This window comes from Tasmannia lanceolata, unplaced genomic scaffold, assembly GCF_043159265.1.
Source record: "Tasmannia lanceolata isolate RefF3 unplaced genomic scaffold, GAP_Taslan_0.1 ptg000002l, whole genome shotgun sequence".
NCBI classification, from domain to species: Eukaryota; Viridiplantae; Streptophyta; class Magnoliopsida; order Canellales; family Winteraceae; genus Tasmannia; species Tasmannia lanceolata.
The window spans coordinates 43,802,839-43,921,065 of NW_027518679.1; the positions used below are offsets into that span (position 1 = coordinate 43,802,839).

At 39.1% G+C, this 118,227-nt stretch overlaps 5 protein-coding genes and 1 non-coding gene across 6 annotated transcripts; 3 read left to right on the forward strand and 3 right to left on the reverse strand.

The window, feature by feature from the left end:
• The first annotated feature begins 401 nt into the window (after positions 1 to 401).
• Positions 402 to 4,680, forward strand: LOC143874256 (tetraspanin-3-like). The gene is made up of 2 exons (XM_077376876.1): positions 402 to 1,046; positions 4,134 to 4,680. Exons 1-2 carry the CDS (start codon positions 531 to 533, stop codon positions 4,479 to 4,481), a joined length of 864 nt encoding a protein of 287 aa, XP_077232991.1. The 5' UTR covers positions 402 to 530; the 3' UTR covers positions 4,482 to 4,680.
• Positions 4,681 to 7,792: 3,112 nt separating this feature from the next.
• BLI (protein BLISTER) lies at positions 7,793 to 45,137 on the forward strand. The gene is made up of 13 exons (XM_077376878.1): positions 7,793 to 8,269; positions 14,705 to 15,416; positions 15,596 to 16,224; positions 17,017 to 17,136; positions 25,210 to 25,275; positions 30,540 to 30,650; positions 31,846 to 31,922; positions 39,096 to 39,163; positions 39,718 to 39,828; positions 40,660 to 40,883; positions 41,444 to 41,512; positions 43,824 to 43,979; positions 44,511 to 45,137. The coding sequence occupies exons 1-13, from the start codon at positions 8,201 to 8,203 to the stop codon at positions 44,589 to 44,591; spliced, it is 2,493 nt and encodes an 830-aa protein (XP_077232993.1). The 5' UTR covers positions 7,793 to 8,200; the 3' UTR covers positions 44,592 to 45,137.
• Positions 45,138 to 46,154: 1,017 nt separating this feature from the next.
• LOC143885269 (dynamin-2A-like) lies at positions 46,155 to 70,611 on the reverse strand. Its single transcript, XM_077389352.1, has 22 exons — positions 70,266 to 70,611; positions 69,713 to 69,763; positions 69,470 to 69,590; positions 69,163 to 69,258; positions 68,122 to 68,183; positions 67,811 to 67,928; positions 67,315 to 67,657; positions 65,262 to 65,409; positions 64,084 to 64,185; positions 63,862 to 63,981; positions 62,064 to 62,147; positions 61,853 to 61,980; positions 59,261 to 59,345; positions 58,928 to 59,066; positions 57,714 to 57,790; positions 57,565 to 57,621; positions 54,653 to 54,797; positions 54,367 to 54,530; positions 53,517 to 53,630; positions 53,026 to 53,093; positions 52,788 to 52,924; positions 46,155 to 46,567 (listed from the first exon to the last, which is right to left on the reverse strand). The coding sequence occupies exons 1-22, from the start codon at positions 70,392 to 70,394 to the stop codon at positions 46,305 to 46,307; spliced, it is 2,751 nt and encodes a 916-aa protein (XP_077245467.1). The 5' UTR covers positions 70,395 to 70,611; the 3' UTR covers positions 46,155 to 46,304.
• Positions 70,612 to 101,362: 30,751 nt separating this feature from the next.
• LOC143892217 (uncharacterized) lies at positions 101,363 to 102,643 on the reverse strand. Its single transcript, XM_077396679.1, has one exon. It carries the CDS (start codon positions 102,641 to 102,643, stop codon positions 101,363 to 101,365), a length of 1,281 nt encoding a protein of 426 aa, XP_077252794.1.
• Positions 102,644 to 107,728: 5,085 nt separating this feature from the next.
• Positions 107,729 to 107,802, reverse strand: TRNAR-UCG (transfer RNA arginine (anticodon UCG)). The gene has a single exon. It is a non-coding gene; the product is annotated as a tRNA-Arg (tRNA).
• A 7,074-nt stretch (positions 107,803 to 114,876) lies between these two features.
• LOC143885276 (LOB domain-containing protein 1-like) lies at positions 114,877 to 116,433 on the forward strand. Its single transcript, XM_077389365.1, has 2 exons — positions 114,877 to 115,260; positions 115,886 to 116,433. The coding sequence occupies exons 1-2, from the start codon at positions 114,979 to 114,981 to the stop codon at positions 116,246 to 116,248; spliced, it is 645 nt and encodes a 214-aa protein (XP_077245480.1). The 5' UTR covers positions 114,877 to 114,978; the 3' UTR covers positions 116,249 to 116,433.
• The last annotated feature ends 1,794 nt before the right edge of the window (positions 116,434 to 118,227 follow it).

The following is a 118,227-nucleotide window of genomic DNA, read 5'->3' on the forward strand; positions in this document are numbered from 1 at the left end:
TCGGTCCACTCCATAGGATGATCCAAACCGTTCATTTGATGGGCCACAATGTAAATGGATTTTGGCCCAAAAATCATTTCCATATTATCATCCCAACCCTACCATCTATACATAGAGATTTCCACAATAAGCAGTTCCTCAATAGATTGGAGGGCTAGGATGACCCATTTGGGCACACCCTATTTTCGCTCTGACCCATCACTACGGTTTTGGTGCTAGCCGTCCAGTATATTTTAAAAAATACTGGACTATAACTCTCTTAGGACTTACACCATATAAGATCTCGTCATAAATAAACTTTAAGGGGGTGGCCGGGGTAAGAAGAGGGGGGAAATATATCACTTTCCGTCTGATATTTGCACCATGTGGGCCCTGGATCCAAAACTTCTTCTCTATACCCGTCTCTCCTTGAAAACCAATACAAAAGCAAGCAAGAAGAACCAGTTATACATCTAAAACTCTGAAAACAAAATCCTCCTCTTCAAAAAACCAAGAAAAAATAATCCATCTATCTCAAAAGAAATACAGAGATGTTTAGGAAAAGCAACACTGTGATCGGTGTAATAAACCTCCTAACTTTCCTCCTCTCAATTCCAATATTAGGAGGTGGGATTTGGCTAGGCAGTAGAGCCAACCAAACAGATTGCATGAAATTCCTTCAATGGCCTCTAATAATCATCGGGGCCTCGATTTTGGTAATTTCAGTCGTGGGTTGTGCTGGGTCCTGTTACAAAGTCACGTGGCTCCTTCGGCTTTACCTCTTTGCCATGTTCTTCGTTATAGCTGCACTTTTAGCCTTCATAGTTTTCGCCTATGCTGTCACGGCCAAAGGGTCGGGCCGGACAGTCCCTAATCGGTCTTATCTGGATTATAGTCTATCTGATTATTCGGGTTGGCTTAAGGATCGGGTTTCGGATCCGGGTTATTGGGCTAAGATTCGATCTTGTCTTAGGGATGCTAAAGCGTGTCGGAACATGGCCCGGTATGTTGGGGGTGTGCCTGAATCGGCCGAAATGTTTTACATGAGGGATCTCAGTCCTACTCAGGTGAGTGAAGTAATTTAAACAGTGCTTTTTTTTTTGGATACTTATATTGGCACTACCACATTTTAGTAATTGCACCAACTCAGTGTGTCTTTTCATTTTAAATTGACGTCTAAGAGCTTTTGGGAACTGCAATAAGCCTTGACAGCTGTTTAAATGATAAAAGACAAGATGGGCTAGTGCAATTATTAAAACATGGTTGTGCTGATATTGTTTCCCTTTTTTCATGGGTTTTTAAGAACAATCGGATCCCTACGGGTTGATTTTTAACAAATGAATGATTTTGTAAGAAGTTGGTATCTAAAAAGACCACGGATATTGACACTCGCGTTATGATAATTGCACGAACTCTGCTTGTCTTTTATTATTTAAACAGCTGTTACAGGTTATTAAGGTTCCCCAAAAGCCCTTGCAGGCACATTAATAAAGAAAGGACAAGCAGAGTTTGTGCAATTATTAAAACGTGGTATTGCTAATCAGTGACCCTAAAAAATTGCTAGTTTCTTTTCTTTTCTTATTTTTTTGGGTACTGAGGATGTCGATAAACTTGTTTTATTTAATGATTTATTAAAAAAAAAAAAAAACAGGCTAGTTTTTATTGCATTATTTTTATGACTATCTCATGGGAAGGTTGATATTCTCACCTCCCTCTGTCTGTCTTTTCCTAAAAAGCAGTATTTTCACCTATTTAATTTACTTTTTCATGAAAATAAAGTTATTTTTGGAGAAGAGATATAAAAGTGTTGGAAATGCTAAAAAAAAGAGGTGGAAATATCATTTCCCATCTTACCTAACAAAAAATATCTTACTACTATTCAGAGTGGGCCAAGAGCAGAAATAATTAGAAAATGTAGACATTTTATTTTTCATTTCTTTTCTCTGTAAGCTCTTCCTAATACGACAAATGATTACACATCCCATGTATGTATCCATTACTAAAACTAAAACATTCCTCCATTTTCACGCCCTATTGTTTGTCTTTTCCTAAAAGTGAAGTCATTTTCACGTAAAGACAGAAAAAGGCGGTGGAAATATCATTTCCAATACCTTACGTATGCTTATCACGTAAAGGAGAAAATAAAAAAAATGATCAATTACTGTTACATGCTGGAGAGTTGAAAAAATGACTAGAAAATGTTGAGTTTTGAAAAAACACTAACAAATGCTACTTTATTAAAAAAGAACTTTGTAGGACGAAAATACCCCTAACCTTACTTTATCTTTCTCTTCTTTGTTTTTACACTTTATCTTCTCCGGCGATAAAAGCCTTCTTCTCCGGCGAAATATCTTCATTTCTCCGGCATATGCTCATTTGTCTTGAGAGGTTAGAAGGAGTTCTCTAGAGACGCCCCTTTCTCATTTTCTTTTTCTTCCTCCAAATATCCAAAATCTCATTAAGTATTTCCCTTTTCTAGTGGCTGTAGCCAAAATCAGTTGCCCAAAGAGCTTTCACTCAGCAAAAAGGTAGTGGAAGCCAAAATGGTACTCGAAGCAAAATGTAAGTTAGGTAAAAATGATAGTCGAAGCCCAAAAAATGCTAGTTGAAGCAAAAAAAAAGTTACTCCAAGCCAAAAATGATAGTCGAATTCAAAAAATAATAGTCGAAGCAAAAAAAAATGATAGTCGAAGCCAACAAATATTTCTCGAAGCTAAAATATATTAGTTAAAGACGAAAAAAGTTCCAAATATTACTGGAATTTAAAAATTTTAGTCGCAACCAAAAACATGTTAGTCGAAGCAAAAGAACCAGTTATTCAAAGCATAAAAAACTTTAGTCGAAGCGAAAAACACAACGGCGAATGTTACAGGAAACACATTTTTCACTTCGACCAAGTAATTTTTGGCTTCGACCAAGTAATTTTTGGCTTCGAATATCCTGTTTTGGCTTTGAGTACCTGTTTTTGCATTGAGAAGAAGAAGGGGAGATCTCTGAAAATAACTAATCATTTGATGTCCATTGGATAGCACGAAAATGATGAACATATGACTTTGCCATAGCATCTCTTTTACAAGTTTAGAAGTTAAGAGAGGTAGTGGAGTTTTCCATTAGCCACAGTAACACAACAAAAAATTATCAAATGGGGTTTCTCAACATGTCCATAATCCAATTTCTCCTTCTCATCTTCCCATTCTATTTTATTCCTCTGCTCACATGATGATATAAACACTGATAGATCGGTGCTCTTGGCTTTCAAGAAAGGCATAGTTGTTGATCTTTAGAATCCCTCAGGACAAAGGAGCATCTGCTGCCAGAGAAGAAGGCTTCTATCGCCGGAAAATCTCGTCGTTTCACATAAAATGCGTTGGAGTAAAACCTAGAAATGAAATAGTGTAAAACCTGCAAATAAAAGAGTAAAATGGTAAAACCAAGAAGAGAAAGATTAAAGTAAGTTGAGGGGTATTTTTGTCCCTAGCAACATTTCTTTTAATAAAGTAGCATTTGTTAGTGTTTTTTCAAAACTCAACATTTTCTCGTCATTTTTTCAACTTTCCAGCATGCAACAGTAATTGATCCTTAAAGAAACAAAGATACACGGATCTGACGTTCGCCACGTGTGAACGAATATTTACGTTGTGTCCCATCATATGGACGGTTTGGATCATCCTATGGTGTGGTCCGTACAGTAGTACATTATGAAAAATAAGGGACCATAAAGCTTACACCGTATAAAATCTCAGTGTGAGCAGAGCAGCCCATATTGTCCAGTACTTTTCAAAAAACACTGTACGGCCTATGATCATCATCCATTTGATAGGCCATAGGATTATCCTAGCCATCGGATTGATAGAGGAATTGCATATTATGGAAACCTCTATAGATTTGAGAGTTTTGATTTTCCTATGGAAATGATTTTTGGGGTACAACCAATTTACGTTGTGGCCCATCAAATGGACGGTTTGGATCATCTTATGGTGTGGGCCGTACAGTACTTTTTGAAAAATTGTGAACCATATGGGCTTACACAACATGCAAGACCCACAACATTCAGTATCCGACCCAACTAGTTTGGGACAAAGGCTTAGTTGAGTTGAGTCTCTCTTAACTTACTGAACTTCTAACTAAACTGGTTTATGGTCCTCTAATGGCAGTCTGGTTGTTGCAAGCCGCCCTCAGCATGCGGGTTCACGTACATAAACGAGACGGATTGGATCCCGCCCAGCGGAATGACGACAGCCGTCGTTCCAGATTGCAAACTATGGAGCAACGATCAGGATCAATTGTGCTACACGTGTGGCTCGTGCAAGGCGGGTGTCCTGGCAAGTGTCAAAAAGAGTTGGCGTAAGGTGTCAATTGTCAACATAGTGGTACTCATCTTCCTCGTGATAGTCTACATTATTGGATGTGCTGCTTTCCGCAACAATAAAAGGCTCGATAATGACGAACCCTATGGTGAGAACAGGATGACTAAGTCAGAACCTTCAAGGATGCATTTTTGAAGCCCCTCCCTAATTTGAATTAGGGTTTTTAAATCTATCTATGTTTTGTTAGTTTGTTTTTCAAGGGTGGATATTGGATGCGTGTGGTGTATGTAAATTTGCATTTCAATTTCTGTTCATTTTGTAGAAGGTAATGCTGTATCCGTCTGTAACATTATATGATACGGAAATGATATGCACACTCCGAATTATCTTAGACTTTACATTATATGATACGGAAATGATATGCACACTCCGAATTATCTTAGACAACTATGATCCTGCGAAATTTACCTCGGAAATTCAAAAGATGTTGTTCTGAAGTTAAAGTACCTATAAAAAAAATTAAAGCAAACCAATTAATAAACCAGATGTATGTAGCAAAATTATGTCATTCTTATACAAATTGCTTCTGTAAAATCTTATTACTCTTATTCGGCCTATGAGATAGCCTAAATTTTGTCTCTGCAATGAATCGGACCACCCATTTATTCTTAGAATCAAGCAAATAAAAAACCTAGTAAAGCTAAAAAGGAAACGAAGAGATATAAAAAAAAATAGTTATTCTTACTAGCAATAACAAATCACAATTCAAGAAACCAACAACCCTTTCAACTCCTTCTTCATCCTTCAAGATCACCATTTCATCGTGCAGTTGCTCATGAAACATGGAAATCAAAGGATTTCCCCTTCTTTGACATGTGTCAAAGACCCTTCCATCTTGAGTTGTAAATCCTTGAGAGATAATCTAGAACTGTATTAGTTCGAAAAACTCCCAAATTGTAATAAACAACTATAGAAAATTAGCTAACCCATTTGAAAAAAGAAAAAGAAAAAACCCAAACACACTACATATGGACCATTAATCAAAGAAACCCACTTACTCAATGATTATAAAAGCGTGAATAACAAAAAAACAATCTGTCGGAAGGGACTGATTATGCTAGGGTTCTATCGTGGGTCAAGCATGGGATGGGCTTTTTGGAGGAAGAAAGAAGGGATGTAATGTATGGATTTAATGGGGAACCATTTTGTAACTCCTGGAAATTGTGGAAAGTTGAAGAGACACGTTTTCAGAAGGAAGAAAAGACGTATGTAAATGTGAAAGTTGAAGACACACATCCAAGATAAAAGAAATGCCTTTTTTAATATAACAGAGGAGAGGGATTTTAGGAGGATTTTTAGGGGTTGAGAATTCCCTTTTGAATTCTCTTTTAAATACATTCACTTTTATTGACTCTTGAAATTCCGATTATGGCGATTATTTAGGGAAGAGAAAATTACGTGAGTCTTTTGGAACTGAGACTTTAAAATTGCGGGATGGAGGAGGGGTTGACACATGGTAGCACCACGGCGTAGAGGATTTCGCTTTACTTATATATATATATATAGGATGACGATCATGTTTATTGAAATAATAAAAAATAATTTTCAAAAAAATCCATATTAGCAGTAAAAGAAAAGGAAGAATATCTCTCAAGTCTAACAAATATTCATCTAAAATAGACAGAGTCATTACATGAAACAGCATTAGGCTCCTGAAAAAATAGTAAAAGATAAATGGAAATTTCAAAATCTAGATACCTTGACACAAAATAAATAGATGAGAACTTCGACAGTGGAAATACTCTTTCGAGATGAAAATAACCCAACTTGAAAAAGTAAATGGAATTTCAGGGTAAAAAATTACCCAACTTCTTGAGGTGAGAAGAATCTGCCATGTCTCCTTCTGATATCTTTCTTGTGAAGTGTAATGCTACAAAACATAAGAAGACGAATAACATAAAATCAGTATGAGCAATAATTCCTTTGGCAAAAACCCTATTCAATCGCACCATCAATTCCAAACAAAATAATTCTATCATGGAGCAAGAGTTGACAAGAGAAAAGTACATCGAGATAATAAAGAAAATGGCAAGCTTGAGGGTTGTTGGGTGGTCTTGGATGTGTTTAACTCTTTATATAAAGTAATTTTCAATATTATTTTCTATAAATAGAGTAATTTTCAATATGAAATTGCGGCTATTTAAAAATTTAGACTTTTTAAAATTGCAGGATATAGGAATGTTAAGAGAGAAAGGGTCGTTGATTTTTGGAGGATTTGTGGGGTCTTTATGAGACTAATTTAAGGAGGTAAATCGGGAAAGGTGAAGAGACAAATATTTTAGGAAATGGAAGAGATATACGTTGAGAGGATTGAGAAATATTTAATGGGAAATCTTAAATGCTTTAAAATTGCCTTAAAAAGTAGCGATGCAATTTTTAATAAATTGCGATTTTAGAAACCTTTGTTAATTGCGATTTTGGAGAAGGGCTGACACATGGCACCACCACGGCTTAGAGGATTCCGCTTTACTTAGGACACTTATTTAGAGCAGTGTTTAAAAACTCCTTGACTCGGCAAGGAACTCGCCCGAGTCGACTCCTTTTTACCTCGGCCGCATTCCGCGTTTCACCACATCCGCGTTCTGCGTTTTGCCTTACAGAGTCAATAAACTCCTTTGACTCTCCCGAGTTATGACCTTGTCAACCGTGTTAACAGCATTCTTGGCCGCATCCGCGCCGAGTCAACAAGGATTTTTCTTGGCCGCGTTCCGCGTCAAATCCGCTTTTTTAAACACTGATTTAGAGTTTATAAATACTCACTTTACCCCAAAATCTATAAAAAATCAATCCTAGAGAGAACGTGTGGGAGCTAAGGAGAAATTAAGAGCCAAGAGAGAATTCTAGAGAAGGGGATCATCTTCTAAAGATATGTGGTTATTTTGGATTTTGATTTACACAGTCTAATCTCTGATTTTTTTCAATAGGAGTTTCATCTTGAAAACTTGTAGGTAACAAGCCTAATACCTCTAGTTAGGCCACGAAAGCCAGATGAAAACTCCAATGGCAACTTCCAAGATCCTCGCCCCGGTTCGAACAAATTACTACAATGCTGGGAAGCAGTATTCCTTTGATATCACTAAGACGGAGCAGATTCCTTCTCCCGATGAACTAAAGAACAAAAAGTATTGCAAATGGCACCATGCGTGGAGCCATAATACTAACAATTGTGTTGTTTTTCACAATGCTCTACAAAAAACTATTACCAAAAGACAACTCACATTTCCTGATAAAATTGAGGACAGATGTCGCGTTCGGGTCGGGTTGTCAAGGCCTCAACCCCAACCTAACCCAAAATTAAATCGGGTTGGCTTTTCCCAACCCTAGGAAATGCCAACCAAACCCGTGCCAAAATCGGTTTGAGCTCGACCCTCACCCCTAATATTATTAAACCATTCAAACGGCCTGAGTTAACCAGCCAGAAAAAAACTAGTACGGACCGGGACACTGTTCCAAATACAAAAGGAATGTAAAGGGCAAAAAAAGGAAAAAAAAGAAGAAGCGAAAACGGAAAAAAATAAGACTCGGACAGAGAGAGATGTGCGAAATATGTCTGAAAATCGGGGGTTTCAGAACACGATTTTCGAGCGCTCTCGCAATTTCCAAAGATTTTGAAAATTACCACAACAGCATTGAGCTATTGATCGTCTAGGTTTTACAGGATTCACTATTTTACTTTTCTCAATTCACGATCTGTATTATTTTAGGGATTTTTCTAGGTTTAGATTCTTTTGCCATTCTTCTTCGGAGGCTAGAGAGCTTTTATCTCCAGATCGCTTGATATAAGAGTTCTTTTTTCCCCCTCTTTTGGTTAGATCCGTCATGCGTAAAGAAATCAACTCAAATTAGGGTTTTGAATGGCTTCTACACAGGTTCTACCCAATTCTTCGCGTAAGCAGGATCATCTAGAAGCTGGAAAGCGCAGGGTATGATCTTGATTCGTTCGATTTTTTTTTTTTTTTACTTTGCTTGCTTAGATTTGATATATCATGATTTAAATTAGATCTATCTTCTTGTAATTTGAAATTTTCGCCTTTATAAATCGTAGAGGAGTTATGCGAATTCTGCTTCATGAGAAAAATCCCTGGCATGGAATTTGTATGCATGGTTTTTTTATGAAGATTAGAATCACTCAAATCATCAATAGTTAGATTATTTTCATTTGTGTCCATTCTGATTATCCATGTAGCTCTGCTGAAGAGGAAAGCGAATTGTTATTATTAGTATTTATTAGGGCATGCTAGGGCAATTTTGCTAGGGCAATTTTGCAGCCCTTCTTTTGTAGGGGAAAAGTGCCACCTCATGGGTACAACAGGAAGGGGATAAGTGTGCGACAATGGTACACCGAAGCCCTTAAGTAGGGGGAAAGTAAAAAATTCTCCAAGCTATCTCTGTCAATTGGCAACCTAGCTAATTGAATTGGCATCATTGTTACCTGATCTCCTCACGTGCTGAAAAGTAATGGGAAAGCCTGCCGCTCAGTTCAGAATCTCGTCAAGCTAGTGATCCAATCTCCGCGGGTGAGGGCAGGCCCCATCAAGCCAGCGAACAACACTGAGGAATTCTCCCTCCACTATTCGCCTGCTCAAGTCCCTCCTATCTGCTATCCTTATGACCTGAAGAATCGGTCTTACCTCTGCTTCATTTGAGTGTGCGGTTCCAATTAGGTCCGAGAATGCCCACCTAGCTGAACCGTTCTTGTCTCTTACAATGCCACCAACTCCAGCTAGCCCTAAGTTGCCCATACTAGATGCAGCTGGGCGTACAGATAGAGAGTAAGGATAGAGGAGCGTAAGGTGGGCTTTCCCGAGTGTACGAGGTGACGGAGATCCAGAACAAGTAGGCTTTTCTGCCGTTCTCATGTATATGAATGCGAATCCATATTCGTTTTTCTCTGTAAACAATCCTCTCATTTACGATCAATATCCTCGGGAACCTTTCTTGAGCGAACACATTTCTATGGAAAAATAGAACATCTTTTAGTAGTGCTTTGTAATGATTTGCAGAAGACCCTATGGTCTATATGTAATTTCGTCCTGTTCCTTGGAAGGGTGGAACATACATTCTATTCTGTTCGATCTATTTCTTTTTCGCCGCATGAATCGTATGCTTGTAACAATAAGGACATAATTTTCTCAATTCCAATCGACTAGGTGTTGAGCTTCAATAGGCCAAGGAGAGGGAGAGCCTTCCCTAGGGGATGGAGTGTCATCATGCTTTAGGGCGGCCCAGTGCACAAGGCTCCCGCCATTGCGGGGTCTTGGGAGAGCTAGATGTACGCAGCCTTACCCTTGCTTTGCAGAGAGACTGTTTCCGTGACTCGAATCCGTGACCACCAGGTCACGATAGAGCAATCTTACCGTTGCGCCAAGGTTCTCCCTTTATGGAGTGTCAGCATGCTCTCTACTAAAATAAATCTCTCCCCATCCATGCTACATATCGAATTCCGAGACACACTTGAAGCTAGGAAAGATCCTTACCCATGAAATGATTAAGTCAACCACTTCTGAAAAGATGAAGTGCATGCTCTTAACTGAGTCTATACTGACCCGAGCATTCCTTTCCTTCCATAAAACCCATAAATTGGCTTGCAAGATCACATCCCAAAGTATCTTTCCTTTCTTTCACCAAGGGGCAAACAACCATCACTCCAAAAGATAGACGAATTGAGTGAGAAAAACTCACGCCAAGCTGAATCTCTTGAGGATACGGTTCCACACTTCTCTGGCCAACCTGCAGTGAAGGAACAAATGATCCAGAGACTCACCGGCCTCCACACATGGATCCCAATGGTCAATACTGAGCATGTGGCCATTCTGCAAGTGATCCACCGTTAGGATTTTGTTTAGATAGGCAGTCCAGTCGAGGATGCAGACCCTGTGGGGAGCAGGAATGTTCCACAACCTGACTGGAAGTGAAGTTGCAGGACAAAGAACTATCTGATGGTAAAATAATTTGATGGAAAAAACCCCGGAGGAACTCTAGATTCAAACCCTTTTGTTCTTGCCTGTCTTTTTGATGTCGCATGATTCCAGTATCTTTAGCAGCTGTGCCATCTGATCCACTTCTCTGTCAAATAAATTGTGTTTAAAATTTATCTTCCACGAGATCCTATTCTCTTCCCACTCGAACCAATCTTTGATGAATATTTCCTTATCCATAGCCACTACAAAATGGTCAGGAAACCGCTCTGGGAGCGGAGCATCTTCACACCACTTATCATACTAGAACTTAATCCTATCTCTCAAATAGACTCTGAAGTGGATCCCCCCGTAGAACTTATATTTTTTCCCTCGGGATTTCTCTCCAGATTGTCAATCCATTGAATCTGTACTTGTCGTCGGATATCCAATGGCCCGAGGAAGATCCATATTTTTTTTCAATATCGCCTTGGCGCAACGGTAAGGTTGCTCCATTGTGACCTTATGGTCATGGGTTCGAGTCACGGAAACAGCCTCTCTGCAAAGCAGGGGTAAGGTTGCGTACATCCATGGTTTTAAATTTCGACCGAAATCCGAAATTTCGGATTTCGGTGGAGACCGACACCGAAATCGACCAAAACCGAAACGGTCATTTATTCCGGCCGAAATTTTGGTTTTTTCGAAATTTGACAAATATTAATTTAATATTTTACCGAAATTTCGACTAATTTCGGCCGAAACTTAATATTAAATAAAATATTGGTTTCGGGTTATGTACCAGATTTCGACCGAAATTTTGAAATTCCATGGTCCGAAACCGGTACCGAAACTGAAATTTTAAACCTTGCGTACATCTAGCCCTCGCAATGGCGGGAGCCTCGTGCACTGGGCTGCCCTTTTTTTATCTCTTGTCCAAAGTTGATTTCTTTCTTCCCCACACTTCCACAACTATTTCCCAAGTAGTGCACTGTTTACACTTTTCAATCTTATAATGCCAAGGCCACTAGCTCTTATTGCCTTGGACGTCTCCTCCCAGCAAACTAGATTAAATTTATTCTTTTGGTCCGAACCACCCCACTCGAATACAAATACATGGCAGATCATGATGTTTTCTAGTACACCTTTAAAACTCACTAGGATAAGTGGTGTTATTGAACCAGACCAAACAACAACCGATGAAACCAAAGACATATAAAGCAGCTAAACTATAAGACAAGTAAGGGTTATTCTTCCTCCCAGGGAAACAAGGTTCTGGTTCCAAATGTCTAATCTTCTCTTCACCCTTTCAACTATCGGGTCTCACGCCTTTTTGCGAGGTCTACCCCACACAGAATTAGGCCAAGATATGTGGAAGAAAATTGGTTTACTGAGCACGCGAACAACCTTGCTAATCCGTTAATCTCCTCATTAGAGGCGTGGCTTCCAAGAAATGTAGATTTTCGAAAGTTGGATCTCTAACCTGTGATCGCTTCATGACATTGGAGGACACCTTCAGCCTCAACACCTTATCTACCTGTGCACAGAATTCCAAGGTATCATTTGCAAACTGTAAGTGCACAACCTCCAACCCTTGTTCACATATTCTGAAGCCCTCAATCAGTTCGTACCTTGTCAATAATTCTATTGCACGTCTCTGCCACAATAAAAAATAAGATGGGGGAAAGAGATTCACCCTACCTCAGCCCTCTAGAGGATTTAAAAAAGCCGTTGGGCAATCCATTGACTAGGACAGGAAACCACGTAGAAGATATACATCTATTTATCCAGGTGCGCCCCCCCCCCCCCCCTCTATACGTCTTATGAACCCAATCGAGGGGGAGCAATTTTTGAATCCAACGGAGAGGGGTAAAAAGGGATGTAAGAAGGGAGAGGAATTGGGAAGGAACAAGCAAGCAAATAGAGATATGTAATAGAAACGGAGAGAAAGAGATGAATGGAGGACGAGAAAAGAGAAAGATGGATAAGAAGAAAAGGAGAGGAGGAGAAAAGAGAGAGAAGAGGAAGTAAGAAAAAGAAACAGGAGTTTAGGGATAGAAAACTGACCTAATATAAAGCATCACACTTTAAAAAAAGGCATCACACCACAACAGCATAAGAATGCATTAATTTTTATTTATATTCAACTGTTTTTAGGGCCAATAGGCCTTTCATATTTATAGGCTATGCAAGCCATATGAAAATTTAAAAAAATTCCTAATCCTTGTTGCAAAATAACTCCTATTGCATGGACTCTCCCTACAAGTAAACTAGGACTCTTCAAACCCATCAGAACTCCTAACTCATCATAGAAACTAACATATTTCAAGTCCCATAAATACAAGGAATCCCTTATGTTGCAATGTGGGCCCACGTGGTCACTTAACAACTTAAGTGTTTAATTACAAGTGACTCACATATCCATATCACTTAAGGTTTTCGTAATAAACATGTGGGCCATGTGGGCCACATTTTAAATGCTTACAATTTACAGAAACCAAGTGATTTTTTTTTTTTGAATGGTAGAAACCAAGTGATATTGGTGGGGAAAGGCTATATTACCCCACCTATAACTCAAGGGGATTCTCCGTCTCTAAAAATAACTCAAGGGGATTCAAAAATACCTAAAAGACACTATAAAATTAGAATATGAGCCCTAGGATGGTCCCCGTCATTAGTTCACATTGTTATATGTATAGCTCCCACTATGGATTGTCCACTGCGTTAGCTTGATGTTAAAAATGTGTTTCTAAATGGTGACCTACCTCTTGGAGGAAGCGTATATAGAGAAACCACGAGTTTGTTGCTTAGTGGGAATAATTAAAAATAGAAATTTATGGTTTAAAGTAGTGTCCTCATGCATTGTTTGAGAAGTTCTCTGATAATTCAGGCAAATACAGGTGATTTGTTGGGAATCTTTTCTATCTAAATATTACTTGTCCTGACATTGCTTTTGTAGTATGTGACTTAGTGTGGGAGGTCGATTTATGCACTTGCCAAGATTTATCCATTGAAAAAGCAGTTAGGTGTATCTTATAGTATTTGAAAAGATGCTCCTTTTGAACGTATTCCTTTTGAAAACACACGCTCGCTCATATATATAGATGAATAGATTTACTGGGAGCTGTGGGGCGAGGCTTCCTGATCTTTGAACGCCCTTCTCCTTCCATCATTTTTCTTCTTCTTTCCTTCTTCTTCTTGACTTTAATTCCCACAATTGGGTGGCCTCCTCCAAGTGATTTCTTCTATTTTTTTTTGCATTGACAAAGCATGCTGAGATGGACTGTTCAAAGGAGAGGCTGTTCAAAGTTAAACTATTCTTCCACATGTCTCCAAATTGCACTTTTAGCTGATCTATCCACAATGGCAATGACTTATCTATGAGCTAGTTTTTAGTTTTTACTGGAAAACTGATGCTTGTATTCTTACTAGAAATTAGAAAACTGATGCTTGTAACCTCCAGCCAAAGTTTGAGAATGAGTAATAGACAAAGGGTTCAGAGGTGGTTCTGTCATCTGTATAATTGAAGTTTTCCTTTTTTTGTTTCTCCTTCACTCCTCACTGTTGTGGCCATCACTCTACTGTTTCTAAGCTCAATGGTATTATTCTGACTCTTTCTTTTTATTTGTAATATGAGATTATATGTATGTTGCAACCCAATTCCAGATTGTGCACTCATGAAACCATTGCCACCTGTCTCGTTTAGTCTTTTGGCTGTTACCAATTGTATGATATTCACTGATATTGAAGGATAGTATTCACTGATATTGAATGACAGTGAGTGATCTAGGCTCAGCACCTTGTTCTGCTCTGCTTTATCCATCAATACTACACTAACCAAAAAAAATGGAGTAGTTCCAAACCTTGACCTAACGAATTTACCACATGGACACTTATCTAAGTGCCAATTCACTTTAAACTCCATGTCTTAGATGGATCTTTTACATTCTAAAAATCATCTTTATGTGGTGAATTCTTGAATCAATTTTTGCTGTTCCTGTCAAGTTTGAACCATAGTTACTCACCAGAGCTATATCTTGGTATAGAAAACTTCAGAATCAGGTTAGAAGCATGTTTCTATTTGGATGCGTGCTTATATTATTGTTGCTTCCATTTTATGTTTATAATTTATCAATGCATGTAGATGGACATGTAGTCACTCTTGCGCTCAATTTATCCTTTCATACAAACCTACTATATACCTTTGCTTGAGATTATGGTTATGCTATGTTGTGATTTCAAGGGTACGCCTTTTTGCTTCCTTAAATTGAAGCGTCAAGCATGGGCATGGCACCTATTTCGAAGTATCTGGGCAGTATGTTTGTGGAATCACTGCCTCCTGTAAATAAAATTTAGAAGTTGGCGTAATTCAGATATATACTCGCTACTTCCTCTTGATTGATACTTTGGTTTCCATATTAGGTGTTCTTTGTTTTCTAAAGTTCGTTTGGTTTCTTTTTCCAGCTAGAGGAGTTCCGCAAGAAAAAGGCTGAAGGGCGAGCTAAAAAGGCTGCATCAACTGGCCAATTGCAGTCAGCTGATGTTAGCCAATATCAGAAATTGCCGCAAGAAAATGAAAAGCTGAAACTTCTCGGTTCAGATGGACCCTCATATGATGGCGGTGGTATTTCTGGGACTGAACCTTCTGGGTCTGTAAAAGAAGGTCCTGTCATGACTTATGATAATAAACCAATTAGTCCATCCCAGAGCATTGACCTAGGTTCCTCCAATGGGGCAAATGCATCTTCTACTATTTTGGCGAACAACTACAACGCATTTTATGAGGATCTAGTGGAGAAACCCACAGGGTACCAGGAGCCAAAATGGTATGATGGTTATGATCGCTGGAGGGGCGAGAAGAATGCTGAGCTTAGTAGTTACTCAGAAATTGATAAAAAACTCACACATGGCTTTACAACCGACCAGCCTATCACTTTTGATCCTATTAATGAATACCCTAACATTGACGGGAGTAATCATCATTCTAGTTTTTATTCCTTAGGTGAATCACGGCCAGAAGAAAAGGAGTTTTCTTTAAAGGAATATTCAGTTAAGGATCTAGGAATGCCAAATGTATCTTCCACAGGCAGCTTGGCTGAGAAGTCAGCTACTGATTTTATGCAAAGTAAAGGGGGGTTCATCGGCACCTCAGCCAGTACATCCGCATTATATGAAGGTAAAAATATAATTTTATTTTTTGTTGAGCATTTCCTGGTGCTCTCTCTCTCTCTCTCTCTCTCTCTCTCTCTCTCTCTCTCTCTCTCCGATCGAAGTAATTTATTGTTAAAAATTCCTTTTTTCCTTATTTTTGTTCTTGAGAATTGGCATGACCTTTTCTTTTGGTGCATATGACAGATGATTCTATTCATCCTACTGCCTACTTAAAAGAGTCTGCTTCAAAAGTTGACCGATATATGGATGGTAGCGTGGATTTTAACAGTGCTAGTTTATCCAATATGGGAGGGTGGAGGATCAGTGGCGCCATGGATCATCATCCAAATTTAGAGAGTGCACCTGGCCCGACATCAGAACCTGTCTTCTCAAACTCCAGTTTGAACTTAAAAGGTTCCTTGAATCAAATTCCTCGACCTACAATAATGCCTCAGAGTGGGACTTCAAGATCTCGTCCATCTTTCTTGGACTCTCTTAATGTGTCTAAGGTCTCTTCTGTCTCTCATCTGCCATTTCCCGAGTCAGGAAAAGTTGAACCATTTGTGTCTTCCAACAGTTCTAAAGTCCACAGTGCAGAGATTCTCACATCATCTTATTCTCAGCCGTCACTGAGAGATCCTGATGCGTTGGAGCCTCTTGTCAATTTGAGAACTCCAGATTTTCAAAGTAAAGACAAATCGTCCTTGCATTCTTCAGCCTCTGTAAATAACAATGGAGAACTGCTAAGGAATGGTTTCAAGGATGATTTCATACAAATGAACCATGCCTTTCCGTCGCCGGAGAAGGATGACGATTTTGCAGCTTTAGAACAGGTGCCTCTCTTTCCTGTTTACTCACTTTCGCTTTATTATGCTATTATTTGTGTTTTTTTGTTCTTCGTATGTGCTTGGTGTTTAGTTGTTTAATTGTTCAGCCTTTAGAAGTCACTCTGAATTCTTTAATTGTCTAAATTGCTGCTTGATATGATAAAAACTGCTCTATGTTGTTCAAAACTAATCACTGAAACTTCTCTTTTGAAGGTATTCTTTTCATTTTAGACAGTCATCTAGCCAATTTAGGAATTTGGTGTGCTTTTTAACTCCTTTTCAGACAAAATAGAGGGATTTTCTCTCTTGTTGTGATCATCAGTTTTATTGTGTTTGAGGTGTTTATCATGCATTAAAGATCCCGATTTTTTAATTGCTCACTCTTGCTTCTTTGAAAGATTTTTTAATTGCTCACTCTTGTTTCTTTGAAATCATGGATGAAGTCGATACCTCTCAGGGAAACCCCTTGTCACAAGAGCAGGCACACCTTTTTGGAACTGTGTCATCTTGTAGATGTTGGACGTGCACTTACGTTTGGTTATTATGGCAAAGAAATTATCTCAGGTTATTGTCTTTTAAAGAAATGAAGATATACTTGCATATATAGCTTATTGTATATCTTAGTTGGTATTTACAAAGATATTCTTGGTCTGTTACTTAGTTGGTATTTGGTAAACAATTTATTTATTTCTCTGTGTCACCACTTTATGGTATATCATCACGTCACTTTTTTATCATGAATTTAAGGGATTCCTTTTTCACATACTTATTTGTTATTTCGGTGTTCACTTTTTGCAGCATATTGAGGATTTGACACAAGAAAAGTTCTCCTTGCAACGAGCTCTTGAGGCATCACGAGCTTTAGCAGAGTCATTGGCTAATGAGAATTCATCTCTCACAGATAGCTTCAACCAACAGGTGTGCCCTTTACTTAAAAGTGTTAGACGGGAAACTAGTCACTGCTTAGTGAATGCTAAACTTAATTGTCATTGTCTTTTCACCATTATTTGACTACAGAGCTTGTTCTATTCTTACATCCATCGCACGTTGCCAATGAGGCACAAATTCTTTTCTCTGCTCATCTGTTTTCATTTGTTTTATTCACTGGGTGGATAAGGCAGTGTAATAACTAGACTCTGCTTTTAAATACAACTAGAGAGCATGATTTTAAATTTCGACCGAAATCCGAAATTAATTTCGGATTTCGATGGGGACCGAAACCGGTATTTGGCGAAATTAAATATTTTGCCATTTACTTCGAGAAAATGCAATTTTTATTTTTTTTAAAAAGTAAATTTCGGTCCGGAATTTCGAACGGGTACCAAATTTCGACTGAAATTTCGGAATTTCGGTTTTTCGAATGTCCGAAACGGTTACCGAAACCGAAATTTTAAACCATGCTAGAGAGACAAAAATGTACTTTTTTTTTCCTTTTTTTTAAAACATGTTTACAACTGAAGAACACAATTATTAATTGGCTCTCACTTGTTTTTGCATTATTTTGGTTAATTTGGAGCTAGTGATTGTGGGTTTTCACCTTTTCACCTTTTTCCCACACTTGGGGTTTTAATGACGGTAGTGACACTTTGGAGCTAGCGGTTGGATTTTCAAGGTATACATCATAAAACCACTTTGTAGGGCTTTAACTCGGGCCGGGTGGGTCAGGTTTTCTATAACCCTACCCTACTCGGGAAATTATCTTGGGTCGAGTCGGGTTGGGTTTTCTTTGAGAAAACCCTAGATCCATAAACCCGACCCTACGCAAGATAGTTTCTCAGGTTGGGTCGGGTTTTTATTATTTAGCGTACGATAATGACTAATTTCAATGATTGTAGAAAACAACAAATTTTCACACAAAAAATCTCTAGATTTATATCATCAAGTGTATAAATTTAAGAAAAAAACTATTTTTTCACATCACAAACATGATCAGCTCAATGAAAACAATTATACCAATATATTTGAAAATAATTCGCCATGTTATTCAAGAGATATTTAAGAAAATCATAGTACATCTATAGGAGTCGGGTTTCGGGTTTTATTTCTTTAAACCCTACCTGATCCAAGATTGAGTCGGGTTTTTCAACCTAAAATCCTACTCTACCCAAGATCCATGTTTTCTAAACCCGATCTGGGTTATTTTTGGGTCGGGTTGATGCGGGTCGGGTAAAACCCAACCTAAGTTGCTGCCCTACGACTTTGCTCCCCCCCGCGCGCGCTCTCTTCACTGTCCTAGCTTTATATTTGGTTGCTTGTTGGATTCTTTCTTTTATCATTTTCTGGTATTAAATAGTTTACAATAGCTTTTGGTGCTAGGAGTTTTTTAATTTTCAAAAAAAAAAAATAGTTTACAATGCCAAGGATACTATCGGGCAGTTGTTATGGGTATAGGATGGGGTGTTTGTTGTATAGTCGTGTCAGAGAAGGGAACATCACATAATTATTGATACCGTTTTCCTTTTGTTATGGAAGAAATGTTTTGTACCAATGGAATAACCGGTACAGAAACTAGGAACAAAATGCCCTGGTCATAATTTCGTTATGTACTGGTCCGTTTCGTACATACTTGATGCAAGAGGACGAAACAAGGTGAAATGTCCTGTTTCATTCAAAATCTTTAAAAAAAATAAAAATAAATTCTCAACAGCCACCTTAATGGCTATATTTTCATTTTAGTGTTTTGAATTTATTTTTGACCGTTCTAAAGTTGTTTGAATGGTGTTTTGTTTCTTTTTAAGTCCTCCCCCAACCAAAAAAACAAAAACAAATGAAGGCTATAAAAATCCATCAAAGCCCCTATTTTCTTCACTTTATAAAGAGATTTTTCCTGGAGTTTGTTTTTGTGATTTCTCCCTAACTGTTCGACGCAATCAAAATCCATTGCTTCTAGTGGGTTTCTTTCACCAAAACAAAGATAATGGTGATGGATTGGTTTGTAATTGTGTTCTCTTTCACTCTCCCTCCTCCGTGCATCTGCCACGAGTGTAGCTACAAGTGTACAATCTAAACCTAATTATTAATCACCAACATAATACAAGGCACTAGCACAAAATGTATTTGCATTTTATAATTTACACTCTTTCTGGCTTGAGACATGGGATGTGATCTGTGAGAAATTTGAGCATTTCAATCTTCATTTTTATTTGTAGTATTCTTAGTCAAGGTTTTAAATTTTAGTTTCGGTTCCCACGGAAACATTTCGGTTTTGGTTAGAAATTTCAATAGAAATCCCATAAAATCACGGAATCATATAGAAACATATGCAAATGATATAATTTAAAGATTAAAATTCAGGAAATGCTAGAATAAGCAGAAATAAACACTTAGAAACCATCACATAAGCAAGACAATCATCCATAATGCTTTAAAAACATTGAACACCTAGTTACATGCATTGTCCTGCATGTCCGATAATTTAGTACGTTCCAAATTTCACATGTAATTCATATAAATATTTATTCAAAATAAATGCACCACATTTCACATGCAATTCATATTGCATGTCAGTCTGTATAGTATATTACTACTACACTTATGATTTTGGTTTATGTATTTTGGTCATTTCGGTTTCAGTTTCGGCAGGGATGGGCATTTCAGTTGTTTCATGTTGGTTTTGGTGGAAATTTAAAACCATAATAGTAGCGTAAGGAATTTACTTTTCTATTATTCAATTGGGACAGACTTTACCATTTTTTCTGACATGACGTGCAGTTTCTATGCCATTTCTCCAATGACTTTTTTTGTATTTCATCTAGAGGTTATTTTTTGAAATAATTTATTATGCTGCTTCTTTATATTAAAACTAGAGGAGTTTTGTGCGACCGTAAAATCCCTACAAAGTTGAAGGGAAAGTTTTATAAGACATCTGTGAGGCCATCTATGATGTACGGCTTAGAATGTTGGGCCACCAAGAAGCAACATGTCTATAAGATGAGCATGTCTATAAGATGAGTGTAGCGGAGATGTGAATGCTTAGATGGATGTGCGGCCACACAAGGCTAGATAGAATTAAAAATGAAGACATTCGTAAAAGGTGGGGGTGGCTCCAATTGAGGAGAAGATGAAGGAGCACCGCTTAAGATGGTCTGGACATATCCAACGTAGACCTTTGGATGCTCCGGTGAGAAGAGGCGACTCGTGCCAAATTGATGTAGTAAAAAGGGGTAGGGGCAGACCGAAAACAACTTGGGTAGAAACAGTGAGGAAAGACTTGATAGCTAGGAACATAACAGAGAACATGACCTTGGATAGGATAGAATGAAAGAAAATGATCCACGTAGAAGAACCCAACGAGAACCAAGATTAGAGCCGGGTAGATTCATTTTACCTTCTTCATGAATTTTTTCTAAAGGATTCAGTTAGCCGACCCCAACTAGTTTGGGACAAAGGCTTAGTTGAGGTGAGTTGAGTTGAGTTCTTTATATTAAAACTGTTGAATAATGTATTAGGTTAGTTTAGTCATTAGTGGTAGGATAGAGGGTATTGTAGTCATTGTACATTAGATGCCCTATTTGGGCCTATATATACATCATTTACACGAGGAGCTCCCTAGTGGAGACTCTCCATCTCTTCACTCCTCTTCTTCTTCTTCTCTCTAACCCTAACTCCATTTATATCTTGGTATCAACGCCAAGATCCAAAGGGAAGAAAGAAAAGGAGATTTTCATCCCTCCACGCCATTCTCTCTCCCTCTCTCTTTTTTGTTTTTGTTTGGAAACTCTCTCGCATCTGTTTTTGCGCAACAGGGGATTGCACATTTGTGCAACAGCTCATCCTCTCCTATTTTTCTTATGTGTAACCCATATTCCCTATCCTAATTTTTCCTAAAATCTCTGAGATCTTTGTACAAACCCTATTTCCTCTCTCTTTTGCTATCTCATCAAATCTCTAAAATCCCTCCCTATATTTTCTCTCTCTATCCCTCAAATATCTCTCTCAGACCTCCACTCACAAATCTCCTTTCTTTTTTTTTGAATCCATTTAGGAAGAAATCTTCTTCTCAAATCTCTTTAGGCATCCTCCAAAATGCTAGATCTACTCTCCAAGAAACCCAATCTCTACTCCAAATTCCTTTATTCTTCTCTTTTCTATATTTTTTTTCCTGTATGGCCATTCTCTTCATCTTCAAGTGCATCCCAAGTGTTCGATGAAATTTCCGAGAGAGATTTTGTTTCTTGAATTTCTTTTTCGTTCGTCTTGTCTTGTTTTTGTGTTGTTCTCTTGTTGTTGTCTCTTTGTCATCTCTTTCTTCTCATTGTCTTGTATGTCCTTCGTGTTGTTCTCCAAGGTGCACACCAATTGTTTGATGAAATCTCTTTCTTCTCATTGTCTCTCTCTCTTTTTCCGTTGCAAGTTGGAGGTATTCAGCTTTCAACTTGAGAGGGGGAGTGTTGTCATGTTGTCATGTAGTTCTTCTTTTGTTGTCTTCTCTTGACGGAGTGTTGTCTTTTCTCTTGTCTTATTGTTGTATCCGGGCTCCTGTAGTCTCTTCCGAGGGGGAGTGTTGGTGTTGTTCTTCCTCGTATGTCTTGTCATCTTCATTGTCAGTTCTTTGTAGTTGCTCATTCGCATCCGCATTGTTTGTTCTTCGTATCATTCAGTGTTCTCTTCAGGCGACGTTGTCCCCGTCGACCTTATCTCCAGACTATGGTATCCCCATCGTTGGCTGACTCTCTTCAGGCGACGGTGTCCCCGTTGACCTTATTTCAAGACGATGGTATCCCCATTTTTTGGTTGGCTCTCTTCAGGCGACGGTTTCCCCGTCGACTTCTCTTTAGGCGACGATGGTCATGCCATCGCCCTTCTTTCCAGACGATGGTGTCCCCATCATTGGTTAGCTCTCTTCCGGCGACGATTTCCTCGTTCACCTCTCTTCAGGCGACGATGTTCATGGCGTCGACCTTCTATCCAGATGATGGTTTCTCCATTGTTGGTTGGTTATCTTCTTCTTCTTCTCATTGTTATTTTTAGGCGACGATGTTTATGCCGTTGATCTTCGCTCCGGATGTTGGTTTCCCCATCGTTGGTTGGTTTCATTCCTCTTCTTTTTATCTGTAGGCGGCAGTTTCCCCGTCGACCTTGTCTCCGATGGTTTTTCCATCGTTGTTTATGTTCTTTTATTGGCGTTTGTACTGTTTAGCTGGTGTTCCCACTCGTGGTGCTTCGCCGTTACTCATGTGCGCACCTTTGGTGTGCCCTTTTTAATCGATGGATCGATGCTATTTACCTACCAAGGTGCCTCCATCCGATACTTCATGGTTTGCAGATTTATTCGTCTGGCTCTCATTCAAAGCGAGGCCCTGTTCTGATCGCTCTCGCCTAGTACTGCTTTAGGGGGAGCTGTTCCTTTTTGGTGGCCGCTGATCTCGACGATTGTACTCTCATGGTGGCTGTTATCTTTTATTATGCTTTCATTATGTATTCACCACACCAGCTTGAGGAGTTTTATACCAAGCTGGATGTGTGTGGTTATTGTACTTTTTTGTTATTTTTAGTTGTTTGTTGTAGTTTCTTTGTAGCAAGTTGGAGTTCCATAGTATAGTATATACACTCCAGCTTGGGGGGGGGGGGGGGGGGGAGTGTTGAATAATGTATTAGGTTAGTTTAGTCATTATTGGTAGGGTATAGGGTATTGTGGTCATTGTACATTGGATGCCCTATTTGGGCCTATGCATACATCATTTACATGAGGAGCTCCCTAGTGGAGACTCCCCATCTCTTCACTCTACAAAGAGGTCTACTGAAAGCCGAGTGAGGAAGATCATATCGTTAAGGCTTGCCTATCAAAGGAGCTACTACCCGCACTAGCTACTAGCTATTAAATCCGTAGTCACTATCTCTCTTCAATTGAATTTCCTCTCTGATCCTCTCTTCAATTTCATCTCCTTAGTCTCCTACTTATTTATAGTGTGAAACAAAGACAGATATTCAAGGGGAGTTACAAGATTGAAACTGAAACTAGAACTGCAGAAAGAAGCAATGGATGGGATGAGCGCACTAGCTATAAGAAAGCCCCAATCCCTTATACAATACAGGGTTCTGGGAGGCAATTCTGATTGGTCAATAAAAATACATTCCAATGCAATTCCTTTTTTGTTTTTCTTTAGATTAGCCAATTTATCCTGAAAGGTAAAAAAAGGTACAGTACCCCTGTTTAGATTGTTTAGATTGTCCTCGAAATTTAAGGCTTAATTAAGGAAAGATTAAAAATTAATCTTCTAATTAAGCACTAATTAATCTAACCCTTGTTCAAATAAATTTATCAATAGAAGCTCAGGTTTAGACATTCTAATCATGCACATTTACTAACCCTTGTTCAATTAAAGCATAAACATAAGTAAGGTTAGAGATTACCAATCACCACACGTGCAAGACCTGTGGCAGCTTCGAATAGATCATATAGCAATTCTCTCTCTCGGAGGACAGAGGTTGTTCTTCTTCTTCTACGAGTCTTGTGCAAAATATGTCTTATGGTTATCGTGAGCGTTTCTTACACTGTTGTAGATCTTCTCCTTTGAGCCAGTCTATTATTGAGCAGCTACGAGCTCCATTTCTAGAGCTCCCTCGACTGAGATCAAACCTTTCGGCCTTGAGAAGGAGCCTTTCATGGCTTGAGATGCCTCATCAACATGTATGCAAAGTGTGGCCAAGCCCATGAGAGTCTCCTCATGCTCTCGAGTACCCATGCGAAGCAGGAGTTCATTTTGGTCATGGTACTAGGAAATGGAATCCTAGAATGGCACCTTACATCTCTGCAAAGTGTAAAGGTATTCATATTACAAATCTATGAAAGAATGTAAAAAAAAAAAGGGGGGGTGTGTGTTCCTCAATTATGGAATGGAAATAAGGAAAGGAATTGAATTCCTTATAAGATAGGATTTATCTTGCCCCTTTTAGGGGATGCCGCCACTCGGATTCGAACCGAGATGCTCTAGCACTGCTTCCTAAGAGCAGCGTGTTTTGGCGAGGAGACCGTAGGATAAGTTGCTAAAACAAACGGGAGGGGAGGATCGACCCGTTCAGTAGTTTTCCGAAGAAAGACTGTTGGCAGCAGGTCAGGTGGAGACATTTCTTTGGCCCCCTTCAAAAGAAATGCGGGCAGGGTAGAGCTCGGCAGAGGGTTCGAGAATAGGGTAGGGTCCTGTCCTTAAGATTCAGCTTCTTCCTCTCTCTAACGCTAACTCCATTTATAACAAAAACAAAAAGTAACTGAAATAGAAAAGACGGCAAACAGAAAATAAAAATAAAAAAAGTTCCTGAAAGGTTATATGCAGAAACATGTAAATTTTCTCCCCTACTTATATAGCTAAAGAAAAAACCCTATTCCCCCGTTACAAGTAAAAACCCTTCTCCTACTGTGTACCATCTTTCTTAAATAAGATAAAACCAGAAAATTCTATTCTAGAATCATCTATCAATATGTACTCAATTCATGAACCCAGGGATTCTGTAACTTAAAAAACTAAGAAAAGGCTTTGAATCTTCCACATTCATTTTTTTTTAAATTTCTTCTCCATTCCATTTCCTCGTATAGTTATCTTAATTTTCTCCTTTCCCCATTTAGAAACGGAATCTTTCTATACTTTCCAGACTAATTCCTCATTTTCTTCCTTTGAAACTTCAAATTGGAAACAAATGCCAAATTCTTCCATGACTTCCATATGCATGGACATAAGTCGGTTCAGACTTTTGAAACCCAAGTAAACATCACCAGCTGTGACCAATTCTCCAGATTCTTGTGTTTTATGGCTGTAATTCTAGGCACCGTGGTGCCTAAAACTGGGCTGATTTTAAATTGGATTGCGGGCCCAGCTTAGGTTTTTTTGTGACTGTTAGTTGACTCATCACTTTTTATCTATTACGAAATTTCTGCTGTGGCACATCCTTGAAGCACTAAATATTTACTGATTTATATCACATCATTCAAGTCTTAGTTTCTGTATCTCATAATTGAATAGTCTACATCCTGTTCTTATGAACTTTTTTTTTCAGGGAACTATTGTCTACCAACTAAAATCTGATATGGAAAGATTGGAGAAGGAAATCAGAGATCAGTTGGTTAGTTGTTTTTTCTTAATTGTGTTGCATATCGACATTTGCATGACATTTCACTTGTTCTTTGAAATTGTGCTTCTAAATTGCATTCATCTGCAGTTTAGAAGCTTTTCTAATGTGCTGGATTCATCTGCTGGATTCCAAATTCTTTTTTTAGCTTTTCTAATGTGGAACGCTGCTGACATTAACCTATAAGAAGTGTAGGGAACACTGAGAGTTTGACTCCCTATCTGTATATTGTACATTAACTTCAGGTTGGAAATAAATGTTTCTTGTGCATGAAGGAATGAAAGTACTGTCACTCTTCTTCTCAATTCTGAACCTTTTACATCTAACTGTTTTATCTTTGTGATTTTCTCTAAATTTATTCATCATACATCACTTAAAAACTAATGCCTGAATTCGTAACCTAAGTGTGCACTTTATTTATTTGATCTTTAAAATTATGTTGAACAATCAATTAACTTCATATGCCTTACCGCTGGCAAAGTTACCTTGCATCGGTGCAGACATGGATATGGGGTGCCCGATATAGACGTAAAATTGTTGATACATGATTTACAATCGTTTCCTCTTTAATAAAAACAAAAAATTTACTAGAAACAAACAGATTACAGGTGATAAAAAGACAAGGTAAGAAGAAATAGAATGGAAGGAAAAAGGACAATAGATCAATGTCAAAGAAACCAGCACTGCTACTACAATGGAATTTCAGTTCGACATCTGTGTGCCCTTTTCAGTTTACTTCTAAGGCTATATGATGCAAATCGAGTGCACCCACAATTTCCTACATGGCTCTAATAGAAGAGAAAATTAAATTCTTTTATGGGTCTTAGAGGAAAGCTTGGATTTCTTAATCAACATCTTAACTTATTGTAATTAGAGTCTAGTTGCTGGGATTTGAGTTTTAAAAGGTATCTATGTGGTTGGAAAGTAACCTAAAGTTGGTATGACTTTGCATTTAGGAGTCTTTTGATGTTTTTGACTTGGAAAAACAGGAGTTTGCTATTTTAATTATTGGTCATTTTTCTTAGGTTTTATTTTCTGCTCTTGTTTCTTCTTGTTGCACAAGAAATGTTAGTAATGCTAGTTGATTTGTCTTCTATTTCTGTGGGATTTATGCCGGAAATTTCCTTCTCATGAATGCAATATCTAAGGAATCTTCTAAATACATCTTGAGCTAAACCTGCTCGACCTTACAAAGTTTATGATCTACATTGTAGATATTGTTAATTGTGAAGGATAACATAACTTCTATGTTTCGAAGATCATAGAAATGTGTTTCACCCAAATAACGGGCTTATCACCGATATGGCTGGTAAATATTGTTATGGCATCCTGCTGAATTGCTGACTAAGACTCATACTGATATTTGGAATCATATTTGTGCTATACTTGATTTTGTAGTCTATCCCTTAGGGGCAGCATTGAGTTCATTTTTTGAAAGTGGAGGCAGGTCTTGCACCGAGTTATAGGTTTCCCATCTACTCCATATGAATGTTTTTGGAACCACAGAAAAAAGTCAATTGCATTAGAGGAATGATAGACTGAAGGGTGCCCTTGCAAAAAACCAGTTACAAGGGCGCTCTTATTGGTCCTTATAAGCAAAGTGCATTTATGGCATTTCCATGTTTTTTGTGCTCTTATAAAATGCACTTTCTTGCTATGGACCAATGAGGGCGCCCTTGTAACTGGTTTTTGCAAGGGTGCCCTTCTGTCTTTCATTCCTCATTGCATTATTGTGTAAATATCAAATTATATTGTTACGTAGCAAAAACAACATTCCTACATGAACTCTTGTTGAAGTAAACTTTATACTTAAGACAAACAATGTGAATAAGCTATTTACGAAAGTTCATCCACTCTATCCCTTTATCTTCATTTATTAGAGAGTTTGTGGGAGAGTAGATGTGGTTGTGCATGATCGTATTAATGTCTGTGAGAAAAAATTTGCATTGTCTGTCAATTGCTTGTGTCTTGACAATTTTTGCTGACTTTTGCTAACTTCTTCGACATCACAAGGATTCATTTTCTGAAATTTCGATGGTTAGTATTAAAAGCATTTATTTGCATTGGTAGTCTCAATATTTAACAAGTCCATCCCAATTGCCTTAATTGCTATCATTTCACTATTTAGTTTGATAGACCTCTCAAATTCATTTGTGCTGTCTTTTGCATTTTCAACCAAGATTTAAACCCCTTCAGGTCGACACAAATTTAGTCGACCTCAAGTGATAATGTGAAAAATCTTTATCTTGGGTTTTCTCAGCGAGGCAAAATCTTGGTATGTTTAGGATTTTTTTGTCTTTCCTAAGTTTTTATTGAAAAATATCAGGATAAATGAAAATAATATTTAAAAATAAATAATAATGCATGAAAATATCATGATTTCTAACAAGAGCAAGAGAGCACGACTATGAATAAATGGCAATCCTGAGTATGTTTTCGTGAAGGGGCTTACATGCATTCTCCTATTTGCTCCTTTCTCTTTCGTATTTAAATCCTGTCACCTACTCCTGGAGTAGATCGAGGCTGTATCCCCTGCATTTGTCCTTTCTCTTGAAGCTTTCTATCCTTTTGAAACCTTTTTCTTTCTGAATAATTGGGTATAAATGTCCTTTCCTTGGGAGATCCTATGGGAAGGTTTCGGGTTAGTAAATAATTCAAATCCTTTTGCTGCAATAAATCCTTTGTTTGTGAAGATAGTGAAGGATCTAAAGAGGCTTTATCTCCATAACCCCATGTGTAAATTCAGGCCAAGCAGAGAGGATTTCATTGTTTTTTCAATGGGGACAATTGGGTCTGGAACATGTATATGCCTCGGTGATGGGCCCAATGGATGATCCTCATCCAATTTCAGATGAAAATAAGTGTCACTCCATTTTGATAAGGGGACCCTTGGATTGTCGGAAATGCACCTTGATGTGGTGAAAATAGGCTGAAGAGATCAAGGAGGAAGAGTTGGCCGCCAAACCATTCGAGTGGGTTAAAAGTATTGAGTTCCATTGCATTGTGTTGCCTTCACTTTCAAAGCTATTGCTTCTTCTTTTGTTGAGGATACAATTTTTTGTTTTCTATCTCGTGTATTTGTTAGCTATGCTTGCAAAAATTGATCCCATGGTTGCAAGGTTCTGGAAAGTGCTACACACCAAACTCTCGTTGAAATGGGGAAATTTGAGGTACTGTCTCATAAGCTGAGGTGTTATGAGAAGCACCAACCAGAAGTTGTTTATGGAATAGAAATGCCGGTTGTAAATGGTCCAGACAAATTAAAGCTTGAGAATCACCAGACATGGGAAAATCAACAATTAGGATCGTTGGAGTCACGAAAGCCAAGGATTGAGATTTCAATGTACGTGGGCAGTATGGCTCCTTCTGGGGCAGGCAAACAATGTCTCCTAATATTTTTCAGAAGAAAGAATTGCTAACCCCCTTATGGCTCCTTAATGTTCCTTGGTCCTCTGACCTAAATTTTCTAGAAGAATAAGGTTTGGGAGATTTCTAGTCCTCTTCAGGAATGGAAACAGACAATGAAGAGTCAGTTCTAACATTAGATTCAGTGCCTCAGATCTCTTCAAGTTGATTTGGTACTTTGGGGCAGAATTGTCCATTCTCTAGGGTTGAAGAAGCTTCATCCAAGTTGACAATTGGTTGTGAGATTCAAGCAAGATCTTCTTCATCCAAGTTGATGGATGGAGGGATAATTCAAGTGATGCTTTACTTAGAGAGACTATCAACACTTTCATTGGAAGCACGGGGGCAAATGGATCATTGGGACTGATGAGTCACTCGTTCCAGACAGGTTTTGCTGCGAAGGGACAAGTGTTCAGGCGCTGGTGAAAGGGAAGGGTAAAGGTAGGTGCACATGTCAGGCCTCCCATTACTTCCCCTTTAATGATTATGGCTGGCCCATTTGTCTATTTGAGCTCAACAACTGGTCTATATATCTTTAAGAGCCCAGACCAAAAGAGGCGCGGGATAATAGTAGATGATGACTTGATTCCCGTCCTATTTATCCTGAATTTGAGCCCTTTAAAGAAGCCTTGGTCTATATATCTTTAAGAGCCCAGACCAAAAAAGGCGCAGGATAATAGTAGCTTACCACTTGATTCCCGTCCCATTTATCCTGAATTTGAGCCCTTTAAAGAAGCCAATAGCCCACAATATAGTTGGTCTTTCTGAAGAACTAAGAAGAGGACGAATTTTAGGCTTCTCCACTGTTCATCGGAGTAAATGTTTTGGGGCACTCATGATCTCTGTGGCATCTGCACCTCTTCCTGGGTTCTCAAGGAGGCATTTACCATGACCTGTCTTATGGCCGATGAAGGTGTTGGATCACAAGGTATGGGAGTTGTTCTTTTAATAGATAAGAGGTACCTTCCTGTAAGTTTCAGCAACAACCTATTTTCCTGTTACTTCAGTAGGTATATTGTTCTATTTTTCTGAAGAGAAGAATAGTAGGACTCAAGGATCTCCTAGGAGATTTTTTTATTTGGGTGTGTTGGTGGGTGTGTGGGGGAGGGGGAGCATAATTGCCCTAACTTTCCCCTTACAATATTGAGTCTTTTTTTTCTCTCTCTTGACCTTGAGAATGATGATTTATTGGATTCGGCACAGGTTTTCACACTCCGCTCAAGATGGTCTAAGAATGATGTTGGATGATCAGATATTCAAAAGTTGCAGTGCCTTGAGGTGAATGCTAACATGAAAGCTATTTTAAATGCCATTAAATCTAGCTAGTCAAAAGAAAGGCATGCACCCAAAGCTAGAAGAGAGTGAGTTAATCTTGATTCTAGAATCAACTATGAGATGCCATTTTGGGATCCAAGGACAATAAACGACAAGAAAATATTATTATATATTCGATCAGTTAATTGTGGACAGTACTCACTACTTGCTCAAGTTGCTATATTCTCCTTGCGAAGAGGTGGACATGTAAGACCTTTGTTAGAAAATTTAAAATTGACATGCTTTGATGTTCAAAACAAATGTTGAAGAAGGGCATGATTCCTTTTTAAAAATGTGTAGGTAACTTCTGTTGGGTTTACATTTTTATTTTAAAAATACCAGTGTGAGACTTGCAAGTATCTTATAAATGAAATTGTGCTGTTTTGTTATTTTCTTGTTTCATATTGAAATTCTGGTTCCATGATATACCATGTATTCCCATTTTTTTCTGATTGCATGTTGTCGTAATTTCAATTCATTCCAGATAGTTATATTTTGTTGAAATTAGCATGTTCTTTTGGTTTTGTTTTGGATAACAGACAGAACTTGAGGATGTGCATATGAAGTTCACAAATGAACACCTAGAACGTAATGCAGCTAATGAACGGGCAAACATTCTAGCTTCTGAGATCATGGAGTTAGAAACTAAGGTAGTTAAAAGCTTCTTGATTATAAACTGCTTGCATCTTTTTTATTTTCTTCTCTTTGAGGGGGATATATATTATCAAGATCTGCCACCATATATAAGATTAGGGCACACAAAAGCTGGAAAGTGTAAAACTGACTGTTTATTCTCCTTCATGAATGCATCTTGGTTTAATTTGCTTTTCAAATCGGCTATCTTTCCCAGACATGTTTGGCTTTAAATTTTAAGCATTGTCATTATCTAGCTTTGTCTAAATCTTAGACCCTAAAAAAGATAAAAGCACAAGAGTCTGGTAAGTTGCGGTAAAGGACATGTAAAAACTGAAGTGAATGGTATTATAGGAGACAATCTACTATTGTAAAAACTGGGACACAATTTATTTATAATTACTGTCATGTGCACATTTTCCTATTAATTCTTCATTGTCTTCCTATTGAAAGTTGTGATCTTTAGTTGTTACTAACAGTAACTTTGTGTATTAATTATGTGGCAATTATACACAATTTTAGCCAAATTTTCATTGACTAGAAACACTCAGTTTTGTGAACTTCAAAACGTTCTTCTGATCATGTCCTACTGTAGGTAAATAGATTTATTTTGCGATGATAATCATAGTAAAGCTGGATATGTTCTTACTAGGCACCCATAAAAACTCTTTAATTGTTTAGTGACCTTTATTCCTTTTGAACTCATTGCTGAATGGTTGAGCTGAAAGTCATGTGCCTCCCATTCCTAAGGAGTGTTAGATCTTTTATTGGGAATGCATTAGGAAATTATTGCTTGTGAGAAATCACTAATTGAACTTCAAACATCTATCTTATATTGTAGACTTTTCAACGAGATTGTTTGACATATTTATCACAGTTTCATTATTTGCTGCAACTGGTTCTATGGTTTTTTTGTTGAAAATTGACAATTTTATTGAATGAAGGGTGGGACAAGTTGTCCCTGCCAGCATACAAAAGAGGACCTAGTCCGAGTACATAATAGATAAAGGTTATATGAAACCCTCTCACAACTTCTAACGAACAATGCTAACTACATCGATGTGACCTGGAGGATTAAATTCCACCTTCTGTCGTTTGATGCATCTTATAACTGCCATTTTTACATTTTGCTATGTGTATCTGTGTTCTGTTCATGATGTTTGCTGCCTATATCAACTTATTTAAAATTTCTCATTTAAACTATTTACGTAGGCGACCAGGTTAAGGTCAAATGAGCTAAAGCTGGAGAGGGAATTGGAGAAGTCAATTGCTGAAATTACTTCATACAAGTATGGTCTACATTTTAATTTCTTCATAATCATATCATCTCTACAGTAACTTGCCTAGCAATAATCTCAGAATTAAAGTATTGCTTGAGGAAGCACATAGGTAGTAGTTTTGAAGAAAGTAAAACATCTGATACTGTTGGACGACCAATATGTCAGCTTTCTTGATACGTCTTGAACAAGTGGCAACTTGTCAGCAGTTCGTGAGGGTGGTTGATTTTTCATGAATTTCAGCTCCAAATGATGGTGCAAATCTGAATACTCGGCCAAAAATTTATGTGTTAGATGTTTGATCTTGGGAATTGGTTATATTTTTTTTCCTTTCGTCTCATTTTATGTCTGCATATAGATATCTCCCTCTCTGTCTATATATATATATATATATATATATATATATATATATGCATACATATCTCCCTTTCTCTCTATACACACATATATGTCTGTATATGTATGTATACATATACACACACTCACACACACACACACACACACACACACACACACACATATATTATATACATATTAAAACATATATACATATCACTGGCACACACACACACACACACACACACACACATATATATTATATACATATTAAAACATATATACATATTCAAGGAGTGTTTATGGCTATAATGAATAATAAACGTGAAAGACTACTATTCTAAAAAAGATGAAAACAGGGTTTTTTTGGTAAGAAAGCTGACTTGAACCTACAATCCTGCGAAAGACCTGAACTATAGTAAGATGAATTTGCTTTCCTTGTAATAGAATTATTATAATGCTATGTACACCTGACTACCAAACTATCACATATATTTTGTCTGTTATTTTTTACTTCTATTTTCTCATTGTTTTATGTGGGGATGAACTGCTCTTCCAGAGTTCCTGTTAGCCAAATAGATACTGCCTATATTACATGCATTCTTTGAAACAGCCAAATAATTGCTTATCCACAGTGATTTTGAGACAGATCCACGTACAACTTGTCCAGGATTCCTCATCTCACTGTGGAAGGATCCCATATATTTTTTGTTGTTTCAAGAGCAGTGCCAAATGGACACATATTTCTCCTCTTCAATAAACATCACATATGTGGACTTTTAGTTTCTATTCTCCTTCATTTTACCGTGAAGATAAGAATCCGTTCCATGCTCCACTTCTCTAGAAAATGTGAGAATCTCGATGGAAGACCCACGCTTGGGGGGGGGGGGGGTGCCGTGAAAGTTCGTTAAGGTTTTTTCTTTGGTGGACGAGGGAAGAGAAAATGGGATAGTAACAGAAATAAGGTACCTACCTCTTCTTTATTATGTTGCCCATGTTGTCGGGAGGGATTCAATGGTGGAAAGTGGAAACTTAAGGAGATCACTGTATTTTTTACTGAAATATGTGGTCAAATATGGAAATTTGAGGTTTCCTAGGAGAAAACTATAACTAAAATATCAACACTCTCCCATATATATGCAGTAAGTTACAACATGATTTTAAATTTTCACCAAAGCCAACATGAAACGACCAAAATGTTTCCATTTCCTTCCCCACCGAAACGAAATCTCAATGGTTTCGTTCCACTTCATTATTTCTGTCAAAATTTCAATTAAAATTCAACCAAAAAAAATCAAAAGATGTTATCATTTGCAGTGTATAAAGCTATTTTTCTCAAAACCAAAATAAAATAAAATCCTGCCCTATAAATTGAAAAGTTTTTTCCTGCTTTTCCATGGATTTTTTTTCTGGAAAATCCTATTTTGGAAAACTAATGTTTGAAATTTTTTCTGTAAAATCCTCTTTTGGAAAATCCTAAAAAGTTTGGAATCTTTTTTCCTTAAAACGTGTTTTTTATTTGTTTTTACTAAGGTAATGTTTTTTCATTTGGAACATTTCCAGTTTTTATGAAGGCCATGGTTTTCAACCTTTGATTTGTTGTATTTATAGATGAATTTCCATTCAGATGTAAGCGGTGCAAATAGTGGTGCTAGTACCAATTGCTAGGTAGAAAAGCATTTCAGACTTTTAATCTTTATTAACATGCTTTGTGAGCTCGTCATAGTTGAAACAAATGTGGGCCCACTTTTCATTTCAATGTGTAGTCATAGGAATTTCGAATTTCAAAACCTAACCATCATACAAATGATGAGTCTCTGACTAAGTATAGAAAGGAGAAATGTTTTTTTTTGGCAAGCTATTTTACTTTGCATAGCATTTTGGTTAACTAATGTAAATAATGATATTTGGTAGGCTGCATCTTTGAACTAGTCACTTAGAAGCACGAAGCGGGTGCGGGGAAGCGTGGGGTCCAGGAGAGTTTAAGTTTGGGAGCGTCATGGGAGTGTGTGTGCAATATTTTCTCTATATATCTTTCAAAATTCAATTACATAAAAAAATAATAGTTTCTAACAATTTTCATATGTATCTTTTCAAAATGAGGAAATGGTTTGTGTGCAGCTGCACAGATAAGTTTATATGTGCATGGCTCACAAACCATGGGGGGGCTACATTTTTGGGGGGATCCAAAGCATTCATTTGGAAGGCCCTTCCATGGATAGGGTGTGTACCAAAAATCAGCCCTATAGGATCATCCTAACCCTGCCATTTGTGGAGGGAAAAAATGGGCAGAAACAGTGTCTGTCCATTTTCCCCTCCACCTTTGATTGGGTCAGGATGATCCTATGGGGCTGATTTTTGGTACACACCCTATCCATGGAAGGACCTTCCAAATGAATGCTTTGGATCCCCCCAAAAATGTGCCCCCCCCTATGGTTTGTGAGCCATGTTATCTGTGCAGCTGCACACAAACCATTTCCTCTTTCAAAATTTAACTGCAACAAAAAGCAGTAACTTCTAACCATCTTCATTTATGTGCACTCATTCTTTATGCCTTCTGAAGATGCACAAGCCTTTGTGCTTGCTCCAATGAAGTACTTTAAAGAGTTTGATGCAGGAAGTCGGTGATGGTGGGACTTATGGAGAAATAGAAGCAAGCTGTGAGGGTCATGGGAGCCGTTGCCCTCTCTTTGGGGTCGCGCTCCTTGGAAACTCCTTCCTAAGGAGTGCCGAATCGTGGTTCTGAGGTGGGAGCGGCACCCCGAGGGAAGATTCCTGCTTCTAAGACTAGTCATTGAACTGCATCTTTGAACTGCACAACAAAGTAACCATATCTTATGCATGAGATGTCATATCGGCATGGGACCAATAATGCCTTGTAACTCTATGTGGTATTGACATAGAGTTAGGGTCCATGCATGGGAGAATTGTCATGGCACTTTTTTATACTTCATTACATTGTACTTCTTTATTGACTTAACTGTTCCACGGAGAAGTGTGTTCGCAGAACTATTTGTTTACTCAATAAATAGGTAGATGAGCATATGGAGAATGTGAGGAGGCAATGAGCATATTGTTCGTAGGGATCAAGTTTTGACTTAGTATGGTTCGTAGGGTTCTGGGAAGGCTTGCGAAGATGGGAAGGTTCTATGTTGGTCAGAGGGAGATTTGGTATGATTTACTATATAGGATATAGTTATGATTCTTAGAGGTCTCAATTTTGGTTTGATGTGGATTCTTAGAGGTCTCAATTTTGGGAAGGCTTCTGATCACAGTCTTATGATGTGGATTTCATGATTAGTTTTGGTGTGATGAGTGGACGGAAATGGCCTCAATTTGTTCATACTTTGATTTGATCATTTTTCCTTAGCAGTTGGTTATGTCATCGTACCTTACTGTAGGGCATTACACTATTAATTGTGTCAAGGATTTCTCTCTCTTATTGGTGCTAAGATCAAATAGGGCTTTGTGGTTATTTATGAGTGTGGTGTTTTTAAGTGTTCATTACTAGTTACCCTAATTCATGTCTTGTGCAAATATAAGGGCTATGAGAGGTGACCATCATGATTAGTAAGCAAAACAATAAAATAAAAATGAAATGAAATCATCTTCCACCTAGCCTCATCAAATTAAACTTTGACAGTTGTCCCTAGGGAATCCGAGTCTAGTGGGTATTAGAGGTGTTTTCTGGGATTCTCCTAGGAGATTGTCTTGTCGTACTCCAAGTTGATTGGAGCAAGGGACTTTATTGAGGTGGATGTTCGATCTCGTCTTACCAGACTTCTTTTCTTTCTCGAGAAGATGGGAGGTGGTTTAAGAACTGAGAGGGAAAATAAAAGTAGCTTGAGTGCCATTCAAAAAAAAAATGTAGCTTGAGTGTGGAGATCTACACACATGATCAACACAATTTGGAACTTATGTGTTGATAAGGACATTATTTTTTATGGTTATTTTTAGATTAAATAATGAACTAGTGGGTTCTCTTGCTAAGAGTGGAGTCAAAAGGAATATCCTATATGTGGGGCAACCTTTTGCATCCTTTGGAATTTGTATGTATTTTTCTTCTCTTCAATAGATCTTCTTAGCTTCTCAAAAAATATTCTTGCCTAAAACAATTTATGGGAAAAGAAAACTAGTATAATTGGAAGTGTTAGAGAGGATTCAGGTTTTGGATGCTTTCACTTAAACCATAGTGTTTAAAATCTCTATACAACCCATACCTTTTCTTCCCCAGGGCATCTATGTTCTATCCAAAGATCTAAGGGGTCTATTGCTGCAATCGTCTGATGTAGGCACACTAACCCTCTATGGTGCTGCAATTTTTTTAAAAAAAAAAAAAAGCAAAAGAAAGAAGTTTCATCCAAGAAGAAAGGAAAGGGAAGGGTTGAAATTGACCCTTGCGGTACACTATGTTGCATGGATTCTTTGCCCCCCTCTGCCGAATCCGTGTCGACACGTCTTCGCATCCGAATCGGATATGGATTCACGTGGGACACACCTGGATTCTTGTTGTAGCCGTGTCCCACATGAATCCTGTTTTTTCGAGCGAATCCGATTCATCATTATCTCTTTTGAAATGTGAATCCTGTTTGTTTTTCTTTTAAACGTATTTTATTCTTAACCTTTTTTATATGAAAGCACAACCCGTACTCTTTTAATAAAAACCTAGCGCCTCGACCCTCGAACATCGACCCCCTTCCTCCTAAAACTCTCTTAATACAAAACTCGCCTCAACCCTCTACCCTCAAATTTTTCATGAATATATATATATATATATATATAAGTTAAGTGAAGCTACACATACGTGTAGCTAACTTAGCTACACCGACGGCTTAAAATAACGTGGGCCCACATTTTTTGGGTGATCCAAACCATTCATTTGATAGGCCTTCACATTGATAGGGTGTGCCCAAAAAATCAGCTCCATTGGATGATCCCAACCCTTCAAACTGTGGAGGCAAAAATGGACAGATTTGTGAAGGTTTTTACACGTCCATTTTTGCCTCCACAAATCGTAGGGTTGGGATGATCCTATGGAGCTGATTTTTTGGGCACACCCTATCTATGTGAGGGCCCATCAAATGAATGGTTTGCATCACCCAAACAATGTGGGGCCCACTGTATTTTATGCCGTCGGTGTAGCTAAGTTAGCTACACGTATGTGTAGCGACACTTTTCTCATATATATATATATATATTAAAATTTGAAATTTTTTATTTTATTTAAAAATTACTGAATCCGAATCCTACTTTTTGGCGTTCGCCGAATCTGACACCTCGAATCTGTGTCGGATCCTGACACGCGAATCTGAATCCATGCAACACTGGTTACAACTGATCATGCTAGCATCCTTCCGTGGGTTTTCTCTCATCAAGAAGTCTGCTTAGTTGAATGATGGTTTGATGATGATATTTACTTGGCAATAAAGCACTTTTTTCTAGAATTTATGCTTTGTTTTTGGAAATTTGCTTTTCTCTTTTCATTTGAAAAAAAAATCATGGGGCTTACGCCTCGCCTCACAAGATGGTTGAACATCTCGTATCATGCCTCTGCCTTTGAAAAACATTCAGGGATTGGTTTTGGCTTGGAAGTTTTAATGTTAAGAATAGTTAGAAGCTGAGTTAAATTAGAAATCTCTTGCGTTTATTTTCAATTTTAGAAAGTGTCTAGGATTAGTAGCCCTTACTTTGGGAAAGTTCAGGAGTTGTAAAAAATAAAGACATTTATAGTCCTTATATAGGGTTCTTTGGCCGGCTTGATGCCTATTACTTGATTTGACGTCTATGCAAGTTATCTTTTTTTTTTCTCTGCTGTTTCCCAATATCATATCCGGTCATATATCTTTGTATTTAAGAGTATTGGCTTCAATGCGTGTTACGAGTGGCAGTCTGTTGCGTTTCGGGGAAAGGAAGGCTGGGATTTTTGGAGATCTCTGTTAATGTTCTCATTTTGGGCCATTGGAGAAGTACCCTATGGCAGGATAGGATTTAATGTAATGTGGCGGAACAACTTGTCCCCTTCATTTTGTACATTTTATCCAATATGAATATGGGAGATGATATTTTCACTCCCCCCTGCTGTACGCATGCGCCCCCCCTTATAATGTGATTTGACGTGAACAGTGGGCTAACTTTAATTCTTTTTATGTCAAATTACGTTAAGAGAGAGGGGAGGGGTGAAAATATCATCGCCCTATGAATATGCCACTTTTCAATATATATATATATATATATATATATATATATATATATATATATATATATCTTTGTATTTACTGTTGTCGTTACTGAGGTATATGTTTGTTTTTTTCCTGTCTGAATCTAATATTTGTGGCTGCGACTTTTTTTGTTGATTGCTGCATCACTCTGGAGGATTTGACTCTCACTTCCACTATTTTCACTTGGTTGCCTCAATAGCCTTAATAATCCTGATTCACTTAAACATTTTATTTACAAAATAATTTGATTACAACGGTCTGCTTTCAACTCCACTAATTTTCCTCTCATATAAATAATTATTACTTTTCAGGAAATCAATGAAATTTAAAATGATCACAGTTTCTATCTTTGGCTTCAATTTGAATTAGTTGTACAGACAAATTTCCAAATCGAAAAAGCTGCTTCAGATTTTGTTCAAAGCTTAGTTTTAGATACTTCATACTGCAGCTTATTGGCTTTATTTATTTCATTTTATATTGAAAGAGAATTTACACACATCACATGATGTCCACAGTGCAAGACTAGTTTATCTTTAATGAGATTTTTGTGTTATGAGCCTCTTATATTGCATTTAAGACTCAATGGTACTAAGACTACTAACCTGGATCCTTGTGTTTTCAATCCATGCAGACGAAAAGTGTCTAGCCTAAATAAAGAGTGTCGGGATTTACAGTCAACAGTTGATGCTCTGAAAGAAGGTGTGTTTTTCTTGCCATGCGATTCCACACTGTCTGATATCCACCAGATGATGATACCTGTTTTGATTTATTAACATGAAAATCAGAATTCCTTATTTGACTCTTGAAATATTTTTGGTGGCCTGAAGGGAGCTTATAAAATACAACTAGTTCTGCTGAACAACCCGCCCTTACTATAGAGCCTTGTGGTCTACTATGGTCTACTGCTTGTGCTTTCCCTTGTTCTTTGTCTTCTCAGTTTTTCTTTGCTCTTATTCCAAGGGTTTTCTGGTGGAATCTTATTTGTCATGCATGCCCATATTTCTCTTCGCGTGTCATCATATTTTTTTATTTTGGGAGGCAGGAGAAGGGGTAGAAGGGGAAGAAGAGGGTTGGTTGACTTGTGTTGTGTGGTCATGTTGTGTAATCATATTTCTCTTTATTGTGTAATCATATTGTTGTATCTGTTGGTTGACTTGTGCTGTGTTTAGTCAATTAATTTTCTACGTAATATCTTCATCTTACATACCCCGGGTTAACTGTTTTTTATTTCTGATGCTCCTTAACATACACAGAGAAAAAGCTATTGCAGTCTAAGCTACGAAAAGCATTGGCAAATGGAAAAGTTATTGATACTAGCAAGACTCCTGTTTCAAAAGATGCATCAACTTCCACAGAGGATTTAGGTATGCTGTTAATAATTTCCAATTTTCTAGTTTTCGTTTTCCACTTAGCGTGGTAACTTCTGAATCTGATCGTGGTCCACACACATTGAATCACAAGACATGATTGACAAGCGTTGTTCAGGTCACTTGGGCAGGCAGCTGTGATCCAATTGTTTGGTACTTTCTACCATCTATTTTGTATAATTTTTTTTTGTTGGGTTGTACAATTTATTGTAAGTTGTAGGAACTGCAAACCAATGAAAAAAAAATCTGAATATAAAAAGGATTGGAAGTATCAAAATAGTGGATCACAGTACCATTTCTAATTGATTAAATGTATGTAGGTCTACGACATAATCTATGATATAATATGTAATCTGTTGCAATTAAAATATCAGTGTATAGCATATATCTATTTTTCCCATTGGCAAATGTCATATGTTATTGGAAACATATGTTGATTATGTTCTGAAATTGTAAGATACATAATGCTATTGTGTATAGCATATATGATTTGTTTGATTATAGGCCTATCGCGTGCAATATGGTATATTCTTCCTTTTTCTTCGTTCTCTTTTTTAAGCGATAATAATGAAATATTTTTTTAAACTTTTAATGACTAGTTAGATTTTTAGAAATATGTATGGACGACTCCAATTCGACAGGTTCTTTGAGCAGCTCCTCCCTAGTGCAGTCTGGGTTTTCAGACCATGGTCCATTGTTTGTTGATCAGTATATTTTACCCTCCTCGTCCTATCTGTTCAGTCTTGTAGTGTCAATATGAAAACATAATGACAACTGTTTATCGTTTGTTTGGATTTTTATTTCTCATCATCCATGGCTGTCATTCAGGTGTTGAAGATCTACTTGATGCGGAGACTAGTGTGTCGGATGCAACACCCAGTACTTCCAGCAATGACGTGCAAGAAAATAGATCTTCCATTGTTCCGTCGGGTAATATTCCCGGTTTTCCTTTGCCAGCAGAAGGTAGACAAATCCATCTTCAATATGCATCTGGTGCAATCCCACCTGATCAGATGAGAATGATTGGCAACATTAATTATTTGATCTCTGAGGTAGCGACTCTTGTGCCATATTTCACAGATTTGATTTTCTTCAATCTCTTGGGGGCTGTTTGGATACGTGGATTTTAGAATCCGGGTTTTAGTTTGAAAATAGTGTAAAAGAGGGGTGAGAAATCAGAAAACGATGGACGGTCTCCTTCATTAAAATCTTGAATATCAATTGTTTTCTTGGATTTTAAGTAAGAAATCCAGGTTTTAGAAATCTCTCCCCATCCTGAGATTTCTAAAACTTGGAAACACTGGATGATCTCCTACTCTCTCACTCGACGAAAAGAGGGGCGAGAAATCAGAAAATGATGGACGATCTCCTTTTCTCGTCTTCCATCCAGGATTTTGAGGAAATCCACGATTTTAAAATCCTTGTATCCAAACAGCCCCTTGGGGATTAAACATGCTTTCTGTAAGACTGAATCATCTAAGTAGATTGAATCCAAATTTTATGTTAAACCGATGTCTTTTCCTTGATCTGCATTATGAATCCTGTGCTGTGATATAGATTTGACATATAAACATATTTAATGTACTAATTAGAAAATGTTGCTCACTTGCAGTTAGCATTGGAGAAAGAAGGGTTAACGCGCGCTTTGGAAGTTGAGTCATCTAATATTTCCAAGCTAAAGGTAATCACATGCTGAAAAAGATTGCTATTGTATGAAGACAAATTTTGCTGAAAGTTATCAATGCCATGTGATTAACACTTTTCAGCCAAAGTTATCACTGACATATTTACTCACATTCAGTTATAACTGGTTCTGTTCCACTTTTGATATCCCGCAACTGTAAACAAATGTCAGGCAACCATAAACAAATAATAATATCCGGTATCTGAAAAAATAACAAGTATTCGGTAATTCACCTTTTAATATTACAAATAGAATCATTCTGGAATAGTATAACTCCATGAAGTTTATTAAGGAAATCAAGCCCCACAAGGATCCACTTAAACCTAGAACAAAATGAAAAGGAGAATGTTGCTGCAAACACTATATTATTCGTTGAAAAATAACATGACTAGAATATCCCTAGCCCTTGAGTAGAAACTGTTTCGAAACTCAGATCTGAAGAAAATATCTAATAGAAAAAAGAAAAAAAATTCATGAACAGCATCCAAATTGATGAGGAAAATAAGGAAATATGCTTCCAAACTTCCCGCACGAAGATAATGGCGGGATCTCACCAATACACGGATGCCAACCAACAAATAAACCAATGAGTGTCTGGGATCTCACATGTACCATGATGTCAACCTAGAGAAAGATAATCCCCCTCCACAGACTGTCAAGTGGATGAAGGACTTGATGCTCACCGCACCAAGCTCCAAACAAAAAGTAAACACACTACTCCCCTAAGGAAGATCAGCAACACTAGCTGGTTCAAACTCCACGAAGTAGAAAGCATACTCCAAATCTTCTACCCTAACTCAGTTTGGGGTGTTTCATTCTCAAATGCACAAAACTCTTAGTTGCTAGGTATGGGCCCCGTCACAACCCTTTGAAAAGCTAACATGAGAGCTCCAACTTGTGAAAGAAAACCTCCAAATCCCTTAAACCCATGCACACTAAAGAAATAACAGTACAGCCACCATTTTTTTAATCGTATAAGGGATGACCCCCCCCCCCCCCCCCCCCCCCCCCCCCGGCGCTGTGACTGAACTTGGGAATGCACATCCAAAATTCTGACAGTTGAATATATATAGCATATGGCTGGGAATGTTAGTGTCCATTAACAATCCATGAATGATTTTTAAATTGTTCAGCTGCCATGGGATTGATGACTGACCGAAGAACACGTTGACCTGAATTGGTATTACTTGAGAGCTACATTATCTGGGAATGAGCGTGGGACTCTTATACTTGTGTCCATTTATTTTCAATATTACTTATATTTAATGTTAAGTTTTTATAAAAAAGATTCACATAAGTTGCATTTGCAACTTGAGATGATGTTAAGTTTTTGTAAAAAAGATTCACGTAAGTTTCATTTGCAACTTGAGATGAGTTTTTAAAGTTTTAAATGCTCTGTTCTTTTAAATATGCTCCCCGAGCATAATAAAAAGATAAAGCACTCTTTTAGGGAAAATATAATCACATAAATAGGAAGGAAGCATACTTATAATGAAGAGGAAAAGCATAGGAAGCCTATGGGAAGCGTGCTTCTACTAAATTTGGGAAGCAAAAAAACTTAGCTTATGAAGAGAGCTTCTCATCCAACTAGTAAGTTTCTGGTAACTATGGGAAAATCACATATAAACACCCTGCTCACTATTAAATGAAGAATAGATGCAAAATTATGTGTTAGCTTTTCTAATATTCAGTAAAACCTAATTCTGTCAATGTAGAAACTTCTGTACTCTATACTTTAGAACATTTTGGAAGTTGTAAAGTGGGATAGGTCAAATCAGCCATCAAATTCTCCTCCCTCCGTTTTATGGAGAAATTTCATCCCCTTCAAACTTGATTTGGCATTTGCTCTAAGCACGGACATTTAATCTTTTTGTGATTATCTAAAGCCCTGGTTCCCTTTGTCTTTTTCTTTCGTTATATATACATGGGTCTGTGTATTTATTTCAAGATTCTCTCCACTTCATCCTTTTGATTCAAAAGAAAAGTTGCAAAAATTGTGGGGTTAAATCAGTGTTGGATTTTCTTATGTTTTGTAACAATCATGTTGTCTTGTTATGCTGTCCCTACAAGAAAAACTGATTTTTTTTCTAGTGGAGTATATGAAGTGAAGTTTATAAGATCTACTTATGTGGTAACTAATTTGTTGGACCGTGCGATGAATATTAGCAGTATATATAGTTTAGAATTGACTTCTGAGTTAAAGCTTTCAAACAAGTACTTGCAATTCATAACTGTTTGATCTGAGTATGTGATTGCATTCCCCTTCTTTTGCTTACTTCATTATTATTTTTTTAATTTATTGCTGAAGGAATTGAATAAGGAGTTATCCCAAAAACTGGAAGCTCAGACTCAGAGATTAGAGCTTTTGACTGCTCAAAATATGGCCAATAAGAATATCCTGGCCAGACCATCAGATTCCAACAGCTTGCATGATAGCACAGAATACGCAGATGAAGGGGACGAGGTATAGCTATTCTTGGTTAGCTATTTTTGGATTGAAAGTGTCTTTTGGAATGTAGTTATCAAGCTTAACACACCTGAACATCCACATGTTTACCTTATGGATTCATGTAACAATATGCATCATATGTATATATGTATATGTGTTTTTATCACAAATCCCAAACAGTAGCTTCGATATATTAAATTTTGGCTTCTCATATCCGCACTACCATGTTTTGACAATTGCATAATTGCATTAAATCGTCTTGTCTTTTATCATTTAAACAGCTGTCAAAAGGTTATTACAGTTCCCAAAAAGCTCTCAGGGGCTAATTAAAACTGAAATGACAAGCTGTGTTTGTGCAATTATCAAAACACGATACTGCCAATATGAGCAGGCTAAATTTATGGCTTGGTAATAAATTCCACTTTTATTAGAAGGTGCTATTACAATCTCTTAAAACCCATTGGTAAGAAATCCTAATAAGCCGCCTCTTGTTTCAGAGAATTGATACCTCTTAAATATTTTTTGTTGCTGTTTCGTCAAAACCAGGTGGTGGAGAGAGTATTGGGTTGGATCATGAAGCTCTTCCCAGGAGGACCAACAAAGCGACGCACCAGCAAACTTCTCTGATGGAGGCAAGGACAGAGAACATTGACTAATCTTTGATATTTTTTGGTGGTGTAATGAGCTTCACCGCCTGTATATTATGAGCCATTCAATTTTAGCCAATTCTTTTTCAAGAAAAAATGAGGTATACATGAATCTTGTCATGGAACTAAGCAGAAGCCATCCTTCCTCCGGCAATAAAGATAGAAGACAATGATCTCTTCCAGATAGATTACTCGCAAATGTTGGTGTTTGAGTCTCTTCGATATTTAAGGAGGATAATGGCCGAGACAGTGGGTACAGTCGTTCAAAAGATTACCATATCCATGTTGTTATTTAGTTTTCTTCTTCTTCAATGTTGTATTTGGTATCAACTTAGTAATGGATCTCTTCCCTGGCAAGTTCGGGAATATATGTCTGATTTTTTTTTTATAAATTGCTTTTTGGGATTTTCTGTGTTGATAGTCCCATTTTCAATTAGATTTGTTGAAGAAGACATTGAGGAACATATTGAGAAACTGAAAATGAATGTATAATTCAAATGAGGTGGTGCAGGCATTTTGTTCTCAATTTTCTTCTAATTTCTGTGAACTGTCACAAATCTTTAAACATTTGATTGTCTGCACAGACTGTATCCGAAGCTCAGTTACAGAGAAATCAGTTTGAGATTAACAACAAAAAGCAATATGGTTGAAGGGGATTTATTAAAACAGTGAAATCAGATTGGCTCCTCTCTCAGCCACATTGTTTAGATGATACATGAAGGAGATTTATGAGGAAAAGAGAATTCTTTCAATACTCGAGAAAGAAAAATTCTTTGAAAACGAAAGTTTAATCTGTAGACAAGTCCATTTATTTAAATGTGTTCTTTTTAGTGCGTTTTAATTTTGATAATTACTTCTCATTTTGTAAAACTATATTGAAGATTTTACACCTGTACATCCCTTTGAAGATTATCCACTAATTCATTTAGGGAAATGATATCAGCACAACCATGTTTTGATATTTCCACTAATGAACCTTGTCTTTTAGTACTTAAAGAGCTGTCAAAAGGTTGTTACAGTTCCCAAAAAGCTCTCACAAGCCAATTACCAAAACATGGTTGTGCTGATATCGTTTCCCTTCATTTATTATAGTAATTTTGCTCACCAACCTAAATCCTTCCTTATCGACGGAGACAAACTATATGTCCATATAGTGAAAGGAGACTGATGATATTCAGCACAAACATCGAAAAGGAGGAAGAGGAAGAAATTGATATTTACACCCCCAGTCTTTTATTTTGAACTTCTCTCATTAGCTGTACAAATTCCAAACTAGTTGTCAACAGCCAACAAAAAAATGAAGGAGCTCTCTGTAACAATCAAAACAGACTGCAAATACAAAGCAAGCAACAGAAATCCAGCCACTATACAATCTACACTCCTAATAATGAAGATCCAACACAAAAAACCTACTATCTGTAGCAAAAGAAAATTCAAAAGGTGAAAGAATACTTGAAAATTCAAAAGGAAAAAGCATGGAATATACTAACTAGCGCTTGGCAAATCTCTCATCATGATTTGAAGTACACATTGAATCAAAGGGTTGAAAAAAAAAATGAATGAAAAAACGAAGAGATCTGTACACATCCTACCCTTTCTTCTAATGCTTTCAAATCAGCAGAATCTTCCCATCAAAATGCTCAAGCACAAAGAATGTAAGAAATATCAACTGCTAAATGAAACAGATAACAGTCTAGTATCTATACATCGACGAACTGGATTGTGGGGGTGGAGGTGGCAATCGGTTTGGCGTGGGTCGGCTACCTGAGTTCGAACTTGAGGAGGCTACATAGCCATTCTGTGCTGCAGGGTCACTGTATCTCTGGCTATGACCATTCGAGCCATATCTTGATGAGTCACCAAAAGAGTTTGAGTGATTCACTCGTCCATTCGCTGCAGCGTCAAATGCAGATCTCCAATCATCATTTGATGGTGCTCTGGTTCTAGGGCTGCCCTCTGAAAAACACCCAATGTTTGAATTTTACAGTTAGCTGAGGTTGAGGATTTACTACTGGAAAAGGGAATTCAATATAGAAGGTAACTGCATTTAAAAAGAGCAACACTACCACCATGGAGTTAGAAAGTAAAATTAAAACGCAGACAATTGAATGAATATGGTTTTGCTTCTTCTTCTTGTTTTTTTTCATTCTCATATCGTGGAAGGGATGAAGAAATGATCAAAATAACCAGGTTTCGATGTTTGAGATCCATTAAAAAGAAAATCAGGGTTACTTAATAGTAAAGATTCAGGTTTTTGAAGAGAGATCAGCTTTTAATTTGTAAGATTTATAGTTGTTAGAGAATGAGAAGAAGAGAAAAAGAAGTCAAGCCCACTTCCCTTTACTTTGATATATATAGAAAGAGAACATACAAATGACCACTATGCCCTTAGGCTGTGTAATACACCTTCTAATACCTTCTAACACTCCCCCTCAAGCTGGAATGTATATATTGTACATTCCAAGCTTGTTACATATGTCACTCAATTTTGTATAGCTTAAGGGCTTTGTGAATACATCAGCTAACTGATCAACTGATCTTGTGAAAGAAACATGAATCTCGTCTCTTTGTATCCTCTGGCGAATGAAGTGGCAATCATCCTCTATATGCTTGGTTCTCTCATGAAAGACCGGATTGGTAGCTATATGAATAGCAGCTTTATTGTCACAATAAAGCTGAGCTGGAGCAGATGAAGAGAAACCAATCTCTGAAAGGAGAGAACGTAACCAAATAAGCTCTCCACTGGTATGAGACATAGCACGATACTATGATTCGGCACTCGACTTGGAGACTATGTCCTGCTTCTTACTTTTCCACGACACTAGATTACCGCCAACAAAGGTGCAATATCCGGTGGTGGATCTTCTATCTGCTGGAGATCCTGCCCAGTCCGCATCACAGAAGCCTTCTACTCTTGTATGACCATGCTTCTTGAAGAGGAGACATTTCCCTGGCGCTCCTTTCAAGTAGTGAAGAATTTGAATCACTGCTGCCCAGTGAGAAGTACGGGGTGAGCTCATATGTTGGTTGACTGCACCAACAACAAAAGATAAATCTAGACGAGTGACTATAAGATATATGAGCTTACCCACCAGCCTCCTGTATCTGCCAGGGTCATCTAATAAATCCCCTTCTTCTGGAAGGAGTTTCCCATTTGGGTCCATGGGAGCAGATGCAGGTTTCACTCCAAGGTGACATGTCTCCTCAAGAAGATCTAGAACATATTTCCTCTGTGAGAGGGAGAGACCTCTAGTAGAATATGCAACCTCAATGCCAAGAAAGTATCTGAGACGACCCAAATCTTTGGTTGAAAACTCTTTCTGCAAGAAGGTTTTCAGCCTGTGTATCCCCTCTGAATCACTGCCTGTAATGATGATGTCGTCGACATATACTATCAATAGCACACAACCAGCAGTAGAATGAGAACTGAAGACGGAGTGATCAACTGCACATTGCTTCATGCCATATCGCATGATAGCATCACTGAATCGTCCCAACCAGGCTCTAGGGGACTGTTTGAGGCCATATATAGACCTCCGTAACCGACATACTGAGGAAGACATCTCCCCCTAAGCAACATACCCAGGAGGTTGCTCCATATACACCTCCTCAATAAGCTCACCATGTAAGAAGGCGTTCTTGACATCTAACTGATGTAGAGGTCAGTCATGTGTAACGGCAAGAGAGAGAAGTACGCGAACCGATGAAATCTTGGCGACCGGCGAGAAAGTCTCTAAATAATCAACACCAAAGGTCTGAGTATATCCTTTGGCCACCAACCGCGCCTTAAGGCGCTCAATAGTACCGTCAGGTAAGTGTTTGACGGCATAAACCCAGCGGCAACCAACTGGACGAGCCTCAAGAGGAAGAGGAACTAACTCCCACGTCTGATTGGCCTGGAGGGCCTGCATCTCAAGATCCATGGCCGCACGCCATCCCGGATGATCAAGAGCAGCTGGTAAAGACTGTGGCAAAGAAACAGAGGACAAAGAGGAAACAAAACTCCGAAACATAGGGGTGAGAGAATCATATGAAACAACAGAGGAAATAGGAGAAACAGTACTGTGAGAACGAGTACGAGAAGCAATGGGAGAATCTGATGTAGAACTAGGGGAAATGGGTACCTGAGATGTGGAAGGTGGGATCTCCAGCTGCAAGGGCGAAGGCGCGAGCGGAGGAGGATGAGTTGTAGATCTCGGCCGACGAGGATGAGTTGTAGATCTCGGCCGACAAGGATATGTCTGCATAGGAGTGGGAGGAGGAGCCTCAGTAGCCTCAGGAACCAATACATGAGGGGTGAGGAGAAGAGCCGGAAGGGCTGGGAGGGGAAGAGAAAGGTCTGAGTCAGGAACTACGGAAGGAGTCTCATGAGAAGATACAAAGTAGGACTTGGACTCGAAGAATGTGACATCAGCAGACACAAAGGACCAACACAGACGAGGACTGTAACAGTGATAATCTTTCTCGGTACGGGAGTACCCAAGAAAGATCCACCGTTCAGCCCGAGCGTCCAACTTATCGAAGCCAGGACCAAGGTCGTGAACAAAACACACACACCCAAAGACCCTAGGGGTGATAGGAAAGGGGTCATGACCAGGGTATAACACAGTAAAGGGGGAAGAGCCACCAAGAACCGAGGATGGAAGCCGGTTGGCAAGGTGGCATGCAGTAAGAACAGCATCACCCCAATAGCTTTTGGGAACTCACATCTGAATAAGAAGAGAGCGAGCCCCATCGACTAAAGATCGCATCTTCCTTTCAGCCACACCATTTTGCTGAGAGGTGTGAGCACAGGAAGACTGGTGGATAATACCCCGACTGGAGAGAAAATCCTGGAACCCATAGGTAGTGGAGAAATATTCTCTAGCATTATCCGTGCGCAAGCACTTGAGGGTACAATCAAACTGATTTGTAACTTCAGAATTAAAAGTACGAAAAGCAAAGAAAATCTCAGAACGATCTCGAAGCAAATATAACCAAGTCATGCGAGAATAGTCATCAATGAAAACAACAAAATATCTATATCCAAAAATAGAAGGAGTTCTCATGGGACCCCATACATCAGAGTGTACTAAAGCAAAAGGGTGCGAGGCCCGACTAATAGGCCTAGAGGGAAAAGACACACAGTGGTGTTTTCCAAGTTCACAGGCCTCGCACTGAAAAGACTGAATAGGAACAGAAATGATAGAAGTGCGCCGTAAGCGCTCAATGCATGGATGGCGAAGGCGGCAGTGCCACTGGTAAGCGTCAACAGAGCTGTGTAAAATGATACGGATGGGAACACCATCCAGACGATACAGCCCATCTATCTCACATCCTCCCAGTCGCAAGATCCTGAAATAAGCAGTAAGATGGATAAAATGAGACATAGCAGTTAAGAGATTGAGTGAGCTGACTGACTGAAAGTAGGTTAAAGGGAGACTGGGGAACACAAAGGACAGAGGTGAGGGTAAGACCAGGATAGAGAGAGGTACTCCCAGTACCAGAAATGGGAGTAGTGCGGCCATCAGCGAGGGTCATAGACTGAGATGAAAGAGGGCTAAAGGAACTGAGTGATGATGAAGTACCTGTCACATGGTTCGAGGCTTCCGAATCAATGATCCAAGAGCTCGAGCTACTGAGAAGAGAGGCAGGGGTGCTACCTTGTTGTGCAAAGCCAGCACTGGGAGGGTGGGCGGCCAAGCGTAAGTGCTGGAGCTCATCATAGTCAGCCTGAGTGAAAGATGGTACAGCCGGACTGGAGCCAGGGGAAGATGCCCGAGGGTCAGAGTCGTCAAGAGTAGAAAGGTGCGCTGATCGCCCAAAATAAGATGGTTGCGGGGGACGACGCTCAGGATGTAACACATAACAGGTCTCATCACGGTGGCCCTTGCGCCGGCAATGTGTACAATATGGACGAGGGCGGCCACTATACCCCCTTCCACCAGAGTCACGGCCACGGCCTCGGCCAAACGTCCCACCACCACGGGCAGACCGATCTCCTGCGGCATATGCCGCTATAGCAAGACCATAAAAAACAACAGGAGTAAGAGAAGCTGCACCGAGACACTGCTGAGCCCGCTGATAGACCTCCTCAAGGGAAGGCATAGTACCAGAACCATAAATATGCTGGCGAAAAGACATAAACTCGGGGCCCAAGGTCTCAAGAAACTGAACAACTCGGAGCTGATCCCGCTGCCGTGCGGCTACGGCCAAGTCTGTCGTCAAGGGCATGAAAATATCGAGCTGCTGACAGTGAGAGACGAACTGGCCATAGTATGTAGAAAGAGGGGTGTTGCCACGCCGAAGATGCATCCACTTAGAATATGTGGCACAAATACGGGAGAGGTTACCCACGCCGGAAAACATAACTGCAGTATGATCCCAAATCCTCTTTGCAGTCGGAAGCTGCATCATAGTCCCTGAAATCTGTGGGATCATACTCCGCCAGAGTAAACTACGGATATGAGCATCATCTGTCTCCCCCTGCTCATAGGTGGGATCCGAAGCCGCAGGAGGGTCACGACGTATGGTGTAGACCTTCCTTTTGGCAATGAGAGAATCGAGAAAAGAAGGAGAAGAGGGAGAAAGGGGGGCTTCTCCAATGGTCCCTAGGGCACAAAAACCCCTAGGGCTTTGATACCATGTTAGAGAATGAGAAGAATAGAAAAAGAAGAAGTGAAGCCCACTTCCCTTTACTTTCATATATATAGAAAGAGAACATACAAATGACCATTATGCCCTTAGGCTATGTAATACACCTTCTAATACCTTCTAACAATAGTGAAGATCGAAACCAAAGAGACAGGTCAATTGCACCCAAAGGGATGATGTTCTTGACTGTAAATGAACAAGGTCTCCATCCCTTTTTACAATGAACATCCTCTCGAATGGACAACCATAAAAGATACAAGAGAAAAGAAAGAAAGCAGTGTCATTGGGTTTTTCAACGATGATAAATCTGAGCAATGAAACAGCGTAAAAGAAAGATTCAAGTGTGAACATCGGCAAGATATTTCCAACAGATAACTGCATATCCTACACAATGCTAAGTCAGAAGAATCACATGGTTGGGGGCTCAAAACATGGGAGAGATTGACTTTATTACAGACTCCTTTGAGGTCATACGCTCATTGGATGTTTAAACGGCATTGTAACCATTTCAGAAACCAAAAAAAAAAAAAAAAAGTGTACAAGCAAAATGGTTGCCTCTAAGCGGTGATTAATTACTATTGCGGTATTTGGAAACTAAAAGAAAATTTAGAAGAAAAATAATGAAATATTGTGCCCTCTTTACTAAGGTGATCTTCCAAGTTGACAGTCGGATACTCGGATCCCCATTTCACACGGTTTCTAGAAACAATGACAAAGTTATTGTGAAGTTTGAGTGGAAAGCTTTGGGTTTGGCCAGCAGATTCCTGCAGAGCTCCAGAGTTGGGTTCAGAGAAAAAGAAAATAAAAAATTAACCAATTTATGCAGAATCAATTGTCAATTAGTGAGTGCACAGATTGCGGTATCTAAAACAGTTAGGACAAATATCGCAACGAGAGATGCAGATATTCCTCGCATTTCCAGACAATGGAACATCCAATGAGCATTTTAACTTTCCTTTCATGAAAAGGTGAATAATTGGTTGAATAGAACAAAAGAAAGCCTGAAGTTTTTATGTTTACTGATGCCAAGACTGAACTTTGCCAGAAATATAGCACACAGCCACCCACATCCCAGGAAAAAAAGCATTCATGGAAGTTTTTTTTTTTTTTTTTTTTTTTTCTGTTTTCTGAATCAAGGACTGCACCAATGCTATCATTCGAAAGGAAAACGAAAAAAATGTCCCTCCATTTAGAGCCACATACCCAGAAATCAAGTGATGTTACTTTCTCTCTTTTTTTCTTTTTTTTTGAATGGTCAAATAGATGTTACATTCACAAAGCCAGGAGTTAAATTTTCACAAAGCAAGAAGTTATGTTGCTATTTTCTAGCTTTTCAATACAAGTTTAGATGAGGTTAATCGCCCTGAAAGTGAAACGATAAATCACTGAATATATATGGCCTTAATTGATTATAAATTTTAATTTACAGACATCGTTAGCATTTCAAAAGGCAGACAAATTAGAAATTGCTGAAAATGAAGGTTATGTTAGTTTTTACCAGTGTATAGCTACAAGTAGTTTATTCTTCTCACAACGAACATACCTTCTCGGTTGTCATGAATGCTTAGCTGGCGAGTAAGCTTTGAGAGAAGAGATGACTCTCTCTGGAAACGCTCCCACCTTCGCTTTACATCCTGGTCCTCTTGTAGCAGTTCCTCAATTCTTGCATTGTTTCGGGCACTAGCCGTGGATAAACAGAAAAAATTTAATAATTTTGTTTAATTGTTTAAACTTTCATTTGAATGATTTGAGTCGTTATATACTATATAAGAAGCATTAACCTGACAGAGCTGTAGAGCTGAGTAAGCATGTCTTCTTTCACCTTCTCGACTTGGCAAAGGATAACAGCCTGCTCAACCAGAACAGCCATAAAGGATATAGAGATATTAAAAATTAAATAAGGATGGAATCTATGTCACAAATATCGTTCTCGGGAATTTCTTGGCAAGGGAAAATCTCGGGATACATTAATTTTTATTATTTTTTTCGGGTTTATATCAGGAAAAAATGATAAAAATAAAATTATTTAAAAAATATATAAATTTATTAAATTTAAGAAAAAAAATCTAAAATAAAACTATCAGGATAATATTGCGATATTTTATGATAAAAGAGAAAATATCGTTATATTTTTAAAATCTCGAGAAGTTGGGATTATTTCGGGATTTTGTCATTTTATCAAAATGTCGCGATAAAAACGTGATATTTTGAAAATATCGGATATATTTGTGACATAGGATGAAATGCATGAAAATTATAAATTGAGGCTTACCTTGGGAACATTAGTAACGAGACTGTTCAAAACTGCCTCTACATAACCGCGTACTACTTGGGACATCCAGCGGAGCTCTTCTTCGGGATCCACAGGTCTTCTAGCCATCGTGTCCTAAAATGAACAAGCAGATTAGTAACTCTCATAATATCATCGTCAGTGATTGGGTAAGAGCCCGACTTTTGAATGGCAATGTACCAACTTTTGAGGTCTGAGCATATGCAGATGAGCACACACAGGTGCATGCCACTTGATGGTTTGGATCATAGATAGGGTGTGCCCAAAAAATCAGCTCCATAGGATCACCCTAACCCTTAGATTTGTGGATGATCCTATTAACCTCCACAAATCGAAGGGTTAGGATGGTCCCTATGGAGCTGATTTTTTTTTAGCACCCCCTATCTATGTCAGGGCCCATCAAATGAATGGTTAGCATCACCCCAAACAACGTGGACCCCACTCTTTTTCTGATCGACGGACTAAATAAGTTATCTGGTTGATCGACCAGAAACACTTTTCCATATATATATATATATATATATATATATATATATATATATATATATATATATATATATAGAGAGAGAGAGAGAGAGAGAGAGAGAGAGAGAACTGCATGAAGTAAAATCCAGTTGATTGCAAGTACATCAATTTCAGGAATATTTCTGAGAAATACCCTTGATGTATACTTCCATCAACTTATGGTGTATTCCTGAAACATTTGAATTTTGAAATCATGCCTAGTTTCAGTAACTTTGTCCAAAGGATTGTAAACTTTAACATTTGTCTAGTTTTCATTGAGCCACAAAATCAATTTCATAAGAGACAATAGGCATCAGCTTGAACTTACTAGAGAACCATCTGAAAGACTCTGTCGAATTGACGGGCCCGCTTCAGAAGGAGACGCTCCCCTGGCAGAAGCTCCGTTAGATCGTTGGATAACACTTCTTATCTTGTTCACCCACTCAATCTTGTCTGCCATACTCTCAGCCTTCAAAACAACAGCACTGTGTGCTGCAAGTTCAACAGAAAAACTGAACTAACGCATTGTGCAAATATTATTGACGCAAAAAGAAACAAAAATTTTAAAAATAATCACAATAAATACTAAATTAAAATATAAGTGAGAACCTCACCTTTCAAAACAGTTTTATATGGAACTTTGCTAGTTATCTTGAACACGAGACTGGGAGCTTTCTCAGGTCCCTTTCCCTTTTTGGAATCCTTGGAACTTTTTGCTGGAGGATTGTCTTCATCAGAAACCTCTTCTATGTTACATTCCTGCACAGTTCATATATTAAATGGGAGGAACTACCATTTTTCCTTTCGAACATTAGAAATAGAAACTATACTCCGAGCCAATAACTACACACGTATTCGGTAAGAGACACATGAGATCAGTGTCTAGTGACTAGTCTAATCCACAAGTCTCAGAAATAAATATACATAAAAAAGGGTACATACCGTCCATGTGCAAGCTGGTAAAAGGACTAGTGGCTGGCAGTTACGAACACATTCTTCTCCAATACAGTAGAAGAATAAGAACTAGTGGTAATTGTAGAAGAATAAAGGGAAGATGGGGTTCATCATTTAGCTGCAAGAGGGTTATTTATTTGGGTTATTTAAGTCATGGGATTTATTGTAAACTGGGGTATTTTTGTCTTTTCATTTTTTCCCCTGTAACTTAAGCAGGTTAAGTGCTACTTATGTGGGTCCTCTTTGGATGAATTTATGATCAACTTCAATATGTTTCGTTCCATCGTATTGAATCGGATTGTGTGCTATACTAATGGAAACTTTGTTATCACAATAAAGGTTCATATGGCCAAATGTAAAGTCCCAACTCTGATAATAGTCTCTGAGAACACATTAATTCACAAACATCATGAGCCATGGATCCGTATTCTGTTTCTACACTGGATCTGATAACCACTTATTGTTTCTTACTGCACAAGGTGAGAAGGTTACCTCCCAGAAATGAACAGTAATCAGTAATCACATGCCGATTGTCTATCGGTGACAGATCCAACCCAGTTGGCATTTGTATACCCATCAACGTTCAAATAGCTATGCTTTCCAAGTCCAAACAAAATCCCCTTATCTGGTGAGGATTTTAGATATCTCATAATGGGATAAACAACATCAAGGAGTGAGGTCCTCAAGGCGTGCATGAATTGGTTGACGATACTAACAACAAGAACTGAATGACGATACTTACAACCATAGCTGTCAACCTATGACTCGACTCGTGACTCGACTCATGGCTCGTAAGAGTTTTTGACAAGAATAGAAATTTAGTTGAAAAAAATATAATTATATATCAAAAAATGAAGCATGTAAAAAATATAACCCAATATCACATTGATAAAGCACTAAGCCAAAAATATAAATAACTATATGCTTGTGACTTGCATGCACAAAAATAATTAATTTCTGGTTGGAATTTAATCATGGGTAAAAACCATTCCATGCTTTAGATTTGGATCCACCCATGATTTATGGTATGGTTGGAAGGAGATTTGTAGTGGTTCATGCCAAGAGCCCAAGATTGTACAAGACGGGAACCTCCTCCACATGGTTTTTTGAAGCTAAACTTTGTCGGGTCTAGCATGGGAAACCATGGTCCTGTCTGAATTGAGGGAGTCTTGAGGGATGAAATTCGAGTTATGAAATGGGCTTTTGCAGGTCCCATTGGAGTCACAGACACTAATGAAGCTGAAGTGTGTGCTATCTACTAAGGAATAAGGTATCTTGAGAATGAAGATTTGAATAAGGTAGTGGTAGAAGGAGACTCGCTCAATGTGATAAAATGGCTTAGTGGCTCTCATTTCTACGCTTGGAGATTTGCCTCTTTCTTTGATGAGATCCAAGACGGTGGGGAATGCATCATTGATTTCTTTCCATCATGTTAGGCAGTCAGCTAATGATGTGTCGAATAGTTTAGCTAGAGATGGTGTCTCTAGGGCAAGATTTAAGCTATTTGACTCCGTTCCTCCTTGACCCTTGCAGTGGGGCTTGTTCCTCTCTTTCTTTTTCTCTCCCTTTATTTGTCTTTTTTTCGCATTTAATGCAATAATTGCCTACCATTCAGAAAAAATAATAATTAAGTTCTAAACTCCAACTTCCAATTTTTCAATCATCAAAACAAGAAAGCCCAGGCCCAGCGACTCGACTTGACTCGTAAGAGTCATAGTTTTTTTACTTGACTCGCAACAACTCGTAAGAGCACCAGACGACTCGTAAGAGTCTTCAACAGAGGCGAGTCACTCAGAGATCTCAACTTGAAAGCCCAGTGACTCGACTCAACTCGAGAGTTAACTCGTACGACTCGTAAGAGTTTGACAACTATGCTTACAACATATGCAACGTCGGGTCAGGTAAGAGATAGGTAAATCAAACTACCCACTAACCGTTGGAGACGAGTAGCACTGGTCAACCTTTTGTCATCCTAATTGTTGGGAGACGAGTAGAACTCACCCTTAAAAGCTAGCCGTTAAGGGAGGGTACCCAAGTCCTTACAAGCCCATCCCATCCACATCCATATATTTTTTTGTTTTGCTAGGGCCACCTCAGCCCTAGTAGTAGCTTTCTCCGGGCCCTTGGTCTGTTTTTTGAATCTTTTTTTAAGAAAATAATTATTTCACTACACATACGGATTGGCAATAGCTCTAAGGGCATAACATGTCATGATAGAAACAATGATGCAATGTAGACTTCATTATCACCTAAAATCTAGAAGGATGACACGGAGTAAAATTAATAAAAGATGTTCTGCTAGCAATCACATTTATGTGAACTTAATTGTTATACCAAACACAAAATCTAGCAGTTTAAACGATAATTGAACATATTTCCAGTAAAAATCATGTAAAGTGTAAAGATAAACAAGCTTGGATCCCTAGTGATTGAAACGATGACATTCAGTACTCAGCAGAAATGCGGAGGTTTCGAGCTTTGTACAGAAAAATATACAAGAAACGTTACCAAAAAGAGATAGAAAATATAATACTCAAGACAAATCTCACAAAAATCGATAGTAGCATCACACCTCTAGAGTGATGACACCACGAAAATGTCTTTCCTCCTGCTTTTTCGTGTATGCTAACTGGAAAACAAAATCAAAAGCAAAGTAAATCGCATTTAGTAGACATAGAAGTAAATGTTTGGTGAAATAGATCGCAATGGTATTTTACCAACCTTGCCAGTTTTCTCATTTAAAACAAACCATCGTCTGCTCCAGCCGTTGGTTTTTGCCCTCTTTTTTAATAGCAATCCTGAAAAGAGGAGCAATAAAAATTCAGTTACAAGTAAATACATCAGTTCACCTGCCATTAAAAAAAAATACATCAATTCAGCTCAAAGCTTTGGAAGATGTGCACATGCCCCAGATTTATGGGAAGTGGCCTTTATAGGCTTGCATGTACAACGAAAAAGTCAGATATGGCCAAAGAATCTCCACCATTCTCTAAGTTGAACAGACGCAAAGGTAAAAACACAAAATTAGAATGAACACATCTGGATTGTGGCATCTGAATCGTGGAACAAAGAAAGGAGCATGTTCTGCTAACCCCGGGAATGAGCCTCTTGCTCAATGGTCAAGGTTCTGCTCTTCAACCTTGAGGTTGGGGGTTCAATCCCAGCTTACATACGAAAAAAAATATTATGCTAACCCCTATTTGTTGCGTTGTCATGTGTTATTATATTTCTATTATAATTATTTAGAAACAAATCTTTAGTTAGATCAAGTCGTTATTTATTTTTTTCTACTTTGCTTTGTCATAACTCATACGTACGCCTAATTTTAGCAGATAGAAGCCACAGAGTATATTGTGTCCTAGAGTTTAATAGTAGATAGTAACTACTAGCAACCACGTAGCAAGAAAATAAAACGTATATCAAGATACAAACCCAGAGCTAGAAGAAAGTTTACTAACATTCCAACAGAGTGAGACGCATTGTAAGCTATATAATAATCAAGAACAGATAGCAGTATGCCACACATTGTATGCTGCATGATAATTTCTAAAAATTATTGGAATGAAGTAAAGAAATTTGTGATTGGTTCCGAAAGTTCCAATATTTGTTTGGTGTGGAAAAAAGTCAATATGCTACCCAATACCCAAAATAAGATCCTTCAGTGTTCGAGTTCATCTATAATGAAAAGCCATGAGTTTAAATAGGAACCTACTATGAATAAGAGCATAAATGTAACACTTTCAGTTTGATTCTGTGTGTATGTATGTGCATGTGAGTGAAAATTTATTCACATAGCCAATGCCAACTTAAGTTTAACACGATATACACAGTAAGATGTATGCCATGCGACTGACAATATCAAGATAGGGTCACAATAAGAATTCAATAACAATTAAGAATAAGAAAAACAACTTTTAAAAGGCCAGCATACAAACCTGATGTTATCTCTCCACCAGGCCCAGAATTATGCAAAGATGATCCCTCTTTTGAATCCTTTTCGGGTTGACTCGATTTCTCTTTCATTGATTTCAAGCTTCCACCAGTTTGCAGGACTTCTGTTTGGGGGCTTGTTGCCTAAAAGAGAACATTTAATGGAGAGTCAACAAGATGAAACACAAAAAGGACTAACCGTGGATGGTAATGCGGTTAAAAAATATGGATGGCAAGTTGACAACAGAAGAATTACAAACTCTCTAAAGCATTGTGTTTGTATTAATTTCATAAATTTGCAACAGTATTTATCTTGGATAAAAATAAAAGCCCCTCACTCTGTTTAGTATTGCTTGCTCTGCTCTTCCTCCCGACGTTGAGGATCTGTTCCTCTGCTCTTCCTCCCGTCGTTGTATATCCATTCTGGTGAAAACAAATAAATAAGTAAATGAGAGAAGGAATAATAGAATATTTCAAAGTGATAAATGGTAAGATGCGATTAGAGAGGTATAAATCTAGGAAACCACCAAATCAAAAAAAAAAAGGGAACTAGGGAATAAGGTTTGCCAAAGGAATCCACCTTTGATCTCTAGGATTTCACCAAAAGAAGATAATACCATGAACCCATGTGACAATAAGAAAGGCTTCAAAGTCCTTAAAAATTTTTATTCACCAGGTCATTTTCTTTACAAGCCAAAACACCTTGTATAAACTAACGAAAAGACTTAGACATTTACTGGTACTTGAATTCCTAATTGAATCCAAGGTTTTAAATTTCGGTGTCAGATGGCACAAAAACGGAAACATTTCGGTTTCGGCGGAAATCTTAAAAAATCACAGAAACGTATAGAATATGCAGATGATGAAATTTTAGGATATGCTAGAATAAGCACAAATACATACTTAGAAACAATCACATAAGCAAGAGACACATTCATAATGGCTTAATCACATCGAACACCTACTGATAGGCGTTGGCGCGCATGTTTGGACAGTAAAGTCAATAAAGAAGTACAATGTAATTATGTCAATACCATATAGAGTTACAAGGTATTATTAGTCTCAAGGAAGCAAGAATCTCTACTCAGAATGGGGAATCGCGATTCCTCGAAACGCGATTCCTCGAAACGCGATTAGGAAACAGGAATTTTCTCAATTCCCCAATTTTTGGGAATCCCATTTCAAAAACGTGGGAAACACAATTCCCACTCTATAGGAAACGCGTACCCCACTCTATGAGAAGCGTGTTTCCTATCTACCCTCCTTGTCTCTTGCTGGTCCTCTTCTCTTCTTGGTGGTCCTCTTCTCTTCTTCTTAGTATTTATATGTAAGTCATTTAAGTACAACTACTTAAGATTTACACGTAAATAAGAGAATAACCTCCATTTGAATCTATTAAAAATAGTTTCAAGACCCAAATCTTAAAGGATAAAAAGTCAACTTTCCATTCTAGTACAAAATTTGAAAAAACGGGTCGGATCAAAAAATCTTAACTTCCAAACGATGGGGTATTTTTCCAATTTTAAAAATTCATAAATTGTATCATGTCCAAACATTATTAAATCTCAAAAGTCCGATAAAAAATCTCATAATTTGGTTTCTAAAATTTTTTCATCTTGTCAGGCACTGGTCAACGGTAAGGTTGCTCCATTGTGACCTGGTAGTCACGGGTTCGAGTCATGGAAACAGCCTATCTACAAAGCAGGGGTAAGACTGCGTACATCTAGCCCTCCCCAAACCCCGAAGCCTCGTGCACTGGGCCGCCCTTTCAGGCACTGGTCATTTGGTCAACACAGACATTTCAGCTGATAGTGATTTTCCTTTAAGTAAATGTTGGATCTTTTAATAAAAAGTGTTTTTTTAATATTTGGTTCATATAATTATTTCTTATATATTTTTAGTATTTTTTTATTTATTTTTAATATTTAACTATTAAAAGAATCTCCGATCCTTCACGCTCCCTGCTTCCCACCTGACCGCTTTCGCTTCCCACTCTGGCAACCTCAATTGGTCTTATGCTGATCTGTCATCACATGCATAAGATACGGTTACTTTGTTCTACTATTCAATGATGTTGCATACCTCCATATGAATCCATTGCATAAACATGGACAATCCAAAAATTCTTTCTTCTCCAAAGATCCACTACTCTAGCCTTCAAAGTTTCCAATTTAGATTCTTATCACAAGATCTATTGTACGCCACACAATAACCGCTTCGAACGCTCTTCTATTGCCATTATCCAACCCCCTAACATTACAAGAAAGCATTCTCACTAGAAATAATTTAAAATTCCCCCACCACGCACCTTCCTCCCATACCCACACACCCCCCCCCCCCCAAACAGCGCGCGCCTCCACCTCTCCTCAAGGAAAAAACATTAAATATGGATAGCTGGTGTTACATCCTTCTAATAAGTCCACGGTGTACTTAAAATCACGGATAACATTAAAAAAACGGACAATTTATCTTTGTATTGTATTTTGAAGCCATCTAGAGGTTGAAATCATCTGACAAAGGAGAAAAATTAGGAAAGAAGCTGTATGAAATTTATTAAGAATTAAAGAAGAGTTCATGCTTCTTGATAAAGTCATCAAAACTTCCATAAACATCAGACAATGAACTCCCCACCATGCAGAATTTCTGAAAAGCCTATACGCAACTAAGTTATTTTGCACATATTCTATAAAGCAATTGATCATTAAATGACACAGAGTAAACAAAGGAAGCCAATTTACACCACACAGTAAAAACAATACAATGACTATAATAAAATAAAATAAGAAACATACATTAAACAGAAGTGTTAAACAGAAACAAATGAGACAATAGACAGGAGTATTTATGTGCTTCAACCTAACAACAAATATAATTAAATTACGAACAAATATCGATAATTGTACTGAGTATAGAACCCAAACAAAGGTTACCTTCTCTGCACCAAATGGATGAAGTGTTGAGGAGGAACAAAAGCACGTTCCATGTCAACCAGTGCAACAACCATCTTCCTGGCCTCATTTCTAAACCCATCCAAAGCAGTAGTTGCAATTGCAACAACCTTGGCAACAAAATAAAAAACATTAGATGTTGAGAAATCAATGAAGCGACCCACGCTAGAATAAATTAAACAGATATATTTACCTCTCGCTTGAACGATGGGTATCTTCCAAGACCTGGCGTAGCATTTGCAGAAGCAGAAACTATATCTATCAATACAAGATGTACCTGTTTTGGTAGCCACACCAAAATAAAGAAAAATGAGAGTCTAAGAAACAATTGAGAATAGAAAAACTAATAAAGGCTTCCTACACAACGCTTCACATATACATCAATAACTTTTGTATGAGTATGAAAAGAACGTATAATCTGTGATAGCCATAAACAGATACGGATAAATTGTCATTTTTCAAATCTAGGATACAGACATGGGCATCATGAAATGAGATATGAGTATGAAAAGAACGTATAATCTGTGATAGCCATAAACAGATACGGATAAATTGTCATTTTTCAAATCTAGGATACAGACATGGGCATCATGAAATGAGACAGAAATGCATAAACAGAATTTCATAGAACTTAACTAAATTTAACTTAGAAGATGGAACATAGTTAATTTAAAATTATATATATATATATATATATATGTATATTCAAATATATAATTGTGGGCCCATACCCGAATCCAAACACTACCAAAGACATAGTGGGCCCACATTGTTTGGATGGTCCAAAGCGTTCATTTGATGGGCCCTGACATAGATAGGGTGTGCCCAAAAAATCAGCTTCATAGGATCATCCTAACTCTTCAATCTGTGGACGAACCGTCAACTGAGGGGGTCGACCTTACACAAATTGAAAACACAGGGGGTCTACTTGTAACTTTTTAAACATTAGGGGTTAAGTTGAATGTGTCAGAAACCACAGGGGGTCTAAGTGTATTTTTCCCTCTTTTTTTTTGTGAATGATAGCCAAGAATATATTAATCACAAAAAGACCGAGATCATCAAATTACAAAGAGGAAAAGGAGAAATAACAGGGCAAAATCTAAAACAACGTCAGGGAGGGAGAGAATCAAATAAAGTTAAGGCTTCTTTGGAGCCACCATCCCTCGCCAAACTATCCGCCACCGAATTAGCGGATCTTCTAACATGTAGGAAAACTATGGGCGATGAACCAATCCGATCAAACACTTCATCAAAGAGCATATCGAATCTCCAAGGGTGATTACATGATCTTTACATAATTATACACACAGATTTGTAGCGAAACCAAGATTCTTCGTGTAATAAATACTACTTAAAGAGTACACATTCAACAGTGTATGCATGTTTACACAATTATATTTGCATATTAAATTATGCATATAATGTATAACTATAGCATATAAAGATGCCAACGTGAATTACTTAAAAGGAAAATGGGGAGAAGGATATTTCCATAGGGTTAGGGGGCTTATGTGCCCTTCCATAAACTCATTTTCCTTTCTCTCAAAGTACACATTTAGGACCTATGCTTACTTCCCCTATTTTCAAGCGACTCACGTCCAAGGAGGTTGCATGGGGATTAGGCAATGGCCAAGAAAGCTAGACAACCTCTGCCTTGGGCCACTTAGACGACCATTGCAGAGCAAAAGGTGCCACTCTATGTGCCTAAACAAGCACCTGTGACATCAAAGGGTTGATGCCCTAAGGTATAGCATAAGCCACTCAGTAAAACATGTCAGTGACCAGCAAGCAATATGTAGGATGCCAGTAAGATTACTGCACAACAGTTCCTAAACTTGTTGGCAGTTACTCAGTGATTAAATAAGCATCGAAGAAGTATTAAATATACTCCTTCGTATTTGTAATGTTGGAATAAGCTCCGCGTGGTAACATAAACTGCACATATTTGAAAGAAAGATGAGAAAGGGATGAACCACCTCATATAGAATTACCTCATCAACACACATGCGTGACGGTTCTTTTGCCAACTCCAGCACTCCTTTTATTAGAGATCTTAGACCTTTCTCAGGAGATATAAGATATGGTTGATAACCATCAGCTTCGAGCACAATCTATCACACATTATATAGTCACATACAACAATAAGAAACTGGAAATAATAAAGAAGGCATAGCAGCAACAAAAAAAAACAAGAAATAGGAAGGACCAAATACCCTTTTGACATTATTGATATCAAAATATCTGTCTAAGGGAAGCTGCTTGATCCTGTTGGGAAAATTTCCGTCGAAACTGGCAACGACTTTCCAGCCACCACCCTGAAACAATAGCCACTAAAACATTTAACCCCTGATAGAGGAATTCATCAAGAACCATAGAACAATCATATAATCATTCATCAAAGCTCCAAGTAATGCTAAATGCTACCAACAGAGTACTCACTCGTTGAAATTCAGAGCAGCCACAGAAGCAAAATCAGCACCAAACAAAAATACAGGTAGTTCTGATCGAAGCATGATGCCAACCTTGTGCATCAGGCTTTAAATTTCAATAAAAGACTTAAAAACATGATGTGAAGCATAAATGATCAATAAGGTAGCAGAAAGTTGGATTAAAAACCAAAGGACACAGTCTCCTACGATGCATGCATTTATGTATGTGGATTACTGATATCCCAGCCTCATACACATGAGTTTGCAAGCAAATACTGCTTGATAAATGAATCCCTTACGTATAAAAAAATGTTAATACATTAATATCTAACTAATATGTTACAGTTCCAAGGCAAAAAGGCTATAGTCAAAATAATACTCATGTTGCTTCTTGACAAAAAAATGAAGGGTAAGAAACATAACCAGGAACTCAGAGGTAAACAAACGCGTCACGGGCCGGATTGACTAACCTAACCATTAAGGAGGCCTTGCCATATTTGGGTGCTCTGCTTTAGTGTGATTGACGAAGGCCAGGCTAGGTTTGGTAATACCCAAAACAAATGAAAAGAGATCGGGGTCGATAGTTGGCAAGGAACTTGATCCCCCCACCCCTAACATAAGGGGCAGCTGCGGTCGATCCAACTAGTATGTTCTCCTACCGAAACCTAAAAGAATACGCATTATTTTCTGAATTCAAAAAAAAAAAAAAAACAGTGAACACAACCTTCAAGCTACATGTGCAAAACAACAAGGAGCCTGATAGCCATGCAATAAAATAATGATGTTTCAGAATAGAGAGGAGTTACAGCAAATCCACCGGTAAAATATAAACAATGACTTCTTGACCAGTTTTAAAGAAGTTTCTCCTTCAACAGTTGCAGGAGGGTTAATTAATAAGTAGGTATATATATCTGAGAAGTATAGTCTACATGTAACTACACATACTAGAAGCAGTTACTTGCCTTGCCAGAGGCAATATGCTGGAGAAATTTGTCTTCAAATTCACGACAAAGCTCCAAAGCAATAGCCCTAGTCCCTTCTGCACTATGGACCATTTGTTCACCAAGACGAACTAACTCATCCTTAACCACTTGAGACTTACCCTGCAGACTGCAATTTTTTAAGGAAAGAAAAGATGAGAAATAATACAAATGCACTAACAACAGAAACCGCCCTCTATATGTCGATTGAAAGGCAGTGGATACCAGGAAAATTTTCAAAGGTTGATACAATGTCATTAGTATTATATATGCATCATAATAATTAAGAGCGATAAATTATATGCAACAAATGTCAGTTCTAAATAGACAAGTAATCTGTTTAGCAAAACAAAACACATGCATAGCTTATTTGAAGATGTATCTTTTTTTTCTTTCTCCTTTTGTTTGGATTGTATCGACCATCTCATTCCTCAGGCGTTGCCCCTCGATAAATAAATTTTTGCCATTCAAAAAGAAAATTTGAAGAAAGATAGTGTGAATCTCTTGAGAATATATATATATATATATATATATATATATATATAGGGCGATGGTTTTGTTACCCCCACTGTATGAGGGATGCGGCCCCTTATAACATGATTTGACGTCAAAAAGCGTTAAAGTTGGCCAAAATTCACGTTAAAAGGTGCTGATGTATGACTGCAAAGGTGCCCCCTTTCATCACTTGGGACACCCAGCTACAGGTACCTATGACTGCAAAGGTGCTGATGTACTTCACATTGGAAGGAATGCAGTGACCTGATTGCCACATACAATGCAGCTGGGTGTCCCAAGTGATGAAAAGGGGCACATTAATCATTTCCCTATATATATATATATATATATATATATATATATATAGAGAGAGAGAGAGAGAGACACACACACACATATATATAGGGATTTGCTAGGGTCCATCACAAAAGGCATTTCGCAGCTGGTCTGTTGCATGTCATACCAGCCACCTCATGAATGAATACAACAGCTTTTGTCTCCATTCACAAGGTGGGTGGTCTAACATGCGACAGACCAGCCGCGAAATGCCTTTTGCGATGGACGCTAGCAATTCCCATATATATATATATATATATATATATATATATATATAACAGGGTATTGTTATTTGGATGCCCAAAAACAATAACCAGACAGCGTCATTTTGTCGCCCACCAGAATGGGTTGCAATAGGTGCCCATCCGGTTAAACTTTGAAACATGGAAAAAGGAAATTAGAAAGAAAATAGGTAACGCAATCATGATACCTTGGGTGCGAAGAATGGAGGAGACAAAAGCAGTCCATTGATGCAACAAATCAAAATGAAACTTATGTGTACTTGTTCTTCACCTCATCTTCTTGTTCTTCTTTACAATCAAATAATTTTTATGCAAACTAGTTTCTGCCCTTGTTATGGGGATTCAGGTTGAGTTGGATTTTTCTTAAAACTTCCTTTTTCCTATGTCTCATCCTCCAATCTGAATTATGCCATGCCTTATTTTTTAGAGAAAAACAAGTGGGTATGTCCTTCTTGATTTCCATCGTTACTTTGACACAAGGGAGGTGATGCTGTAAATTTGATAATCACCCTATAATTAAAAAAAACATGACCCGTATCCTTCCAATCTAAGCTTTGGTCTTTCTGAGCAGATTTTTAAAAAAAACGGAGAGAAGCAGGGGAAGGAGAAAAGGAAATAAGGGGTTGCAACATGATCAGAAGTGGTCCAATCCTTGAATGCTTTTCTTGTAAAGCAGAAGAAACTTATGCTTCTATTTTTGTATCTTCATAAACCTTATCCCAGCAAAGAAAAAATAAAAGCACTGTTTCCGAAGAAAACAGACACTTGCAAACATTTTTCACTGGGACATCGGGCATGAGAATAAATCACTGCCAAGTGCTCCAACTCAGCACCTCAGTACCTTTCCATGCTGATATTAAACATTATGAGTAGGATGAAAATGACAACTCACGGTCCTCTGAATTAACATCTAATTGTAAAAGGCAAGCGAAGGTTAAGAAATGATCTTGAAAAGAATTTACCCTGAAAGGAGATTTGGAAGCCTGACTTTCATCCGTTTACGGATTTGGCGAGCAAGGGTCTCCACCAAAGCTAATCTGCCAAGCTTGCTCTGAGGCGCTCCAGTCAGTATAGATTTTAAACTTTCACTCTCAGCTCTCCAAGCTTTTTCTAATGAGCTTTCGGAGCCAACAGATCCAGATTGTGCTGGAGCTAGAGACACAGATTGACCAGTTAAAGCAACCCATGGAATGTCAGATGTATTACGGGGTCCCTGATTTAGGAGAATTGCCTGAACAGCAGCAAGAGTTTTCTTTTCCGCTGATGCTTGATCTATTTTACTAATAACACCAATGGTTCTGGTACCTACAATTGAAAAAATAAAGGGCAAATCACTTATTTAAGACAACAATGAAAGAAGAAAATATCCTGGCCAAAGTGTGCATTCCAAAGAAAATAGCTGAATGAATCGATATTCTAACAAAGTACACATCAGGTTACAAAGTCAAAAGTACACACCATCAGCATCAAATTCTTTTGCCAGTCTAACGGCTCGAGATGAAGAAATTTCAGGTGCTTGGGCAGCAGGAACTATGACCAGCAAAATTGCATCATTGTGCACAACGTAGTCACTAATCTGGAACAACAATAATTTACGAAAAGAGAAATATTTTCAATGTGGGAATTTAATAAGTCTGCAAAACCAAATATGAGCAGAATAAACATCCAGAAATGAACACAACTAGAAAAATCATCATTTGACAACAAATTACAATTACCCATATAGTCCATCCAATACTTAAAGAAAAGAAGTATTACCAGCTACTCACCATTGAGCCATCCATACCCCGTTGGTCCAATCCAGGTAAATCAATCAACTTCAATGGTGGAGCTGGAAAAACAAAAACCGCTTAGCTGAAAAAGTAAATACTAATACTATAAACAATTAATAAAATCAAAAGCATAAACCCATTGTATGCTTCATATAAAATTGGAGTAATGGCAGCATGTTATGCAAACAACAAAGCGGCCATCATCAAACACCAAAAATAAAATATATTCTACCTTTTTCTCTTCTTCAAATAGTCATAGAATAAAAAGAGTAGAAATAAATAAATAAATTGATCCTCTGTAGAAAATAGTGATTTCACATGCCGACATATGTTAGGGAATCAAACGGGTAGAACTCACCCCTAAAAGCTAGTTGTTAGAGGGAGGGTGCCCATTCCCTTATAACCCATCCCCATCCTCATCACTTTTCCGATGTGGGACTATTTCCTATTGCGTGGAACCCCAACAATCTCCCCCTCCACGCGGAAGCAACGTGGACCATCTCGCCCCTCCACGCGGCGGCAACGTGGGAACTACGAGATCTTCTCCGAGGGAATTCCACCGTCCTCGGAGGCACACACCGGGGTTACCGAGATCTTCTCGGGAGTTACCACGCCCCAACTCTGATACCATTTGTTAGGGAATCAAACCGGGTAGAACTCACCCCTAAAAGCTAGTTGTTAAGGGGAGGGAACCCATTCCTTTATAAGCCCATCCACATCGTTACACTTTCCCGATGTGGGACTATTTTGCTTTCACGTGGAACCCCCCAACAACATAAGCACCAGATGTCGTTAGAATGGAGCTTGAGTGCAGGGAGGATGCCAGTCGAGCAGTTAGATTGAACTGACTATAGACCTTGATTTAATGAAAATGAATATGTAAAACACAAGTCATGTGGTTACGTGGAACTGGCTGAAGATCTTGATTTTATGAAAATGAAATAAGAACTTACACTAAACAAGCAAATGTGACCATTGCTGAGAAATCTGAATATAAAAGATCGCAGCAGGAGATTGATGAGTGAACTGATGACAGACCTGTACTCGTACGTAGCTTCAAAAGTATCTCATCTGAGTGTCTCTTTACCCCACCACCCTTGCTAAGCCTGTCCTCTAGAGAATGCCGAAGAGCATCTACCACATGGACATAACAGTGTAATGAGTACATCAGCAATGAAGAATGGCATCTAACTCAATGAGAAAACATGGAAAATATTAGAATTCGGTGCAACGCGGAAGTATTCATAATCATATATAAGAGATTATTTTACTTCATGGAACTAGAACAATAAATGTGAAACAAATGAAGTTCAATTGTATTTCATAGTGTTTTATGAGGCCTCACTTGCGGAAACCTGCTGAGATTTATTGTCTATTTGTAAGACTATCGATTTGCTGCTCAGCGAACTGTCACAGTGCAAATCAATACTGATGGGAGCCTGAGTGGCACCACTTTCTCCTGTTGGCTGAGCAACAAGACAAACAATGAAAAAAGAAGGATCGATGGAGATTAAAATCCAAGTGGAATCACGTCATATAAATCTGAAATTTACACCCAGATGCCGAATTTCGGGAGGACGCAACTTACCAAAACAGTATGCCCAATCAAACTGTTCAACACTGCAGACTTTCCAGCACCCTACAATCAAGCAAAGTAAGAAACAAAGCCTATAAAATATGACAAAGAAAAGAAAAAAAATCCATAAAATCCCAAAGGAGAAAAAACAAAATCCAAAAAAAAAATCTCATCTGGTATAATAGCGACATAATCGTCACTAAGTGTTAGTTAAGTGACCTTTAAAATCACTTTATTTTTATTGGCTAATCCTGTGAAATATTATCTTAACTTGTTACTTCTCATCGTATGAAGAAATCACATTATCTCCGTCTAAATTTTCTCGAGAAAAATTTTCCATCAAAAATGTTTTTCTTGCAATCCAAACAAGAGCGAAAGTGACCGTCTCTAAAGAGCAAGGGACCAATTCACATGAAGACAACATCAAATCAAGAAAGAATTAGGGTAAAATTAGGTCCGAAATCGTCTTACCATAATCATATTATTTCCCTCTAAATTGCAGAAAGAAAGACAGCATAAAATCAAGAAAGGATTAGGGAAAAACTAGGGTTTGAAATAGACTTACTACATTGCCAAGGGCAACTACGTTGAAAAAAGTGGATGATGCCCTCAACGAAGCATCTTCATCTGCAAGAAGAGCAGAGGCCTGAAGCATCAAATCAGAGAGCTGAATCAGCTCCTCCATGGCCTCCATAGATTAACCTAAATCCAAGACTCGGAAAAAAAGAAGATCGTGCCCTAGAAAATTCAAAACACGATTCTCCCGCCAAATTCAAAACAGGATCTTAAGGCGATCAAGTAAAGAGCGAAAATGGAGGTTTTGACAGGGCTCTCTCTCTCTCTCTCTCTCTCTCTCTCTCTCTCTCTCTCTGTATTTTTCAGGTTTCTTGATCCTCTTTCCGTTGTTTGCGGCGTTTTCAAATTTGGAGGAGTAGTGGCGGTAGTGTTTTGCGGTTTAACTACTAAAAATACTGTGTAAGCCCTTACAGTCACTTATCGAGATTTTATATGGTGTAAGCCCTTACAGTCACTTATTTTTTCAGAAAGTACTGTACGGACACACTATAGGATGATCCAAACCGTCCATAACGTAAATAGGCTGTGCCGAAAAAAATAAAATTCCATAGGATGATCCTAGCCCTCCGATCGATGGAGGAACTGCATATTATGGAAACTTCTATAAATCGGAGGGCTAGGATCTAGGATTTATCATCTTAAGTAGCATTTAATTTTTTTACTTTTACCCATTTTAACCAAATCTATTACATTAATTAAAGATGATAGCTTTGTAACCGTTTTGTGCTGAGGTGGATTTACATAAGAGGAATGATAGAATGAAGGGTGCCGTTACAAAAAACAGCTACAAGAGGTCAAGAGCGTTTCTATTGTTCTGATTGGCGCAGAAAAATACAGAAACGGTTATGCCTTGAATGCACTTGGCTGAAACTAACCAATAGGAGCGCCCTTGTAGCCGATTTTTGCAAGGGCGCCCTTCATTCTATCATTCCTCAGTATATAAATCCATAAACTCTCTCCATCAATAAAAGCAACCGTTTCAAAATCTCCTTCTCTCTTAAATAAAGGCAACATCTCTGATGAGATTTTACATCTTGTAAGCCCGTATATTCAATTATTTAATAGAATTAAGGACACAGTTGGACACGAGCATATTTACTCACAAGTATATTTTCAGGGTAAGAGACATAGCAAGAAAACATATTTACTATATTGTTGGGCCAAATTCCAACCTTCTCTTTTGGAAAGACCCTTGGCATCCTAACGGCCCATTGGAAAATCAATCATCTATGAGTTCCATTTCCATCCCTGAATCAGCCACCATCTCAGATACGATATCTAATGGTTGGTGGAGCTTGATCCATCAACATCCTGAAAGCCATCATTGTCACTAGCCTCTTCTCTTCTTCCACTCCATCATTTCCAGTAAGGATGCCTGAAGCTGATGGAACCTCTCCACCAAAAGTGCATGGAACTCGATTCGGTCCTCTCACCATCCTCCAGATTGGGTTTCATCTTTGTGGTTCCCTGGTCATATTCCGAAGTTCAGTTTCACTGCCTGGCAAGCAATTCAAGATCGTCTTCCAACCAAAGATAGACTCACCTTCCTTCCTATCAATGCTGATAAGAGATGCCTTAATTACTTTTTTTTTTCTTGTTCCTATTATGCCTGGATCTGGAGAACAATTCTCAGGAAAATATCCCTCCGGAAAAATCAGAGAAATTCGTTTGGCGAAGAGGAGAGTTGGATCCGGAAAATATTCAAATTCAAAGGCCAGAGTGGTTGTCTTGCAAGAATCCTCTTAACTACTTCTGTTTACTACATCTGGTTAGAAAGAAATTGCAGACTTCATGATAAGATAAAAACTCACAAGAGCATTATCTTAGATAGAATCTATCGTGTTGCAAGGAGCCGTGTTCTCTTCCTTAAATGAATGAAGATTTGAATGAAGTAAACAGTCGTATAGCCCAGATTTGGAATCGCCCCCTCTTTCATTCTCAATCAGAATCTAGATTTTGCCAGTGGGTGCTACCTTCTCAAACTGAGTTAAAGATAAACACAGATGCTTCGATCAGTTCTGATATGGTTTCTTTGGAAGGTATCCTCAGAGACAGCAAATGCCAGATCATTTCTCTCTTCTTTGTTGCCTATGACTCGGTCCCCATTCAAGAGGCCGAATTAGAAGCAATCATCAGGGGTGTTCAGCTAGCCAAAAATAGCCAGGTGGAAAATTTATGGATAGAGTCAGATTCTCTCAATGCAGTTCAGATTATCATAAAGCAATGGCCTTGCCCATGGAGAAAATTCTCTGTTCTTGAAAAGCTCCATCGAGATCTAATCTCCCTAAATTCTTGGAGAATCAGCCACATTTGGAGATAAGGTAACAAGGCTGCTGATTTCCTATCTAAAAGCAATTGCATTTGTAAAGGGGATCCCATTCCTCTATCTTGTATTCCATATGATCTCTTTGTAATTGCCTTAGAGGATTCCTCTGGGACCCTCTACCCTAGATTGTAATTCTTTTTCTGTTTAATATATGCTGGTCGGGGTCTGCCTAACCCCAATTTACTGAGCTAAAAAGAAAAGTATATTTACTCATTCTTTAGTCTCTCTCTCTCAAATGAAATTTTACATGGTGTATGCCCTTATAATCCATTATTTTTCAAAAAGTACTATAAAGGCCACACCATGGGATGATCCAAACCATCCATTTGATGGGCCATGATTTTCTCCCTCCTTAATTCTATTTTTTTAATGGTAGCAGAATATATTAAATGAAGACTGAGGAAGTCCCCCTTACAGAAACAGAAAAACATAACACTCCCACGGAACTGAAACTGCCTCGGGAGATACAATTAAGGAGGGAGAAAATCATAAAGTTCTAAATCCTGCTTCGATACTCCATCTTTTGCCAACTTATCAGCCACTTCGTTAGCAGATCTTCTCACATGCTGGAAAGATACCTGAAGCCCTTGTAAGATATCTTTAATCTCGTCAAAGAATTTAAGAAATCGCCACGGGGAACTCCGAGGGCCCCTAAGCCAGCTGATAACATTCTGCGAGTCACCCTCCACAATACATCTTTCTGATCGGCCCCTAGCCAAGCTCATAATACCTTGATGCGCTGCCCTTACCTCCGCTTCATTCGAATCTGCTATACCGATTGGACCAGAAAAAGCTTAACTACCCCGCCATTACTATCTCTTAATACTCCACCAATCCCTGCAGGGCCAGGGTTGCCCAAACTTGATCCATCGAAATTTAATTTGACTATCCCTTTATGAGGAGGGCACCATTGCTGATTGGATACTGTGGACCCCGATCCGAGAGAGAGGCGGGGGACAGGCCCCACACTAAGTCTCAGGATCATCCACGTGAGTGGAGAGCTCTACCAAGGAACTCTCGAAAGAAGTGCCCCTCACAGTATGAGTGGCGATATAAAAGGTGAGATACCTCTCGATTCGGGGACTAGCCCAGATTCGAGGCGTACCTTAAACAAAGAAGAGTCGCCATCCAAGGAAAAAGGCAAATGGGCCCTGGATCCCATACTATGCTCTGTTGCAACGGATAACCAGAGATATAAAATAAGGTTCGTGCCTGGTTACGAATTCGGAAGGTCTAAAGAGCACCTCATCCGCCCAAGTGCAAACACCTAGTCTCTTATGCCATTTACTTAATAATTTTGAAGAGTTTTGGGCGAAAATCATATGAAATGGGAACACAAATCTTCGAGAAGACGTCTATCTAATCATGCATGTCTCGGAGGAATAATAAACACACATAAAAGAAATAAAAGTGTCACCTGAGAATAACTAGGTTATAAGTGACATACCTAATGGGTGTCTAAGTTCTGGTGTGCAAACACATGCATGTTACAGCTAAATGTATAGGATCTGTACATGAAAGTAAGAAAACACAGCGAAAACATACAACACAAATCAACTCTATACCTGACTGGACAAAATGAGTCCTAACTCTAATGCGACCTGACTCGGACCAAGATGGGCGTCCATCCCAACTGCTCTACGTATCCCGGCCTCGGGAAGAATCGGAGTCAACGTAGTTCGATGCCATATTCTAAACTACTATGCCTAACCATCTAGAACCACTATCCTATATTCGATCCACTAGACTCGACTGATTTTTAAAGCTTTTTTGTACGATCACTTAAGTTCATGTAAATTGTAATTTTTAAGACTCTCTATATGCCCTAACTAATGCAAGTTGATTAGCCTTAAGCTAATGCAGGTGGGCCCTACATCCTATGTGTAACTAGGCTGTGCAACCTAAGGAAAACCATGAGCTGACTATATGCTTCCTAGTCTAGCCATCGGTTCGACTAAATGTCTAACCGATCGACTTGAGGCCTCCTAACTCTAAGGACACTCACACGACAGGACACACCATATCAACAAATCAAGACAGACTCCTAACTCTAAAACAACCTAAATAGCTATGACAGACTCCTAACTCTAGGGGAAGATCTTTTTGAAAAGGTTTTGAAGAAGTTTTGTATTTTTGAAGGTTCGAAATGTTTATTTTTAAAGGTTTGGCTGGACCTGGGATGTGGATCCCAAGCTGCACTACGTACCTCGTGGAAGAGGATCAAGCCAACGTAGTTCGGAACAGAATTCCTAACTACTCCTAATGACTCAAGATTTTTGAGATTTTTGGTTTTTTAGATGTTTTTGTTGTTTTTAAGTATTTTTGACTCAAGGGGGGACAAATCCTATCATCATAAGGGGAGGACAGACTCCTGATATCCCGCAAAGGTTGGACAGCATCCTATGCTTTGCGGGGGAAAAGAACAGAAACACAGCTCTGCAAGGGTTGGACAGCATCCTATACCTTGCAAGAGTGGATAAAAACATGATACGATGAGAGGTAGAATAAAATCCTAACCCCTATGATGATAGAATTTGACTCCTGAACAAGAGGACTGACTCTCTAGACTAAGGACGGATTCCTATGCTAGTGGACTGATCAAACTAAGATAAAGCTCAACAAGTAATAAGGAAAGACCTTGTGCATATTTGGCAAAGGTAAAACATCCAGCCGGGCCGGACAGCTACCTAGCCCTAGGGTGCAACAAATGTGCAACCCAATACCCATAAGGGTAAGGGGTATGATGCCAAGCCGAGTAGGATGTTCTCCCAAAACCAAATGATGCACAAAGAAGAGGATGCTAATAGAATGAGACTGGGCAAGTCTCTTAGACATATAGGTAGGATAGAGAAAAAATGCGAACAAGGAAAAAGAGACCTTGTGCATATTTGGTTTAAGTAAAACACCCAGCCGGGCCGGACAGCTACCTAGCCCTAGGGTGCAACAAATGTGCAACCCAATACCCATAGGGTAAGGGGTATGATGCCAAGCCGAGCAAGGTGTTCTTCCAAAAACCAAGAGACGCACAAAGATGAGGTTTAGAAAGAAAAATGAGATTGTGAGAGACTCCCAAACAAAAAGATAAGCTCCAAGAGAGGTGCTGACGAGACACGGCATGTCTCCTAAGGATGGACTCACTAACGAGACAAAGCTTGTCTCTAAAGGATACAACTTTCTCTGTCTGAGACATAGCCTGTCTCCCTGAGAGGACTCTAGAGAACTCTTTCATTACCCTTGCAATGAATGGATTTCTAACTTCTAGGAGATACACATCATAAAGACTTGGACAAGTCTTTAAGTAAATGAGAGGAGTGTTACTTGGACTAAGCGAGTCCCCTAAGGATGGGCTTAGGCTAGCGCCTTCATCGCCCTTGCAACGAGAGGGAATTCTAATATCAAAGAATTTTAACAGAAATCTATAAGACTGTGTTAGTCTATCAAAAAGAGAAGAAAAGGTTACCAGATAATAGCAAATTTTATTCTAAGAATAAATCAAGGGCTAAGCAAAGAAGAATATACAATCAAATAGCAATCATACAATGATAAATAACATTAATTAGTCCAGACCAGCCGCTGGATAGCCTAATAAAGTAAAAACAATATCAAAACACTTCAAAACCAACCACAAACCCCAATACGGGGACTCCAATGAAATCAGATGATGCCAAAGTAATCATCTGATATCATATACACATTATAATATTTCTAATCCCGCCTTGAGATCAGACAGTACTCATGTCGATAATATCGAATAGAGTAGTCATCTGATCTCCTTCTTCTTATTTAAACAATTTATTTAAATAAAAACATCTAAAAATGGGCTTAGGCTAACGCCTTCATCGTCTTATTCTAAAAAACAGTAAGTAATGATCCACAATGAACAGCAGCTATATATTTGTGAAAACAATCAAAGGGCAGCATTTATTATAAAATCATGGGCAGCAAGTAATGAATTATCGATGAACAGTAGCTATGTATTTGTGAAAACAACTAAGGGGGCAGCAGCTATAGGCTTTTAAACTATCACAAATCATAACTATAAGGTGCATAAGATTGTGGTGAGACAGCAACAAGATGCTTTTAAATTCAACCAAAAACACAAAAGTAGAGTACATAAACCTGTAAAACAACAGCTATATAGTGCCGACTATGAAGAGAAAATCCTAAGCTTTATGTAACGTGTAATGCAAATATTTAGGAGTGTTCTATTCAATCCAAAAGAGATTCAGGTTAAGCAAGCAAGCTGAGTTTATACAATTAAGTTGGATAGTAAGCAGTGGACAACAGTGGACAGCATTTATGTGCAATAATGGATAGCAAACAGTGGGCAATAGTGGACAGCAGTTATGTGCGAAAATGGATAGCAAACAATGGACACTAGTGGACAGCAGTTATGTGCGAAAATGGATAGCAAACAGTGGGCACTAGTGGACAGCAGTTATGTGCGAAAATGGATAGCAAACAATGGACACTAGTGGACAGCAGTTATGTGCGAAAATGGATAGCAAACAGTGAGCACTAGTGGACAGCAGTTATGTGCGAAAATGGATAGCAGATAAGCGCTTTTTAATTCATCTCAAAATCACAATTTCAAAGTGATGAAACTACGGGCAGCATCTGTGCATAGTGAAACATTCCAATGAGTAGCATTTTGTACAAAATAATGAACATCAGCCATGTTTGTGGAACATAACCAATGAATAGCATTTTATACAGACAACTATTGAAAAATTTTTGATTCGAACAAAATCTGTTAGGGGGCTTAATAAAAATAAAAATAAAAATTAAAGGGACTATTGAGTAGGTAAAATTTATCTAACTGATATTATATGAATGCACAACAACCCAAACTCATTGTATAAGTGATAAAATCATAGAGTAATGTCCCTGTAAAAATGAGCTTGTATTTGTATTAGTCAATTAAATATATATATTAAGCCACTTTCATGTAATTAATCTGCCTGAATTATATGATACTAGAAACAAATTATTCTGCCAAAAGAACCAACCAAAAAAAATTCATCTTATACGCCATTTAGATGAGATGGAACAAGCCAACATGCAGCAAATGAATGTGCTGAAACGTAAATGGATGACTAAAAATTTTGAACTTGACTTCAACAATCCAAATGATGAGCAATGATATATACCCAAAAATATTTCCCCAAGCATTTAATCAAATGACTGCCAAAACATCATTTTTGATTCTCAAAAGGTCCTGCAGGTTAATTAAAAAGATACAATCTAATGTGAACACATAGTTTCTTACATGTCATTCCCAATTGGGCCATCAAAAGCTTGGGCCATCAAAAGCAAGTAAAACTCCTAAAAAAAAATAATCCCATCAGGCCATGAGAGTTGCCATTGTCACTACCTTGCTCTAACAACAAAGTAAGGGCTATTATGATGAGGACTGTTACGGCCATGACCCTACTTAATCAACAAAATGATGGCTTTATCATGGTTCAGTGGACAAAAGGAGGATTGCTATGTGACTTCTATCTAAAATGAGCTAAATGAGCATATCCACATTCCACACACACACAGGTTTCAGCAGCACATACAGTTTTAGATGCAATCTCAAATTAATGTACAAGTGTAGATGATTACATGCCTTGCGTAAAATGAGAATCAGTTGCACAGAGATATCATAGCATTCATCCAGTCATATTTAATTCTGTGAAACGAGACAAAGGTTTAATATAATCAACTAAAGCCCTTTTTTTTTTGGAAATCTTGACTTTTGGAAGGTTCACCTAGAGTCATCCTAATTTCTAAATGTGAGGTTCAATATATCAGTATTACTGTTAGATAATGTGAATGATGAGAGTTAATGACTATCCACAGACGAATTACAATGAAGGCCCTGAATGAACAATACCATCATCAAAATGATAGTGTAAAGACTACCTCTATATACACTCCTTAAAAAAAAAATGCATTAATAACATAGGGCCTTTACCATTTCATGTAGCAAGATATTACCAGAACCTTTTAGCTCCAAGAATAAATTAAAGAAACATAAGGTGGTTAAGCCAAGCCATAAAATATTCACTCTACACAAACACTACACCTAACTTACCTAGTCCACGGCTCAGATTTAAGTAAAGAACATGAGAGAAACTAAGATGCACCTCACAATTCATCATTTCCAGACTTCTAAAAATAAGAAATACACTCTCTAGTTAAATAATCAACCCAAAAGGTTCACAATATTCAAGATTTTAACAAGGCAGTCCTACTCTATATAATGACCGTATTCGGCATTCAAATCCTCTAATGATCTTTTCATCACAACAGTTTTAAAAAAAATTCTGTAAAATACAACAGATTAATCAAAAATTTGAAAATATTCTACAAACTTGGGAATAGAGAATAGACGAAGAATACCTGCAAGATGTGATTTCCCTCACCTTTTCCCCTTTCTCTTGTCCAATGCTCGGAGTGAGTGTCCCTCGATGCCTCGCCACCAGAATTAAGTAGATCTGTCAAATTTCGTAGATTCGAAAGTTGCAGATCTCGCCGGAGAAGACAAAGTCATACAGAGTTGCAGAAATTACAACTTATGAAAAAGATAAAAGTCTCCGGAGATAGATCTGAATGAGTTGAAACGCTAAATGAAGTTGAAGCCGGATCGCTGATCGTAGCTTCGCCGGAGGCTAGCCGGTGATCGGTCAAAGAAGAAGAAAAAGATCTGTCGGAATTTATGCTTGCCGGAGGAGATGAATCGGCTGGAATCTAGTGGATTTTGATCGAAAAAATGACCGAAGTTAGGGTTCGGGTCAAAGTTTAGATCTCAGATCTAGGGTTTAGGTAAAATAATGCAGATCTAAGGTTTCTGAGGTGAAGAAGAGATGACCGGAGCTCCAGCAAGCATGTCGGAAAATTTGATTCCTGACCGGAAAACACAGAGGTAAGAACAGATATGGGGGTCTTGTTTGAATCTAAGGTTTGTATCTATGGATCTATGATCATGAAAGAAACAGAAGAAGAGAAGTTAGAAAAGAAATCAAGACAAATAAAAAACAAAGAGGTTGCTGGCCGGCCGGAAAAATAGCCGGAGAAGATGATCGGAGGAGATCAGATCCACTCTCTCTCTAAAAATCTCTTTTCTCTCTCTCTCTCTCTCTCTCTACAGACGAAGACCTCTTTTCTTTTTTTTTCAAAAATGAGAGAAAATTGATATTTAAAGACAAATTGGTGGTTGATATCCGCACTCCAAGTGGATAAAGCGCGCGAAAAACTTGATATAGCGCGCCCGTAATTCTTGTCTTATTTGACTTGGGCACGTCTCATCCAGGATAATCCACCCCCCTTCTGCGAACTTGACCTACGACATTGCTCGACTCGTTTGCTAGGCAAACGTGCTCGGATTTCGACGAAATTTTGCAGGGACCTTAGTGGGACCCTAAGCTAGCTTAGGGTGAAGTTTGGGACCCTAAATCACTCATTTGATGGGCTTTTGCACAAAATTGGATGGATTAGGGCACGGTCAAAATGGGGTGTCTACAGATGCCCCTCTTTGGCAAAGCGTGCTTGTCGCGCGAATGTCAAAGCTGAACAGACAACACATTTTGACTGGCCCAAAATTGATTGGAGAGAAAGAAGAATGAAGGAGAAGATTTTGTAAATATTGGATTTTCGAAAGGATCAGATACCTCAGGGGTTATGATATGGAGTGGATTCCTCAGGGGTTTGAAAATGGAATGAGTGCCTTAGGGGTTTGAAAATGGAACGGGCTTTGGTACTTCTCAAATTTATACGCTCAGGGCGGATACTCTTTGGAGAAATTGGGTTCGACGCTTGGAGCGAATGCTTTCAGAAAGAATTAGGTTTTACGCTTGGAGCGAATGCTTTCAGGAAGAAATTTGATTTTACGCTTAGAGCGAATGATTTCAGGAAGAATTTGGATTTTACGCTTGGAGCGAAAGCTTTCAAAGAAAAATTAGGTTCTACGCTTGGAGCGAAAACTTTCAAAGAAAATTTGGGTTCTACACTTGGAGCGAATGATTTCCAAAGAAAATTTGATTTCTACGCTTGGAGCGAATGATTTTCAAAGAAAATTTGGGTTCTACGCTTGGAGCGAATGATTTTCAAAGAAAATTTGGGTTCTACACTTGGAGCGAAAGATTTTCAAAGAAAATTTGGGTTCTACACTTGGAGCGAATGATTTTCAAAGAAAATTTGGGTTCTACGCTTGGAGCGAATGATTTTCAAAGAAAATTTGGGTTCTACGCTTGGAGCGAATGATTTTCAAAGAAAATTTGGGGTTCTACGCTTGGAGCGAATGATTTTCAAAGAAAATTTGGGTTCTACACTTGGAGCGAATGATTTTCAAAGAAAATTTGGGTTCTACACTTGGAGCGAATGATTTCAAGAAGAATTTGGATTTTACGCTTGGAACGAATGATTTTCAAAGAAAATTTGATTTTACGCTTGGAGCGAAATACTTGATTTGATTATAAGCCTTCATTTGTGAGTGGAAACTCCGCTGGGGACACTGAGGTACACTCTCAGCGAAATGATGAGAAAAAATCCCCAGAGGATTGCCATGACTGACTCTCAAAGGAATTTTGACTGAGGAGTTGAATTCAAAGACTGTGCTCTAACTCCTCTCATTTTTATTTATCATGAATAGCCATTTCGATCATTGCTCATTTGGCATCTTTTATGATCTGATTACTCAGGGCATAAAAGATGCCCCTAGTATTATTACTTCCATGACAAATTCATAAGAGAGCAAAACACAGAAAAAGGTTAAAATGTTTTCATTTCTTGAATATTTGAGGTTATAAAGCTTTCAAGTTTACAACAAACTGCATCTGCCTAACAAACGCCTTGCATTTCTGATGACCTCTGCCATTCCGGATTGCTCAAAAACTTGCCAGATGGATTATAAAATCTACCATCTTCTGAACTTCACTCTGCTGCGCATCACCTTTGAGTAGACACAAATTCATCACATTTCCACTTTTACCCCTTTGCTTCTTGCTACCCCAGCTTTGGGAGGGATATTAAACTACGCAGGCTTCCCCACACATGACTCTGAAGCTTAACCTTAACTTGACAGAGAAAAGACTTGGACTTCCCAGAAATGAAGACTTCAATGGACACAATAACTTAGACTCGAAGAGAGACTAAATCTGCTTCTTAATCTGATAAGTATTTTAAGATGGTATAGTCTACCACTCTTAGAATCTTTTGAAAACCGTATTTAAAGGTGTTTTATTCCTTTATCCGGTATTTCCATCATGGTTATTATCCCTTTGGATTGCTTCGTCTTAACCTCCTTAGCTTAGAAAGCATCAGAAGAATTTATGCTGGCGCTCACTCAGACTTCGGAGTAATGCCGCAGATGAAATGAAAGTCTTACTGGCTCACAGAGGGTTTGCCCTTTTATGAAGTCACTGACATGACCAAATCGCCTTTTTAGGTTTTCGATTTAGCGGACCGCATGCCTTAATTTTTGCCTGGACTGTCTGCCCTTGTAGATTTTCCATCCAGCAGGCTTAGTACCCTAATTTTTGCCTAAGCCGCCCTTTCAGGTTTTCAGCTTAGCGGGTGAATGACCCTAACTTTTGCCTAGACCGCCCTTGCGGGTTTTCAGTCTAGCGGGTCTAAGACTCCATCATTTTTTCTGTTTTTCTACAAACCTGGGCCTAAGTACACCAGAAGGACTTTTAGGTGTGCTTGGGTTCAAACAGGTTAACATTTGGTAAGTTTTCATGTATTTGACCGAATCTGGCCCTCCAGACTGCCTACGTATCCCCAAAGAAATAGGAATCAGGTCCGCGTAGTTCGCCCATTTGGGTTTCAAAAATTGTTTGTTTTGTTTCTTTTTTTTTTGAAGATTTGAAAGTCTTGAAGGATTTGACCGAACCCGAATTGATCAGGCTACCTACGTACCCTGTAAAGAGGGATCAGGTCATGACGTAGTTCAAGTTCAATATCTTTTATGACGCAAGTCATAAAAGATGCCCCTGGTTTAAGTTTATCAAAGAAAGAATGTTTTTATTTTTAGGCTCAAAGTGTTTGCAAATGATTTTTGACTTTGAGGTTGTTGGCTTTTAAGCTCTGATCGATCAAAGACGACCTCCTGGTGTATTTAAGCATAATACTTCTTTAGTTGGTCCAGGTTTGTGGGTTCTGTTAATTTTTCTCCATTTTCATTGAGGAGTCTTACGGCTTTTCCAGGCAGGACTTCATCAACAATATAAGGACCAGACCAATTTGGTCTGAACTTCCCTCTGGGATCAAACACCGGTGCCCTGTAAGACTTCAAGACGAGATCTCCTGGCTTCAACTCTCGGACCTTGACTTTCTTATTGAAGGCTCTTTCGATTCTTCTCTGATACCCTTGGATGTGATACAAGGCTCTCAACCTCTTTTCATCAATCATCTGTAATTCCTGATGTCTAGCTCTTGCCCACTCAGACTCTGACAGATTCGCTTCCATCATAACTCTTAGGGACGAGATTCTCACTTCAACAGGGAGGACTGCTTCCATTCCATACACTAGAGAATATGGAGTTACACCTGTAGAGGATCTGATCGATGTCCTGTAAGCCCATAAAGCAAAAGGAAGCTTGTTCGACCAGTCCTTATAAGTCTCGGTCATCTTACTGATTATGACCTTGATATTCTTATTCGCTGCTTCTACAGCCCCGTTTGTCTGCGGTCTGTAAGGAGATGACTTGTGATGCTTGATTTTAAACTCTTCGCACAGGTGCACTACTTCTTTCTTGAAATGAGATCCATTATCAGAAATCAATTCATGAGGTACTCCATATCTGCAAATGATGTTTGCACGGATGAACTTCGCAACTGTATTGGAAGTTATGGAAGCATATGAAGCAGCTTCTATCCACTTCGTGAAATAATCAATGGCCACCAAGATGTACTCGTGTCCACTTGACGATTTAGGATAGACTTTGCCAATGATATCAATCCCCCATACTGAGAATGGCCATGGCGAGGTCATAGAATGCAGCTCTGACGGAGGCACATGAATAAGATTCGCATAGACTTGGCATTTATGACATTTCTTCACAAATGCGAAACAATCTGTTTCCATTGAGGGCCAATAGAAACCAAGTCTAAGGATTTTTCTTGACAACATTTTACCGTTCATGTGAGGACCACAAACACCTTCATGTGTTTGCTCTATGAGCTCTGCAGCCTGATCTTCATCAACACACAGAAGTTGTATCCCATCAAACGACCTTCTGTACAACTCTTCACCACAAATGATGAAGTTGGCAGCGAACTTCTGAAGAGTTTTCCTCTCTTTGCTGGAAGCTTCAGGCGGATGCCCCTTGCCTGAAATGAAATTTCTGATATCTGTATACCATGGCTTTCCATCTGGACACCTGGCAGATATTTCAATGGCATTCACATGTGCTGGAGCCCATTGCAACCTTACAGCTAAAGGTTGAACCTCCATTGTAGCAGAAATGTCCAACATTGATGCCAGAGTAGCCAGAGCATCAGCAAAGTGATTTCTTGTCCTTGACAGATGAGTGAAGGTGACATTCCTGAACTTCCCGACCAGAGATGCAAGATAAGTGTGATACGAGATCAACCTCGCCTCTTTTGTTTTCCAATCCCCATTTATTTGACAAATAATCAGGATTGAATCTCCGAACACATCGATGTCTTGAATTTGCAAAGCCAAAGCTGCCTCAAGTCCTGCGATACATGCTTCATATTCTGCCATATTATTGGTGCATTCAAACTGCAACTTGATAGATATCGGGATGTACTCCTTTTTTGGAGATACCAAAACTGCCCCTATTCCTTGACCACGATTATTGACAGCTCCGTCAAAGTACATAAGCCACTTGGAACTCGGAATCTCTTCTTCAATATCCATAATCTCTTCATCAGGAAAATCAGCTTTCAGAAAAGCATTCTCCTCAACAGGAGCATCAGCCAGCTGCTCAGCAATTATCCGTCCCTTAATTGATTTCCGAGTGACATATGTGATGTCAAACTCAGACAATAATAGTAACCATCTGGCTGTTCTTCCGGTAAGAGCGGGTTTTTCGAACAAATACTTCAACGGATCCATCCGTGAGAGCAAAAATATCTTGTTCGACAGAAGATAATGTCTAAGCCTTTGAGTCGCCCAAACCAATGCTAAACACGTCTTTTCCAAGACAGTGTATTTGATTTCATACTCCAACATTTTCTTGCTGATGTAGTAGATGGGCTTTTCTTTCTTAGACCCTGCCTCCTGCTGAGCAAGCATACAACCCATTGCTGTATCCGTGATGGACAAATACATCAACAATGGTTGACCAGGAATGACTGGGGATAAGACAGGAGGCAAAGACAAACACTGCTTGACCTTTTCAAACGCTTCCTGACATTCTTCATTCCATTTCTTGGAGGAATTCTTTTTCAATAACTTGAAGATGGGTTCACACGTCATAGTTAAATGAGATATGAATCTCCTCAAGTATTGCACTTTGCCAAGAAATCCACGAATCTGCTTTTCTGTCTTTGGTGGTTGCATTTCTTGGATTGCCTTGATCTTCTGAGGGTCCACTTCGATTCCTCTTTCACTGACCATGAATCCAAGCAACTTCCCTGACGTGACCCCAAATACACATTTATTTGGGTTCAAACGAAGTTGAAACTTTCGGATTCGCTCGAAAAACTTTCTCAAAGCGATTGTATGCTCTGGCCGAGTCCTGCCTTTGACTATCATGTCATCTACATAGACCTCGACCTCCTTATGAATCATGTCATGAAGAAGAGTAGTCGCAGCTCTCTGATAGGTGGCACCAGCATTCTTGAGACCAAATGGCATCACTCTGTAGCAATACGTCCCCCACTGAGTAATGAATGCCGTCTTCATCATATCCTCAGGCGCCATTTTAATTTGGTTATACCCTGAGAACCCATCCATAAAGGATAAGAGTGCATGTCCAGCGGTATTGTCAACCAAGAGATCAATGTTCGGAAGCGGAAAATCATCTTTCGGACTTGCCTTGTTCAAATCTCTGAAATCGACACACATCCTGACTTTTCCATCTTTCTTGGGCACAGGTACAATATTTGCAAGCCATTCAGGGTACTCAACTACTTCGATGAATTTCACTTCGAGTAGTTTCTTAACCTCGTCATGAACTTTCAACTCCCATTCTGTTTTAAGCTTCCGGAGTTTTTGCTTCTTAGGCTTGATGCCCGGGATTAGAGGTAATTTGTGTTGGACAATGTCCTCGCTCAATCCCGGCATGTCATCGTAAGACCAAGCAAAAACCTCCTTAAACTCTTTTAGCAAGGTGATTAATTCTTCACGCTCCTCAGGAGATAAAATTTTGCCAATCCGTATCTCCCGAATTAAGGTTTCATCACCTATATTTACAGTTTCAATTTCCTCTTCAAGTGGTTTAGCTCGTCGATTCTCTTCTTGTTGAATCATATATTTGATTTCAAGGGGAGTTTCGTCGGCTACCTCATTGGATGGGGAGTCTTGATTCTTATTATTAGTTATTTGATCAGGTTTAGAAGCAGAATCAGTAGAAGAGACAAGTACAGGAATGTAAGCAAAGGAGTCTTTTATTTCATTAGAATCAATGATTACATCAGTAAAATAACCCACAGCAGGCTTTACAGACTCTGAAACAGAATGAAAAAATAAGTCGACATCAGTATCGACACAATGGGAAACATGTACAGACAAAGAATCAACGAGGACGTCCTCAAATTCGGACTCTACGCCACCAAGAATAGACTCGTCACCCACTTCAGAAGTAGACCCGACCTCTATAGTACCTGCATCAAAAGAAAAGTTAGAAATGACAGACTCTGGGATGGACTCAGAAATTGACACAAATTTTGAAACGACTGACTCTTTTGAAGGGACCGGACTATACTGAAAGAATACTTGGGGTATAACCTGTGAGGTCCAGTTATCCAAAGGTCCCTCAGCTGGGGTAATGGAGCTTCTTGGGTTTATGAAGGGTGTGTCCCTTCCAATCATTGCCACAACCGATGCCTCAACCTGAAACAAAGAGTCTAGGGATTCTGATTCAAAAATTTCAACCCAATCCGAGTCTTGCTTTTCTAATTCAGCTGTCTCTGCAATCTGCTCAAAGAAAAAGTTCTTCGGCAGTTCATTGGTAAAGAAAATCTCTAGACCTGGCAGCTTCTTCCCAGTCTCATCATACCAAGGCTCAGAAAAACCGTAAAACGGACAATCGGCCCCTTCCTTTCTGAATCTACCATTCATAATCATACTGAACGGTCCCATTGGAAACTCGAAACCCTGGCGGCGGCAATTAGCCCATTTTAACATGTATGCCTTCATCTCTTGGACTTCCTTTCGGGTAGGCTGATACCCTAACCCGAATAATCCATTCATCGCCTTCATTAATGGCCATTCAGTCAGGCCTTGCAGGTTTCTTCCCAGGCCAGCTCCCGGAATATAACCAAACCGTCGCATCATCCTTGCGACACTAACATTGGTGCTTGTTAAAAACATAATTTCCTCCTTCATGGCTTCCGCCATAGTTATAGTAGAGACCTCTAATGAGAATCCTGTCAAGCTGACATCCTTGGCACTTTCATCAACTGATTCGGCAGTTATCTGCCCAATTTCAGGCTCTGGATCTCCCCGTACTGTAATCACCCTGTTATTCCTGACGAATTTCAATTTCTGGTGCAGCGTCGAAGGAATAACTCCGACCTTATGCAGCCAAGGCCGGCCCAGGAGAAGAAAGAAAGAGGTTTTGATATCGAGCACTTGGAATTCGACTTCAAAAGTCTCCCCTCCAATCTCGATCTCAGTGGCTAATATCCCGATCACATCCCTTCTAGTGCCGTCATACGCTAAGATACCCTGCTCAGATGGTATGAAATCTGTTGGTTCAAACCCTAAGGTAGTTGCAGTATTTAATGGGCAAACGTTCAAAGCTGACCCATTATCAATCAAGACTTCCGGCACTCTCTTTTTGTTGCAAATTATGGTGATTCGGAGAGGGCGAACATGGTCTCTTCCTTCTGGAGGGAGGTCTTCGTCAGTAAAAGACAAATCCTGTGAAACTCTTGTCACGGCCACTAAACTGACCAGTTCATCAGGAGTAATCTCAACTGATACCTGGGATGAATTCAGCTCACGAAGCACAACCTGCCTGTGTTTTGGCGACGCCATCAGTAAACCCCAAATGGACACATTGGCTTGTGTCCTTTTTAGCTGTTTCAACAAATTGTCCTCCTCATCATCTAAACTTTGTTTCTGCTTTTGATTCTGATGGTCAACCCCTCTTGCAACTTCAGCGGGATTCTCGACTCTGAGCTCAGCTGGCTTGAAGACTCGTCCACCACGTGTGACGTGACGGAGCTCATCACACTGGTCATTCAAGAGCGACAAATCCTCGTCTTCTAATCTTAGAACATAAGGGACTTCTTCGCTGCTCTCTCCCTCTTCAAATTTAAGGACATATGAACATTCGGCAGATTCTGCAGATCCCCCATCTCGAGCAGACAGTACATAAGGCTTCTCATTTTCTGCATCACTGTCTCCCTCTTCCCACCTAAGAACATATGGCTCTTCAGAGATGACAGCACAAATACGAGAGTAATCCAAAACAACTTCCTCGGTAAGGATTGCATAAACATTTGGCGGAGGGGTTGCATGTGTTGGCAAAGGATTGCGAGTGACATTAGGAGCTTCAACAGAAATTTTCTTTGCCTCAATCATGTCTTGGATCTTATGTTTCAAGGCCATACATCTATCAGTCAGATGTCCGACACCTTGATGATACTCGCAATAGTAATCTTTCCTCCAATAACTCGGGAGAGGATTCGGAGCCTCCCTAGGTTCTAGCAACTCAATTTTCTTATCCCTCAACAGCTTCTTCAATGCTACTGGCAAGGAATACGGCAAAGGATCGAATCGTCTTGGCTCCTTCCTCTCTGGGCGACCTTCGCCAAAATTTACTCTCCGTGCTGGCGGAGCAGTATTCATATTATGAACCTCCTTAGGTGCAACCATAGGTCTTTTTCCTTCTCTTGAATCAGAAGGAACTCTCGATCTCAAACCCTTAGACAATGCATCTTCTATTTGGGTTCCCGTTTTAATGAGATGATTGAAATCAAGAAAGTACTGGATGGCCATGTGGTGATAGTATTGTGGAGACAGATTCTTCACAACAATTTTGATTTGCTCCTCATCTGGCAGACGATGAGTCATCTGCGCGGCTTTCCTTCTCCATCTGCGGATGAAGGAAGTGAAGGTTTCATTGTGGCCCTGCTTCAAAGCCTTCATATCTCTTTTGGTTACGTCAATCCCCTCCTCCATGGAGAACTGCTCGACGAACCTATTGGCGATGTCTTCTAGAGTTCTGATTTCTTCGGTCTTTAAACTCAAAAACCACTTCTTGGCGGTTCCAACAAGTGATCGGGGAAATAAAAGAGCAACCTGCTCCGGAGACAAGCCATGCTGCTGAAGAAGCGGAATGACAGACATTAAATGGCTTCTAGGACAACCTGTCCCATCATACTTATCCATATCTGGCACTTTGAATCTAGGAGGCAGTGTGACTCCTGGATATATCATAAAATCGGCCATGTTCAACTTTTTCGGGCCCTGGAATTTTATGTTTTCCATCTCTTTAGTCAGCTTGTCTATTCTGTCTGCCATCGCTCTGCCCTCATTGTCTCTCTCCAGATGAGGGAGACAATTATGTTCTGCATACTGCTCATCTTCGATATCATCCTCAACATTCAAAACCGCAGGCCTGGCCATTGCAGGAGGTGGAGGAGGTAAAACAGAAGGGTGCTGAGCTACATGCTCTTTAGAAGTAGAACTTCTATCAGTTTTCAAACGAGCAATCTCTTCATTGATGGTGCCCAATTGTGCCAGGATAATTTTCATCATCTCATTGGTGTCAAGGGCATTATTTCCATTTTCCGCCATGGGTTCAGGTGTAAATTGGATGGGTGAAGGAATTTCCTGAAGATTAGAGAAAGGTAATGCAGGGGAAGTAAAAGAAATTGGTGAGGAAGAAAATCGACTCAGCCTGGAATCAGCGGACTGACGGGACCAGGTTGATTTTGAAACGAGGATTTTCTTAGGAGCAATGGTTGCTCAATCAAGAATCCTGTTATGGAAATATAAACACTAGATTAAAATTTTGATAATCAAGATAAACGATTCTGATCAAACAGGGATAAGAGAAACAGAAACACATTTTCATTAATAAAAATCAAATTGCTATTACAATAGATGGAAATACTAATCTCTGATCACAACTGGATAAGCAGACTAACAAAACTGGGAAATGCAGAAATCAGAATAACAAAACATGATATAGATCTTCAAGGCTCCTCAATCCGAGCTCTCTTGCTTGCAGGCCCTTCCGATATTTTTCCACGTCGGAATTTGCGAGATAAACCTAACCTCCTTTCTATATTTTTGTTTCCCCAAGCAGCCACAATGGATCGGACGAGATCAGGAGTGAGATCTTCACAAAGAGGAGGGACTACGATTCCGGGAGGACATGGAATTCCCGTAATCTGATGGAGAATTCGCATGGGTGCATAAAAGGAAGATTTCTCGGTACCCATGAGGTAAACAAATGAATGCGGGTAAGTGCTAGTAAAAACGTGGAAACATGAATGACTTACCCAGTGAAACTGACTTTCCTCTACATGTTGTAACCAATTGTGCCATTCATCGATAGACTGAGGTTGATGGGCTATTGGTTTCCATGTATGGAAATTCTTCAGGGTATATGGATTTTGGTTTTGTCGCTGAAGAATTTGAAGTTTTTCACCAAGCCAGACATACAACAACTTGACACATCCATAGAAATTGTCCTTGATCTCTTGGGAAGCAATAAGATCTAGTCCCAAGAAGGTCTCTGCTAACATGGTAGGGATAGGATTCCTCCCCTCATTGATCTGATCTACCACTCCCAATAGTATCAAAGATGCAACATGGGAATTTCTGCGAAGAACATGACGTGTGAAGACCATAAAAATTAAAGCATTACGTCGGCAATCCTGAAAACGAGAGTTAGTAGGATCGACGTTTTTCGAAAAAAGTTTAACAAGGTCTTGAATTTTCACGCACGTATCCGTTAAACACGGCAGAGCATCCACAGTCTCATTTTTGAACAGTTTGCAAAACAGACCATGAGGAGATTCTATCCTTGAAGGTTTGATCCAGAGTCCCTCAGATGGGAGCTCTAGCATGGTACACCAATCTTCAAATATGGGACAAAGTTCAAAACGGCCAAATCGGAAGACATGAAGAACAGGATCCCAAAGTCTAGCAGCTGCTTGGAGAAACTTCCAATTTATATCCCAACTGTTCAAATAGGTGAACGAATTGATGAAATGATCAGCCATATTTCTCTGTGACTGCTCACGCGGAAGAGCTTTAATGGTATCGGCTATCCAGTTGTCCAACAAAAGGTTTGCCATAATCAGACCTGACACAAAGATAGGACGGGATAATGAGGGAATGAAGATAACTTCGAATAAATAAAGAATAAAAATGAACTTAACGATCAAGCATAAGAAGGATATTATAGATGACATCGAATGTTCCACTACTGATCAAAGATGATCAGAAACTCAGAAACGAGACCACGGTCACAAAATGACAAAAGTAGATCATAGACCGGATCTAAATCTGGAAGATGGATGTCAAAATTGAACGATCAAAGAGATCAATAATAGAATATGACCATAAAGACAGCAGACAAACTGTCGATCATATCTAAAGACGAAAGAAGAAAAACAATCTGAATAATATATGACCCAGCTAAAGAATGGATAAATGAAGCTTCAATCTGAGGGATAAAAACAAATGAATTTTATGATCACCGAGTCAAAGAATAAACCGTAGCTATGAGGGTGACAAGTAGAAGCCACTAGCTAGGTTTAGATCTGAGAGATGCATAGACATGACTGATTGATCCAAGTCAGAAATCTCTACTAGAAAGTAGGTCCTGATCTTATAATCAACAGATATAGGGACATAATCTCAATAAATAGAACAACAGAGAGGCCACGACCATGAGAGGGGCAAGTAAAAGCCACTGGTCGGGTCTAGATCTGAAAAATGGACTGACACAACTGATTAGATTAGACAAGGAAACCTTACTAAAGAGTAGGCCCTCAATCTGATAATCAATATATAGATATATACATATATATCCTAACCAGGGGCACCAGCCATAAATATAATCCCACAAAGTCAAGACACTTGACTCAAGACAGACATGTGAGTGTACTAGGACTGCGTTGTAGCCATATACGGTGAGCTACAATAATCAATGAATAGGACAAGGCTCCTAAATCTAGGCTCCAACATGTATAAGCAACACATGTTCGTCCTTATATGAATGCAATATATATATAAGCACATGCAAATCCTAATTGGGTTCCACTAAGTTAGCAAATATATTCATATACATAATATATGTAAAATGAAAGTAGAGCTCCGGACTCAATATATCGGGTACTATGCTTATGATCCATACTTAAAATGTATAACACAAGTACGCCTAGTGTTATACATAGTATGCTTCATTGCTCATCGGCTGCTGTAAACACAAGTACGCCTAGTGTTTACGACTGCAGCACTGGCGCATAGCTTGGTAATAGATACAACAGCACCATCTGGATAGTGATATCCCATGAGGTACGCATTATATCTATCCCATGGAGCTAATAATAAGAAAATCAATAAAAGAGAAAATAAAATAAAATAAAGTGATGTATGCTGTGCAGTGTGTGAATCCCTTGTTTTAAACACCTATCTGGTGCCCCTGGATTCTAAGCGATTGAATTCCCATTTATAATGATTTTAGCCCAAAATTCTTCAAAATTAGTAACAAATGGCATTTTAACAGAGTTAGGCAATTTCTCGAAAGAGAACAATCCCCAGCAGAGTCGCCAGCCTGTGGACCCCGATCCGAGAGAGAGGCGGGGGACAGGCCCCACACTAAGTCTCAGGATCATCCACGTGAGTGGAGAGCTCTACCAAGGAACTCTCGAAAGAAGTGCCCCTCACAGTATGAGTGGCGATATAAAAGGTGAGATACCTCTCGATTCGGGGACTAGCCCAGATTCGAGGCGTACCTTAAACAAAGAAGAGTCGCCATCCAAGGAAAAAGGCAAATGGGCCCTGGATCCCATACTATGCTCTGTTGCAACGGATAACCAGAGATATAAAATAAGGTTCGTGCCTGGTTACGAATTCGGAAGGTCTAAAGAGCACCTCATCCGCCCAAGTGCAAACACCTGGTCTCTTATGCCATTTACTTAATAATTTTGAAGAGTTTTGGGCGAAAATCATATGAAATGGGAACACAAATCTTCGAGAAGACGTCTATCTAATCATGCATGTCTCGAAGGAATAATAAACACACATAAAAGAAATAAAAGTGTCACCTGAGAATAACTAGGTTATAAGTGACATACCTAATGGGTGTCTAAGTTCTGGTGTGCAAACACATGCATGTTACAGCTAAATGTATAGGATCTGTACATGAAAGTAAGAAAACACAGCGAAAACATACAACACAAATCAACTCTATACCTGACTGGACAAAATGAGTCCTAACTCTAATGCGACCTGACTCGGACCAAGATGGGCGTCCATCCCAGCTGCTCTACGTATCCCGGCCTCGGGAAGAATCGGAGTCAACGTAGTTCGATGCCATATTCTAAACTACTATGCCTAACCATCTAGAACCACTATCCTATATTCGATCCACTAGACTCGACTGATTTTTAAAGCTTTTTTGTACGATCACTTAAGTTCATGTAAATTGTAATTTTTAAGACTCTCTATATGCCCTAACTAATGCAAGTTGATTAGCCTTAAGCTAATGCAGGTGGGCCCTACATCCTATGTGTAACTAGGCTGTGCAACCTAAGGAAAACCATGAGCTGACTATATGCTTCCTAGTCTAGCCATCGGTTCGACTAAATGTCTAACCGATCGACTTGAGGCCTCCTAACTCTAAGGACACTCACACGACAGGACACACCATATCAACAAATCAAGACAGACTCCTAACTCTAAAACAACCTAAATAGCTATGACAGACTCCTAACTCTAGGGGAAGATCTTTTTGAAAAGGTTTTGAAGAAGTTTTGTATTTTTGAAGGTTCGAAATGTTTATTTTTAAAGGTTTGGCTGGACCTGGGATGTGGATCCCAAGCTGCACTACGTACCTCGTGGAAGAGGATCAAGCCAACGTAGTTCGGAACAGAATTCCTAACTACTCCTAATGACTCAAGATTTTTGAGATTTTTGGTTTTTTAGATGTTTTTGTTGTTTTTAAGTATTTTTGACTCAAGGGGGGACAAATCCTATCATCATAAGGGGAGGACAGACTCCTGATATCCCGCAAAGGTTGGACAGCATCCTATGCTTTGCGGGGGAAAAGAACAGAAACACAGCTCTGCAAGGGTTGGACAGCATCCTATACCTTGCAAGAGTGGATAAAAACATGATACGATGAGAGGTAGAATAAAATCCTAACCCCTATGATGATAGAATTTGACTCCTGAACAAGAGGACTGACTCTCTAGACTAAGGACGGATTCCTATGCTAGTGGACTGATCAAACTAAGATAAAGCTCAACAAGTAATAAGGAAAGACCTTGTGCATATTTGGCAAAGGTAAAACATCCAGCCGGGCCGGACAGCTACCTAGCCCTAGGGTGCAACAAATGTGCAACCCAATACCCATAAGGGTAAGGGGTATGATGCCAAGCCGAGTAGGATGTTCTCCCAAAACCAAATGATGCACAAAGAAGAGGATGCTAATAGAATGAGACTGGGCAAGTCTCTTAGACATATAGGTAGGATAGAGAAAAAATGCGAACAAGGAAAAAGAGACCTTGTGCATATTTGGTTTAAGTAAAACACCCAGCCGGGCCGGACAGCTACCTAGCCCTAGGGTGCAACAAATGTGCAACCCAATACCCATAGGGTAAGGGGTATGATGCCAAGCCGAGCAAGGTGTTCTTCCAAAAACCAAGAGACGCACAAAGATGAGGTTTAGAAAGAAAAATGAGATTGTGAGAGACTCCCAAACAAAAAGATAAGCTCCAAGAGAGGTGCTGACGAGACACGGCATGTCTCCTAAGGATGGACTCACTAACGAGACAAAGCTTGTCTCTAAAGGATACAACTTTCTCTGTCTGAGACATAGCCTGTCTCCCTGAGAGGACTCTAGAGAACTCTTTCATTACCCTTGCAATGAATGGATTTCTAACTTCTAGGAGATACACATCATAAAGACTTGGACAAGTCTTTAAGTAAATGAGAGGAGTGTTACTTGGACTAAGCGAGTCCCCTAAGGATGGGCTTAGGCTAGCGCCTTCATCGCCCTTGCAACGAGAGGGAATTCTAATATCAAAGAATTTTAACAGAAATCTATAAGACTGTGTTAGTCTATCAAAAAGAGAAGAAAAGGTTACCAGATAATAGCAAATTTTATTCTAAGAATAAATCAAGGGCTAAGCAAAGAAGAATATACAATCAAATAGCAATCATACAATGATAAATAACATTAATTAGTCCAGACCAGCCGCTGGATAGCCTAATAAAGTAAAAACAATATCAAAACACTTCAAAACCAACCACAAACCCCAATACGGGGACTCCAATGAAATCAGATGATGCCAAAGTAATCATCTGATATCATATACACATTATAATATTTCTAATCCCGCCTTGAGATCAGACAGTACTCATGTCGATAATATCGAATAAAGTAGTCATCTGATCTCCTTCTTCTTATTTAAACAATTTATTTAAATAAAAACATCTAACAATGGGCTTAGGCTAACGCCTTCATCGCCTTATTCTAAAAAACAGTAAGTAATGATCCACAATGAACAGCAGCTATATATTTGTGAAAACAATCAAAGGGCAGCATTTATTATAAAATCATGGGCAGCAAGTAATGAATTATCGATGAACAGTAGCTATGTATTTGTGAAAACAACTAAGGGGGCAGCAGCTATAGGCTTTTAAACTATCACAAATCATAACTATAAGGTGCATAAGATTGTGGTGAGACAGCAACAAGATGCTTTTAAATTCAACCAAAAACACAAAAGTAGAGTACATAAACCTGTAAAACAGCAGCTATATAGTGCCGACTATGAAGAGAAAATCCTAAGCTTTATGTAACGTGTAATGCAAATATTTAGGAGTGTTCTATTCAATCCAAAAGAGATTCAGGTTAAGCAAGCAAGCTGAGTTTATACAATTAAGTTGGATAGTAAGCAGTGGACAACAGTGGACAGCATTTATGTGCAATAATGGATAGCAAACAGTGGGCAATAGTGGACAGCAGTTATGTGCGAAAATGGATAGCAAACAATGGACACTAGTGGACAGCAGTTATGTGCGAAAATGGATAGCAAACAGTGGGCACTAGTGGACAGCAGTTATGTGCGAAAATGGATAGCAAACAATGGACACTAGTGGACAGCAGTTATGTGCGAAAATGGATAGCAAACAGTGAGCACTAGTGGACAGCAGTTATGTGCGAAAATGGATAGCAGATAAGCGCTTTTTAATTCATCTCAAAATCACAATTTCAAAGTGATGAAACTACGGGCAGCATCTGTGCATAGTGAAACATTCCAATGAGTAGCATTTTGTACAAAATAATGAACATCAGCCATGTTTGTGGAACATAACCAATGAATAGCATTTTATACAGACAACTATTGAAAAATTTTTGATTCGAACAAAATCTGTTAGGGGGCTTAATAAAAATAAAAATAAAAATTAAAGGGACTATTGAGTAGGTAAAATTTATCTAACTGATATTATATGAATGCACAACAACCCAAACTCATTGTATAAGTGATAAAATCATAGAGTAATGTCCCTGTAAAAATGAGCTTGTATTTGTATTAGTCAATTAAATATATATATTAAGCCACTTTCATGTAATTAATCTGCCTGAATTATATGATACTAGAAACAAATTATTCTGCCAAAAGAACCAACCAAAAAAAATTCATCTTATACGCCATTTAGATGAGATGGAACAAGCCAACATGCAGCAAATGAATGTGCTGAAACGTAAATGGATGACTAAAAATTTTGAACTTGACTTCAACAATCCAAATGATGAGCAATGATATATACCCAAAAATATTTCCCCAAGCATTTAATCAAATGACTGCCAAAACATCATTTTTGATTCTCAAAAGGTCCTGCAGGTTAATTAAAAAGATACAATCTAATGTGAACACATAGTTTCTTACATGTCATTCCCAATTGGGCCATCAAAAGCTTGGGCCATCAAAAGCAAGTAAAACTCCTAAAAAAAAATAATCCCATCAGGCCATGAGAGTTGCCATTGTCACTACCTTGCTCTAACAACAAAGTAAGGGCTATTATGATGAGGACTGTTACGGCCATGACCCTACTTAATCAACAAAATGATGGCTTTATCATGGTTCAGTGGACAAAAGGAGGATTGCTATGTGACTTCTATCTAAAATGAGCTAAATGAGCATATCCACATTCCACACACACACAGGTTTCAGCAGCACATACAGTTTTAGATGCAATCTCAAATTAATGTACAAGTGTAGATGATTACATGCCTTGCGTAAAATGAGAATCAGTTGCACAGAGATATCATAGCATTCATCCAGTCATATTTAATTCTGTGAAACGAGACAAAGGTTTAATATAATCAACTAAAGCCCTTTTTTTTGGAAATCTTGACTTTTGGAAGGTTCACCTAGAGTCATCCTAATTTCTAAATGTGAGGTTCAATATATCAGTATTACTGTTAGATAATGTGAATGATGAGAGTTAATGACTATCCACAGACGAATTACAATGAAGGCCCTGAATGAACAATACCATCATCAAAATGATAGTGTAAAGACTACCTCTATATACACTCCTTTAAAAAAAAATGCATTAATAACATAGGGCCTTTACCATTTCATGTAGCAAGATATTACCAGAACCTTTTAGCTCCAAGAATAAATTAAAGAAACATAAGGTGGTTAAGCCAAGCCATAAAATATTCACTCTACACAAACACTACACCTAACCTACCTAGTCCACGGCTCAGATTTAAGTAAAGAACATGAGAGAAACTAAGATGCACCTCACAATTCATCATTTCCAGACTTCTAAAAATAAGAAATACACTCTCTAGTTAAATAATCAACCCAAAAGGTTCACAATATTCAAGATTTTAACAAGGCAGTCCTACTCTATATAATGACCGTATTCGGCATTCAAATCCTCTAATGATCTTTTCATCACAACAGTTTTAAAAAAATTTCTGTAAAATACAACAGATTAATCAAAAATTTGAAAATATTCTACAAACTTGGGAATAGAGAATAGACGAAGAATACCTGCAAGATGTGATTTCCCTCACCTTTTCCCCTTTCTCTTGTCCAATGCTCGGAGTGAGTGTCCCTCGATGCCTCGCCACCAGAATTAAGTAGATCTGTCAAATTTCGTAGATTCGAAAGTTGCAGATCTCGCCGGAGAAGACAAAGTCATACAGAGTTGCAGAAATTACAACTTATGAAAAAGATAAAAGTCTCCGGAGATAGATCTGAATGAGTTGAAACGCTAAATGAAGTTGAAGCCGGATCGCTGATCGTAGCTTCGCCGGAGGCTAGCCGGTGATCGGTCAAAGAAGAAGAAAAAGATCTGTCGGAATTTATGCTTGCCGGAGGAGATGAATCGGCTGGAATCTAGTGGATTTTGATCGAAAAAATGACCGAAGTTAGGGTTCGGGTCAAAGTTTAGATCTCAGATCTAGGGTTTAGGTAAAATAATGCAGATCTAAGGTTTCTGAGGTGAAGAAGAGATGACCGGAGCTCCAGCAAGCATGTCGGAAAATTTGATTCCTGACCGGAAAACACAGAGGTAAGAACAGATCTGGGGGTCTTGTTTGAATCTAAGGTTTGTATCTATGGATCTATGATCATGAAAGAAACAGAAGAAGAGAAGTTAGAAAAGAAATCAAGACAAATAAAAAACAAAGAGGTTGCTGGCCGGCCGGAAAAATAGCCGGAGAAGATGATCGGAGGAGATCAGATCCACTCTCTCTCTAAAAATCTCTTTTCTCTCTCTCTCTCTCTCTACAGACGAAGACCTCTTTTCTTTTCTTTTCAAAAATGAGAGAAAATTGATATTTAAAGACAAATTGGTGGTTGATATCCGCACTCCAAGTGGATAAAGCGCGCGAAAAACTTGATATAGCGCGCCCGTAATTCTTGTCTTATTTGACTTGGGCACGTCTCATCCAGGATAATCCACCCCCCTTCTGCGAACTTGACCTACGACATTGCTCGACTCGTTTGCTAGGCAAACGCGCTCGGATTTCGACGAAATTTTGCAGGGACCTTAGTGGGACCCTAAGCTAGCTTAGGGTGAAGTTTGGGACCCTAAATCACTCATTTGATGGGCTTTTGCACAAAATTGGATGGATTAGGGCACGGTCAAAATGGGGTGTCTACAGATACATTCATAATTTCCTGGCGATTGCAAACCACACCCCACCCTACCCACAAATCAAAGGCCGAAACGAATCGGAATAACGGAAGTGCTCGAGCCCAAGAGATAGTAAGAGCAATGATCTTAATAAATAGAAAGTAAGGGGATTTGGCTTTCCCTTCAAAAACTCGAGAGTTCCTTTCAGTCCAGATAACCCATAAAAAGCCATCAAAGAGAGCCACCACAACCGCTTGCCTTTTTTGCCCCAAGGTGTGCATGTCCAGCCGGCGAACAAGTCTTGAAAAGAGGAGGGAAACACCCATTTGATGCCAAACCTTGCTAAAATCCTCCCCCAAACCTCCCTAGCTACTCGACAGTGGATGAAAATATGGTCTACTGACTCCCCTGATTCAATACACATAGTACAGTGATCAATAATCAGCATATTCCTCTTTCTCAGAAAGTCCACTGTTTGTATTCTATTTCTTAACGCTGACCATCCAAAGAAACATACTCTAGGGGGAGCCTTTGATTTCCACACCGTTGCTAGCAGGGCATTTACCTCAAAAGGCAACAGACTATTATAGAAAGACTTGACCGAAAAACCGCCTGAAGAAGTTAATACCCACAACCGTCTGTCTTCCCCTGAAAAACTGATATAAACCTGATCAAGGATCTGAAGTAGATTGGTCACCGAGGGCAATTCGTGATCAAAGAAGTTCCGACGAAAAAGAGGGTGCCATATAACTTTACCTGCAATACGCTCGTAGCAATCTTTCACAAAAACAGACTTATCAGCTGCAACTAGAAAAAGGGCCGGAAATAAAACTTTTAGCGGGACGCTCGAACACCACCTCATGGACCAGAAAGAGATCCGGACGCCGGAGTAGACTCTATATCTAATTCCTCGATCAAAGAGATGAGTTAGGCATAGGATATCCCTCCAAATTGTTACCCCAGGTTTGTTAAAGTTATTCAGAGTAGCCCAGTCACCTGAATCAACACCATATTTTCCTGATATTACTTTAGTCTATAATCATGATTTATCTTCACCAAACCTCCATAGACATTTTCCCATCAGTGCTTGGTTTACCTGCTTGATCCTTCTAATGCCGAGACCTCCTCCTTGTATTGGCATGCAAACCATTTCCCAACTCACTAGGGCCATAACCCGCTTCTTCTCTGATCCCCCCCACAAAAATCTTCTCTGAATCTGTTCAATACGCTTTACAACAGACACAAGGCATTTGAATAATGATAACTGGTAGATGGGTATATTGGCCAAAGCAGCTTTAAGCAAGGTTAATCTGCCTCCTTTAGATACCAAGTTCCTCTTCCATGTATCAAGCCGTCGCTCGATTCGTTCCACAATGGGATCCCATGCACTTTTTCGAGGTCGCCCTATTCCCAGGGGCAATCCCAGATAAGATGCCGGCAGACTCTCCAACGAACATCCCATAATATTGGCTATAGTAGAAGCTCCTTCCTCTCTTACATCCACAACGTAAAGTCTGGATTTTGAGAAATTAGATCGAAGCCCTGTTACTAATTCATAACACCTGAGAATTGCCTTAAGATTGAGGATCTTTGAGGCCTGGGGAGAGCTAAAGAGTAGGGTGTCATCCGCAAATTGCAAGTGCGAGACTTGAAACCCGGATTCGCTACATTTGACCCCGGAAATCAGACCCTCCGCTCGACCTTTCATCAACAGCACGCTGAGGGCTTCCGCAACAATAACAAATAGAAATGGAGATAGAGGATCCCCTTGACGCAAGCCTCGAGACGACTTGAAGAACCCTTGTGCCGAGCCATTAATCAAAATATAAAAGTATGCTGAAGATAAGCAGCTACGGATCCACCCGCGCCACTTCCCTCCGAAACTCATTCTGTGTAGAAGGTAGTCCAGACATTGCCAATCCACTCTGTCATACGCTTTTTCCATGTCCAGCTTACAAATAATACCTTGCTCCCCTGACTTAGCCATCCAATCCACCATTTCATTTGCCACCAGCGAGCAATCTAAGATTTGTCTCTGGCCAACAAAAGCACACTGATTCTCTGAAATGATATATGGAAGTACCCTCTTGAGCCGGTCCGCCAATACTTTGGACAAGATCTTATATAGACATCCTACCAAGCTAATAGGCCGAAAATCGGATATTTTCACTCCTCCTTTAATTTTGGGAATGAGAGCAATAAAGGTGGCGCCTGTTCCTCGATCCAACTCCAACCCAGCATGAAATGCTCGAAAAAAGGCCATTATATCTCCCTTTACATACTCCTAACAATCCTGAAAAAATACAAGGCAGAAACCGTCCGGCCCCGGAGCTTTGTCACGATTCATCGAGAATACCCCTTTCTTCACCTCTTCTTCCAAGAATGGGTCTTCCAGCCCCGAGAGGCTAATATCATCAAGTGAATTAAAGGTCATCTCATCTAGTCTAGGCCGAATAATATCTTCCGCTGTATATAACTTCCGGTAGTAGTCAAGAATTTCCATGGTAATCGCCATTTTGCTACCAGATAGGGAGCCCTGCACCTCCAAAACCTCGATCCTATTATTCCGACGCCGTGCACTGGCCATGTTATGAAAGTAGGCAGTATTTTTATCTTCTTGCTTTAACCAACTAACTCGGGACTTCTGCGGCCATGCTGTTTCTTCCTGAAGGAGGTAGCCTTTATGTTCCTCCTTTATTTTTCCCAGTTCATTCAAATCTTCCTCTGTGGCTGACCTTTCCTCATCGGCCAAAGATAATTCCCGAATCCTTTTTTGTAGCCATACTTGACGCTCGCGGAGAGCCTCTTGTCTGAGCGCATTCCACTCTTTGAGCTTTTTTTTTACAAAACGAAGTTTCGCCCCTATGATCCAATCAGCTGCACCTTCCACGTTATGAGATTCCCACCAGCTCCCCAGCCGCTCCACCATCTTAGGAATTTCTAACCATGCTATCTCGAATCTGAAAGGCGAGGGACCCCATGAATCCAATCTTGGATCCAACAATAGCGGGCAATGATCAAACACAGAATGTACAATCGTCTTCTGACACACTTCCGGGAACATGGAAAGCCATCCAGGGCAGAACAAAAAGCAATCTAACCTACTCTTCCTGGAGTTTCTGGACCAAGAAAATTGAGCCCCCATTAGCGGAATATCAATGAGTTCAGTCTCAGCAATGAAATCTGAAAACGCAAGCATATTCTGGGAAGTTCTGCTACACCCTAATCTTTCTTCGACCCTCCTAATTTCATTGAAATCTCCCCCTAAGCACCACGGATTTCCCCATTTATTCCTAATCAAGGTAAGTTCTGCCCACAACTGGTGCTTCGCTGTCCTATGTGTAGGACCATAGATTCCTGAAAAAGTAATCACATCTTTGTTGCCCACCTGACCGAGAACTATTGAGATGGAATACTGACCTACCCAAGAATCGTGAATCTCCCATTTAGATTGATCCCACATAACTAAAATACCTCCTGCTGCTCCTTCAGCGGCCAAAGAGAGCCACTCCCAATTGGAATTGCCCCCTAGACTGTTGATCAGAGTACTTTTTGCCACCCCCATTTTTGTTTCTTGTATACAAACTATATTCGGCTTATTTCGTTTTACTATGTCTTTAACATGTGCCTTTTTCTCCAAAGACCCCAAACCATTTACATTCCAAGATAGAATCTTCATGGACAACCGGACAACCGCTGTGCACTTCTCCTAGGACAATTTCGACTGTTAGATATCGAATTTCGAGCCACTTTCTTACTGACGGGAGATTTGTCATAATTCACATCTGATTTCAGTTTGGTTAGCTCCCTCAGCATCTTCATGACACCTTCAATACTTGAAGGATCTGAACAGGTCCTATGATCCATTTCACGAAGCTCAGCAACTCTGAACATAGAACGCAATTGATCTTCCGGTCCAGAGTATGTTAAGCCCAGTACTCTACTAGTGGAAATTATATGATTCACAAAAATCTCCAGAATTTCTGATTTGGGATCGACCCATGAGATAGGACTAATATTCTCCTCCACACTTAATACTAACGCCAAGCTATCTTTCACGGCATCTTCCTGAGAGCCCAAACCCCCTCCAATATACTCTGCCTCAACCGTCTCCTTCCTTCTACCAGAGTGAGAAAGAGCATCCATCATTCTGCCAGGACAGAAATCTATTAAGCCTTGCTGGGAACAATCCACCTGTACTTGGCTAAGGCAAAGTTCTTTACCAGAGACCGAAGCCCGTTGTGCCTCACCATAGTTTGGAACCAAGCAGGATATAGTATCTAGATCGGAGAATGCTGAACCGTAAGGATCCATCCCTCCCCCCTGTTGCGAAATATTACCCGCTTGGGTTTCTTCAATATTATGCGCGTCATAGGACACGCCAGCAAATGCCTCTGATAAATTGACCATTAGACGAGAGTTTCCATCCCCTATCCTATCACCGATTAGAAGAAGGCGGGATTTCGAAAGCTGCGAATGATCACCTAAATCCGATAGTTGAATAAGAGGTGAAAATGGGCTTTTGTCCTTTGCAGAAAAACCCACAATTTGGCCCGCAACCCTATTGAAAGAGGTAAAAGGAGAGAGCCCAGTATTATAGTTTTCGGACAGGCCCACCACCTTGTGCTGACTTAGAGGGGCCCACATCTTCTCAAGACATCGATCCGACGGATAGGAGGACTCCATTTGAATCAATGGAGAGATCAGAACCTGGGAAGTTGAACCGAGAAAGGCTGATTTCCGCCGTCTGCATGCACTTTCTCCCATCGCCACGTCATCCTGGCAGAGAAGACTAGACACGACGTGTCTATCCCCCTTCCCCTTTTCGTTTCTTCGTACACTAATACTCCCAGCAGGTGACACGTATGAGGGTTGGTGTATATAGGCAGGTGCGTTCGTTAGACCCACCATCACTTGATTACTAACCTGCGCCATCATCTTCTCCGACCGCTTCTTGCCGGAGAGACAGAGAATTTCCGACCAAGTTCGCGAGAATTCGTCTAAGTGTTGAACTTTGTTTGCGGGCGGATGTTGATCATTTCTTGACACCTTCACCCAATACACTGTTTCATCTATGTAAACCGGTAATTTCAGAGAATCTGGGGAAATTGAAGAAGTCATAAGAAAAATCAAAGCTTTCTCATACCCATCCCCTTCATCGCATGATCCATCAGTGGCTAGCACCCTTCCAATACGACAACCTATTTTCCTGAAATTTTCCACCATCCATGCATGTGGAGGGAGCCCTACAATCGACCACCATGAAGTCGTGAAATGCCCTGAGAATTTATCCTTCCAAGCACATAGCTCTGCAAAAGGACTATCATTGGCATTTACCCATCGGAGTCTGCAATCAACGAAAGAGGCGTCCGGAGAAGAAGTTATAGCAACCTCCCCTTGGGCTATCGGAAAGATCTTGAACTCGGCTGAAATTCCCGAAGCTTCCTCTAACCACATTTTTAGCTGCGAGTAGTCCTTCGTTGATCCTGTTCTAATTTTACCCCAAAAAGTTCTTTGGAGGTCAAATCTAGATCCCAGCTCTATGGATTCAACCCATATTTCCTCCGGGCACTGAGAGATATTGTCCATCACCTTCGGGCCTACTCCAACAACATCCGGCTCCGGCGGGCGCCCTTCTGGCTCGATCTGGCTCCTTAATTGTCTCCCCTCCACCCTCTCCTTCAGGACATTCGTGGTAAGCTTCTGCTTCCCAGATCTGGATGAGCTAGACAGGAGTGTACGTTGAAAACCAACTGGGATATTAATGTCAAAGCCCGACCACACCTTCCTAAATCTGTAGCATTCCGGTCGTCGTCTAAAGTTTACGAAGCTGCACTTGGAGCATCGCCAATCCCCCAGATTACTAGCTTTTCTTTTTTCTAGAACCCTTTGCAGCCTCTCTTCTCGGTGGCTTTTTTTAATATGCCACCGGCCACCTGAGGATCCCCGGCCTACGTAGTTCCGATTACCAATATCAGGTTGGAAAATAAAACGATTCGGCTCCAACCCACTAGAGCGCATATTTTTCGTGAATTCCTCCATTCAACCAGCTGAAATACCCCAACCGTACCTAATACACAATGTGCAGACCCCTCTCTCCTCCCACTTCCAAGGATGAAACAGGAGGAGAAGAAGATTTTGAAATGGAAGACGAGACAGAGACCGAGACAGAGTATGATGAACCAGAAGTTTACACAGTGGAATACTCAACCTGTGAAACAGAAAGTGCTGGCACCGCAGAAGATGAAGAAGGAGATGAAGGAGAAGAAAATGAAGAAGGAGAGGAAGAAGAAGGCCGAGATTCGGCGGAAGCTGAAGATTCGGCGGAAGTGACTGTCCATTTTCCGATGGACTGCACAGCCCCATTCTATTACCATATTCACCTCCTATTTTTCAAAATGGACTGCACAGCCCACGCCATATGATGATCGAAACCGTCCATTTGATGAGCCACAATGTGAATAGGTTGTTCCCCAAAAATTGTTTCCATAGGATGATCCTAGCCCTCCGATCTATAGAGTCAAACCTCTATAGAATCGGAGGGCTAGGATCATCATATGGAAATGATTTTTGGGCACTAGTAAGCAATTAATAAGGATAATGACATAGGCACATTCAAGTCGTCCTATACGCATTTATCACATGTAAAACGACAAAACGTTGCTCTGACAACTTTCTGGGAATTGTTAGAAAAGGCTAAAGCAATAAGACAAGGTGAAGGTGAGATAGAACGCATTATCAAAAATGACTGTGGTAATATCATTTCACTAGATTATGGCAACTTTTTGGTTCTTCTACAAAGAAGCAAGCAGATTTCATTAAGTTTTGTTCCTCACGGAAGAAACTAACTAACTCTCTCTCTCTCATGGCAATGATAAATTGGCCCCATTCTAGTACCATATTCACCCCTTATTTTTCAAAATGGACTGCACAGCCCACACCATAGGATGATCCAAACCATCCATTTGATGGGCCACAATGTAAATAGGTTGTTCCCCAAAAATCATTTCCATAGGATGATCCTTGCCCTCCGATCTATAGAATTTTGACTCCATAGATCGGAGGGAAATGATCATCCAATCGTTCAACAAGGAATGAAGACATATTCAGTTATCTTTGAATTTTCATTTTTATCTCAATAGACTTCGAAAAATTTATCCTTTTTAATTTCTTTTCAGATTCACGCAGGAGATTAAATGAAAAGTATTAATCATGATTAAAGGAAATGATTAGAAGTATAAACCATGCAACAGAAAATACAAATACTTGAACCATGGCAAGTGCAAACAGCCTTTGCCACAGCTATACGTCTTTTCTAAACAAGGTTTTCGGCTAATTAAGGTTAATCCCAATAAAGGTGTAATATTAGAAAGAGTTGTAGCACATGGGAGACCTAACCCTAACTCCTATTATAAAAAGAAGTGATTGCTTAATGGAGCAACACACTAAGAGTGATATTAGGGTTTTATCTAAGTGTTCCGTGATCTACCAAGGCAAGCCTTAGATTCCATTGATCTAAGCATCTAGATTTGGGTAGATTGGAAGGTCTCTATAGTGATCGACGGACAGTGTTCAACGAAAGCGTCTTCAACGGTTCGATTGCATGCATCCTAAGCATATTCAACTGATCATCATGGCCGGAGGTACAATGCATTTTCTACATTAAGATTGAATTTAGTCTAACAGTGGTTGCAAAGGAGAAAAAGAGAGAATGGGTATTTTCAACCACAAAAATGGCCAAAATTGGATGCTGGTAGCAAAAAATGAGAGAAAAATGAATGGAAAGAAATGAATTTTTTCATAATTTGATTGATATTAGGCCTTGTTTGGAATGCAGGAAAAACATGTCTTGAGCAAAAAAAGTTTATTTGGAATTTTTTTTTGTTTCTACAATTTAGATGGAAATGAAGAAGTTTAGGGATATCATTATAAATTAGAATTTCGGCCAGGGTTCAAGTTACTTTTTCATAGGGCTGCACCTCGGGTCGGGTTTTGGAGAACCCAACCCTACCCGAGAAATATCTCGGGTCGGGTCGGGTCGGGGTCACGTTGACACAATTTTTTAAAGAAAATTCTTGTTTGGCAAGGCAACTCAACTCATAGAAGCAGAAATTACACTCACATTACACTTGAATCAAACAATGCTGTAATCAAACAATGTTGTAATTACAATCAAACAATGCTGAATCAAACACTTGAATCAATTCAACTCATAGAAGCAGAAATTACACCCACATACAATAACATTGGGTGTGTGGGTTTTCACTTTTAACTTTTAACTAACAATAGAAAAAAATGTACATACTATAACTTATGTAACTCGGGTTGGGTTGGGCCCCTTCAAACCCAGCTTGACCCGAGATTCATGCGGGCTTTTGAATGCTCAACCCGGCTCGACCCGAAACCCATGAAACCTGAACCCAACCCGGGCTATTTTCGGGTCGGGTCGGGTAAAACCCGGCTCGAGTTGCAGCCCTACTTTTTCATGTGTAATCAAGAAAAGCATGAAAGTTTAACTTTTCCAGAAGATTCCAAGCAATCAGTAAAAACGTAACTCTCTCGAACACTTTTTCATGTGTAATTAAGAAAAGCATGAAATTTTAACTTTTCCAGAAGATTCCAGCAATCAGTAAAAAAAACGTAACCCTCTCGACCACAGTGGGAGTCGAACCCACGACCTTTTGATCCGAAGTCAAACGCGCTAATCCACTGCGCTATGCGGTCTTCTTCGGTTGTTAGTTTGTAAGTTATTATAAACTCTCTCTCACACACTCTCACTCTCTCACTCTCTCTCTCTCTCTCTCTCTCACACACACACACCTAACCCACTTTCTTGCACCACATCATCGATCTTCCACATATAAATACGTTACTCACATTCAAGTGACAGACCCTAGTCTCCTCCCGGGCTTTATTTACCCCATTCTTTCCTTTGAAATGCACTTCCAAAGTGATTTAGCCATTGGGCTGCAATTTCCTTTGATATTTGATGTGTTTATTGCCCCTTAATAGTTCCTTATAACAAGTCAAAAGGTGGAAGAACATACGAAACAACACATTCTATGGGTTCAAAAAAATATATACTATGGGTTACAACCTAAAGGCTATAAGTGGAATTTTTTTAATTTACACGGGGAATTTATTTTAATTTCCAAACATATTACCTTTGATGAAATATGTTCAATGCATCTCAAAGAAGATATTTGCAAACCCAAGTTCTCAGCAATGAGACATCCTCTTCCATCATGTCTTCATGTGGTTCTATCATGAGATTTCGCCTACTTGACTTGTTATGATCAGGCTATTAAATCTCAAGAATGGCATGGACCTGGTCTATATATCTGAGGATGAAAGATTTTGAAAAATGTGAGAAAATATGGAGAAAACCAAATAAAATCTTAGATTTCTTTTGGATTTTATTTATAGAAGCCATTGCAAGTAGTTTCCATGAAATACACGAAAAAAAACATGTGCTTAACTAAACTAGATATACCTAAAAGAGAAAATAAAGTATTGTGCAGATAAGCTATCTGTGCATGGCTCACAAACCATGGGGGCCACATTTTTTGGGGGATCCAAAGGTTTAAACCTTTTACCTGAATTTAATTAGGCACCAATTATTCACATGACTATTAGTTGGATGTTCGAAATGCTTTCCTACATGGTAATCTATACGAGGTGATAGATATGGATCATAATTAACCTTGGGGGTGGGTGTCTAGGTTATCCTCACCATGTTTGTCATCATCCACACCATTTATGGATTAAAAAAATTATCGAGAGCATATATGGTTCCATTCTTTTAGCAGTGTTCTATGAAAACGTACACGTCTTGGCTTTATATGTTTGAATTCGCATGATGATTACTCTATTCATTTGACATACTCCTTTAGGCTTGCTCGCATAGTTTTCATTGGAAATGATGTGATTATCAGATTCGTATGTATCTTTCTTATTGGTTTGATATGAAGTCATTGTGAGTTACAAAAATATGTCTCAGACCCCACCCATGCATTATCATAGCATTGTGGAAGCCCTTTAGTAACTCGCAATGAATCGATATTATATTTCTTTTACAGTCAATCAAGTGTGCCAATTCATGCATTGCCCCATAAAAATTCCCCTAAAAACTATAAAGTGTACTCTTCGCTACCTCAAAGGGCATAAGTCTTGATTCAAAGGTCTAATCTTCCAGAGACTTTTCCATCACAACCTTCTATGATGCTGACTGGCCATTAGATGTTTCACCACAGGTGGTTGTATCTTCCTTTTGGACCCAATTTATTGATCTGTTGCTCGAAGATAAAACAGAATTTTTCCTGTAATTCGAGTGCAGAGGCAAAGAATCATGCAAGAAAATTTCCCTTTCCTTGGGACATTTGGTTACCATGCATTGTTCATTCTACCTCCCTTGTTAGGAAGGAAATTTCCAAATACTAGCCTTTTGAGTTTCCTCCCAAATCACGAGGATAGGAAAAGTAAACATGACTTGTACTTCTACATTGTTTTTACTTGGAAAATGACATCATTATACTTTCCTTCTATTTCAACTTAACGTGAATCCAAACGAACCCTAAATGAAAATGGATAAGTCTCATTATAGGGATTTTAACCGGGTAGAACTCGCCCTCAAAAGCTAGCCGATAAGGGAAGGGTGCCCGAATCCTTATAAGACCAATCCACATCGTTCAACTTTACCGATGTGGGATCTTTACTTTCACGTGGAACCCCGGACAATTAAGCCCATGCACATCCACTAATCTTTCCAATGTGGGATCTTTACTTTCACGTGGAACCCCCAACAATCCCCCCATTCATGCGGGTGCAACATGGGAACTACGAGATCTTCCCCGAGGGATATTTCCATCCTCGGAGGCTAAACCCGGATTACTACACCCCGGATCTGATACCACTTCTTGGGACCCGGGTAGAACTCGCCCCTAAAAGTGGGGAGGGTGCCCATTAATTCCCTCATAACCCATCCCCATCCATTTTACTTATCCGATGTGGGATCCTTTGCTTTTGCGTGGAACCCCAACACTCATAGGGCTTTCTAAATGAAATTAGGAAAGTCTCTTTCTATAGCCTTCCCATTACCATACTTCCTAAACAAAAATATCTTTGTAACCTAATGTGGTTTCTTGTAACTTATAAGAGTTCTTCCTCTAACTGTGAGGTGTATAGTCCTTTTTTTTTTTTCACTTGGGACATTCCCCTCTAGTGCATTTATGACTACTCTACTACCCTAGGTGTTGCTGTCCCAAGTAAAAAAACATGGGCCGAACATATCATTTCCCATTACAAAACGGACTATTAAGATCGTCATACGTGCATGAGTGGTGAACTGGTGACGTAAAGAGTTGACGAGTAGCCATGGCACTCCAAAGACGAACGGTACAAAAAAGAAAGAAGAAAAATGTCTACTCAACAAGAAAAAACGTACATTCCATGTGTTAATTACACATAAAAAAAATATGGAAGAATTTTCTTCACGGAATCAAATCATATGTTAGGTATCCATATATTTTCAAAGAAAAATGAAATAGGTTTGGCGCGCGAAAAAGAGAATATGGCTTCCAACCTTACGTTTGACACTTTGGCATAACGCGTAATCTCTCATTTTTCTAACAAAGAACAAAGAGAAAGAGAGGGAGAGAGAGAGAGATTTCATCTACGTAGAAGAAATACATACTTCCAAAGAGGAAAGAGGAAGAAAAATCTCACCTATTTAAAAGAAGTATATACTTTCAATGAGAGAGAGAGATATTTTATCTGCATATAAGAATTAGATTAGATACTTCCAAAGAGGAAATAGATAGACGAAGAAAATTCTCATCCAGCTAGGTAAAAGTAGGATAACTTTGAGAGACAGAGAGGGTAGGAAGAAAAAACGTGCATTCCAGTATATTTAAGAAAGTACATCAGGGCCCACTTCTTAAGATGATCCAAACCGTTCATTTGATCGGCAACATCGTAAACACGCGGTATGCTCTTAAATAATCTCCATATATAGGATGATCTTAACCCTCTTAGAGTCATCCTATGGAGATGATTTCTGGGGTACAACTTATTTAATTGGTGGCCCATCAAGTGAAAAGTTTGGATCACGCGCACACATCATATAAAATCTCCATAGAATTAGGGAAATGTTATATTTTCCACCTTTTCTTTGCCGGGCCACCCCCTTCAGTGTATTTATGACCACTCTTTTTACACTGGAAGGAGGTGAAGAAAAGGGGGCGAATATATCATTTTCCGAAATATTTCTTGGATTTTTCTTAAAAAATATCATATCATATTTTAGATACCCACATAGGAAGCAAATGAGTTATTGAAATGGGTTAGGCCAAAAAGTGATCGCAGCTTCCAAACTTAGGTGTTTGACACCTAGTTAAAACGCGTAATCTCTCATTTTTCTAACAGAGAATGATAGAAAGACAAAAGAGAAAGACGAAAGGGAGGAGGAAAAGGAAGAGTCAACACAGTGACTTGTTCCTCACTTAGCTGTAGAAGGGTGGCCAACCACGAGGTTGTGGCGCCGGAGTGGAAAACGGCGCCCAGCTGTTGGCCGTGTGGACCTTCTTGGCCACACTCTGCACTTAAACTACCCACTTAATATTCCTAAAAAGCTGTACAAAAGAACCTTGGCTACTGGAGAAAATGTCTCTTGACCTATGTCAAAGTTCCATCTAATGACGGGGAGGCGCGCTTTAATTAGACCTAAGTATCCATGCACAATCGAGGGTACAAAAATTATTATCATTCATTAATTTTGGGGACAATCAATGTGGGAGAACAATCATTATGTCCTAATGATCAATTTTTGGGTCTCACTGGGGGACATTTATGTGTAATCGAGAATGTTTATAGTGGAAATCATCACAAGGCTATCCACATTGTCTTAGTCCCATGTGCAAACATCACATCTAAGCGAAAAAAAATGACTAAAAATATCAACAGTTTGACTCTACTTGGAAACCCGAAGTCACAACCATCGATCAATGTATTCAGCCACATCCATCCACTGCCTAGAAATTGTCTAATATGTCTTTTTAGCATTTTTCTTAATTATAGTAGGGAAATGATAGATTCATCCCTTTTCTTTACATGGGACAGCCAGCTCCAGTGTAGGTGGCAATCAGGCACGTTGTATTTGTGTTGGCAGTCCTCTCTACACTGAGATTTTTTAGGGTCTGTTTGGTTGCAGGTATTTACCTCATAGAGTAATGGTGTAGTCAACATGAATATAAGCGTTGGATTTAACTTGAACTTATCTCATAGAATAGTGAAAATTAATGTTTGGTTGTCAACCTTGTAGAGTAGTCATACGGAGTGTTATAGAGCGAGGGAAGAGAGATAAAGAGAGAAAGTATCATTCCCAAGAAATCTATAAAAAAAAACACCTTTCTGTCGTTTTAGGCTCCGATTTCTTTGTAAGGAGACAAGGGTGACACATCAGCAGACAAACGATGATTAACCATGAGACATCTCTGGTAGTCTACAAGGATTTCAATGCTATATTGGCAACTAAACAATGGATTTTGCTGATGTGGCACCCAAATGCCAAGCAAAACCCCTAGGCTATCGTTTGTAGAAGTATGCTCGATCTTATTATGTTCCAAGGAAATTTATGGGTTCTAAGGGCATGTTTGGCAACCACGGAAAATTCTTCCATGGAATAATCATTGGCCTATGTGTGTGAGAGGGATGGAGGAGGGAGCGGGAGAGGGAGAGACTTGAGTTGGTGGGAGTCAAGAGAGCATCGACAATCACCTAAAAAATAATGAAAATAATACCTATTTAAATTTTTTACTTTGGTTTCCCTACTTTTAAGGAGCTTCCCATTCTCCCTCACTCCCATCCTCCCAATTTTCTCCCTCTCCCTCCTATCTCTCAACTCGCCCTACAAATAATTTTTTTAAGTTTCGGATCTTGAAGGGCTTTTTCCGATTCTACATTCTCAGTCTGAATCAGTCCATTTTGAATCACGCCATCCATTGGAGTGTTCTAGGTCCTACTTACATTGAACAGAATTAGGGCTTAATCTATTTTCACATCCAACTATTTTGAATCGCCTTGTCCATCAGTCACAATCCATTTTCAATCCACCGTCCATCGTTTCATATTAATCCAACTATTATGCTCAAATCCTATGCATTAACGTTCGGATCCTTCGTTCCAAAGGATCCATATGGGTCCGTTGACAACCTTACTAGGAGTAAGTAAGACCTACTAGGACATTCCGATGGACGGTCTGATTTGAAATGGATCGTAACAAAAACACACGAAAATCCGATCCAACCGAAAAGGGATTTGAATGGATTGTGACTAAGACATAAGTGGATCCTATGGATCTGACACCCTAATCTAACTCTTTTTTTTTTTTATGTCTTTCCCTCTTTACTTCACGCAGAAGACTCGAAATGATATCGAAGAGATTAAAGGTCTAGTGTTGTTTTTGTTTTTGTCTTTTTTTTTTTTGGGGGGAGGGGGTCCAAATTTCTAACGACTTACCTTCCGGTCACCACTGGGAACATCCAAATATTTAACGACTTTCCCTCCCGGTCACCACGTTGAGGCCCATTTCTTCTTACGGGGAGAAAACGGGGTTCACTTGGAAAGAAATAAGTTATCATTATTCCTTGGAGGAGAAAAAAATAGAGGGAGACTTAACATCCAATGAGAGAGAGAGACTTTCACGTGGGCAACGAGGAGACCAGTATCTCACCCAACAAAAGCCCCACAAGGGCAGACTTAGCCATGTACACAAGTCATTGTCTAAAGATTGCCACATTATTCAAAAGGTTAGGAAGATTAGGTTTGTTTGGGGTCTGGTCATACTATTAACAAATGCTTTTAGAAAAGACATGGAGCTACCCACGAGTACTTGTGACCCACGAGGTCTTTTTTTATATTAATTCTTTCTACAAGATCCAATCCCCACCTTATATGTATGTACTTATGATAATCCAACCATGCATCTACTTGTCCCCCTCTCATAGAAATACTATGAGAAGCTGAGAAGCTTCATCTGGGTCCTCCCAAATCATATCGACATGATCCAGCCGTTTTTTTAGTGGGATGGATCGATCAGATGTCAGAGTCTCAAAATCGACAATCCTATCCATCCATCCGAGAAAAAGTAGTGGGATGCACTCAGATCCTTCCGATTTTCATCTTACAAGATCTGCGCAGTGGGCCCATCAAATGAATGTTCTAGATCATGCTAACATCATGCGGGTGGGCCCGGATCATGCTTCTCATTGAATCTGTTGGTAACCAAATCTCATAGTTTGTGACATACCATCCAATAGTTTCACCTTGACATAAACTAAGCTTGGTTTGGTAGCCTTCCCAACCACCCAAATTGTTGATGCAACCTAATCTCCAAGTGTACTATGATAGAAGCTTACCAACTATCGGACCCCACATGGGCCAAGAATTACCTTCCAAGAACTCATACCGAATTCAGATAAGAAAAGAACAAGCCTAACTGTCGAATCAATTGGGTTCGAAATCATCCGTACCGTCAAAACTCGAGATCGCCTGATCAGCTGTCTGATTTCAGCTCATCGGCAAGCCTACCCAATGAACGGTTTTGATCGCCCGTACAAACCCACAATTGTGTTACCAATTGGGTGGAGGCCCACTAATTTGGGTGGTGAGTTGGGCTACCTTCCATTCTCTAATTACAGAAGTCTAGACTCCTCTTGAATTTCAAAAGCTGACCTCAATTTTTTCATACTGTGACATAATCAAGCCTCCCTATTCATGAGCTTTCACGCCCTATATATTTACATCTAATGCTTGGCTTTACAAACTCCCCATCCATATTAGTATTCTTAAACTTCATTCCTTTAGCTTTTCACTGCCTCTTTCCTTTATTTCCATCTGAAAAAAATGGAGGGAAATGACACTACTACAACAACAACCTCTTCTTTTTCTCCTCCCCCTTATTCTTCTTCTTCTTCATCTTCTCCCCCTCTTTCCGGTCAATCTCTTCCTCTTCCCGCCCAACCTTCGCCACCGGTGATAGTCAGCCCTTGCGCCGCTTGCAAAATTCTCCGGCGCCGATGCATTGACAAATGCGTCCTCGCGCCTTACTTCCCTCCTACTGAACCCCTCAAGTTCACCACAGCTCATAGAGTGTTTGGTGCTAGCAACATCATCAAGTTCTTGCAGGTATTGCATTCTAACCATAGGTTAAAAACGCGAAAACTCGAGTCGACCCGAGTCGACTCAAATGAGTGACTTCTGACTTCATAAAAATTCGAAGACATTTTCCTATTAAAGTTTATTAGTTTTAGCCATATGACTGTATTTCTTACTTTGTAATATATAGAAAGTGAATGTTACAGTGCTTGCTTAGCATTATTTTATACCAAGGCTCTCTGTAAAATGGGGGTAAAACAAATTTTACACCCATTTTAAGTGGGAAAATGGGCGTAAACTTTGTTTTATGCCCATTTAAAATCGGCCTAAAATGGAAGTAGAATAAATTTGATGCCCATTTTGAAGTAAAAAAATGAGCAAAAACTTTTTTTCTATGCCCATTTTACGTCAAAAGAAACAGAGTGTAAACAGAGGATTGCAGCTTTCGAATCATTTGATGGGTTGTTTTTACTTTTTATGCATGACGAGTTGGGCGCCGAGTCAAGTGGTTTTCCTGGCCAATTCAGTCGATTTCTGACAAGTTTTGAGTTAACTCGGCGAGTTTTAATGTTACAATATTTGAGTCCAAACATGGTTTTTAAGTTAATTATTACTCTAGTTAGTATTAATAATGTTCAATCTCTTTGGATTTCAGGAACTTCCAGAGTCTCACAGGGCCGACGCGGTGAGCAGTATGGTGTACGAGGCGAATGCTAGGATCCGAGACCCGGTTTACGGGTGCGCTGGGGCAATATGTCACCTCCAAAAACAAGTGAGTGAACTCCAGAGTCAACTCGCCAAGGCGCAGGGTGAGCTTATTAATATGCAGAGCCAACAAGCCAACCTTGTGGCCATTATATGTATGGAAATGGCACATTCTCAGCAGGTTTCTTCGCCGCCGCCGCAGCTCGCCGAAAATTATTTTCCAACTAATCCGAATTTATTTCAGACCAACAACACCGGATTCCTCGACGACGGCAACAATTTAGGCTCATCGTGGGAGCAGCTTTGGACGTGACCGGGTTTACGAGCAATCGGAACGAGAGATCTACTAGAAAATATTTGATAAATAGAAATGAAACTAATATATTTTAACTAGGATTAATCAAAAGGAGATGTTCATTGAATAAAATGAGTAGCACCCAAATTGTCAATCTTCCAACAATTGCGAGTGAGATTAATGAATAATGTTCTTATGTGAAAGTCCATATGAAGGAAGAATCACTGTATGTCAGTACAATTTTCAATCAAAGTAGATCAAATGCGGCTCAAGCTCATCTGGGTTCCTTTTCAAACCAGCTATTGACTTTTTTATTTTTTTTATCACTCAAACTTATCTGAGTTCCTTAAATATTTGCTGAATTCTATTTTACCTAGGATTAATCAAAAGGAAATGATGTTACGGTCACAAGTTGGGGCCTAAGTAGGTATGTTAGGTATGGAATTAGGTAGGACCCAGCTTGGTATGGGACAGGTTTAAAGGGCCAAATGTGTTCCGTCAGCATTGATACCAAATCGTAGTTACCTAATACCAGTACGCCAAAAACTCCAAAGCTGATGGAACGCGCGAGTTAGGCTAGGCGCTTTAAACATGTCCCATACCAAGCTGCCAGGCTGGCTCCTACCTAGTCCCATACCTCAGTAGGCCCCCACTCAGAACCGTAACAGATGGTGATTGGATAAAATGATTAGCACCCAAATTTTCCACCTTCCAACAATTGCTAGTGAGATTAATTAAAAATGTTCTTATGTGAAAGTCCGTATGAATGAATGAGAAATTATATGGTGCAAGGCCTTACAACAATAAGGCCCTTGTACGGTGGAAGTATCAACCTCAATATTTTATCCAACAGCAGCTCCGATCAGATATCAAGGGTGGTACCCTACCGTATTGTTGTATAAAAACTCCAATGAAGGAGAAATTACTATATCTTGAACAATTTTCAATCAAATTAACTCAAATGCAGCTCAAACTCATCTGGGTTCCTTGTCAAACCAGCTCTTGACTGACTTGTTCTATTTTAACACTCAAACGCATGTGGGTTCAAAACACACTTCCACTAAAATGGAAAACCAAAAATGCATGAAGAACATGTCATTTCGAGAAAAAGATGGTTAAAATGCACGTGTTCCATGAAATTTGATCATTATTCTCCGTCATGGAATTGCTTGAAACAATGGAAAAATTGCCATTTTTTCACTGTTATAAGATGGGGATAAATAAGACAGATGCACAGACTAGTGCTCCTCATTGACTTAGTTTTTTTAACTGCAATTTTACTTGTGGAATGATATTTCCACCCCCCCCCCCCCCCCCCCTCCCCTTTGTTTGCCCTATCCTAGAAATGACTGCATTTCTTTTCATCCACTTCTCTGTCTCTTCCTGTAAAAAATCATTTTTTAAGAAAAGAACAACTGAGGTGAGAATGCCTGTAAAAAGTGGTGGAAATGTCATTTTCCTTTCCTGTTTTTCAGTGTTTCTTCTTTACATATTAAAATTCTCTCTCTCTCTCCCCCCTAAAATTCAGGATTTTTTCTATTTTCCTACACCTGCCCCACCGACTCTCTATTTTCCCTACAGTTGCCACACCGACTGACCGACGCTCTCTCTCCCCTAAAATTCAGGATTTCCTTTTTAGTTTGATTTTTTCCCCGTAAAAGTTGCCCCTCTATATGGTGTGTACACCAAAAGTCCAGTCAAAAAGTATTGCAGGCCTACTTCATGGGATGATCCAAATTGTTCATTTGTTGGGCCACAACGTAAATAGGCCGACACCACGAAAATCTTCTCAATATGATGATCTTAACCCTCAGATCTACAGTGGGATTGACTGTTACAGAATCCTCTACGGATCGTAGGGTTAAGATCATCATGTGGAAATGATTTATGTGGTGCAGCCTATTTATGTTGTGACCCAACAAATGAACGGTCTGGATCATCCTATGAAGTGGGCTCTATGGTATTTTTTTTGTAAAATATTAGACTTCAGACGTACA

Coding starts and splice junctions, on each gene's coding strand:
- LOC143885269 (XM_077389352.1), bottom strand. CDS start 70,394: ATGGAGGCCATGGAGGAGCTGATTCAGCTCTCTGATTTGATGCTTCAG. Junction 59,067..59,260: donor AGCAAGCAATACTAAACAGA/GTGAGGGGCTTT, acceptor GTTCTCTTTTAG/GCAACAAGCCCCCAAACAGA. Junction 57,622..57,713: donor TAAATGAGAAAACTGGCAAG/GTTGGTAAAATA, acceptor TTTGTTTTCCAG/TTAGCATACACGAAAAAGCA.
- BLI (XM_077376878.1), top strand. CDS start 8,201: ATGGCTTCTACACAGGTTCTACCCAATTCTTCGCGTAAGCAGGATCAT. Junction 8,270..14,704: donor TAGAAGCTGGAAAGCGCAGG/GTATGATCTTGA, acceptor TTCTTTTTCCAG/CTAGAGGAGTTCCGCAAGAA. Junction 41,513..43,823: donor CTAATATTTCCAAGCTAAAG/GTAATCACATGC, acceptor TTATTGCTGAAG/GAATTGAATAAGGAGTTATC.
- LOC143874256 (XM_077376876.1), top strand. CDS start 531: ATGTTTAGGAAAAGCAACACTGTGATCGGTGTAATAAACCTCCTAACT. Junction 1,047..4,133: donor GGGATCTCAGTCCTACTCAG/GTGAGTGAAGTA, acceptor CTCTAATGGCAG/TCTGGTTGTTGCAAGCCGCC.
- LOC143885276 (XM_077389365.1), top strand. CDS start 114,979: ATGGAGGGAAATGACACTACTACAACAACAACCTCTTCTTTTTCTCCT. Junction 115,261..115,885: donor ACATCATCAAGTTCTTGCAG/GTATTGCATTCT, acceptor TTTGGATTTCAG/GAACTTCCAGAGTCTCACAG.
- LOC143892217 (XM_077396679.1), bottom strand. CDS start 102,643: ATGGGGGTGGCAAAAAGTACTCTGATCAACAGTCTAGGGGGCAATTCC.